This window comes from Mercenaria mercenaria, chromosome 15, assembly GCF_021730395.1.
Source record: "Mercenaria mercenaria strain notata chromosome 15, MADL_Memer_1, whole genome shotgun sequence".
NCBI classification, from domain to species: Eukaryota; Metazoa; Mollusca; class Bivalvia; order Venerida; family Veneridae; genus Mercenaria; species Mercenaria mercenaria.
This window is the reverse complement of record NC_069375.1, coordinates 46,954,628-47,098,806: the sequence shown is the minus strand read 5'-3', so window position 1 is coordinate 47,098,806 and position 144,179 is coordinate 46,954,628. Positions and strand designations below refer to the sequence as shown.

General features: G+C 34.5%; 5 protein-coding genes across 5 annotated transcripts; 2 read left to right on the top strand and 3 right to left on the bottom strand.

Moving 5' to 3' along the window:
- The first annotated feature begins 5,364 nt into the window (after nucleotides 1-5,364).
- Nucleotides 5,365-7,830, top strand: LOC123552487 (uncharacterized). The gene has a single exon (XM_045342198.2). The coding sequence runs from the start codon at nucleotides 5,471-5,473 to the stop codon at nucleotides 6,857-6,859; it is 1,389 nt and encodes a 462-aa protein (XP_045198133.2). The 5' UTR covers nucleotides 5,365-5,470; the 3' UTR covers nucleotides 6,860-7,830.
- Nucleotides 7,831-18,366: 10,536 nt separating this feature from the next.
- LOC123552496 (uncharacterized) lies at nucleotides 18,367-24,400 on the top strand. The gene has a single exon (XM_045342210.2). The coding sequence runs from the start codon at nucleotides 18,460-18,462 to the stop codon at nucleotides 20,254-20,256; it is 1,797 nt and encodes a 598-aa protein (XP_045198145.2). The 5' UTR covers nucleotides 18,367-18,459; the 3' UTR covers nucleotides 20,257-24,400.
- A 28,200-nt stretch (nucleotides 24,401-52,600) lies between these two features.
- LOC123561462 (sushi, von Willebrand factor type A, EGF and pentraxin domain-containing protein 1-like) lies at nucleotides 52,601-81,981 on the bottom strand. The gene is made up of 23 exons (XM_045353844.2): nucleotides 81,797-81,981; nucleotides 77,590-77,655; nucleotides 77,084-77,249; nucleotides 74,976-75,112; nucleotides 72,851-73,039; nucleotides 71,837-72,013; nucleotides 71,268-71,519; nucleotides 70,728-70,937; nucleotides 70,118-70,303; nucleotides 69,066-69,326; nucleotides 68,123-68,398; nucleotides 67,647-67,808; nucleotides 65,996-66,157; nucleotides 64,259-64,498; nucleotides 63,926-64,096; nucleotides 63,472-63,669; nucleotides 62,866-63,150; nucleotides 62,404-62,625; nucleotides 59,857-60,009; nucleotides 58,254-58,310; nucleotides 54,775-54,838; nucleotides 53,264-53,292; nucleotides 52,601-52,751 (listed from the first exon to the last, which is right to left on the bottom strand). Exons 1-23 carry the CDS (start codon nucleotides 81,876-81,878, stop codon nucleotides 52,744-52,746), a joined length of 3,753 nt encoding a protein of 1,250 aa, XP_045209779.1. The 5' UTR covers nucleotides 81,879-81,981; the 3' UTR covers nucleotides 52,601-52,743.
- A 5,495-nt stretch (nucleotides 81,982-87,476) lies between these two features.
- LOC123561467 (agrin-like) lies at nucleotides 87,477-90,748 on the bottom strand. Its single transcript, XM_045353857.2, has 4 exons — nucleotides 90,600-90,748; nucleotides 89,387-89,504; nucleotides 88,737-88,949; nucleotides 87,477-87,870 (listed from the first exon to the last, which is right to left on the bottom strand). The coding sequence occupies exons 1-4, from the start codon at nucleotides 90,637-90,639 to the stop codon at nucleotides 87,807-87,809; spliced, it is 435 nt and encodes a 144-aa protein (XP_045209792.1). The 5' UTR covers nucleotides 90,640-90,748; the 3' UTR covers nucleotides 87,477-87,806.
- Nucleotides 90,749-98,337: 7,589 nt separating this feature from the next.
- LOC123561472 (uncharacterized) lies at nucleotides 98,338-100,484 on the bottom strand. Its single transcript, XM_045353871.2, has 2 exons — nucleotides 100,437-100,484; nucleotides 98,338-99,465 (listed from the first exon to the last, which is right to left on the bottom strand). Exon 2 carries the CDS (start codon nucleotides 99,380-99,382, stop codon nucleotides 98,456-98,458), a length of 927 nt encoding a protein of 308 aa, XP_045209806.1. The 5' UTR covers nucleotides 99,383-99,465; nucleotides 100,437-100,484; the 3' UTR covers nucleotides 98,338-98,455.
- Between the last annotated feature and the right edge of the window lie 43,695 nt (nucleotides 100,485-144,179).

Sequence of the window (144,179 nt, the reverse complement as noted above, 5' to 3'; positions counted from 1 at the left end):
TATTAATTAATTAGTGTTCAACTTTGATTTTATGCAAACTCCAAAAATCTAGCAAACCTTTCAAATGTTATGCAATTGATTGAAGCTGCAAATGGAAGAGCCTTTAAAATATTTATATATATATATATATATATATATATATATATATATATATATATATATATATATATATATATATATATATATATTGTAAGAAAAAAATCCTAGTAATTCAAAATCTGGAGGTTTGAAAGGAATTAAACGGTAAGTGCTATTGATATCTGTTTTATTAGTCGTACTCCGGAAATGTGTTTTCCCAAATCCGTGTACAAGTATCGCCAAATCTATCAAAGTTAACCATTTCTTTGAATTGACAATTAAGCAAACTGATAATATTTACTAAAGACTGATATGTCAACGTCATTATGTATAAGAGTTATAAATAAGTTTTGAATTTGTGTTCGTGTGTGGATTTAATTATATTTTGACATATTTCAATGCTACATAACGTAATCTATTTATAAAATGGTTTAATTGTTCCCACAGCACATGAATGACGTAAACCGAGTTCCGGAGCGTCCTAATTGTTGAACCAGTTTATAATCGTTAATAAAATCGTTCACTATATGATAAATGATGGATCATTCAATATTCAACTGGAATCTTTATGTGTACTAAAATATTAGTGAAACCATTAAATTTAGCAGTTGGACCGGCTACTCTGCCAGCTTCAATTTCATTTTTAATTTGCGTATTGATTAATTCTGGATTGAGTTTAGTGAAACGTATTTTAGTCACGTGGTGCACGTGGTCCTGACTATTGAATGGGAAACCCAAAAATAAACCCATCAGATAAAAACTTTGCTTTTTTTTGTAAAACTGTAAATAGCGTTTCCATGAAACTGAAAAACATTTTTGTTCAAGAGCTAAGATGTTCCAATTGATTTATTTCCTAAACTGACCCTTGGCTCGGCCACGTGATCTCAGAAATGACTGTTGCCCCCTACCACGAAAGGAAGCTCGAAAGGACTTGATAGGCGTATTGAGATTGGTACACCTTGCACATACGTAGGAAAATCTGCAAATAAACCACGTACTATTACATAAATGAACACGTGTATATGAACTGATTAGTTTGATTCCTGGTGACTGGTTTTACCTGCATGTAATGCCACCATAAATCATTGTTATCTAAGACCATGGGGCTGGAGTGATAGTTTGACGTAAACAAAATTGTTCGTCATAAGTTCTCCTGTCGCATTGCGCGATCTCTGATGTTATACATATGAGCCGTGCCATGAGAAAACCAACATAGTGGCTTTGCGACCAGCATGGATCCAGACCAGCCTGCGCATCCGCGCAGTCTGGTCAGGATCCATGCTGTTCGCTTTTAAAGCCTATTGGGATTGGAGAAACCATTAGCGAACAGCATGGATCCTGACCAGACTTCGCGGATGCGCAGGCTGGTCTGGATCCATGCTGGTCGCAAAGCCACTATGTTGGTTTTCTCATGGCACGGCTCATATAATGTAATATCTCATAAATTTTGTCAGAATTGCTATACTGAAACATAAATGATAGATGCATTAGTCCTTTTCTCGATATAGTTAATCTGTTCTTTACATTCAATATGCTCGTCACTATTCAGATTCACTACCAAGCCCTTGCAAAAGTCGGACAATTCGACTGCGCCTTTCGGTAGCAATGCTAGACTTATCTACTCGCTTTTGCAAATTTTTATTAGTGAAAAGCTGGCACGTGGGCCGCTAAGTCAACGTTTGTAAAGAAAGGTCACCTAGTTAACGACCTGCTCCAGTCCTACTTTTTAACCTTAAACTGTCACTGAAAAAGCATGAAAATCACGACTATGAACAGTGACGCCTGTCAAAATAGAGTCTATTTTATATAAAATTCTATGCAGATATCTTTGTACTATCTTCTTAAGCCTTATGTCATGAAACCTTCGTCCTAATCTTTGCCCGTTACCATTATTTTGTTTTGTAAATGTTTGTTGTCTGCAAATAAAACTCTTTGTGACAGTACAGTGTCATTTTTACATTTTATGATATGATACCAAGTAATTATTTCAACTACTTTTCTTACAAATACAATTTCATTTGTGTTCTTTTGAAATAAAACTCACCCAATAATTTACTATGGATTTTATTATTATTCGCAGTGTTTTACAAATACGGACACACCTCCTCACGCATTTAATTAAGTATTGAAAGTGACATGTCTTCTGTTCTATTTCATCATATGAACATAAACCTGATTCGGTTGGGAAAGAAATGAATAATATTTTTACTGATGGATAAATTGAGACCGATACACATTAAAAGTAAGCTATTGCAAGTAAGTTATGAATAAAATTGTCGTTTATTGTCCCTTGCTTCTTGTTAGTAGCATTTTTGGTTTACTTTTTATGCTTTTCCAACCTCACACCTAAGTATCTTTTTGGACAAATTTCCTTTTGAAGTTTAAATCACCTTTACCTCTTTTACCGTGTAGTATCTAACATCCTTCAGAATCAAATGTTTGTGTCCTGATTAAAAACAAGATTTAAAGGAAATGTAAACGAGAAATAACAATTTTAATGACATGGTTGGTTTTCATGTAAAAGAAGGTAAATTACCATGTTTATTATGATGATGATGATGACGGAAAAGAGTATAATAATTAATCATATTTGCTATAGATTTATCGCAAAGTTTTTGAACATTTCTTTTTGTGATAAGTATTGAAAATTGTCGTAAAACAGATTTGTCGGCAACACTTTATTTATACTGATCAACAAGAACAGCTAAATAAAAAGTTATAACTTTCAGCTTACTTCATTTCGACATGTATTGCTTAGTTTTAAACTAAAACTGCTCCTACACAAATGGCAAGTGGCGACCTGTATGTTCAGCCAGTTTGTACGCTGTGGGCATTTTGTTGAAGGCAACGTTCCTGTAAAATATGCAAACAGCAAATAAATATAAATTCGTATAAATTGCATTATTGAAGAATAAATTAAAATAACATTCGTGTTAAGCATCATCTTCTTTTATCAGAAAATGTTTACATATATCGCACCATTTTATCATTTTCCTGAGTATCTTTCATATCTGAAGATGTAGCTTCAAAATATTGATAAACGATATGTGAAATTGCATAAAGTAAACATACATTTGCAAAGGGTTCTTTGGACAATTTCTTCTTGAAATCTTTAAATCTTTGTCAAATTATTAACTGTATGTGTAAAGCAAAGTAAACTTTTATTTTGAAAAAGTTCTCGACTCGCTCAAAACCTCGAGGTAATCTAAATAATCAGCAAAGCTATGAGATTGGGAAATATACTGTCGAAAAAAGATATTGTGCTGCTTAGCAAGCGCTATGTCTGATAAAATTTGGTTACGTATAAATGTCGCTAACCTCGCATTTTCCGTATAATTTGGCTCCGTGGCCGCCATTCTATCATTGATGCGCATCATTTCTGGTCACGTGCTCCCCCACACTTGTACATTGTTAAATAGATTATTATGACTGTTTAAATGTTTTCAGTAAACATGTTATTAAAGATAAAAGTTTTAGAACAGCACTTTGAATAAAAAGATAAAATTTCCGATTTTCTTAAGACTTACAGAAATATGTACCGTATTTGATTATATATGATAATTCTCACTGCCGTTGACCCAGTGGTTACCTGTGCTTATTATTTCAAGAAGTTTAGTCAGTCGCTGCATTTATTGCTTAACTAGACGCACATAACATATTTAAAGTTATTAATAATAAGATAAATATATATATTATGTAAATATAAAATTAATGTGTTTTTGTGTATTAACAGTACTGTGTAAGTTGCAAACACACTTCATTCATGTATATATGTATGCTTCCACTAAAAAGGCCGGAAGCTTTGTAACGATCAACTGTAACTGCACCACAATTAGTATGAATGTAACTAAATCAGCATTTATTTATACGTTTAGAACAGTTAAATAAATTTGATAAGGGAGGATTTTTCTACATTTGAAGTATATGTCTAAAGATTGAATGGTATAGTGAAAGATTGACCTTTGAATCTGTAAATTGTGCGCAATGAAAAATTCTTTGTTTAATGATCTGGCCAAAAATGTAAAATTGTGATATTTACGTGCATAAAGAATATAGATTTTAAGATTCCTTGTTTTCAAATCTCTCATTGCTTACACTTTAACTTAACATTTTCATTCGACCCATACGGACTTGCTAAATTTCAATTACAAGTAGTAAGTAACCTATACGACACGGCTATATATATAACCTACGTTTAATAATATGAGGCATTTTGAATGAAATCTGTATAAGACAATCGGAAACACGAAAATAGACATAGCAAAATTAAATGAAATTATATATTAAATCTATAAGAAGATCCTTTGGAAGCAAAGAAAATAACCACGTAAAATAATAGCAGAATCGGACTAACAGAGTCTAATCATGAGAGTCTATGTCAAACAAAAACTTGAAAAACTTGAAATGATGCAATTAGGCTACACATTTGTGTTATCATCATATGTAATAAAATGATATCACACGAATCTAAATATGTTCAAAAGGCAAATATTTGTCCACGTGTTGAAAACATTTTTGTGTCAGAAATATACAGTTTTTGTAAAATCTTATTCCGATATTTATCTATTTAAAATCTTATTAGAAGTAGAATTAGAAGAACAGATGTCGAAAAATAGATCAGCTGAAATACAGTTAATCATTAAAAAATCGAAAACTCGCAGTCAATCCCCAAACTGGGCACACGGTATGTACAGAGCATTACAGTAAGTTTTATTTTTATTAGTTTTCTTTTATCTGTTTAGGGAGTTAAAATATCCTAATTATAAAAAAGTAAAATCTTATATACAAATTAAATTTAACAAAAGAGATATAACCTGTCATAATTTAACGAAAAGAAGTCATAAAGCGTTATTTACATCATCTTTAAAACTTGCTTGGGGCAAAAAGAACAAAGATCAATCTTAAGACCGAGACAGAAGATAAATAATGTCGACTGAACTGACAAAATTGTAACACATTTATACAATCGTTGCAGCGACCGAAAAAATAATTGTTTCTTGTGAGTATACTTCTATTCGCTATTGCAAATCGCTTGCGAGATGTCATTTTGCAACGTTGAACACTCAGTTCTATCAAGCTGCAAACATCCTCATTAATATTTCATTTGTGACTGAGAAATTATTTATAATTCTTAATCACTCATATAACCAAAGAAAGCTGATATTAAATAAGGGGCATGCAACATATATAATGCGTGAAATGGCCTAAACTGTTTTATACAGGATGTTGTTGTGCTTTTCTGTACCAGGTGATTGGCCACCAAAATGTAATAAACATTTTTTCATTGCTACTGTATCCGGGAATTCAAGTACATATATGAAGACGGCAGATTTTAAATACTATATATAGTAAAATACACTGTACTGTTTACTGAAAAACAAAAGAAATCACTATGGCGTTTTGGTATATTACAGCAATTGTTATACTATTATTTGCAAACTTGGGCAATATAGGAAATGCCAGAGTTATCAAAAGTGCAAAACTGACCACTGAGGGAACAACTAACAAACCAGCAACCGGGGGCACAACAACTTCTCTGCTGCCGTCAAATGATACTTCAACACTTAAAACTAAAATATCATCGAATCCAAGATATATCACAACGGAATCACCGAATGCGACTGGTCTTGCTGTTTCAGAAAATAAAATTCTGGATCTGGCGTTCATCATGGATACAACTGGAAGTATGGGATCATATATTCAAAGTGCAAGACAGAATATTCGTACCCTTGTTGATGAAATTGCGGTAAATTCAAGCACAGATCTTCGGGTAGCACTGATTGAATACAGAGACCATCCTCCACAGGATTCAACTTTCGTTACTAGGACGCACGATTTCACAAGTTCCGTTAAGACTATGAAAAAATGGCTCAAGAAAGCACAGGCACGTGGCGGTGGAGATGGACCAGAAGCAGTAGCTGAAGGGTTATACGATGTTGCAACTAAATTGTCGTGGAGACCAGAGGCAACTAAGATAAGTGTTTTGATTTCAGATGCGCCACCGCACGGACTTGTCCCTTGGAAGGACAGGTCATTTCCAAACGGATCTCCAAATGGGCATGACCCTGTACTTATAGCGCGTGATTTAACAAAACGTGAAATAACATTATATACTGTTGGATGTGAGCCAGCTATAAATGAATACAAAGATTTCTTTATGATGTTGGCGTTTTTGACTGGAGGACAGTATATTCCGCTGTCAGACCCAAAAAGTCTGATAGATGCTATCATAGGAGGGGCTCAGGAAGAGATGTCATTACAGAAGTTCTCGAAAGATGTGGAAGAAGAAATAAAAAAAATAACAGCGATTGGTGGAACTGTTAATGAAACAAGTATTGCTGAGTCAGTGTATTCCAAACTACAAAAGGCAGGTGCAACGTCTAAACAGCTTTTAAGAAACAATAAACTTCTGGAAGGTGCTTCTGACTTTGCACAGTCCCTCGCATCCTCAGTATCTCTAGCGGATGTTAGAGCGGTATATGAGAATCGTACACATGTTCCAGTGCGGACTTCCTTGGACAGAAGAATGCATTCTAGAACAAGTTCGCCCACAGCTGGCTTTAATAGTAGTTTTAGTGTAGAAGATCCTAGCCCTTATGGTGTAGGTTTTGATTCGTCTGCAAGCATGTCAGGTACTGGTCTACGTGGTGTAGGAGGATTTGGTTCGTCTGCAAGTATGTCAGGTGCTGGAGAGTTATATTCCACTGCTGAATCCGCCGTTAGGTTAGATCAAATTAAGCGATTAGTTAGACAGAAAGCTTCTAAACTGTCCGGTGTTTAATATGCTATCTTATAAAACTGTTTACAATAAGTTGAAAATCAAAGGGATACTGTGTCCAAAAATACTAAAATGACACTGATGACTGCAAGACATATAAACTGAGGTTGAAGTATACATACACATATTTAGCAAATGCCAGTGTGATGTGCAGTTTGGACATATATATAAAACATGACTGAAACCAACTTTTTTGACCTGGTGGACTTGTTGCGGAATATGCGCTCGTTGTTGTACTGGCTGTTTTGCCGTTATTGGTCCTTTATCAACTATAATTTTCAATGCGAACCTGTGCCCTCGCAGCTTTCGCGTATAGGAAAATTAAATATATGAATTAAGATAGTTCCCCTAATGCACATTATCTTTATAAAATCATTGTACGCTCTTGCTCCATTTAGCTTTCAGAAAGAGAATATAGGGCTACTCTGGTCCTTGGTTTGCTATGAAATTAAATGTTGTGGGTTTGAGTCCTATATACAAACTTTAGGATGAAAGTCTCGTGTATGTGTGTTTTACACCTGACCCGCTAAGAAACTAGCGGAACTTGGAAAACATCTTCCTTATCTTGTATAATCCTTTCACTGGCAGTAACTAACTATATTCTGGACAGGTCGTCTATAGGAATTACCGCTTGCGACTATAAATAAGCATACAAAATTGAGTTGTCGAATTTGTTACGGAATATGCACCTCGTCTATACTGCTAGTCGTTTTACCGTAATTGCTCTGATGTATTATGGCTATGATGTACTCGTAGAAAATCTCTCTTTCGATATGATTACTATATTGTTGTGTACAACTGAAATACATGTTTTGAAACATTTTCATAATTATACGATATTTCGTTATATAATCTTCAATTATTATAAATTATAAAGTAATATTAGCGATGCAAGTTTGTCAAACACACTGACATTATTGCTCAACATCTGCCACTTTTGTTAATATGTCTTGAATAAAATTTCGTATTTTGTCTGCCATCTTTTGTTTTGTAATACTGTTTTCTGCTTACAACGGAGACATTACAACAACAACAAAAAAAAAACAACATTGGGACGGGGATTTTTTGAAGAAAACTTTAAAATTCTAACACGACCAAAGAAAACCACAGAGCACAGTCAGCACCTAATAGCAGACTAAAAGATTGACTCGTTTCTTGGCAAGTACTTAAATGTGCGAAACCTCCTTAAAAAGCAGCGGACCTCCAGATTTGGTCATGTTCACCGTATTTAGAAAGAAGACATTGTTTGCAGAACCATATCTAAACTGACTGAAATATTGTTGAGAAACGGCGTGAAACCATAAAGAAACAAACAAACATATCTAAACTAGAAAATGTTATTCTGACCAGCTTAAATTTTGGCACTCAATTACTAAATTGCAGCAGAATTCGATGTTTTCTGCTGTTGATTTTGTAACTGCTGTATAAGTTCAACGCGAAATAGTTACTGTAACACAAGTAACTTTATTAAACTTTTCTAAAGTCTCATATTCATAAAATTATTAAACTGTGAGATTCTGCTTCAGCATTATTCACCTTAATAATGATATGCTGTCTTATTTTCCGTATACATGACAACACAATTTACCGCTTATAGGATAGACTGACATACAAAGTAGGAAAAGGAGATAGTCAAAACATCACAAAGTCATCATGTCTCTTTATAAATTATAATGCAACTGTAGTGTATAGAAGTTTGAATGTTTTTCGTGTAAAGGCAGGTACTTTTGTTTGACAAGGAAACTCTGATCAAACCTAGATTTATTAGTAGGCGAGTAGGCGTTTGCAATTTGGTCAACTGGATTAAAAAAAATAGTACAATGCCAACAGATAATCTATGTTAGCAATTTAATGATAGTAGTACTACAAGTTTACTCTTTTATAAAATTAATCCGAGAAAAAGGTTCTTATGTTTGCATCACAGCATATTTTTCTTTAGTTATCTTTTAGCTTGTTTTAACATTTCAAATACATTTCAAATGCAGTTAAATAGTAACTGCATTGTCTAGATTTGCCTCCAATACATGTAAGCAAAAATGATAATACCCGCTTAATAAAACTTAATTCACTTCATTCCTTAGACAACCAAACAAAACACATTAAGAGTAAAGGGACAATTAAAATATGTTCGTTACCATAGTTTTTGTCCATTTCATACATTACCTATAAAATCTTTAAGGAAGTTTGTTGGTCTTTGGAAACATATTGTATGCATTTTAGTCTCCTAAATAATGAAAAAGTTTATTATTTCTGAAGTTCCTGACATAAAAGCTATGAATTAGTATATGATGTCTAAATATAAGGTTTAAAGTTAATTATATTAAAAAAAAACTAATCGAGATATATTTTTGTGGATGGAAATAAAGAGTATTAGACATGTGTATTTACATATTGAATTCATTTGAGTTTAATAAAGTCAGTGTTGAAAGTCACAAATGAAATATTCTTTTCATCCCTGTCGAGACATCAAAAACACTACTTTCTTTAACTATTGTAAACAAGTCAATATGACCAACGTCTCCTATATTATTAACTACGTCGACGTCAAAGCTTTATTACATCAGTGTACTATCATTGTTATGTAATGACTTCATTACACTCCCGCGACGTCATACGTGTGATAAAATATATATATTCATCGTTTCGTAAACATCACTGCATGATAACATTACACAGGAACAAAACGTTGTATATATTCTTTAAAAAAATACAAACTGCTAACAGTCAATTTAGCAACCAAAAACTTTAGTAGGTATTGGAACAATAGCAGTATATATCGATGTTCAATTCTCTTTTAACTTTTATGCAAACTAGTATTTGAGTTTTAGAACAGTTTCAAACAAAGTAATTTTCAAAATGTCTATTGTAATCTACTTTCCAGATTATGTTCTATAAACTTCTAGGATTGGATCATAACGGCAATATATTTTAGTATAATCAATCGATTTCTTATCCACCTTAATAATCTGTAGTCAACTTCATTACAATTAGCATAACCTTTCATGCACTTTCATTGCTTGATATATGTAGATAGTATGAAAATTATACATTATGTATATCTTTCAAATAACCCTTGACATTGATGTAACTTTGGACCAACTACTAGAATTCAACAGTTACAATTTGATAACTGAAATCCTATTCACAAAACATTACATAAATCCTATTCACAAAACATTACATAAATCAATATCTAAGTTCTCTATATCCGAAGTTATAAATCTACTAGGGAGAATACCTTACTAGGATCAAGAGGAAAAGTCGTATACAGATTTTTCCTACTTTTACCTCTGGCGGCTACTCACACAAGTCAAGCGGAAAGGTCATATTGTCTTTATGTATGATATGGCTGACACACATATATTGATAAAGATGGTAGGAAGAATTACTGAATTCGTTGTTCTAAATTACCTCCCTTTATGACTCTGTGTGAATACATGAAAAACAGTATTTTTTAAACCATGTAATGATGCATATTCTCTATTGGATAGCTGCTGTATCTGTTTTTGACATAAAGTTAAAATCGTGGTGAAACTTTAAACACATCTGGCAAAATTAAGACTGTAGAAGGATATTGATGGTCGATTAAGTCTTTTGTGAGTAGCAGCGGTATAAAAGTTTTTCTACTGTTAGCTCTGACTTCCTTAAATTGGTCAAGTAGAACAGTTTGAAAAATAAATTAAAGACCTAACTAAGATGATACAAACCAAATTGATGATCTTACTGTGATACATAGGACAACTGTTTTCACCCGTTTTAGCGAAAATAAAGTGTTTATACTCTATCAACTCCAGAATTCCTCCTTCCTGTATGATCTAAGTGACTAAGATTTCTTGCATTTTCCCTAACTTTTTCTTAAGTAATTCAGCCTGAACTTCGTCATTAACGAAAACTCTCTTTGGCTCAAATTAAGTCTTAGAACTGTAAAACATCTGTACTTTTATAATGTTTGCAGCCTTCGTTTTTGTTGTTAATTAAATTGTACGTACTTTTGAGGATGATGTTTGGTCTGAAGTTGTTTTACCATTCAATAGAGCCCATACTTTCCTTTAAATATTTAGGCAGCTTCTGCGCTTAGATTTTGATAATTCATTACTTTCCACAGACGCCTTATGTGTTGCTCTAAATTCTTTCTACCTAATTTATTCGAATGTTTCCATTTGTCTTATCAGCTGAAATTTCGCCAAAAACATTTCCCCTTTTGCTATAAAATACTTGATTTCACATTTATTGATACAGTATTACTTACAATTAAGTCGATGTTCAACAGTTCAGAAAAAATACCATATCTATAGCAACTGTTTCCACTAACCCGTGCAAATTTATGACATACAGTTCTTCCACTACTAATATACATGATGTACAACAGGGTGATATACCAAAGGTGAATAATTCTTTCGAGCACATTGCGTAACTGATAATGCTATTATCGCTCCCCGAAACATAGGCATAACTATACGGTAGGGAATGTTCTTCACTGTCATTAATTCTTTCATAACGTGAACATCAAAGCAAAGCATTATCCGTTACAACACAATTTGGGAACCTGGCCTTTAACAATAATGTAATGAAAGCAAGAAGCATCAACTGGCATGGTCAAATGAACTAATAAGAAAGGATATTTCCAAAATAACTTTATTTACAAGGTTTTTTTAATTTACTAATAGTCAAGTTCAAATCAATCATGAGGATTTCTTAAGAGATATCATGACCGACTATGATACTTTTCACTTGATATAGAGATGCTCTATTCACTACATTTCTAATATAGTTGAAATGGAAATGTAATTGAAAGAGCCTGAGTTTGTCTTAGAGATATCATGACCGACTATGATACTTTTCGTTGGATATAGAGATACTCTATTCATTACATTTCTAATAATGCTGAAGAATCCAGGAGCTATTGATTGGCACTGACTGCTATTTTATTGTGCAGGTACTGCTATGAAACATGTTTCCATTCTAGAAACAAGTCATGGTCTAGTTCGCACTGATTATCTCGTTCAGATCAAAATCCGGATATATAGCTATTACTGATAGCTTCACATGCCGATAAAATCTTTCTTTCATTTCGTTTTACGTAAACAACATTCTGTTTCTAGTCCAGGCTACCGCCCTGTAATCAGACCTACATAGACATGTGTTTGATAATATTGTTACTCACACAAAATCTGCAATTTTACAGAAAACGGTTGGTTTATTAAATGGATAAAGCCTTTACTTGATGTACGGAACTGAAAATTATTTAATGAATTAATAGCAACCCATGACAAAATGACAAAGTTGTTATTTTTCTAATGATAAAAGTTATATTAAAACGTTTGCATATAAATCATTCTTGAAATATGTCTTGGTCCCTTTATTCATGAACACATATCTCAAAAATAAGCACACGGACCTATACGGTCCAGATATTTCAAATCAGTTCAGCAAATAATCAAAAATAAACCCTAATTTTTATATTTATATTCTGAAGTTTAGAATAATTATGGTTTAATCAAATCGTACTTTGTAGATTTTTATTCAAACCTGTTGAACAACATCTTAAAGCAGTCATAATATAACAGATAAATCTTAACAAAAAATATACAAAAGTATTTAAACGACTTGAATTTATTTATTCACATGTATTTAGTTATTTAGTAAATCTATGTATTCGATTATGCATAGTATTTCCCATTGATGTTGACAAGCCAAACCAAAAGGTTGGTTTAGCTCATGCATTTATCTGGTTTTTATCAGCCATGCTGTATTAAAACAGATCTTCATAATCTGTGTAATAAATAAAACTTGCCATGTTAACTGAAAAAGCAACAAGCAAGGATGCGAGTTTTCATACGATTTGACCTTTTAAACTGATTGATATTACACCCATGATAGGCGGGGAACAGGTAGACATGTTTTAAGAGGTAGCATCTTCTTGGCCACTAGCCTCCATTACAGGTTAGTTCAGATTTACGGGCATAGGTACTAGTTCGAACTTAGGTGACATTTAATAACATTGTTTATGTCAATCTAGAATAGTTAAAACATACGGTTTTGCAGTTTTTAGTGACATTACATTACTTACAATGTGTTTACCTTGTACCGAAATTGTGGGCCTAATATACATTTGATCAGTATTTTACTAGCAAAGGCTTTGAAAATTATTCATGTTTTTTGTTTTGTAACAGCGGACATTTCGCCTAATCAGTATTCTCGGATTCTGTACCAGTACCAATCTATTCTAAGCAAGTATATACCAATTTCTCCACATGAGCCAGAGGTGAATGACAAATGGTTTCAGACACAAAACTCTCATTTTCAGTAGTTCGAATGAAAGATACTTTCTTCTTTTTAATTTAAAAATCATGTCTAGATTTATTAAGCCCTAAAACATAAGGATGTAATTACTTTAAGTTGAACATATCTGTATTAATAAATGGTTGCTTAATATGTGTAAATCTGCTTCATTTACGAAACAATGTTCAATAAAAGTTCATTTGAAAAAGTAATTAATTGTTGCACTGTCTTGGAAGTGTTTTGATATTAGAACACTAATACATAAGTTTTTTCAAGAAGAATTTTCCATTTACCCTAACATAAATATATGCAACACCAATGCAACAAACAAATCTTTAAACAAACTTCGAAACAGGTTACGAACTCAGTTTTTAAACACAGAATCCCTGAATTTACTATGTATGCATCTCAGTTGCAAATAGTGGTCAGCTGATAGCAGTGTTTACAAACCACCCGTGGGCTTAAATTTAATTGTCCATGTTGACCACAAACGACCTTTCAATTTATTTATACGGTGGTTTACCTAATTCAAGAATGGATCACCACTAACAGTATCAAGTTACAAATGATTCAGGATGTTGCTGAAGCCAAATTCTTGAGGCAATTATATTTATTTATTTTATATTATTGTCAAAATTATACATTGTAAGTTCCGGGTCTAAAAAGTGTGCTATCATTTCAACGCTTTGTGTAGTTAAAAAAAAATAAAAGATAGTATCTTTAAATAAAAAAACGAGTTATACGAGCAACTAAATATTTATTTCCTTGTCCTTCAGATGAAAAACAAAATATATCCTTGCGTTACATTATACCAGATGTTGCTTTATTTCGCATCAGGTTATACAGTACTCAGTCTAGTATGTTTTTGTGCCTGTTTACATCCGTGAGCTATAAATAGATCTCTTGATCTGATAAATTCTTCCCTTACATCCAATAGCTGGGGTTTAAAAAGAATCAAAACATGTTTTGTTTCTATTCACAAACAAATGTAAGGCAATACTAGACCTGGCATAAAAAACAAACACCGGTACAAACAGACTATAATCAGTCGTTAGAGTCTGTTGAACATGTTGAAATAAATATCAAATACTTTAGATTCTATTTAATAGCAGTTTTTGAAAGTAAGATACAGTTTCTCTGATCTCTTACACTAATAATTGAATAGATATGAACTGAACCCTGCCAGGTTTATTTAGACATTATTGCAAATCTGTTCTTGATGTAACATAACCCTTAGGCCTAAAATTTTTGTTTCCGGTAACATGCTCAAAAATATTGGAGTAGGTAGGTCGGAAAATGTTTTTGTTTTTTTATTTTTTTTTTATTGATGGAGACTTTTCGGAATTTTTTGTGTGTCAAAAAATGCATATAAATAAGGGGGTTATGCCTTTAGAACATCAGTAAGTTGATTTCTAACATCACTGGCCATATCACTGCGAAAAAAGGGTCAATATACGGGAGTGTACGGTCCCGTATATTTCGAAAATACGGGCGTATACGGGATGTATATTACAAATATACGGACCTAATATACGATCCCGTATTCGGAACATCTAGTATACGGGAAGTCCGTATATTTGTCATGCATATACGGGATCCCGTATACGCCGAATATACATAAATGTATATTTCCCGTATATATGCAATATACGAACTTTCCTAAAAAATCCCTAGAAATGGTGTTTATTCGTGTCCTGCTTTAACATAAGTTTCATTTTTAATGTATTCGAAGGGTCTTGAGACTTTTTTCCCGTATACTTTCCGAATTTTAGAATATACGGAACACGTATACGAGCCTGTATATTCCGAATATACGTAGTATACGGATCCCGTATTTTTGTCATATACGGACTGTGATTGCATCTAATATACGGGGCATATACGGACTTGTATTTTCTAATATACGGGCTTCGGATTTTTTCCGTATACGCATGATATACGTAGTATACGGATCCCGTATTTTTGTCATATACGGACTGTGATTGCATCTAATATACGGGGCATATACGGACTTGTATTTTCTAATATACGGGATTCGGATTTTTTCTGTATACGCATGATATACTAAGTATACGGATCCCGTACTTTTGTCATATACGGGACATATACGAAACTGTACTTTTTGATATACGTGCTACGGACTGGTCCCGTATATGCATGGTATACGCAATATACGGATCCCGTACTTGTGTCATATACGGGGAAAATACGAAACTGTATTTTTTATTATACGGGCTACGGACTAGTCCCGTATATGCATGGTATACGCAATATAAGGATCCCGTACTTGTGTCATATACGGAATGTATTTGCATCTGATATACGGGGATATACGAACCTGTAGTTTTTGATATACGGGCCAGGTTTTTCCCCGTTTATGCAAGATATGCAGAGTATACAGATTCCATATTTGTGTCACATTTAGACTGAATTTGGTTTTCGTATTCGGGGAATTCACGGACCAGTATTGCTTAAAGATACATTTACCAGACTTTTCCCGTATATGCATGTATAGTATACAAATCCCGTATTTTTCTTTTATGTAAACTGATTTTGTATATGGGCACACACTGAAAGATGACAAAATGAATGTCCGTGATACCTACAGCAGAATACGGTATGTTAGAAAAAAGCAAGACAAAGACAGGGTATGAGAAAAAAATCATATTGTTATTAATTGGAGACATGTCAGATTAAACTAACATTTTATTCAACTTAAATACTTTTTAAATCAGTTTTTCAAACGGTTATGAATCATTTTCATTTCTTGTCCAAATGAAATAAGCAGAATTAAAATGTGAGTAATCAATAACATCAAGCATTTCTTTATATTATTATATGTTCATTTCTGATTAAAAAACTAGCAATTCGCACATTTAATTCTGCGCGGTTGACTCAACAAATCAGTTGAGTATCACTTCTTTTACTATTGTCTGTACATGTTTTCGTTATTCCCATGAATGCTGATTACCGCTATAGGCTTTTCGATTTGCCGTCTTCTAAAAAGAGCAGTACACCCTTCCTAATGTCCGAATATGTACTTTAAAAAGATGCATGTTGGTTCTGTACTGGAACACGATATGTAAGCAGGTTACAAATGATGAACCACATGGAAATATTCAGTTTCCTGATCTCAATAAGTATAAGCTTTTATCTGTTGTTACGAATGTCACTGAGAACGAATGGCTCATCCGGGCTGTATGTTTAAAGCATAAAAAGTGCAGTTTTGCAACTTTTTGTTAAAAAGTTGAAAAAAATATTCTCCAAGGCCATAAAAACATTTATGATCGGGCCAAAAATTTAGGATAGGTTAGGATACCGGAAACAAACAATTTTTTTTTTACACCTTAGATGACTCAAATCCCATGGATCATAGAGTCACAGTCAAAACGGTAATTTACTGACAAATTGTTATTTTTATTAACCTTTACCCTGCTAAATTTTTATTATGGACTGGTGCATCATTCAATTTCGGCAATACCATTTATTATATAAAGGGTTATTCACTGAAAATGTACTGACTGAATAGCGAACAATGCAGACCATGATCAGACAGCACGGCTGTGCAGGCTGATCTTGGTCTGCACTGATCGCAAAGCCGGAATCACTTGCCGCCAGCAGGCTAAGGGTTAATTAAGATACAATATTAAAAGTTTATTGTTATGAAAATAATTATGCTTTATATGCATTTACAGTGATTCCTGTAACGTAGTTAATACTTGTCCTGTATTGAGAAAAAAGATGATGATAACAAAATAGTAATTATTATAACTGGGAGAAATCCTATAAGACCTTAGTGAAGTCACACATGTCAATTGATCAAAACAATGACGTTCGGTTAAGCTCTTCTGTAACTTAAATGAAATACTTAAAATATACTTTTGCATAGCCTGTGTTCAGACCCTGTGTTTTGTTCTCAGAAGATAACTCCTAAGACTATTCAAATTTTGTATAATTATGTCCCTTTTCTTCTCAAAACACTACTGGAATTTTAAAGATCGGCTAGAATATATAAGAGAAATTAGTTTTTTAAAACCGTTATCTAGTCTTTAGCCAGACTAACTTTTGCACTGCCTATATACATTCGATTTATGCATCCATGGTTAAGTTGCTGACTTGAATCACTTGCTCTCACTACTTTGAGTTCGAAACCTCACATGCGGTGTAGAATTCTCCATGTATGTTAACCGTCAAAGTGGCTAATGAAAGGTCGTTGGTTATATTCTGGTTTTACCCTTGAGTATCAAATGCATGTGCATGTTTAAACTGACCACAGAAGAGCTGATGCTGAAATATTTATTTTAGTTTATATATTGCACGGAACGTCTAACTGCATAGATCGTATTACTAATATTGATTTAAAATTTAATTGATAATACATGTATAAACATTACACTGTGTCTCTGTAAATCAAAGTAATAAATCGTACATGGTATATTATGCAACTATAAATCGTCAGAAGTTTTAATTAATTTGTTACTATTGGCATAAAGTCAAACTAAGCGCTTTTAAAAACAGTTGTAAGACATTATTATGAAACATAAACTCCTGTCATGTTGTTCATAATAACCAACATAACTAACAAACATTATGAAGGATGTGAATGAAAAAAAATCAAACATCTGGTACAGGTTATTTGAAATAGCTCAATTACTATTACTTCCGGTCAGTTAAGGGTGGCTATTGGTGGTATTAATCAGTTTTAAAGATATTATATAACCCCAGAATCCCATTTTATTTATCTACAATGATGAGCCAGGTGAGAAAAAATCAGTATCAGTATGAAGAAAGAAATAAACATTGTTGCAGATTACTTGATCTCAAAACTTTATGAGTGTAAAGTACAAAAAGCCGTTTCTGCTGACAGGTCATTAGTGTTATTTGAAACTTACATTACTCTTACTGGTCTACCCATTTCACACATTTAGTGCAGTTAATAAAGTCTTATACGCCGAGCTTAAAGGGAATAGCTGGGTTCATCAATCTTATGTCTATCAAATTTTGAACATCCAGTCATAACTATTGATATAGGCGAGCTGATATATGATATATTTCTTACTGGCTGAGAAACGCAATCGTATAAGTAAACCAATCCAAAAATAACTAAGGGGATATTCAACTAATATTATACGTTGATTGGCCTTATCTGATGATACAGTGTGTTGTTCCTAACGCTAGCAAATGATTGGCTCTAGAATAAATGTAAACATAATTTAACTCATACTGTATCCGGGATTCCGAGGCCAATTGTGCCTGACGTAAGACATACAATACTATAAATACTAAAACTATATTTTGGTGTACATTGTTAATAATTCACCATGGCTGTTTTGGATATTACAATCATATTATTACTCCTAAACTTTTGCAGTGTAGGAAATGCCAGAGTTATCGAAACTACTACACTGACAACTGAAGGAACAACAATGCCTGTGTTGCCATTAAATGAAAGTACAACACCGACTGCAACTGAGGAAACATCAAATCCTGGATGGCCGAAGGATAGAACTACCACACTTACAATTGAAGAAACAGAAAGAATTCTGCTGTGTCCAAGTAAAACTACCTCGCTGACAACCGAAGGAACAACAAGATCTTTGTTGCCATTAAATAGTACTACCATACTGAGAACACCAATACCAGAGCTGATGCCATCAAATGAAACTACCACTCTGGCAACTGAGGGAACTGAAACACCTGTGCTGCCTTCAAATGAAACTACATTATTGACAACTGATATTCAATCAAATCTAACGACTGTCACAACGGAATTACCGACTACAACAATTCCTGCTCTTTTAGAAATTAACGTTCTGGATTTGGCATTCATCATGGATACGACAGGAAGTATGGGCTCATATATTGATAGTGCACGACAGAATATTCGTACTCTTGTTGATAAAATTGCTGGTAGAGACAACACAGACCTTCGCGTGGCACTGGTTGAATACAGAGACCATCCTCCACAGGAGCGGACTTTTGTAACTAGGACGCACGATTTCACACGTTCCATTAAGACTATGAAAAGATGGCTCAGGAAAGCGCACGCACATGGTGGTGGAGATGGACCAGAAGCAGTAGCTGAAGGGCTATATGATGTTGCAACTAAATTGTCTTGGAGACCAGAAGCAGCTAAGATTAGTGTTTTGATTTCAGATGCACCACCGCACGGACTTGTGCCTTCGGAGGACAGGTCATTTCAGGAAGGATCTCCAAACGGCCATGACCCTATTGAGATAGTGCGTGATTTAACGAAACGTGAAATAACATTATATTCAGTTGGATGTGAGCCCTCTATAAATAAATATAAAGATTTCTTTATGATGCTGGCGTATTCAACTGGAGGTCAATATATTCCGCTATCAGATCCTGAACATCTGATAGATGCTATTATAGGAGGGGCTCAGGAAGAGATGTCGTTACAGAAATTCTCAGAATATGTGGAAGAAGAAATTAAAAGAGTCACAGCGATTTGTGGAACGGTTGATGAAGGAAGTATAGCTATGTATGTGTATAACAAATTGCACAAAGAAGGTGCAACGTCTAAACAACTTTTAAGAAACAATAAACCTCTGGAAGGTGCTTCTGACTTTGCACTATCGCTCGCATCGTCAGTATCTATGGCAGATGTTAGAAAGGTATACGAAAAAGTTGCAAGTGATCGAAGGTCCACATTCGTTGACGGCGGAATGCACTACAGTGAAAGTATGCCTGCATATATGCCGGCCAGTAGATCAAGACTTGAAAGCGCTGCTCGATATGACATAGGAGGACATGAACGTGCTCCAATTGCGACAGATATGTATGCTAGTGAAAGCATGCCAGAAGCTTACTATGAAAGTGAATATGGTGTAAAAGATGTTGATCTATATGGTGAAGGAGGACCTGATTCGCCTTCAGACATGACAGATACATATGCTAGTGAAAGAATGCCGGAAGCTTACTATGACAGTGAATCTAGTGTAATAGGTACTGATCTATATGGCGAAGGAGGACTTGTTTCGTCTTCAAGTATGACCGATGTTGGAGAGTCATATTCCACTGTTGAATCCGCCGTTAGTTTAGACCAAATAATGCGATTAGTGAGAAAGAAAACGGCTAAACTTTCCGGTGTTTAATAGCTGCATATACTGCTGCGCATTGTATATAACTCATTAAAATCGAATTTTGTGTCTCCTCCAAAATAATGTCTCAGCGGGGAATAAAATTCTTGTCAATATTGTTGTAACACTGCGCCATTATTTAAATGATATATACAATTGTGTAGACAAAATGGTGAAATTCAAAGGGATATCATATTATCATACCTTTGGCAAGTACAGTTTTGAAACGCTTTTAAATATTGGTCGCAAGATAGTTAGTTATATATCATGGGTATATATATTATTTTTAGTGGCGGAAGTGTGATACGCGCACTCGATTTATTACACCTTATTACAAAATATTTTCTTGTTTTTTTATTGGTTTTATTTTCGCAAATTTTGTTTGCATTTTATCTTGCAATTTGTAGGTTTTTTCAAACTTTTTGTGCCGCCTACAATGTGTTAGGTATTACATTTATACGTATAGACATCAGAGGCGAATTAAAAATTAATTTAGGCATAATGTCTTCATTAATAATCAAACATAACATATGCATAGTATAGGATCCAAACATATATGATCCTATGATCTTCTTCTGTTTGAAAAAAAAAAGAAATGAATAATGGAATGTCAATAACTCTGCTTGAAACAAGTGTTTTGTGATTACTTGTTCAGACACACATTCTGCTACAAATGAGTGGTAAACTTATAGTTTATATATTTAGCTGATAATTCGGGATATGTGTAACTTGATTTATATCAATTTAATATGTATCTACACTTTGCATTTTTACCTTAGACTTACACAGTCTTTTGAAATCAAGTAATCTGTCATTATGTTATTTTCTTTCTTCATACTGACACTGACTGATAATTTTTCAGAAAACCATTTTCTCTCTAGGCTCATCTCAAGATACGTAAGAGTCAAAGATGAGAAATACTGTAGATATAGACCCTGACATTTTCATTGATAGAAATACATTAAATAAAGTCTAGAAATTGATTTCAAAGTCCTTGAAAATAACAAAAATGATTTTACAAATGTGCGATGTATGATAGTTTTGCTATTATCAATAATAGAAATTTCAATACTTAATTCAAAGTTGTGATCCGCAAATGTCAACTCTTGCCTTGGGCTAGTACTTTAAAGCAGAGATATTTATTAGTTTACTTCCCTTGCAATTACTCAATAGAGTAGAAAACGAAAACGGTTTAAAAACAATATTATACATTTTTGCTCAACAAAATCGTTTAGGATTTATTAATATGTGTTTGATTTACCCCTGAACCACTGGTTCCTATGATTTTGTCAACTTACTTATGGTAAAAATTAACTTTTAACAAGCCGATAATAAAATGAAATATCAGTAAGTATTTTATAGTGCAGATAATACAGTTTTGCTTGTATCAAAATGTCACAATAGAAGCACATTTGTAATACAGAACACCTGGTAGGATTAGTAAAGGTGCAATTATATTGATCTCTTTTTCCTATGCCTAAATACTGTAATTTTTTCCAGAAAGTGCTATTAAAGAGGATTTATAGGAGAGATATTTGTTTTGAAGGACTCTTAAGACTATTTACTTCAACAGTTCCTGAAAATGCACATGTGCAGGTAAATAAGTTAAGTGGGACTTGCTTGAGTTCTAAAAACACTTAACTTGCAAATTGCAAACGTTATTAAAAATCAATTTTAAGCTTTGTACAAGACATACAGAAAGGATGATACGTAATAAAAGCGTTTATCTAAAAAAGCTGACTATTTGAAATGCTCAGATTTAATATTAATGAAATATTTTTAATACTTACGAGCTAGATGATCATCATTGCCCTAATGTGCCTGTTTATCAAATACATGACACTATTAACTAAATCAATGAACAATAATGTGAAAGCTGTTAAGTCCAAAGCTGACTAGTTTTTAGCTTTGAAAATCTTGGATCGGGAAAATATGTTAGATCAAACGGAGTACGACATGAACTGTGCCATGAGAAAACCAACATAGTGGCTTTGCGACCATCATGGATCCAGACCAGCCTGCGCATCCGCGCAGTCTGGTCAGGATCCATTGTGTTCGCTAACAGTTTCTCTAATAACTATAGGCTTTGAAAGCGAACAGCATGGATCCTGACCAGACTGCGCGGATGCACAGGCTGGTCTGGATTAATGCTGGTCGCAAAGCCACTATGTTGGGTTTTTCATGGCGCGGCTCATATCAGTTTACTTGGTTGCTGTCTATACTTCCAAAGGATCTTCTTAATGATTTTATAATTTACCTGTCTCTTACTGTTTATAGAAACGTGCTACAGTTATAATAATTGACTTGTTGAGGAACATATGTTTTCATTTGCAAGAAAAATACAAATTATGTTGTAAGCCACAAAACGTGTCTAATTCAAAAAGGTATCAGCTGGTTAACATAGCAGCCATTCAATTGGCTTTTTTCCTGCTTTTATATTTTTTGTTAATAGATACACTTATCTTTAGATGCCGATATTTCTTGAAATATTCCCTACAGTTTCAATTAAGTTTACAAATTCATACTGTCGACTTTGAGTTAATTGTTTTCGACATATCAACATACGCTAACATAAACTGTCTACCGAGCGGTTTTGAATATTCTTTATGTAACATTCATGCTACACTTCAAATGTTGTGATTAACACAATGATGCATAAATACATTAATTGAAATAATCTAAGTTTTCGCTACTTTTGAAAAGTGGTTAATCGAACGACGAAATTGCCTTGAATTTTTATCATAAAAAATGAATGCAGAATTTTGTAGGTTTGCAGCTTTTCGAAATTTTATATGGTTATATTAACTCAAGCAATTTCATTGGTTTAGCAGAGACATTCATACATCGATAACCATTTTGAAAATGGTGTCATTGCCGGATATTCGCAAACTGGCGACAACTTTCTTACATATAATTGTGTGTATTTATTTTCTTTGTTAGATCCGATTATCATGGCATTGATTCAAAATTTGTTAAAAAAACTTTTTTTCGATGTTGCGAGCAAAATTATTAAAAATTGAAAATAACGGTGCGATATTATTAACTTACTATGAACTTTGTCTGTATACTTTTACTCTTTTACTAATTATGATAAGCAGAAACCTCTCTTTGAACTTTTATATTAGTATGTAAAATTGAAGAGATATTCATCAAACAAATCAAAGTATATATTTTAACAACACTGGGTTATCATTTTCGATGTCTCATATCAAAAGCTATAGGTTTTGTTGTTGTTGTGGTTATTAGATTGGAGGTGTTTCTTTTTTTTTCTTTTTTTCGAAATTTCAAAGTAAAGTTATTATGTATATATGTTTCCGGTTAGGCATTGGAACAAACGTTCACAGATACTGTCATATCAACCTTAAACATATTAAATTTCTTTGCAAAGCCATAACGAAACTTCAGAACATAATTTTGCACAAACAATTCAAACGTTTTCTTGCAGTTAGCACCTAAATATTACTACAGGAAGCATATTCTAAGTATTTTTGTTGGTATAAGGGGAAGAGATGAAATGCTTACCTTCTGGGAGGTCAAAAACAAAAACGGGTAATGGTTTGTTTTATGTCTTCGTGTCTGCTGATTATAACTTCAAATCGACACAAGTATAAGTCATATGGGAACATTCTGGCTTTTGATGGTAGTAAAAGATATCCGTAAATATTATGACAGGCATTTTGGAATGAAAATATGCTATATCCCATGCCTTCAATTGCTATATTGAACCAAAAATGCTATTTTGCAAATAGTTTAAGAATAACTGAAAGTACATTTCTTAAATTAAGGGGACAGTAAGATAAATAGATCTATCTATCAATATAGACATATCAAAATTTCAGTTACGCACAAATATAATTTTATTCATTTTTACTACAAAAGCCCGTTTTTGAAAAGTCATATAAAACACATGAAAGATGCCTTTTAAGAAAATGAATGTATATAATCTATAGAAATAAAGAAGTGTAGATTTGATTAATACTAGGAAATGTTTAAATTTCAAACGCATATTAAATGCTTTTTTTACGATAGGGCACGACAACGCCATTATTATGTTTTTGTTTTCATTTTCTTCACATATAATGTTTTTGGCTAGTTTGTAAGTTTTATATGTTGTAGTGTATTTTTGTTGGTTTTAAGTCATTAAACGAGCGAATCTATATGATAGTATAATTTGGTTTTTACTGATATTGTGGAAACTTATCAACAACATATTGTTCTAAGAGCAGACTAAATTTCAAAATGTACGTTCAGTAAGTTTCAAATTACTGGCAAAAGTACTAATGGCGGGTTAGCCGTTTTATTCAGAATAGTATACAGTCAAAAGCCTTTACTTTGCGTTTGTTTGCTTTTGTATTTTTGATACGCTGGTTAATACAAATGTTCGCAAGCATCATTGATATTACATATGGTGGTACATATGTTCATGCTAATCAATAGTTTTTTTGAAATTAAAGAAACGGGAGGACTCAGAAAATACGAATCTCGGAATATTAACAAACAGAAAAGAAAATACATGCAAGTCAGTGTACAGTTATTTACTATATGACTGGTTGGAGGCCAATTGTTTCTAGACCTAACGTTCAGCCCACAATTTCTATTTCCCTACAAATAAATAAACATTTCTCATTAAGTTCTATTTATGTAACAAAATCTTACACATTAATTGTCTGATACATTAAAATATATTTATTAGTCTATAAACATATCCGTTTAGTGTTACCAGATTTTATTAGCTATACATTTCCAAACTGCTTTCAAGCGGCCATAGCATGAATATGATATCGTATATGTGTAGTCCTGTTTTTGAGCAAAACATATTTTAGTAATAATATAAGGTCGGATTTGCTACTCACGTCCCATTTCTGACTAGTAAGGAAAACATCTACTAAAGAAAAATATCTTATCTGCAGTTTACGACCTTACAAGACTATACTATACGATTTACAGGTGATTTTCAACGCTACGACTTTGTCCTCCCTGGCGAATTTGATATAACTGGTACAGCTATAACCAGTAACATGTCCGCTTACAACTATAATTATCATAGAAAGATGGCATTACATATAAAAATATACGTTATTTCTTTACCACAGCAACGCACTAGTGACCCAAACGACATTTTGACGTCTTAAATGTAAAACTATAATTAACTGCAAATAAAATTACGTAATGTTTGCAAGTGAAAATCAAATAAACATCGTGAATATATTTTACCATAAAATCAATGTGATTTTAAAGTCTTCCGATCGTTTGAATTTGTTGTAAACGCTTATTCTAAACATGTATTTAAGAAAAGTCTAAACATGTTTTATTCGGATTCAGTGTTGTTATATTTTCTGGTGAGTCCATTCCACGTATGTGTAATAGAGTTCCGCTTCAGCCGGTGCTAGGGGGCGTGAGGTGAGAGGTGTTGCACATTTCATTACCTCTCATGAACAGATTCAGTCAAACCGAGTCTGCTATTCTTCTACTTCGTTGCATTCTTTGCTTCCAAAGGATCTTTTTACAGATTTATTGAAAAGGGTATTTCATAGTAAAACAAACGCATGTGAAAATTTTTAAATGTACATGCATGATATTAATTTCCCTGAAAGCGTTAAACCGGTAGCTTGTTTAAGGACATTTTGTATGTACATTTACGGTTATCACTGTGGTTATACACATATTTCCACATATGATACCTCGTGCCTTAAAATGAAATAATTTATAATAATTTACCAACTCAGTAAAGTCATATGTGTATGCATATTGCTCAAAATTAAGTAAAAAGCTAAGCGTAAAAATGCATGCCTGTGAAATTCTCGTTTCTCGCATCAATACTTACGATTCTTTCTCATATATGTAGTAAATGGTATCCTTACACTGCCATTAGTTCCATTTACTCCCAGAATTATGGTTGATTGTTACGCAGTTTTCAGATCCACCTCCATTTGTTGGCTCCCCAGGAAGCCAACTGCTGAATCCATTAGTACTGAGCTTTACTTTACTATCCATCCACATCCAGACACCTTCTTATTGAACGTCACTGAGACCGATCCAAAAATCATCTGAAACAAGATATAAATCCTATATGACTATCCCTACAACAACTCTGTCTGTACAACTGGTGTTCACTTATGTTTCTTCAATAAATTCACATAAAAGTATACAAAACGTGTTATAATGTTATACATTCACCCCGAGTTAGAGCTGTTTAGTGCCATGTAAAATTTATGTAAGGAATATAGTAAATAAAAACGTGAGTTGTACAATGTCATACAATATGATGCAATCATTTATCATATAGGTCTACTTGACTTTTCTATTGAAGTAACATATGAAACTACCTTTTTGATCTAAGTTTGCTATCTTGCATTTGTTTCAGCCGTTTGTACTTAAACACAGTCGGTCATTTAGATGTCATAGATTCCACTCAGTTTAACTAAAACAAAATTCCGCTTAAACAGCTGCTTAGCGGCGTGAGGGATATTGCAGATTTCAAATCAACTTTCATGAAAGTCTCCGTGTACTATTCATTTTTGCCTAGTTGCATCTATTGCATTCATCGGATCTTCTTACGGAATCACTCGTGTCTAGTACTTTAAATATCTCCGTAGAAGCAAGCAATTAATCATTTGGACTTTAATTATGACAATTATATATCTCAGATATTTGCGGAAGATATTTAAAAACTTGAAAACGAGAACCAGCAAATTTAACCAAAGCGCTGTTAAACAGTTAATTGTGACACTATGTCACACTATGCCTTGCTGGGTGCCAAGCGTCATCCCAATATTCGAATTGCTCATAGGTCCCGATCTGGAGAGAAATGACGATTTTAAGGGTCCAGATCCAAAATATTCGAGCATGGATTAAATTTTACCAGAGAAAATATAATACTGTAAGTGGGGAGGCCCTAGAACAAATCTTAATGCCGTTATATCATAATGAATGTAAGTGCTTAGTTATGTTAAACCGCCCTAACCTTAACTGCAAGCCAAGCTTCCAGATTTCCAGAGCCCGCAATATTTGACTGCGATGAACACTAGGATGGTCCCAGCCCAGTATTTACTTCCATTCCGAAATATTAAACCAATTCTCCGGATGCTAGTATTTTTTCTTATCCGTGCTTGTATATTTCTATGTACGCATACGGTACTCCTGGGCCTTGTGATTTGTAGAATTTCAGGAAAAAGGTATCATATTGTAGCTAGGCAAACACACTTTGTACAGATACAATGACTTTTGAAATTACAAATTGCACGGGGGAGCAGCAGTGCGTTAAATATGGTGCCAAAACGAACATTACCTACATTATTATATACATACGTATGTGCGTGTGCGTAATTCGGGACACGTATGAACGCTCGGATGGTCCCAGGAAACCAACAACTTTCTTACATTACGATATAGATTAACAATATTAAGCTCACCCACTGACCATCTCTCTTGAATGGGGAAGCTGTAGATTAATAAATATATCGCTGAACACTATTCACGAGACATTTTCCCCTTTTATAACGTGTGTTAGGGCTCCGCTACGGATCCGACTGGGCACTTTTGCCTAGTGCGATCCGGTCTGGCATAATCAACGAGAGTCGAATTCGCCGTTGCAGGTAAAGGTGCCACTTTCGTGGCCCTATTATTTTAAATATATACCTATTTCTGGCGTTATATCAGCTAAACGTTACTATACTTTTAGAAAAAAATTAGGCTCTAACCTTGTTCGAAACGGGGAACATTTTGACAAGCGGAACGTTGAGACGTCATCATTACGACATTTATGACGTCACAACTAAAGCAAATAGTCCCACCTTTGAATAATTTTCCGTATTCGATGGGAGTTGAATAGAAGGAATTGTATACATTTATTACTGTTTGTAATTCAGATAGAAAAATCGTAAGAAGACACGATTAAAATATGTAATCATAGTATAACATACATTAGTCATAGGGTATAATGATTAGGCATATACTATGGGACAATGTTCAAATTTTCGGCAGACATATTATTGCTCATACGAAGGCCTTTAATTTTTCGTCGTAGATCTTAGGATTTCCATAAAGCGTGACCCAAAATATCACACAATGTTATATTTAAGATAACGTTTCTCCTATTATAAGACCAAACGTAATCAAAGGTCAAATTTAAACGTGTAAATAGTCTATAATAAACTATACTATAGGTCCAAATGCTCTTTTGAGGTTGAACAGTTGTCGTCAGGTACGCGTTCTCAACAGCTGTTTCAATTTCCGCTAATTTTCACCCATTGTATGACACATGTACTGAAAACATGTTTAGGTACCTAAACACACGAGTACAGTTCTGTTTGCACATTATGTCTACATATGAAACATAACGAGAAATTAGCTCTTTTAATGACTAGAATAATGTTTGTATTAAATTTTGATACGTCAATGAAGCCTATAAAAAAACTTCTAGAAGTATATGTCGAACCGAAGCAAAATAAACAACTCAGTTTGACTGTATTAATGCATCAAAGTAAAATTGAAAGTTTACAGCGGCTCCAGTCCAGTTTTCGATGTCATATGGCTGAAGTGGTAGCACGTGGAATCATGCCGTATCACACCATTTGGCCAACACCTCGAAATTTTGATCATCCGTTTATATCATAATTTATTCAAACAAGTGAATGAAGTATTGCCATGCAACACAAAGTCCCCTACTGGAAGGCACTTAATTTTCTCTACTGCAGTATAACATTATGAATGATATCTGTCAATGATGTATAAACAATATTGTACTATATATACAATATGTTATAACAACACCGATTATAAAAAGTTATCATATAAGTTATTCATAGTTACAACAAAGGGAAATTCATCCTTAAAAAAAATTTATATAACTTAAGTCCACAAGAAACTTTTTACCAAGTAGAGATAGCTCGAAATACACCTTAAAATTGGATGTAACATGTATGTTGTACCACAGAAAAGTGGTCTCGATTTTTCTCTACCGCCAGTAATAAAAAAGTTACAATAAAATCTATTTATAGTAAAATCAAAGGGACGTTATTCTAAAAACAAGGGTGCCTCATGGTGGTGAACATTTGGTCCAAGTTACATCAGAATCCCTCCATGCATGAAGAAGAAATGCTCCGTACAAACTCATTCTTGAATTTTAACCTTTGACCTCTAAATATGACCTTGACCTTACACCTAGGGACCTGGTTCATGCGCATGTCAATCCGTCTTATGTTGGTGAACATTTCTGCCAAGTTACATAAAAACCCTCCATGCATGAAGAAAAAATGCTCCAGACAAAGTCATTCTTGTGTCTGACCTTTGGTCTCTAAGTGTGACCTGGACATTAGACCTAGGGCCTGGGTTTTGCGCATGGCATGTTGTCTTATCCAGGGAAATATTTGTGCCAACTGATATCTAAATCCTGTTTTGCATGACAAAGTTATAGACCGAACTGGAAAAAAATCCTATTGACCTTTGATTTCAAAGTGTGACCTTGACCTTTAAGCAAGAGTACTGGGTGTTGCGCATGACACGTTGTCTCATCATGGGGAACATTTATACCAAGTAATATTGTAATTCCTTGATGAATGACAGAGTTCTGGATCGGACAGGAAAAAAAACCTTATTGACCTTTGACCTTCAATTGTGACCTTGACCTTTGAGCTAGGAGTCCAGGTTTTGCGCATGACACGTCGTCTTATCGTGGGAAACATTTCTGCCAAGTAATACTAAAATCCCTTCATGGATGGGAGAGTTATGGACCGTACAGGAAAAAAGCGCTGTTGAACTTTGACCTCCAATTGTGACCTTGACCTTTGAGCTAGGAGTCCAAGTATTGCGGACGACACGGCCTCTTATCGTGGGGAACATTGTGCCATGAAATATTAAAATCCCTGTTATGGACCGGAAACGAAATTGCGGACGGACGGACGGAAGGAATGACGGAAAAGCGCATTCCTATAGTCCCCGAAACTGGTTTTCAACCAGAAAGGGACTAATTAATTAAAAAATATGTCACCTAAAGTTTTGTAAGTAAAAATGCTACAGATATTGAAAATATTCTTCTAATACGGTAACCAATATGCTCGATTCGGTGACTCAATATATTGGATGAAAATCAAGCACAGCTGATCGCAAATAGGATATATACGTATCGGTTTATGTCATATATATTCTTCCTTTCTTCTTGTATTTTCGACAAAATTCCGACATGATTCGACATAAAATAAATTCGACAAAGTGTTACACTCTTCGAATTGTCTATGTCTGTCAAATGTCGGATTCGACAAAGTGTCATATTCGAGTCAAATAGTCATTTTCGAAATAAAGTCAAATCTGTAACTATCACAGCTTTTGACTTGAAACTTAGAATACTTAATATTTACTATCAATGTCTACACTAGGAGAAACAATCCCTAAAACTCTGATTTGAATTTTGACAGAATAATGCCCGTTTTAAATAAGACTTTTTTTTTGGTTAAAGTTTTTTGATCAAGGCAAATATCTCTGTTACTATCAAAGCTATTGACTTGAAACTTAAAATGGTTATTTACTATCGAAGTCTACACCAGGAAAAACAATCATCATAACTCTGATTTGAATTTTGACAGAATTATGTCCCTTTTTAACTTAGAATTTTTGGTTAAAATGTTTGATAAAGTCTTATATCAGAGGATGGTAGCAAAATTTAAAGAACTTTACTGTTGAAGCCCTAGGGAAAAGGACAACAAAGGGAAGAAATTCCCCGAAAAACTCTTAGTCCACTAAAATCATTACCAGGTACAAACATGTCAAAATACACCATAACTTTGCCGGTACCCTCCATGTTGTACCAAAGAAAAGTGGTCTCGGTTTTTACCTACGGCCAATAATAAAAATGTTACAAAAGAAACCTATTTATAGTAACATAAAAGGGAAGTTATTCAATAAAAAATTTTGTAAGTGAACAAAAAAGGAATCTGCCAAATAAAAACAAGAGCACCGCAATACATCGCAACATAAACACAAAATAAAGTTCTGTGACCTTTAACCTCTATGTGTGACCTTTACCTTGAAGCGAGCCGTGTGCTGTGCACGTCGTCTCAATATGGTGAACATTTGTGTCAATTTTTTTTTAATCCTTCAAGCAGTTCAAGAGTTACACATCGCACTCGAAACAAAGTTATAAGACCTTTGACCCCTAAGTGTGACAATGACCCTTAGCCAGCCATCCAAAACATGCTCTCTAATGGACATTTGTGCAATGTTTTTGTAAAATCCTTCAAACAGATCAAGAGTTACAGAGCGGACACGAAGTTATATGACCTCGACCCGTAAGTGTAACCTTTACCTTAAAGTGAGCCACCTGATACAGGCGCTCTGCACGTTGTCTTGATGTGGAGAACATTTGTATCAAGTTTGTTTAAAATCCTTCAAGGGGTTCACGAGTTACAGAGCGGAGTTGACACGAAATTGCTAACGGAAAGACGGACACACAGACAGAAAGACCGTCAGATAAACACCTGGGGTATCCCAAAATACGTTCTTTCGGGCGTATAAAAACAACAAAGGAATGGAGACGCAAGATATTTAGTTTTCTACAGTTTTCACAATGTTTTACCTGCTGACCTACATTTTGATCCCAGTTGACCAAGTATTTTTTTTCATTTCGGACGACGACGACGATGGAATGCGGATACATTGCGATCAGATTAGCTCATCTTTTCAACTTTGTCGACGATGCGCAACTTATAATATTGAAGAACATTTCAGGAAAGTGTTATGACGCTAGATCAAATACTTTTTGCGATATGCATAACAAAACATTTCTCAGGCGAACAGACGGACGGACAGACCTTACCGTCATTATTGGAATGTTTTCCTACTACACATAAATTAAAATTATCATGTGTGAGACGGTCCCCTTGAAAAATCGATCGTCTTAGGTGTTCACATTCCACATAGACTTTATTCGCAAATGTCTTGTATGAGCTACCTTATTGTCAGAACAATATCGAAATACTACAAAAGAATATGTAATCACACGGAAATTACCGATTGAGGTCCTCTTTCTTAAATGAAAATACTGTTATCTTGTTAAATCATACTTTTCTGGAGGTATTTGCTTTCAAAGAGACAATGGAGATTGCCAAAATAACTTAGTATACAGAATTACAGAGGTTACATATAACAAGACATTCATTACGGACCAAACTGTTTGGGGTGCTGAATATAGTTCCTGAAGACCATGGAGTTAGTATATATTAAACGGGTCATGGTATTAATGACCATGACCACAAACGCTATCATGCTGAGGGAGGAGCAAAGAACACCAAAGTGTTGACTCGTGTGTTTTAATAAATTTAACTCTAATGACATTTAAGGTATTGGACCCCTAATAGTAATGTTTAAAAACTGGCATTTGCTTGGTATTAAAGTTGATTCGCACTGTGTTGCAAATTTTAAACAACTTTTACCGTGCCGTTTTTTGTAAATTTTGTATAATGTGTGGTATTTCCTCAAGCTCAAGTAGAAGAAAAGTTCAATGTGATGGCCACTATCTAAACCGTTTGCGAAGAATTCATTACAGCATTAATTTTGATAAAAGAAACATCAGACTGTTGTTAAACAATTTCTAACTCCAACAATTGAAAAATTAAGATCGAATCCTGTGGGTCTGTTTTGAATTTTGCTCTCTTCATTCAAAAATAACCATGGGAAAGAAGTAAAACCTACCTGCATTTCTTCCACAATATGGAATCTAAAGAATGAAGGCAAAATAGAGAACTTAAATTACGTATGTAACTCAGTATTTTTAAAGATGTCTAACTCTACCCCTCCTGGTTCAGAGGTAAATTCACTTTGAACAGCAAGATATCGCTTATAAAATGAAAAATTTACACTTTTATACAATACATCCATAATAAGTCTTGAAAGAAGTAAAAGCTTACTTGAAAAAAGGAAAATATGGAAAAAAAATTTTTTGGTCACAGTTGGGCTTGAACCTACGCCCCCCTGAAAATTGCAGTCAAAGTAGGTTTATGGTAGGAATTGAATACTCTTCAAAAAGGAGGTACTCTATTACGGGTCCAATACCTTAATGTAATGAAGACGGTATCTCAGTTTTAGACAAAACTTTATTAAGTATTTTTAAAGAATATTTAATTTGTTTAGAAATATAATGCAATAATAATGCAAATCTATTTGCAATTTTATTAACATGCCTTCTATCTACTCTAGAAATCTTTTGACACCTGAAATGCACTGTAAGTGTTTTGTAATACATACTATAATTATAGACATACTTGGACATATGAATGTCATTCAGATTTGTGAAACCGTCATTGGACATAAGGGAAAGTGATTAAGAATTTTAATTTGATAATTTCTTATTTAGAATGAAGCATTTAACTTGAAGAATATTGACGGCCTACACAAATGCTAATTTCACAACGATGTTTTAATATTTATTCACATTTCAGACAGGTGCTTTAAGTGGAAAATTAATGCCGTAAAATGGCACTCTTTTATTTTAGCTAGATTTCTCCATATATTGCCTTAACTAAATTATCTCTGTTTTGAAGTATCATTTAAGTTAGAAGACAAGATTATACGGTGTCATTATAATAGCTGAATTAACATAATTACAAATCTTTCAATTGTAGCTTTCCTATTTCCCAACACCAACCTCACTAATCATATTCAAACTTCACTCTGAAAAACCAAATCCATTTTTACCAAGCCAATTCAATGTATTACTATTTTCCACGAAATCTATGTCTGGTCCCAATCAGTTAAGAAAACTTGACTGCCGTGGCTGCTTTGGTCACAGTAATTAGCATAGTATATAAAACGTTGCTGGTAAATAGCTGTCTCTTACATATTCACAGTCGCATAAATATGAAGTGTTATAATTAGCTAAGCACTGAAAAATATGAAGTTCTTAAATGATTAATGGAAATATCTTTGGTGTAAATGTATAAAGTTTAAGATAACAACAAAGTAAAAAATTATACAAACCAAATTTATTATGACAAAAATATCAGCAAACAATATCTCTGATTACACAAGGTTGATTTAAACATAAACGTTAAATAACCAAAGGGCAAAAATGTTATTTATTCTTATTCGATTTTCAAAACAAGATAGCCATGATAGACCTGAATCGCTCATCGACCTTGAAAATTTGACCTTATGTATACGCCATGACAAACTGTATTATAAAATGTAAAAATTACATTTAGTACGTAACCAGATATACAAGAACAATCTCTTGACTGAAATTAACAATATCTTTTTAATACTTTTGGAGTTATGCTGCGGACAAGTGTTATGACCAAAGCAAGAAAGGGTGATAATTCAAAAAGTAAGCATTAGGTCCTTGTTCACTGCAGTTCTTCGTAATAGACTCTGCCATTATGTGAAGATATAACACATTTAAAGGTATATGCATCGGACAAAAGGCTTACACAAAAGATAACGTTGAACTCAATATCCTTGTACATGCAATTTGGCCTAATATAATTCGTGTGTATAAAATCAAACCCTTCAACTGCAAGTCTGATGTTATAGACTTTATTGTCAATAAGAAAAGTCGTTGAAAACATATTTTATTTAGTTTTCTTTCTTATTGATATGCCTAGAAGTCCACCAAATTTACGTGAACGTCCCATTAGCATGCTTTATGCTGGTATGGCGCCAAATGATGTTGCCCGGATTGTTGGCAGTTCTAGTTGTGCTATTCAAAACCTTAGGCAATGTTTTCAAGAAACAGGGCGTGCGGAAAATTTACCAAATAGTGGACGTTCGCGCGTCACGAGGCCTTGGCAAAGCCGCTATATTATGGATACCAACCTATGCAATCTTTCAAAACTGCCACTGCCACTGCTGAAATATCTAATTGTACGCAATCGTCTGAGCAAGGGCGGTCCACATGGACGTCGTCTCTACGTTGGCTGTATTTTGACGGGACCGCGTAAACCGTGTTAAATGGGCACGTTCACACTATCGCTGATTAAGGCAACAATGGAAAAGCGTTCTCTTCTCCGACGAGTCGAGACTTTCCATTCATCGAAGTCATTGGTCCGAGTAAACTGTAGACGAAATGAACGTCATGCCGACTGCTGTGTACTTGAACGAGATCGTTTGGGGTGGAAGTTTCGTCCTGGTCTAGGCAGGCATTGCGCATGGTAAACGCACACCTCTCGTCGTTATCGATGGAAATTTGAATACCCAAAGCTACCGAGATGAGATTCTTGCGAGGCATGTGATCATAATGCCACAAGCCATATAGCTAGAAATTCTGTAAATTTCCTCATAACGAATAACATTGCATTTTTTAATGATTGGCCCATCAAAAGCCTAGATATGAATCCCATCAACACCTGTGAGATAATTTGGACCAACGTATTAGACGTCGTCCTATTCAATTGTCGAGCCTCAATGAACTAACACAAGCCTTTATTCAAGAGTTGAACTACATTCCACAGGCCGTAATTAACAAACCTGTCGGTTCTTTGCAACAACGTTCAATACCCGGTATTAATGATTTTCTATTACGAACATTACCTCATTTTATCAACTATTTCTGATCATCCGTTTTCCGTTTACGTAGAGCGATAAAATTCCACACATATTCACATTGGAAACCTGTGAAGGTATACAGACACTAAATAGGAAAATGGTGCGAAAATATATGGTAGTCGCATAATGGCGGATTCAAGAAGTCGTCAGGTTTTTGTATTTTTTTGGCTCTATAGTGCGATTTGTTTTTATGAAATCACATGACAGATGTACGCTTGATATATAGGTAATGATAATACTATGTTAGAAAATTCAAGAACAGATTTTAGTGTGTTATAATCTATAACATTTGTAAAAATTGAAATCTTGCCAGATGAGGATAGAAAATGACATATTTATTGCAATTTTATTGTAAATGAGGATAAAAGTCATAAAAACCCAAAAATAACGTATGTTCACTGTTTTGAGCATTTCGTTTTCAAAACTGCATATTTATAGCCTAATGACTGCTAATTTCTGGCAATAAGAGGTGAAAGTGAATACATTTAACAGTGTAACTCGTATGCATATCAGAGTAGAAAATGACAAAACAGGACACAACAAGGTTACATTTGGGGAAACTGCTTGAAAGTTATGCCGCGACAGCTATTTTTGACAAAATATGACACGTTGTCTTATGTTACGGGAAATGCCATAAAACATAGAAACTTGATATCAAGCTAAAACCTTGTACTTTTTTACGCATTTGGGTTTCTTGTACATTTCAAATGAAACTGGCACAGTGTCAGAGAAAATAAATTTTCTTATAGGCATACAGACACTCGCATAATGGCGGATACAAATAGTCCTCAGTTTGTTTGCTCTGTAGAGCTATTTTCCTTATCTTCTTTGCAATTGTTTTGCTAAAATGACATGACAGACCTATGCTTGACATGTAGGTAGCATATTCATAATGAAATAACAACGTGACAGAATTTGTCACGAAAATTTAAATCATAGACCACCACTATAAATTGGTGTCTCACTTGTTAGCTGATTTTGCAGTTTGTGTGTTTGACTGAAAATATTTTTCTTGCATTAAATATGACCCCCACGTTTTTTTTTTCATTTTTATTTAGCAATGACAATATTTTTTAAGAAACTGTAAGTTACAGACATCTAAAATGGGTCCTAATGCGTGCAGCGGCCATTGAAAATATGTCAATTTTATATAGAATAAAGAAGAACAGCTATTTAGTGTGTTGTAACCTAAAAATAGTTTAACCCTTGTTTCCATATTTACTTAAATTAAATCTGATCAAAAACACACACTTATTACTTTTTTGTTCAGACAAAATCCCAAGCACCCAGCGTTTGCAAATATTGCCAACATCATTCAGGATTGAAAAAGTCTATTAACAAGTGGTATTTACCTTTAATCACCGGTCTTGCGAATACCCATAAAGCAACCTTTGAGGAAGATACTGGTTATTACTCAACAAAATCGACAATTACAATTGAATCGGAAAGTTAGAATATAATCGGGAAAGTAGAAGCCAAAAAAGTAACAATCATGCAATTTGCTTACTACTAATCACAGGTTTGGAATAAGAGGCAGTAATGGAAGACTTTATTGAAGACTTTATTTATCCCCCCGCCAAAGGCGAAGGGGATATTAGAAATGTTCTCCGTCCGTGCGTGCGTCCGTCCGTCCGTGCGTCCGCAACGATCTTTGTCCGGAGCATTACTCCAAAAGTACTGGAGGGATTTTCTTCAAACTTCATACACTGATAGAACACATTAGGAGGAAGTGCAGTGTGCAAGAACAATAACTCTACCTTGCCTATTTTGAGTTATTCCCCTTTATCATATTTTCTTAAAGAATTTTGTCCGGAGCATAACTCCAAAAGTACTGGAGGGATTTTCTTCAAACTTCATACACTGATAGAACACATTGGGAGAAAGTGCGGTGTGCAAGAACAATAACTCTACCCTGCTTTTTTGAGTTATTCCCCTTTATCATATTTTCTTGAAAAAAATTGTCCGCAGCATATCTTTTTCATGCATCGAGGGATTTTGATATATCTTGGCACAAATGTTCACCACCACGAGGTGGAGTGTCATGCGCAAGAACCAGGTCTCTAGTTCTAAAGTCAAGGTCACACTTAGAGGTCAAAGGATACAAGAATGAAAACCTTGTCCGGAGCACTTCTTCTTCATGCATAGAGGGATTTTGATATAACTTGGCACAAATGTTCACCACCACAAGACAAAGAATCATGCGCAAGATCCAGGTCCCTAGGTCTAAGGTCAAGGTCACACTTAGAGGTCAAAGGATACAAGAATGTAAACCTTGTCCGGAGCACTTCTTCTTCATGCATAGAGGGATTTTGATATAACTTGGCACAAATGTTCACCACCACAAGACAGAGAATCATGCGCAAGATCCAGGTCCCTAGGTCTAAGGTCAAGGTCACACTTAGAGGCCAAAGGTCAGATACAAGAATGACTTTGTCCGAAGCATTTCTTCTTCATGCATGGAGGGATTTTGATGTAACTTGGCACAAGTATACACCATCATGAGACGAAGTGTCATGCGCAGTTCCCTTCTTTAGAATTACTTCCCTTTGTTGTTACTTTAAATAGATTTTATTGTAACTTTTTTATTACTAGTCGTAGGGAAAATCGAGACCACTTTTCAGTAGTACAACATGCATGCTACTACCAATTTTGAGGTGTATTTTGACCAATCTCTACCTAGTAAAGATTCTTGTGTGGACTTACAATTTTTTTTTTTTTTTTTTTTTTTTTTTTTTTTTTTAAAAAAAGATTAACTTCCATTAGTTGTTACTTAAAATAACTTATGCTGTAACATTTTTATAATTGACCACAGGGAAAAAACAAGACCACTTTTCTGTGGTACAACCTGGATGTTACTTTCCAATTTTAGGTGTATTTTAAGACATCTCTACCTTGTAATTATAAGGAGTTTTTTGTGGACTTAGAAAAACAAAAGACTTACAATGATTACTAAACAACCACAAAATTAAAATTCCATTTGCAAATACAGCTGCTAGAGTAAAGAAATTTGCTGTGACGGGCATTTATTGTGACATTCTGGCACTCGTGTTCCCTGTTTGCTTTCCATCCCTTCTTTTTACAGTAGCCATATAGAAAAACATCATACAGCTATACTGTTCATGAAAATTAATAAAATTTAGCAGTAAACCACCTCACCACTGAATAATTCTTTCTTCCACATCTTTAAAACCCCTGATGTGGACCACAACTAAACGGTTTTTCAAAACATCTCCCAAAATGAATACTTTCAGACACTAACTTGCCAGGAACTTTAGCCTTCAATTATAATATGCCCGGCGGGGGGATTGGCCATGTCTAACATGGCTCTTGTTAATATTCATCTTGATATTTTTATAACAATTTTATTTTGATAATATGTCAATGGTATTTTTGTAATACAACGTGTCATACATACTTTAAAGAAGTCTAATATTACTATTTTGTTTTAAAAGGATAATGCCACAGACCATAAACCTAGAGATACTGTAAATTTCGGTCCGCCAAAAGCCTAAATCTGAATCCCATCAATGTTTACTAAGTGCTGTATTGGCATAATAATTTGCAGTGACAATGTGCATCTGTAACAGACTCAGGTAAACTCTGGCACATGAACATTTTGTCAGCATTTCTTATTTCTGCAAGAAGATGTTAGTTAGGCTCACTGTTTAATAATCATACATTCTTCTTTCAGATGCCAAAAATAATTTAAAAGTTAAAATATAAAATTTTTATTTGTTTAATTCACAGGATAAACAGAAAACATGTCACATAAAAAACAGACGGAACATATACTTAGTCACGTTATTTCTTAACATCAGCTTAGCATTTTATTTCCTGTATCTGGATACTTATTTCGTGGTCATCCAAGGCTGTATAGGGAGTCTTAAGAACACCCTAAAAGGTGGAGGGGTGACCTGCTTTAACATGATTTTCTCCACATTGGTGAAGAATAAACATGATGTGTAGTAGACCAAAATGAAGGTGAAAGATTGAACTGGAACTATTTAAATAAATATAAATATTTTATATATCGTGATTCTTTCAAGATATCAAACTATGTTAAAGTCTATTATCGTCTTCAAACAGATATAACCCTCTCACCAGTACTTCTAACAAACCAACGTTTTGTGGAGGTCCATAAACTACCATGATAGTATATCACAAATTTCCCCTAAATTGTCGCAAAAAAGGGATACAGACAGATCAATTATTTTTGGTTTTCTGTATCGTTCCCTAATGAATTTAATACCCCAGTCACACATACGGCGCGGATAGCTACGTCTAGCTACGGACAGAAACGTGGTAATCCGTATCGATCCGTACCTGAGCCGTACCTCAGAGTAGTCATTCGTATTATTCCGTACTAAAAAGTGGTCAAAACTTATTCCAAACTTGCAAGTTTCTCCAACTTTTGAACATGCACAAAAGTTTGAGCGAGCCGTAGCCATTTGAGCGTAACTTTAGTCCAACTTGGCTGAAACTTATTCACCCGTAGTTAAACCAGTCTTGTTTTTATTTCATAAATATTTCTTGTTTAGTGTGTTAAACAATGATATTCTTTGATATTTGAAGTTTTACACCTGAGTATAAAATATATATATGTGCAAGGGAAAATCTAATACATATTTTTCCTATTCGTCAATAAAAATCGCTGTTTTCACAATTATGTATTGAATGCTTAAGTACCTGATTGCAGAAGAAGAATATAGAAAAAAAACTTTAAAGCGCTAAACATTTTTGTTGGGATATTTTTTTTCTATTTTTGCGCGACGCTTAGATTATCCAAGCCTGCTAAAATTTTCGAGTCATATATAACATCAAAGACCAAGATACTATGATATTAACTAATATCGTATTTCATAAACGAAAGAAACTTACTTATTTGATGAATATATATGTTCTGTAATTTAAGTAATATTTGTATTGTTCTAAATAGAAAAACATATGGCACAGGGTCACTGTTATGTAATATTACAAATACATTTCATACATTCTCATTCATTAAAACAAGGAAGTAAAAAAAAACTACTTCTTGCCGCTGAAAATCAATTAGCATTTATCCCAGTAATAGTGAAACAATATATGTAGCAAGATTCTGTTCTTCCTGATTTAAATGTGCCAAGAAATTTAAAATCTTCTCTGTTTCTGTCAGTATCACTAAATTTATCAAACTTCCTTTAAAATATTTGAAAAAAAAAATTAATTGCCATGGCAAACTTACCATGGTAAAATTTTGCCATGGCAAAAACTGGCCATGGCAACTTTGCCATGGCAGAATCTTGCCATGGCAAAATTGCCATGGCCAGTTTTTGCCATTTCAAAATAAAAAAAAACTGAGTTATCGATATGAAACAACATATTTCTACCAATACATTCGTTTGGAAATAGTTAAAATCACTTTTAAGAAAAATGAAAAAAAATTGCCAAAATCATGAATTTTTTATTTTGCCATGGCAAAAGACCGATTTGCCATGGCAAAACCGCTTTTGCCATGGCAAATGTAATTTTCTCGTACTGATTAACAAAAAACTAGTTATGATATCATATCAAAACATACTCACTTTAAAATAGGTGGGTTAATGTTACAATTTAAGGCAATTTTCATTTTTGTAAAGCGCGTATAAATATGGGCTGAATTTGCCAAATACCGGCGTGGCAAAAAGAAACCGGCGGCTAATAAATGCAAACAACAGAAAAAGATATTTGCACACATAATGAATCCAGTTCTTACTTCTAGCAGTCACAGAGTTGGTTAAGAATGCTATCCGTTTGTTAAGACGGCTAGAACAGGTAGTAGATATTGTCATCAAACCCGGTCCCTGGTGTAAACTGTTCAACAAGTACCTAAAATGAAGTTCCCCACATGCGTCTTATTGCTCGGGCTTGATGATATAATGTTCAATATGACCGACACCACTGGCTTAATTATTTCAAGGAAAAGCCAGGATTCCTTTCAAACCACTTTCTGGATTATTTCGGCGTTATTATAATGGTAAGTGCTGAAGTAATAATTTGATAATTATTATGACACCACTTTGATTATAAATAAGTTATAAATAATGATGTAAAATTAAATGAAGACACAAGAGCAAGTCCAGTTTTATAAATCAAATAAATGTAAAGTCCACACATAACCACACATTCACAACTACAAAGATCTAAATTCTGTCTACAAATAAACTTCTACAATTATATAAACACCAATTCTGAAATTTACTTCTACTGAAAATTTATGTAAACATTATCAGAACAAAGTATCAGTTCCAAATAAAATGCAAATAAATTTCAGTATATTCTTAAGCAAATACTAGTAGATTAAACTCCAAATTCTAATTTATTCTCCAATAAAATAAAGTGCAAAGTTCTTAAAATCGGCTCTAAATATCTAATGATTTCCAGTCTAAGAAGACGTGTTAAGCCTCAAAATGTAAACTAGAAGAGGAAAGAAATAACTGATATGTCTATATTTATAGAGATGCCCCAAAATGCTGCAATCTGATAGATCAATGACATGTTCCCAAAGATGCAAAACTTTTCTGATCAAACTTTCAATCTGTCAGTATACATGTATTTCAAATAACACAAAAATGGTTTTGCAGTTGTTAAAAAACAAGTGTCAAAGAATTAACACAAAAATGACACAGTTTCTCACAAAAAGTCCTATATGGCCGTCAAAATGAGATGTTTTCATCTTAGTGCCATTTTTAAAAGAATATAAGAGAACAAGTCTTCTGAAAAATCTACAAAATTCGATATAACTAAAATATAACATCCTAATGTTTCTGTTCAGGAAAAAATGTCTTTAAATATTTCTAATAAATCACTTTTATTGGTCGGCTCTAGCCACACAAGAAATTTACTAGCAAAAGTGTAAACAAGAGGACATTTTTCAAGATTAGTTTACAGCTACATAGTTCCATATCCTCAAACTTAACAAACATGTTAAGAAAAAATTCATGATGAAATGATGCACGGAGGGACACCTGGGGTCTTCCTCCACCACCAAAGCTGAAAAGTCGCTATATGACCTATATGTGTGTCGGTACGATGTTAAACCCAACAAAATAAATAAATGAATTATCAATACCAGCCTGATGAACTTGAAACTTACACTTGCGCGATATGATGCTGTCTGAGCTACTGTCCTATAAACAATGCAAAACAGTGAATTCATATAACTATTTACAAAAAGTAAAATATTTATTTGCCAAAACCCAAGTTTACCATGACGATATAAAAGCCCAGTCATGGGGTGTATTTGACCTTCACAATTTACACATTTTAGATTAGTTTATTAACAAAGGGCTAAACGAGTGTTTTGCAGACACGTTTCGAGACGTTAGTGTATCTCTAATTTTTATTATTGCGGGATTGTTAGTGTTTGATTATCTCATCGAAAGTGTAAATGCATGTAATATTGTATTTAATATTTTCTGTAACAAGACTAACTGATTCACTACTGTAAATTTTAATCGGTGATATCTTGATTTAGCGCGAAATCTCAGTAGTTACTGCAAGGTTTTCTTTAAGATCCAAATAACATCTAATGATTATTCAAAAATGCACATACTTGGCAATACTACCCTTATTTGATTGTGTGTTTTTTACCTCAGAAAACACGTAACAACTGCTGAAACAATTAAAAAAAAACACAGATACCATTTAAAAGGACAGTAAAAATATCTAGCTAATATTGTGTAAAAGAATAGAGTAATTTTTTAATTGTTTAAAGTTTTTATATTCAAACGTTTTAATTTCACAGTCTCTTGAGTTTCAAATTGCACTCTATGTCTATTGCCACTTCCATCACGAATGAAATGTTATACTTAATATTTCTTTTTTATGCAAATCAACATATACAAAGAAGATGCGATAAAATGATAGCACAAGTTTTGAAGTAATTGCTTGCATCTGCAACAACACGATAACCACGTCTTGCCTTCGCACCCTCTCCATTGTGCAACATATCATCATCATCGTGTTGTTGTAGTATGGCTGTATCACCATCTTATGATTGATGTCGAAACATTACATGGACGTGCGCCATAATGAAAAAGATTATTTTCATTTAAAATGATCGTTTCGAAAAATATATTATGATCAATGTAAAACATCTGTTAAACGTCTTATTTATTAAGAAGTTGTTTATCCAATTTTTAGTAACAGCGAGTCAGCAGTCCTAAATACATGGGTAAGCTAGAACTCCGTTTAAGCTACATTACACAATATTTATCAACAACATTACAACATTTACCATTTGTTACTGACATTAAATCAATCCTATGTTTGGCACTGCCCGCCGGCCCATCAGTCATCCAGTTAAACGCATTTCGTAAGGTAATAACCAGCGTTTTTCAGATGTTTTAAATCAGTAATATTTTAAGGCTTCGTCCTTTTGGAGCACTTACCTTTCGGGATATCACGCGTACCGTCTGTAGATATATATCGGGAGGTAAGTGCCAGAACCTGCTATGTGCATTGTTTGAAATTTTACAGGAGGGCGTTTTTTCCTCTTTTCCTTTTAATAGTAGGGTTTTTTGAAATATAAAAACTGTGGTTTTATTTACTTTATTATTATTTAGTACATGATACATGCATTTTGTATATATCTTAAGTAAATTAGGTCAAATTAAAAAAAAATGTTTTGGCACAACTAAAAGTCAATTTATTTGCAAATATCTGAATAACTAAAACATTGAAAGATATCTGGTTTTGGCATGTACAATTCTATTAAAACTTTCGAAAAAATACTGAGCCTGAACGTGCTATAAATTGATAGGTTGTGAAGATGTTGCGTGTCACATTTTTTGTAAGTGTCGAAAACATTCTATAAAGCAATAGAGTCTTCTGGCATATGCAAATTTGACATAAATGTAAGTTTTTTTTTGGCATTCAAATATATTCTATAAAAATAGATTCTTATGGCGGGATGCATTCTTTGTTTTAGCTTAAGACTTTTCAAGTCACAAATGGCATATATGTAAGTACCTCCATTTAGCTCTTGTTAGACTCTTGTCCTGTACTAAGAATCGTCTACAACTTTTTAGTGAATGTGTTAATGTATTTCATAATAAATTAATGTAATGTTATGAAATGTAAACACTGCATTAATAGAGATATAAAGTCTGATAAACATGTTTATGACTGTAATCTATGTAACTATCATTATTGTCACACACTTTCACATTGTCAGTCACATTTAAAATGTAGTGGTAAATTTATCTGAATCTCGGTGTTAAGTTACCGTCGGAATCATTGCTTGAACTTTGAACTGCATTTGGTTCTGATAAACAATCTCTAGTACTGTTTGCTTGAATTATTCAGGAATATCACCACTCTTGCATAGGTGCAATATATGGTTTTCTTTGCTGCAGACTGCAGAAATAGTTAGTTAGCTTTGAATGATAATTCATTGGCAGAGATACAATAGTATTTGCTTGTTAGCATCTGGAGGGAAACATTTTCAATTTTTCAAATTCATCATTAAAATAAAATTTGAAATAACCCACATCTGATTGCTCCTTAGTATATCTAAATATTTTTGAACAGAGTAACTTGGTTCCTGTTTCTGATTTTTTCTGTACCTTTATATTGTTACTCTGAAATTGTTGAAAGTCTATGAGGTCAGTGTATCTTATACCGTTTTCTCATCTGCCCATCTCAATAACTATATCTTATTTTGACAGAACAAATATCCGTGTACTGAACTACATGGTCTATTTCTGGTGAAAGTGACTGGTTATGTAGCTACCTGTAATGATCTTCTTTTTTTCATCAACTCAGACCAGGTAAAGCATGCTAAATGTTTGTAAAATGTAGGCAGAGTTTACGCTAAAGTACACCAGGATTACCAAACATGGAACACTGACTGGAGATCAATACATGCTACATAACTGTAACATTTAGATTCACATTTCTGTTTATCGTTAGTTTTCTGTTCTCTTGATCACTTCTTTCTTTTCTAAAGTTTGTCAAAAGTATTCTATTGTTCATCAGTCATAATTCCTTCTTGCTGCGCCATGTAATACTGATATTAAATATGTTGCACAGGTCCTTCATAGGTACAACATAATTCTGTATACTTTCAATAAAACTGGATTTGTTTTAATTTTTTCACTCCTCCAGATAGAGGTAATACATTTTTGACATTGTAAGATGCAAACCAAGGAATTGTCTCTTTTTCTCTTCTCGTACATAACGTGCACCTAGGGTTGGGAAAGATTCAATATACTTTTTCACTGCATCTACTCTACTTTGAGAAATTTCGTTATGAGGGTCGTGTTTTCTTCTTTAATCACATCCTTTGAAATGTTCGTCTTTTTTGTTCTTCAACGTATGGTCAATATATGCCTTACTTATTGACGACCTTTTCTTTAAAAAAAAATGTCTTACAGACTGAATACTTTTTATTTTCAAATTAGAAACAAATTTTTCTTGACACCTGTTTTCGTTTTGGATTTGGCTCTGATATGTTTTAGTGTCTGTCTCTTCTACCTCTGTACATCTTTCTGCCTATCATAACTTGTCAATGACCAAACTGATTTAAAGAGTTGTTGCCTTTGTTCTGCTGTTACATTTGTGTCACACTTTTTGTCTGCAGTTGCTACAGCCTACTGGCTCAACCAGCTAGCGGTGTTGGGCTTTCGATCTGCTGATTTATACTCTGCACCTGACAGCCTGTAACTTTTTTTACATATTTATTCTATGTTTCTGGTATTGCTTTTCTTTTTCTAGTATGGAACTCCTCAGGCATTATAATTGCTTTTTTCTTGATGTAGCTCTTTTCAATGATGTTGATTATCATTGTTGGTAGCTGTATATTTGTTGTTTCTGTTAGTTAGAATGTTGATCTTATAACGGCGATGTATAGATTTTACACTTATTTTACCTGCAATGGCAAGTGGATCATTTTTGGTTGGTTTCATTGTGATGATTGTGATGACTGGCTCTTCAACATTTGTGTAGAATATAAAATTGCGCTTTGAGTAATTAGCTAGTACTAATGGGATAAGGTCTGCCACTGACAAGTAATCAAGCAACAACTATTTCTTCATCATCATGACAGTTTAACACAACGGCAATTTACTCTTCCACACTTTCTTTAAGAGTGTCGTAAATGTGAGGGATTTTTGCCAGTTTGTTTCCCACCAGCTTAGAAAAAGCCGTTACCGTTTGATTTTTTTCTCTTACAAGATCATTTGCTGACAGTAGTAAATCTACTTTACCTTTAATAGCTTCCACTCTTTTTTTTTTAAAAAATTAGACAGGATAAATCTTCAACATTCCAGCGCAAAATACAATATCTGCCACAAACTCTAAATTTGATAGTCGGTTTTTGTCACCTAATTCTTGTAATAACAGTGAAAGTTGACACTGCCTAATAAACCTATCGTGGAATGTCTGCTTCTAGATATGGAAATGACATACAATCTTACTACCGGGCCTTCAACCAGAATCTTCTATCATGACATAGCGATATATGGCTGTAGCACTACTGTATAACATCAGTAAGATTTAGGTCCTATCTTTGTATGACCTTTTCTGGCTCAGTTGGGTTAATGCATTATATGTAGAAAACTGCTCTGCTAAAACGTGAGCTATTTGTGTATAGATTGTTTTGGTTCATTTCAAATAAGATGAACTTACATTGTTAACATGTTATGTAATGAAAGCTGTTTTTGGTATAACTCATTAATATAGATTCTAACATGACTGGTTTGATCCTGATTGAATAACTTTTGAAAGAATTATGCTTTAACGACGCAGACTGGTGCAAAATGTACATCTTGAAAAACTATACCAGAAAATGCAAAAAAAGTGAAAAACGTTAAATATGGTACATAGCAACTTCTGGCACTAACCCCTCGATATTAGCCAATGTAAAGCTTTCGGAACTCAAAAATTGTCTCGTTACATGTGTAAATGACCATCAAAAACACCGTCGATTTCTTCTTGACTAAGTTTACTCGAGAAACGTACCTGATATTATGTGCCTTCTAAGTGTGCCATTAATCTGAACACATTTTCTAATTATGGTAATATTTATCGATCTGAGCATATAAAAGGAATAGACCAAATAAACTGACTATTGTCTTCGTATAGTGGGTAGATGTGCCTAGTTACTTTAAAATCCAACCATGCATGAGAACGTTCTACGGTCAGCATTATATAAAAAGCACTACAACGGACAAACAGATTGAAAAACAAATATTTGTACGCACACGGATGGTCGGACTAACACTACATACGCTACCTACATATATGCATTATCTCTGTTTATATCAAAACGGAAAGGAAGTATCTAGGGGTACAGATCCGTACCTCTAGAATCTGATTCTAGAGGTACGGACGGATCCGTACCTGTACACAAACATGTTACGTTTTTTCTAGGGGCTCCTTTTTCTAGAGATCAAGAGTCATTTACATTTCAAATTTTGTTGAAACTGAAATAAGAAATAAGACTTCATCACTCATCAGTATTCACCTTAAACTGGGATCTTAATGGTTTTCAGATAACAACGTTCACCCGATCTTTCGAAACGTAAATAACCGAGGAACACCAAATAAATCACGAGGACTCGAACTGGCTAAAACGATTTAAAGATTAAATAAAGTAATGTTAAATATGTTGGAAAAAATCTATTCTTAATGATAATTAACCCTTAGGGTAATTATGTTTCCCCCACAGGTAGCCGTTACGAGCTACAAGGGACGTCGATTAATGGATTATTAAACAATCACTTTCATGTCCATTATAATTTTATCTTGGTTAAGAACAAAATAAATATGTGCATATGATTATGTCAATTGTTTGGCTGAATTTTAAGTATAATTCAATTAAGGGTTAGATGCTCTCAATAACCTGTTATCAACAGTTTACAATTAGTATGGAACAGTGTATTCGCTGGACCTATGTTCTTTAGGTTTTAAAAGAGAAGGTCAACAATCGGATGAAAGTTGGATCCAAGTTTTAAATCAACGTTTTAAGTGAACACTGGTTAAGTCTGTTTTGTTATTTCATTTTCAACAGAATTTAATATGTAAATAACCTAAAATCTCTAGGAAAATGAGGTCTGTACCTCTAGAAAACCCCGGCTTGTCTAGATTTTTATAAAAATAAGAAATGGAGAAATAATGAGACACAATTTCTTTTATCAAGTAGTCACTGAGAACATTCACCCTTCCTGGAGATCGAACTAACAATCTCGCGATCGATCCGTAGACAAAGGCTGCACCTATTGAGCTAAGTAGGTAACCGGCTTGTCTAGAGGTACGGATCCGCACATATTTATATCATTTGATGAGTTGAAATCTTAATAACGTCTTTAATTTTTCATGCACTACAACAATGGCTCTTTCCAAGCTTTTTCAAGATATGGTTTCATTCTTGTATAATTAAATTTGTGTTTAATCAAATATTCCTGCTAATTCCTTCGTATCTAGCGGGGAAAAACACACTTGTCGAGCATGAGCTGATGATAGATTTTCCAATGGTTCGGAAAAATGTGTAGGCATATTCGTTGTTTTTCTACTCTCTTCTTGACTTTTATCTGCCGTATCAACTCCTGAAGATTAAGTTTGATATTTCTTTTTTATACAAATTAACATATACCAAGAAGATGGATATAACGATGGCACAATTACTGTAGTAATTGTTTGCATCTACAACAAGATGATGGTGTCATGCCTTTGCCTACATTCTCAACTGTGTAACAAATCATCATCGTGCTGTCTATGTCACCATCATATAATGGATGTTGAATTGTTACATTGCGCCTTGATTAAAGACAGTATTTTCCTTTAAAAGTATCGTTGCGACCAATATAAAACATCTTGTTGAACGCTTTATTATTTAAAAATTAGGTGTATATCCTATTTTTGGTAACAGCGAGTCAGCAGCCCTAAATACAGTGCCAAATTAGACCTCCGTATAAGCTACATTACACCGTGTTGATTTATAACAGTTGAATTGACCATTTGTAAATGACATGAAATCCTATGGCTGACGCCGCCCAAAAGCCCATCAGCCACCTGGCTAAACGCATTTCCTTGATGTGATAAAAAGTGTTTTCAAATGTTTTACATCCGTTGTGTTAGACACAACATTACGGTTCGTCAGTTGGGAGTACTTACTTGTTGGGATATCAAGCGTAAGGTGTGTAGATAAGTGTGAGCCTATATAACACTTTCGAAACTAAGGAATTGTCACCTTATAAAAAAACATCAGTAACTTTGTCGATTTCTTGTTTTGACAAAGCTTACTCGACAAACGGACTTGATAATATTTGTCTCTAAATCTGACCTAGACTTTGAGATATGTTCTCTGTATGGTTTCATTTATCGATCTGAGCACATAAAAGTAATAGACTGAATATTAAACTGACTATTGTCTTCGTATGGTAGGTAGATATGCCTGTATATTTTTAAATCCAACCATATAAAAATGTTTTAGACCGGGCATAGTTTTGAAAACACACCAACGGACAGTTTAATGGAAACACAGATGCGTGCCTACCTTGGGTATCTGAATGTCCACTCGACTTATTTATTTCCCCTTTTCCTGAAATGACAAATTTAATACAGTTGAATATCGTTACCTCGATATCGGTTAGCTCGATACTCCGGTTAGCACGATGTGTTTAAGTCGGTCCCGATTTCTCCCTATCTATCTTAATGTAATTATTTATCATTACCTCGATATAATTAGCTCAATATTTTGTTTAGCTCGATGAGATTTTTCAGTCCCGTCAACTTACCTGTACTGTCTTACACCTGGTTTCTTCGATATCACAGCATGTCAAAAAATATCCATGTATTTGTAAGGTGTGAAAATCAACCGATTGTTGTCCGGTGATGGATTAATTCTGTTTGTTTTGTTTGTTATTTCATCTTTAATCCAAATTTAAATGTCAGGAAGTTTGCATTTTATTTCCAATAATTAGTCTTATAAAACAGCGTGCGAGCAGGAAAGCTGTTTGCCAATATAATAATTAATTTGGATGAAATATTTTCTGTTTGACGGAGTAAAAAGCTGCCATTTAGGACTGAGTAACAATATGCGTATTTAACTGGCAAATTTTTGTTATCGGAGCACAGTCAAAATAACTACTCAACTAGGAATATTACCGCTGCATTCAGACTTGTTTCGGGAAGGAATAAAAATGCTCATGTTTAAATGTACATTTTGAAAAATTAAAAAGTTGCATGTATGTATTTAATTAAGATGATTTATTTGTCAATAAAATTAAAATCGTATTTACGTTTTATATTATTTCTTTCCCCTTTCAAACCCTCTGAAAAAAGCATTGGATATAATGACAATAAAGACGTCCGACACATTGTCAAGTACAAAGTAGTCCCAGATAGTCGATATCGTTACGTTGAACTTCGGATACGTCGATGCAAATTTTACAGTCCCTTGAATATCGAGGTAACGGTATTCGACTGTATTTCATTTTTATACAAATCATGCGCAGAAGATGCGATGCAGCGAACGCACAATGATTGTAGTAATTGTTTGCATATACAACAACATGATGACAACTCCGTTCCTTCGCATCATCTCCATTGTGGAACATATCATTATCATCGCGCTGACGTAGTATGGCTCTATTTCCATCATACGATTGATGTCAAAACATTGCATTACTTTCCTGTTGAACACACGCCATAATGAAGGAGAATATGTTCCTTTAAAAATATTTCTTTCAAAATATATTATGACCAATATAAACGCCTTATTAATTGATGATGAGAAGCTGTTTTCCTATTTTTGTAACAGCGAGTCCGCAGCCCTAAATACAATGCCAAATTAGACCTCCATATAAGCTACATTTCACCGTGTTAATTGACAACACCTAATTTGAGCATATGTGACTGACATGAAAACTTATGTTTGACATTGCCTATTAGTCGCCCGGCTAAACGTATTCCCACAATGTAATAACAGCGTTCTAATTGTTTTAAATCAGTTATATTAGACATCGTATAACGTTTCGTCTTTTTGGAGTACCTATCTGTTGGGATATCAAGCATATAGTGTGTTAATATATGTGAGGCAATATATTTAATATTATATATATAACGCTTTTGAAACTCAGGAATTGTCTCTTTATAAAAGGCCATGAGAAACATTGTCGAACTCTTAATGACGTCTTTCTTTTTTTCTGCGCCACCAAAGTGGTCATTTTCAAGCTTTAAACAATGACAGGAAATAGCCAAATCTAACTTTCTACGTGATCTATTTTAAACGAGACAGGCAAGAAAAATGATTCACATGTCTGACTCTATATGTGAAACAACTGTTTTCCCAGCATATAAGAGCTTTGGATTGGAAAGTTAGAAATACTTCTGTCATATTTGGTTAAGTTTTTAGAAACGGAGTCAAAATATAAGATAGTAGGTATTCCTTATGACATTCGCGAAAAAATTGTCTAAACCTATGACAAATGTCAAAAATGTATTTCATCAACATTTATGAAGGTGGCAAAATACCTTGATTTTTTTTTTCAAATGTACGGGTATTAATGTCCTCGATTTCGGTAGAAGTTATTTAAATGACAAATATAGTACTGATCTAAAATATCTTCGTTGCTACTTTGGATTTCAATAATTTAGGACGGACAGACGGGTTGACAGACGGGCAGGACAAAGTGTTTCCAATAAAGCTCATAATTCTCGATTTGCAGGTTATAGTTATAAGCCCAAAGCTCATAGTAAACAGACGTATGCTTCGTATATACATCCTTGAGCAAAATGTTTGCCGATATACATTTATATATTAAAGGAATGAATAGATAATAACATTGACAAGTGAGGTAATCTGGATATTTCATTATATTTGTTAAACTATTTGCAGTATATCAAGTTTCGTTTAGTGTCTGGCTTCACATCACAATTATGAAAAACAATCTGCCAAACTGATAAGTAAATTGTATTTAAGAATAACTATGAAGAATGCTTCATTTCCTCTCATTGATCTGAAAGAAATCAATTCAGTACATTGAGTTATTTTGCACGATACAAACTACAAAGTATTTTGTCATTTAACAGTGAAATATGTACTGAATACTACCTCTGGAATACGACCTTGTTACAAAGACCTATAAAGACTTCAGTATTTAATTTTCAATGCGAATATTCTGAAATATGTAAATATGTGAGTAAAAGACCATCCAAAAAGTGGTCTTTAGTGTTTTGTACCCGTAATAACATTCAGCAATTCCTATGTCATTATGTATTTTCTGTATGTGAATTCGGCATTCTGTGACTGGTTGTTCGTGTGAATTACATGTGTAGCCAGAAAATGCCGAAATACCATTAAGAATAGCCGAATGTCATTACAGGTCCATAACCTAGTAGTTATTGGTACTTCCTTTAATTGTACGACATTAACTAAATTTGAAAGCGTTGAAATATCGATTGTATAAGGGGATAAATTTCAACTGCATTACATAGTAAAATAGTGTATGGTATATAATTTTGGCCTTACCGCTCGTATGTTTTTCCCAGCACTTCAACCTAAAATAAAAACAACATAATAATATGAAACTTTAAGGTGAATCTCTCTAACAGAACATAAGCTTTGTTTAAAATGAGTATAATTGTTTTCTGCCACACTCACACAAATTCACGCACGCAACTTCCTTGAAATCAGTCAGTATAACATAGAGGCATGAAACAAAGTTTACTGTATGGAGACTGACATTTTGCAAATTGATTTAATATAAGGAAATATCTTTTACCAATCTTTGTTCTGTTGAAGTATTCATTAATAAAATTGAAAGCATTAAGAATGATAAATAATTCACAAGGAAATAATTACTTAAATCAGGTAGACTCAAATTGTACAAATCATTACAAAATGACTTCATTGCTTCTACGACAGGCAAAGTACAAATTGAAAACAACATATTGTAATGGTATGTTTACAAAACGGATTTTAAGAATTTGAGAAAGAATACTCAGAGATGACTTCTCATTTCAGAAATGTGACCCATGATTAATATTATGAAACAAAAGCTCAACAGTCGAACTTCAGATGCAAGTCTTGCTATATACATGCACAAAAAAAGCAGAATAGGTCATATCAGAAGATACCAGTTCCTAATGAAATTCAGTTACATTTATACTTGGATTGTGTGTCTTTATACCATTAAGGAAATAACACTCTGATAGAATTTGATAAAACTGTAATTTATGACACGTTTTTTGCAAAAAAATTAATACTGATTTTTTGTAAGTTGGATTCTGTTTTAGCTTTTGCAAAATCTAAAAGGATACGTCAGCGCTCTAACTGTAATGGACTAGCCTTAGAATTCTGTAAATGTTATGACATGAAATCGCATGCGCTGTCTCTTCAGGCCTAACTACTGTAAAGGAATGGCGGACAGGTTTTTGAAATCTAATTTTTCTCTTGGCATGGCCACAGAGGTATAAATTTAAACTGGTGTCGGTATGAATTTCATTTTGATTGTAGTTTTGACCTTTTGGTAGAGAAAATGGGTGAGGACAGGATGTTGTATTGGTGAAGTGAAACTCAGTTGAAGTATGAGTAGTATTTCCAAGTCACAGCGGTATTATTTTTATGTGATTTAGATAAACAAATGCGACAAGAGAAATCTGTCTTAGGAGTTAAATGACGCCTACTTTGTTTCTCATTTAATATCAGTTTTATCATAACTCTTTGACATAAGGTAAGGATCTGTTCTCTGAAATGAAACTATCTATTTTGGGTAGCTCTCTAAAATATCAGTTTATATAAGGATGAATAGGGATAACTATTTACTGGTGTTTGACTTTCATTTCACTATGTTGGCGAAGACGATCGCACATACGATGCTCCTTCGCCGTAAAATACACGTTTCATACATGCTAGTTGTTGCGATCGAATTGATATATAAATTTCCGTTATTTATGAAAAGACAAACAATTGAAATTGAAAGCTATTAATGCAATTATTTTGTATCAAAAGACATCGAAAATTGAAACATGTATACGTACGCTGTTATAATAGATACAATTATTCCCAGTATTCCTGTCACTATACCAATAATTGTTCCATACACTGAAACGAGCAAATGATATTTTATGATAAAATTTGCATTCTAAACTCAAAATTCATCCGTGGTCAACTTGAATGTTTTATCAATACATGAATATAGTGTTATTTTACCGAATAGTAAAGGTCATGTCAAATATTAACTCTATTAATGGTTATCTGTCACAGTGGATGATCTTAAGCAACTATATTGGATGATTAAGAGCACCTATATCACCATATGACCATCTTCCTCCGTGTACTTAATTCTGTATATTATTCTATCGAGTTCTATGTCCTCTGTCATTGTGTAAAATTTAAGTAAAGCCATTTCCATATTTTAGGAGTTATATCGTATGAGTAAGATAAGAGGAATATTAACAAAACTAATCATGTTATGCGGCGTATATTGGAATAACGCGAGTAAAATGTCTGCGGACTGAGAAGTATAACATTAGTTTGAAGTCATCAATCATATGTTTATGATAGCCTCTCCTTCTTCAAAGTAATTCCTTTTATGCTATGTCAATATTGGGGAAATTCAAGTATATAAATAACAACAGCTGTTAGTTGATTTAGTGAAATAATCTATTTATACGCGCTAATAATTAGGTACCGCACAATTTCGTTGTCGACATGTTCATGACTTAGTTACGAAGTTAAAGGTAATTACATGACGGCGTAGTAAAATAATACCATTTATTTGATATGTCAAAATAAAAAAGTAATGTTAAAAATGAATAAAAGTATTTTGGATGAAGGCTATGATATCAATTGTACTGGCAAATGAAGTATTATTCACAATTTTCACGTGACACAATACAACATCCCTATCGCCATCTTGTTCCTTGCGCTTTAAAATAGTAGTAGCAATAGTAGTAGTAATAGCTGTTGTAGGGAAGTTTCACATGGCTTCTTCAAAATTGGCGCTCTATAACGGATGCAATGCACTTCGACAGAATTAGTAGCCCCTCTGGCAACTTTTTTCATTTTCGAATGTTGGTGTGCCGGTATGAAAATTTATAGAACCACATTCTAAACTAATCTCGTCTGCACTTTTTGCTTGATCACTCCTCACTGCCTTATTAACATTCAGCTTGTTAGTATTTACCTGATGAATGTCTACTTAAGCACCATACGAGAAAGATACTGGGACTTACAAACAAAAACCGATAATTACTCATTAAATCAGGAATTATAAAGTCACGAGATTGCAAAACAAGTATAAACTTACTAATATTCATACAGTTAGCTTAATACTAGTCATGAGTTTTAAATCACTGACAATAACAGAAGAGAGGGTATAATAGAATTAATTTTATTACTATTCCACTTGATATTTATTATAACAATCTGAATTTGTTCATTTGTAATGGCATCTTGTCATACCTACTGTCTATTTTGGAATTTAAAGTAGTTTGCTATTTCTAATTAGTCACTATGTATTAAATACTTCATTGACAAACAATGCACAGTGATATTGTGCATGTTTGATCCACAGAATCTATAACAGTGTTTAGTAAATAATGGCTGTCAATGCCAAAGATATAGGTAAATAAAATGTCTCGAGGAGAGGTAAAATGAACTTCTTGTCTAAATATATTTCTATATGATTCTATAAATCTTTTACCAGCCAGAAATTAATTAGGCAAAAAATAAATTTGTAAAACGTTTGGTGTAGAAAACTGTTAAAACCTACCAAAAGAATCTGATCAAAACCGTCACCAATCTTATATTTCGATACAAGGTTTTGTCAATAATCTTTATCATAACACTAGTATTTGTAAATCACCTTTACCATGATATTGATATTTGTCCCTTAAGTTTTACATGATACAAGTATTTGTCATTAAAGACGCTCGCTGCAGTTTCGTAATATTTTCCCAAATAATAGGTTTTGATGAAAAATTCTGTATTAAAAGATCATGTTATGATGTTATTTTGAAAAATGAAATAAAAATACTAGGTCACCAGCTTTGTTTCAATTTTATTTGGCCCTAGATATGATGCTATTTTTAACATTTTTCAAAATTTTCTTAATTTCTATACTCCTAAAATAAATTTCAGTGAAGTACAATAACCAGCATAAATTTGATATCTAAGCATTTTTATAACAAAAAAAAAACAATATATCTATTTGAAGCATGCTCAGAGAAATCAAAAGAAAAAGATTTTGTAAAGAAAGGAATACTTGTTCAGCAGACCCAGTGGCTATTTTTGCATACTTTTGTCAATTTTAAGTTGGTGCTTCTGCTATTTTATCGAGTTTCACATAAAAAAATAATTCAAACTCTGCACATACCTTTGATTATGTCTACCTAATCTTAAACAAGAAGAAAATTGATAGGTCACCGTATTAGATTCCGCTTAAATCAAATAATAACGAGGTGGGGTGTGGCGGGCTTTGATACAACGCAGGTTGATACGAAATACGTAATCAATTTTTATTTCAAACAAGGGTATATATTCAGCCAAACTCTTGACAGTATTCTGCATTTGTCCATAGCTTAAGGCAGAGATATTTAACAAGAGGATCAAATGGTCCAAGGTCGCTCACTCTAGGAACATTTGGAATAAACTAGATGAAAGTTTGATTGTAGAAACTTTTTTTCTAGATTTCTATAGGAAGAAATCATTTCATCATTTCGGCTGCCGTATCCTTTACTTTAACAAATTGATCTTAAAAGCAATAGGTGTTATCCACTCCATTTAACCAATGAACCCACTAAGTTTAAAGAGTACATGTTAAAGGCTTCTCGACAAATGCAGTGTTTGAGCAGATGACTCAAATATATATATCAAATTATCAAACGGCAGATTTCTTAATACGCGGATTTTAACGTGTTCCTGGAGTATTTTGATGTCATAGAACGATGTAAGTTTCCGCCTTTCTCCGAACAAAACCTATAGTTTACGAATACGGATGTACGGTACGGTACGGGATAAGAAACGGCTGTGACTCAATACAGAGTTGTAGCGCCGGTATAAATTCAGACTAGGGTTTATGCCGGATTGAAGCAATTAGAACTAAAAGTACTTTAAATGTATATATTTTGTAACCATGGTTATACAAAATAACTAGCTGATATTAACCTCTAGTCAGTATATCATACATATTATACACTAAATGCGTGCGAACATGCAATAATTTGCGCATTTTTGCCGTAGGCGACATTAGATAATAACTTCCGGGCATGTGCAGAAGACCGCTCCAACTCTGCAATGAGCTACATCGATTAGAAACAACCAAATTGGCACGGTGTTGGGGTAAATATCGACTCGTCCGGAAAAACGATCGCAAGTCTAATTAATATCATGAAGTTGCCAACCTTGATCTATATGAGTTATTAGAATTGTAGAAATAATATATTACCTTCATAATAAGATACATAAAATCATATCATATTAATTAAATCAATATGATTTTATAAACATTAATAACCTGTCAAGGTGCTGTCCTCAGAGTCTGCGATAACTTGTATTACAGCGACCTCTTCCTCTATAAAGTATAGGATAAAATATAACAAAATGGTGTTCAAATTGTAAGAAGACATGTATCTTTGTAAAAACTATAGATGTTGTATTGGCAAATAAGATGAATCTTTATGCAATAAGACATTCTTATACTACAAAATGTACATATTAGTGTCTTTTCATATTGAATTTAGTATTACTAACCTCTCAAAAGACTATGAATTTAGGAATATTCTAGTATTGTTAGGTTGGTAGATACTGCTATTCAAATATTATGTTTCCCATCAAAAAATACCGATTTCCTACATGGATAGAAAAAGGTCATTTCCCATGGGACAATACCTTTTCCATAGGAACAGTGTTTCCCAAGGAGAATATTTTGGACGAATTTCAAATGTGTTTTCCCACATTTTTATCTATCAGGAAACATTATAGTTGGCTTTAAAAGAACTTTTATCGTACAATCATGCTGGTTTATTTGTTTATACGAAAGATTATTTAGTATTCCCATGGATATGCGTTCCTATAGGAAAAGTGTCCTTTAGGAAATTTTGTTTCTCATACTGATATAGAGATGCAAACATTTACATACCTCGGAAAGCTCTATCGAAATAAAACTCGTACATTTCGTCTTTCTCGTTCTTTTTTCCTGTTTTTCTCGACATGTTGATATCACGTGACAATCGTCAAACACAGTTCATGAAACCTGTGTTCTGACTGGACGACTGATACAAAATATGATCATGTTACCTTTTCTTGTGTCATGGCAGGAAAAGAAGAAATGTTTGTTAGTAATGATAAAATGATAAAATTACACGAATTCTTCACCGATAGAGCTTTCCGAGGTGTGTAAATGTTTGCAGCTAGTGTGTTTGTTATCATTCTTTAGAACCATAACTCGTTTCACCACTTTCTACCGCTATCTATTGCAGTTTACGTCTGGACTTGACCGTGTAGATATTTTACGCAAGTGTGTACCTGATGTAAACACGGATGTGTCGGCATATATAAAATTATAAATTATGACTTAGTGGAGCATATTAAGGTTGGAAAAGTATACATTTTCTGTTAGAGTGAACCTTTGCTCGTGTAGTCGTAGTGGGGTTCAGTCGGATATTACCCAAAATGTGACGCGATAGCATGGGGTACAAGAACGCAGTAGAAAAGACTGAGATTGACCATGTTACCTCCCTTGTCTATATTTATGTTTTTATGGGTGATTTTGTTTACATATATGTTATTGCATTTCATCTAAAACACTATTTAAAACCAAAAAATTCTCTCCATCATAAAATCTTTCCCCTCTTATCATAGCACGTGACGGATCCCTGTGATCTCTTTGCTGACACCACGGCGCTTCTTTACGATATTTTTCAATTATGTTAAGTATATTAGGGAAACAGCTGAAACCCCACTTTAATCATGAGTAAAGTATCGTGATAGCAAATTTTAAATCCGAAAATCACATTTACCATGTATTGTTAAGAAAACAAATCATGGCATTAATATAAGGGGGTCAAAATGCAAGTAACATTCTATTAATTGTTAAAATGATTCAATATGTAACCTACCACAATAGACTTTACTATATGCACCGACAGTTCTTGTAGTAAGACCTGGTGGACAGAGAATGCATGTGGACTGTCCGGCCTCGGGCTGAAAAGTTCCTTTGATGCAAAAATGACAGCTTTCATTAACCATATACGTTCCGGCGGGACATCTGACTAGAAGATGATGAAGCATAGTCATAATGATTTGTATCAGCTTGCCTATCAAAATCAGTCAGTCTGATAAAATGGTAGTTAACAGTATTATGATTAGCAGGCGTGTTGCTCATGAAAGAGTTTATGACTCAAAATAAAATGGCGGCTGTGCCTTATCTTTCTTGTAATGCGGCATGGTGACAATCATTACTATTGAAATGTTTGCTCACTGCCCTATTAACATTCAGCTTGTTAGTATTTAAATGTTTTTTTTTAATGTTTTCATAGCTTTATAAAAGTACATACATGTAGACACAGACATAAAGTAAACCATCCACTTATAATAGCATTTCACTAACTTACTACATGTAATGTCAGTCGTTATGAAAACGTAATTGTTTATAAAGCGTTTGTTATAAAGAAGGTATAAAAAATTATATACAAAATTATACGATATGGTAAATTGTATATTATGATTCTTACTTATCGAGAAACTGTGTGATGAATTAAACTTTATTTCTATTTATTACACAGAGATAGGAAAAAGCACGGTCGCTATGTCTATTCAAGTTATGATTCTGAATGTTCTATGAAGTGTCTAAGTGAATCCTAGACTCAATAATCTTTAATTTTTATTCGTAGGTTTAATGTCATACCAACACAATTTATCTTTGAACTGTGCAGAGGACTTAGCATTAAAAGTATTAAAGACACGGACCGATGCCCAGATAGAATCACTAATCTTACGATACGCATCTTGACGGCTTTTAAAAGTTGAAAAATTGAGTGACTTAAGGAGCAATGTTTCGAAGTTAGCGACGTTATGCGTTTGGCAACTGATCCCTTGCTTTACTAGTGACAAGTAGTTTGAAAATGTACTAAATTTACTGTCAAACAGTCAGTTAGCTAAGAGTAAGAGTCAATTGTAAAAACTCTTTTAGCAAAACACTTATTTTTGCAAAGATATTGTTAATAACCTATTTGACACTTTAAGAAAAATATTACACACATCTAGAAAAATCATTTGCTAATAAAATGTCAAAAATACAACAAAATCAGAATAATTATGCAATATAATACCTCAACTCTTATTTCAAAAGCCGGATGAAAACTGGTATATAAATTAAATTTATCGAAGTAACTCGCTTTGAGTTATTTTAAACATCTGTTTAAAGCCACAGGTGGAAGTACCATTGATCTAACCCTAACCCTGATTCAACCATGAAAAAAGTCTGACATTCTCAGAAGTTCCTTAATATCCCCGCTCTACAAAACTCCTTATACAACCCTGAAAAAATCTCAACTACATTAGAAGGTATAAAACCTGCTATATTTCCATTTGCTAAACAATATGGAACATAGGATCTCGTCTTTTCGGCGAGTCAGAGGCATTCAGACCGCATATCGCTACGCCTATCTTTCACTTAGCAAAAGGTAGATAAAAAGATCTGCAATACAACAGTTTACCACATTTAAATGCAATAATTGACTATTATAAGTTATTTTGAGTTGTTGGAGCCATCTTTGAGTCTACTACGTTCGTCTAATCAGCTAGCGTTTACAACGCAAGCCACGGTGGCTTCCAACAACTTGAAAAAAACGTGAAAGAGGAACATTTTGCTGGAATAGTCATTCCTTGGATTTGAATCAGGTAAACTGTGGAATTGCATACCTTTTTATGTAATTTAAAGCTTTTTTCAGGGTTGTATCAGGGGTCTTGTAGGGCGTTGATATTTAGAAATGCCTAAGAATGGCAGTTTTGTTTCAGTGTTGTATCAGGTGTTTATGGGGTTTGGGATGGCCAATCAATGAAACTGCTACCACATTTTGTTCAATGCTGCATTTTTCAAAATGACATGCGAAATAGATATGTTGAACGCCTGCAACTTGACTTTCACCAAAATATTTCGAAACTGAGTAACTCATCCCAAAACACAGCAAACTTTTATGTTTTAAAAGGATACTTTTCACAAAATATGCTGAAGAAGTATTTCAGCTTTAATGTGTAATGGTGGTATGTTTCTTATTTTTTGTGTTCATGTACAGATTTCTTGCTTAAAGATTCAATACGTTTAGGTGCTTTTGTGATTATTTTTAAGATAAAATTATCCTATTGGAATATCTGTACGACATTTGCAATATAGATATCTAAAAGTATGTTAAATTCATTAAATACAAATTGGTGAAAACCTAGGAGTTACGTTAGAAGATCTGTTCAGTATATAACAGAAACAAATATTCTGACATGGTTCTAATGGGGATTGTTAAAAACATTTGTTAGAGCCATTTATATGAAACCTTTTATATGATCACATACTAAACAGTTTCATTCTTTTGTGTATTTGTATCGGAATATCAAAAATTCATCTTTTAGAAGATCTGTTTAGAGTAAAATAAGAATAACAAGCTACTTACTACAAATGCCCCCCGTTGCAACATCGCCTGTTTCACAAACGACCTTCCCTTTTATCCCAAGCGACCCTTTATCAGCGTGAAAAGAATCAGTGCTTCGCTTTAGAGTTTTACGGACAGGTTCGTTTATATAAACATCAAAGATGTCAATGGTTTTGTTCTTCAGATAAGCAGCTGTGCTTTCCATATCTCTAACTGCATTCTCTAAATGAACAAATGCTGGACCTACAATTAAAACATACTTTCATGTAAAATTTCAGGCAAACTTTGCTTAATACATGTACATCCCCACTGTTTTGTTGTACCTTTTGTGTTGAAATACTTAAAGAGATAATATAATTAAATAAAATCGTTTTGTACAGCGGATAAACGACATAAAAGTAGTCAAGAAAGTAACCGTAGTTCCCAATTAATTAAAACAGTTGTGAATTAAAAACTACAATTCAAATAACAGAGATGAGATACCTGTTTTATTTTTTTCCTCCTCCTGTTTATGAACATTTCCATCATGTGAAACAGATCTTTCCATATACAGCTTGAGCATTGTTCTGTCTGATATTTCATCCGTAGCTTCCGGCTGAGAAACTTCTAGTAATGATATTTCCACTATGCAGGTTGTAGATTTAAAACAGTCTGTGTGCAATAATTCGCCAAGAACATAGTTTTTTACCGTGTCATAATATTGCACAGGTATCTTGTCGACATATTCAATACTTGATTCAAGCTGAAGGCTTCTGGGATAAGTTCGTTCTGTGAAAAGGTCAATTAACAATATTACCAACTTGTTACATTATCAACTATAAAAACGGGACAACAATGCAGTATAGTCCAATCATGCATAAATACGTTTTTAAATTATTTGCAGAATTAAAGACAAATTGCGCTTGTTCAAATTTAAATTTCTAAAATAATCTATCTGGAAATGTCAAATATTAATGGTAATTAATGCAATAGTTTCGAGTTAAATTATGACTGTTATTTATTGACAACATTGTAAAAACCTTCTGAAGCTTCATCTGAAATAACCTTTTGTTTATATAAGGTAAGTAACTTTTACTTTACTATACCTACCAGCACACGGAGCAGTTACATTTGCCGGTAGCCAATACAGACCAGTCTGCAATCCACATGTCAATTCCTGGAACTCCTCAAACCCGGGGATCGATACGAACCCTTCTTGACAACGGACGGAGCAAGTTTTTAATCCCAATTTTGGATTATCTGTGCATTCAAAGTATGAGTTCCCTCTATCGTTCAGCTTTGGACATACTGTTAGAAAGAAACTGACGCTGCAAATTTTTTTGTCTGTATTGTTGTAACGAATACAATGCTATGTTTTATACTTTCATGTTTAAAGCAGTAGCGAGATCTAGTTTTATAAAGTATCTTTTTAATATAGTAACACTGCATTGATATTTCGGTACATCGTATTAACCAAGAATTTTTATTCTGAAGCAATGACGAATTTATCTGATTTAGATATGCATGCAAAAAATTCATGCATTTCCTTTAAACATCGTCTTACCTAGGCACTCATCCATGACACATACTTTTGTTTCATAAGTTGGACCGAGGCAATCATCTCCGTATTCAGAAGGTGACGGATTGTTGCAAAAACGTGACCGTTGCCTAATGCCTTGGTCGCATGTAGCAGAGCATTCAGACCAACCTGACCATTCAGTCCATCCTCCACTAACTGCAATATTTAAATGTTAATGTTTAATAATGCCTAGGTAAATGATGTTCTCTTCAAATATTGGAATACTTTTTATGTAATTTTATAACAGCGGTGTTTAACTGCATAATTCAAACTGCATAATAGGGAGACACTTTATATCATATATCAAATAATACCAACCAGGTTTAACCTGACAAATCACTCCTTTATAATTTTCCCGGCATTCGCAGGCATAACTGTCATTTCTGTTGATACATTTGGCTCCATTCATACAGATGTTATCGGCACAAATATCTGGCGGTTGTTCACATGATTCACCAGACCAACCATAGGAACATACACACGAAACATTTCCTCCTTTGTTGAGACATCTGTGACCGTTACATGACGACGTTGTGCATTTCTTGTCTGTTTGCATAACTGTAATGATTACAGTTACAATACAATACAACTTTGTATAATTTTACTTCATGATAGATCCAATTTTTTATAAAATAATAACTTGCTACTATGGCAGATATGAAATCGAAAGAGCACTTTATATAATTATGTTTATATTATGCGTTAATCAGATACAAAATGTACAAATAAACAAAGAAAGCACTGTATAACTCCAATAAATAGATAAATCTACGTTCATTTATTATACATTTTTAGACTACAGCCCGTGTCATCTGTTTATTTACCTTCCCTAACGTATATACTAGTGCTCTATCAAACCATTCAGCGCAAGAAAAGGGGGCTTTTTAGAGAAATCTCAGTGTTTAACAATAGATATTTTGCATTTTATAACATATCCTTTGCCTGCTCACAGTGTATTTTGTAGACTACACAGATTTATTTTTCTAAAAATAAAGTAGTTTATAAAGCTATAATTGTTTGTCTGACATACTTATTTAGGTACTACGGGCAACGAAATAAAAGTGTTATCGTTTCTAAAAGTAAGAAGCATTTAATATTTGGACAGCTTTACAATCACCTTCAGTTGAAAAAAAACACTTTGCAATAGTATGAAATGTGCATGTGTTGAAGATATTGCACCACTGAGTCTGTGGTCATGCACCTTTTACTAAACATGAACGTTAACTCTTTTAGACAAAAGTAGTTTGATACTCTGTATACGGCAAACCTTAAACTCTAGAAACCTGTCTTAAATATGCATCTCCTAACATAATAATCTCAGTAAAAGTCTTCACTAAAACTTCTTCAGATAGTCAATGTGGTGAAAGATTTACAAAACATGCATTCTGCAAATACTTACAACATTTTCACATTGAAAGTAAACTAGAGATTGCTTTTACATGTAGTATGTGCACATAGCTTTCAACATATAGGGGTACATAAATATAACTAAAGCTTTTAATTTTCAATTAAGATGACAAGAGTTGTAATATATTTGTATAATTTTGAAATAAATAAATATATCAGCAAGTGAAATATTACAACTAATTTTGACCTCGCCCCGCTAATTTTAGAAAAGGTAGTGGCGGATCTAGGATTTCCGTTAAGGGGGAACGCAGTATATACGGGGATCCGGGTGTATGTCCCCTTTTCCTGTTTCGGTAAGTATACGTCAAATGGTGTAATCTGACGTATATTTGACATAGTATGGACATGAACATTATACCATTACTTAAATTTGTGAAACCGATTTGACCAAGTTGAAAGGTATTAAATTTGCCTGTCCTTCAGAACTTGTAAATAGTACTGACATATTTATGCGAGCGAAGCGAGACCAATCGATTTATCTAAAATGACTGATACATGTATGTCAATTTTGAAATTTAGCCTATCAAAAATGTATGCTCGCCGGATGTAAGGGATGACAGGGGCACAGGCTGCGATACCCTCTTGGATCCGATATTGACACATGTTTTCAAAAATGGATCTTTACACCAAATAAAAAAGGAACAATACCTGTGCATTCGTTGATACTTGAAGTATTTGCTAGAATTGTTGTTGTTCCTGTTGGACATTTTTTACATTCAGTTTGTTCATATTCATCTTGGTAATATCCTTGTGGACATAATGCGCAACTCTCCAAGCCATCAGTGGAAGCAGAACCGGGACGACAGTACTCTTTTAATGAAATAAGGACAAAGCACAGTTAGGAATAACACATCAAAAAACTGTTTTATACTCGTCTGGTATTCAATCATATATAAGTTTATGAATGTATTCGAGTTGATAACAAAAAATAAAACTTTAAAGATTGTAAGCAAAACATTATGCAAGACAATTTCGCTGAAGGTGGAACTATCTCTTCATACAATACACTTGTTTCAAGCGGTTTTAAAAAATTATGTCTGCTAAACATCTTCAAAGTTGTTCTTTTTGTAATATTTATAAAAAATAAACCCGTTTTGGATAGGTGCTTTCAGTATTAAATATTTTAAAGCCATGACAGAGCCCTGAAGCAAATGTTCCATGTAAATGATGCCCTAAATGAGGACAAAGTTTGAAAAGTTCAAATAACGAATCGTACGACCAGATGAGACAGTGCGTTAAGAAGAACTAATGTATGCAAAAGTTTTGGTCTATACACATAACTATTCTTCATAATATTCGTGAAGTTGAGGAAGATAAAAGAAGTTTCAATTTAATTTTGTATAGGTGGTATTCAAAACGTTCGAAAAGTAGATTTATTGTTCCTGTACACTGCACTTTCTTTCTATACCCTCTGGTATTGCGTTTCATTTTAACATTGATCTTATGAACGAATTGACACATACCCTTGCTCCGTTACGGATCCCTGTAGGATTTGCGTTTATTCCGCGTTCAAATATTTGTTTTCGTAGATAAAAAGTGGACATGTCGTGTTAAAGCCCAGGTATTTTCAAATCGTAAGAAAATGCTGACAACAGACTCCACATAAACAAACAATTTCCACGCGCATACATTTAGTGGAGGTGCCCGTTTGACCCCTGACTACAGACAAATGCAAATGCGACTTTCGTTTTCAAGTTTAGCCTGTTTACTTTCATTTTCTTTACTTCCGGAAAATGCTGAATGTCGTGCGATTGTCATGTAATGTGTTGTCAAAAGCATACCTTAGCTTGCAGAGATTGCATAAAAGTGTGACGGAAGTCCTAAGGATACACTATGTAGAACATAAAAGGGTCGTAACTTAACTTTAGTTGAATAGCCAAACCAAACCATCCTCCCAACTGTTCATACTCACCTGACTGCTGACTTCCATACCGCGTGCGGTACAAAGTGTCCCTTTTTATTATAGTTATGAGCAATTGATAAACAAACGGACAAATACGCCTATCGTTACTTCATGTGTACATCCGTTCACTTTGGCTGAGAATTGGACAACAGAATCGTTTATCGAAAAATACGTGCAAATTACCCAGGTTAACTAGGGTATTGTCAAAAGATCTTGTTCTTTCATGCTGGTGGTTTTAAACGGGTTTCGCACATCAAATCAATCAAGACTTATTTCACTAGCTTACTAATTGCCATTTTACTTTTACTGTTAGTGTATTATCAAGAACTTATCCACTTCAAAGAAAGATGGACATATTTGTCTTTAACTTTTAGGTGCACCAGCAACCATTCTCACCTTTACAATAATTTACAGAGACTGTTCCTTTATTCTTTGTTGAAGTTCCCTCGGGGCATGTAATACAATGTGCTATTCCGTCTTTGTCTTTGTATGTCCCACTTGGACACTTCTGACATTTATTCATTGTGTAGTTTAAAACGTTTCCAATAGAACATGTTTCTACAAATAAGTTCAAATCGCTAAGACAGAAATAAATTCCTCCGCACAATTCTAAGACGTTTGCTTCTTATATTTTCTTAAACTAACTATGATTCAGAAATAATCCTCTAAGGATCCAGCTATAAATTAAAATTAGCTAAATCTGTAATTGTAGCATACTTTATAATATATTTGGAAAGTAGTAAGGGACGGACCTGTCTTAAAATTTGTAATACCTTTAATCTTACATAGAGCAGAAATCTTTAAATTTACAGATTGTATACTTCTTTTGTAACAGGATAATTAAAGGTCTTGTTATTTGCTAGTTATCTTACTACATTGCAATCCAGTTAGGATGTAATTCTTTTCGCACGTTGGGGTAGTATAGCTGACGATATCCCAGGAATCCACCTGGAAATCGCCTGTTACTTTTAACATCCCTAGAACACTGGAGACCATCCGTTTACGATTGTTTTCCCATATTTGTCTGACCATGTCTTCATTGTCGTCAAATGAATCATGTGATATATTTGTGACAGCTTCAGCTTTGATGGTAAAACTGATTTTAAATCGATGTGAAACACTTCTTTTGAAACGACTATGAAATGCATCTGTAACAAAACAATTAAAGAAACCTTTCGTGTACATGCTATACATATATAGTATATTTTGTAATAAATAACCGGCTTGCATGACGCGCGACATACCAAACTCAACAGTCATAAGTTAGGTGTATGTTCATGTATTAATCTCAATAAACAATACATACAATTACAGTATACTCTTGGTCTTATATTTATATGATTAAAATTGCACATTGCCATTTGAGGTAATCCATTGTCAAAAATTGGTGTTACAGTCTAATTTAACACAATCTAATGTAAAATTCTTAATAACTTGAAAGTTGTATTAAAATCGTAACATGTTCGAGATTATTTGATATACTTTTACTACAACCAAGAGAATTGGAAATCGACTGACCCAGATTGAATAATTGACTGAAAAAGCACATCTTACTTTTATATTTAATCTTAAACCGTCTCTCTTCATCTGGCACCAAACCAGAAAGAAGATAACAAAAACATAAAATATGCAGAATGTCTCTGCGAAAGATACATTGAGAAAAATGTGACTAGTGAACGACGGAAGTTAGATCATCTAGTGTTCAATAAGTATAGTACTTGTTACCGAAGTGCTTATTGTTACAATGGTAATTTTTCTGGTCTTCAGCCAGTGGTATCTTTTAAAAAAAAATAGCGATTGTTAATATAAAGATACCTAGCAGAAGCTCCATTAAATTTAAATGACGATTTTCGGGTTGTTCTCTCCTGGTCCGTGTATGTGTTGTTGGAACACATTCGATGCTCACATTGCTCATTTTGCAAGTTTTATTCTCCGTGCATTCGGCAGTGATAAGTTCTTCAAATTCAGTATTGAATGTAGTTTTGTATTCCTGGTAATATTCCGATGCGTTTTCTGAACATCCTTGTCCGTAGTAGTATATCTCAGCTTCAAGGATATAGTTAGGTCGCTTTTCAACTGAAATCATATAAACATTAAGTTTTTTTTTTGAAGGAATATACCTTTATTCATAGGATTAACATACTTTCATAAGATTTATATGTATTATAATCGATAAATGTATGATTTATCTACCATAATAACAGGATAATAACAAAATTTAAAAAAAATTGATTGGGTGGAGTCTGTTCAAAAGAGAGAATGAAAATTTAACACCCTTTGTGTCATTAGCGCCACAACAAGCGGAATTCAGTCAGACAGAAGCATTGAACGGACTCCATTATCTTATTTGTTTGTTTTGGGTTTAACGCCGTTTTGCCACAGTATTTCAGTTATGTAACGGCGTGCAGTTTACCTAACCTTTGGTCCTGGATTCTGTACCAGTGCAAACCGAGGTAGAGGACGAACGATTCTAGACAGAATGTCTTTTATCAAATAATTACGAAGAACATACGCCCCGCCAACGTATCGAACTCGCGACACTGCGATCTGTAGATCGGCGCTCTCCCTACTAAGCTAAGCGAGCGGGCTACATTATTTAATTTACTGAGTCCAGCAACCAGTTGCACCATAGAATTGATCCCGCGCTTTAATAGCTCTTCATATTTCGTTGCAGTCCGAAGGGTTATTAAGTTTAGGACAACTGAATTTGAAGTTGCATGCTAAAATTCTAAAATATCATAATGACTTTACAAATAAAGAGGGAACAAATTAGAGTTGTGACATCTTTAATTGCAACTAAATACTGAATAAGTGTATATGTAACAAATATCCACGAGTGTCTTATTTTAAGAATAAAATATAATCACCAGTACATTCCGGTATTTGATCATACACCCATTCTCCATTTTCACATGATACATTTCCAGAAAACTCGTACTGCAAATCAAATCCGTTATCACAACGAACTATTACCTCTGGTGATGTATCGTTTTTGTAAAACAATTTACCGTTTACTGGTCCATTAAGGTTCCTAGGACATGCTGGCAATGTTTCTGAAATTTATTTGAAAGTTTACATGCTCGAAACAGCAAATCTGTTATCGTAGATAATTGATTGACTGTGACTTTTATTGTAACATCAACATTTATACCCTAATATAACATTTATAATTTATTTAGACCATTTCCGTCACAACATTCAATTTATTGTCCTGCGCGCTTTCTGAAAAAATACATGTAGCTTCTTTTACATCCCGACTTGCGTTATCAGATTTCAGCTTCACAAAATTGACAAAAAATCTAATTTACCGAGATAATTTTAATTTTTTTATTATATGTTTTTATGTCCAGATTCTGTTAATTCTATCAAACCAAACCTTTGGTTGCCGAGATTTCTAATATGTGTTCTGTCTTTTGTATTTAAGTATTTATCCATTAATGCAAAACAGTAAAAAAGGTGTACATTGTTAAAACAAACCATTGCAAAATAGCTCTCCGCTTTGTCCCCAGTTCCACAAACCTTGCTTTAGTCCATTGTCAACACAAGTTACAGAGGAGTTACCTTCTACCTGAAGATTGTTTCGACATGAGATCAAGCAGGTTGTTCCCAATATCACTGTCGGTAATGAGCAATTGTGTACCATGAAGCTGTCATTGAATATTAGGGCCGGGTCATCACATGTCACAACTGCAAAATGGGAGTATTGATAAAATACGTAGTGTATAAAATAATCTCCAACAGTCAAAAATACCTATAAATATGTAACGGTTTAACATGGCTTTTGTGTCAAAAATATAAAGTTTAACAGTATATTAGGATGATTTTCTACTATTTCTGCATTTCTGATAAGAATAACCAGCCTGTTTTTATTCTTCTGTACAGAACGGGTACGGGTATTAAATGAAACTAGAAAGTCGTTGTCATGTGGGTTTATTCGAAGTTGGGGATTTTTATATTTAAAACAAAATTGAGTAATCAATTTATAAGTTCCCCAAGGCATTCTTTGAATGTAGATACCTTTTATGTGCAAATCCACATTACACTCTGCAGAATCGTTTGATTTCTTACTGGACATTTTATAGGTCACTGTGTATAGTCCAGAATCTAGAATGTCACCTGGAGTCGGGCCTTCAATTTGATACATATCTACCATGTTGTTTACAATAGCAGCTGATGTTGGGGGCTGCCAAATTACTGCCACCGATGTTTGTTGTGGACCTGTGTAGAAGACTTGAGGCGAAATACAGTGGACAGCCAGAGGTTCTGAATCTAGATGAGCCAAAATATGACAATCAAACTGTTACCAAAGCCTTTGGTCATCTGCTTTTCAACAGACTTTTTTTAGATACTTACTGTACTATAAAATGAACATACATATTTTCTAAGGCAAAAAAATGAAAGTGCGCGTTCATAAAAATAATCTTAAGTCAGCATTGTTCTGTGTTGTTCTTAAAATGATTCACTGTGAAAATGTTAAACAAATAAGAATATTGTCTCCTAGAAAATAAATTTTCATATTGTCAAATTATTCAGATATTAATTTTCGATTCTTGATTGCATCATCTTTATAATCACTACTGACTTACATGTACAAGTTGTAGGCTTTGACCAGAATCCATCAGCGAGGCAAGTCATATAAATGGGCCCTTCGGCTGTAAACCCGCTCTTGCAGGTTACAAAACAGACTGACTGATAAGCAAAAGATGGATCGTTACAATGTATGTTCCCATTTTCCGGTATAAACGGCGCAATGCAGTGAACGACTGAAATAAAACATTGTCATTTTAAACGCAGTACATTAACTTAACTAAAGCAAATAGCAATTTATTATAGAAGAGGTAGCATTTTCGTCACGACTCAAACAACAACTGTTCATTTTGAAACGTATTAGTTTTTCGTAGGGAGAGCATCTAGTTCTGTTAGCTTTGTATTTTTACCATACAGCTCAATGGTTTAGTAATCTAAATCAACTAGACTTAACGAAACTTCTAACGCTCCATCGACAATTTTGTAATTTAATTACCATTACATTTTTTTAAATTTCCACCATATTTAGTACAATCTGTTCAAAAAATCATGTAGAAATTTCAGCAAAGGCGAGTGATATTATTTTATTTATTCTACAGCCTCAATTCAATTTTAAAAATGTCACAAAAATACAAAAGAGTATCAACAATTTACAATCGATAGAGATTCATTATAGCAAGGAAATGATGACAAAACAAAATTATTCTTTATCCTTCATTTTTGGTGAGAATAAATTTCAACGTTGATGTTTGGTCTTATATAAAGTGAAAAGTCAATATCTACGCGTTTGTATCCATATATATGATTTCTGCTTTTTTAAACAAAAAGACTACGTTTATGTGTATGTACACAACTTGATTTTGTTAGATTTTTTTTTATTTTTATATGTCATAATGAACACATCCATCTCTAGGAAATATTACACATTACCAAAAAGAGAGGGGGCGGGTACGAGTGTTAGAAGTTTCTATCAGTATAATTATGAGAAATATAGTGATAATCACTCAGAATACTGCATAAACATTACTTTCATTTATTTGTCGCTTCTCGTCTTATTTGAAATAAACTGATACCTTCACATCTTGGTACAGGTGACCAGACTGGAAAGCTTTGATTTCCTGATTGACAAACGACATTTGCATCCCCAATCATTACGTATCCCTCAATACATCTATATGTACATGAACTTCCTGGCATTGTCCCATTTGTACATTGATAGTGACCATTTTCGATTGCCGCTGGCGCAGAGCAGTTAACCTCATCTAGTGACAAAGGTAACATATGACTTAAAGACAGAGCAAAGACATATCACACAAGGGAATGAGCAAAGTGGTTTGTCAAGATATTAATATATGATCATGTGTGGGCCTATGTTTGTGTTATATTGAGCAATAAAATAAGGTGACTATTTCTACGGTCGGGAACTAGCTGGCAAGCTGGCAAGCTATGTTGAATGCCCTCTGTTAATCTTAAGCGAGCCATTGACTTTCAAACCACATAATATATGTATATCAACTAACGATATTCAGCTTAATTTCCTATAAATTGTACAATCGCTAGACTGGTCTTTTTGTCCCCGTCAGATGATGCATTTGAATCAACAACATTCGAGGCCTATAGTGTTGATGATACAGCTTAACTGACTCTTTAATGCTGTCACAATAATTTGTATATTTGATAACGTAACACATAAGCACAGATAGTGCTTGACTCCCTTTTCATGTTGTCATTGCTATAATTATTGTTGAATTACTGTAGATAATAGAATTTGGGTCGTTCGTATCTGTTTGGGTTCATTTTGGGGATAGGTGGATCCCAGCATCACACATTATGTCATACATAAAAGTTAAAAGGAACCAGATATTTGACAGAGCAAGTACTAAGTTTAGACTAATCAGATACAAGTTCTATAAATAGCACGTCTGCTAGGGTATAAATAGGTTGATGGATGACGGAGAATTCATTCTGTATCTAGCTATAGAAGAGACATCGAGGATTCAACTAATAATCTATCCAAGTACCTTCATGAGGAAGTTATTGCAACTACACTGTCAAGGCGGATAAATTATTAAAAAGAAAACGTTTGAAGTTCAAAGACTAAAGAAGAGTTGCTGAATTTCAACGAGGTTTCGAGCTATAGGACCAGCGCATAGGAGTTTTACCTTAAGGGTAGTTGACTGCTATAAGCGATAGCAAATATAGGCTGAGCATCAGAAAGCTGAGACAGAGACCCAGAGTTTGATAATCTTCTGAGACAGTAGGGAAGGTCCAGCTTACAGACGGTTCAGCATTATTGGCGAAGTACAGCCAAGGCATCGAGGATATACCTATATGGTAGTTGAATGCTACATGTGATAGCATATAGGCGCTGAGAATCCAGGAGTGAGGGCAATCATATAGAGTTGCAACCTCAATTAAGAGGACAGAGTCCAAGCATCTATGTGATAGGAATCGTAGACATTGACTGACAGGAACTTCGACAAAAAGACTAGTCAAGCATAGTCTCCAGCCTATAGGAGCTAATTATTATTAATTGAAGATTGATAGTTTTAAACATTAAGTGATTAGCATGATCCCTGAAATTATATAGCACAAAATTGAAATCATTTACAAATCATTGGTACACGAATCATTTAGGCAAGGTAGCCAGAGGAAAATTCTATATATGAGACATTTGGTCTCACCAGCTCTACGTTTTAACAAAGGATATTCTACACCGTTCTTCAGCTAGTCTAAGACATAGTCACCTTAGTGATTGGACCCGATTCATTGTTCGAAATACTAAAGGCGTGGGCCCTTCCCTGGGTCATATAACTCGTATCCTGACAAATGCTCACTGACAACTAATATATACAACCATATATAGCTACATCTGTGTTGTATGTCGTCTCAGACAAGCTTGTCTGACAGGCCATAAAGAAATAACCATATGCTTTATTTATTCGTTTTGCCCTCGTGTGATTGCTTTTTATGCAAATATGTGTGTGTGTGTGTGTGTGTGTTTGCCCGCGCGCTTGCGTGCGTGTTTGTAGTGTGCTCGTCTGCGTGCTCTGGGTTTCGTTTGTGATTCAGACTCTGCAGATATTTTACCACAAAAGCAAGAGTTATTCCTACTTTGAATAATGCAAGCAACGGTGTCGTATATTACCCTGCAAATGACTACACAATTTTAAGATATTTGAAATAAAACTTATATACCGTATACTTTAAATACGAAATGACAACTGTCTCTCATTCTTTCTTTGTCTGTTGCAAGATATACAATGTCGTATCTACGTCCATCAGCCGAACCGTTGAAATAAGAACCATTCGTATCACCAATTACTTGCTCAATTCTGCAAGGGATGATAGGAAAATAAAACATTAAGGTAGTTCTGCACGTTTGAAAAACCGGAAGTGATGGCGCAACGTCTTTTATCCGGAAAACGTAGAATAAAGCCTGGATACGGCGTACGGAAATGAAAATCAGTTTATGAATAAATGGCAACCTGTGAATTGATTTATTAAAATGGCACTGTTACTATCTTTCTAAAGTTAAAATATCATATGAAAACATGTGGCAAGTTAAATAATTCAAAATAATGTCTTAAATATAGCTTGAAATGGGCAGTTCACTTTAATCATGGCCAAATATCTCAAAAGTAAGCACATGGATATGTACATTTTATTTCACCATATTATAGGCCATATGTTTATTTACCTTTGTGAGAAGTTTCATTAAAATCTACATTTTAGAAAAAAATCTATTCGCGAAAATGTTACCAAAGTTGCGATTTTCCCATAGACTCCTATTATGAAAACTGCGTAAGATCCAAATTTTTCATATCATTCTAGCAAAAAATCAAGCACACGACCATATCTTTTTTATTTGCTGGATTTTCTTAATATATTCCGAAGTTTTGAAAAATCAGAGTTTAATCAAATTCTACATTGTAGAAAAAATTTCGATCCAAAAGTGCAGAACTACCTTAAATAGAAAACAGGTTACCATACACGCCTAACTAAAATCTGAAAGCACACATATATAATATTATATTCATCATTCAGTGGCTGTAAGACGAAAATACATCACATACTAAAAATAAATGAATGCCATGAATTGCAAATATTGCAGAGAATGAGTCTTTTACGGATATGGGTAGGATGTTGAATCTTACAGAATAATTATTTAAAATCATTTAAGTCGTACACGTTAAAATTGAACTTCAGTTAATTCTCAGTTTAAAATCCGTACACTTTTTGGGAGACAAGTGAAGCATGACGTACAAGTTGTTATTATCTGAAACGTGTTAAAATTCAATTTAGTTCATTTAATTATGCTTATTCGTAACTCAGAATTGAACATGCATGTTTCTGACAAGTGTTAAAATGTACAAAACATACAGTATATACCATGGAACGCCGCAGCTGTCTTATGTCGGGAAATTTCATGTTGTGTGTGATAACTTGTCAAGACAGTGCCCTATTATGTAAAAACGCTATGTTACCATGTGAAAGTGAATGTAGTGTTCTGCATGAATCCTTATTATATGTTACAAGTTCATTATATTACAAGTTCATTTATAACACTTACACTATCTTGATATTATTTGCAATGATCAGATGATAAAAGGCTTTGACTGATTTGAAATACTTTAAGATAACACTTGGATACCTTATACCGAGGTAATTGTTTTCACCGCAAGTTTCAGTGTTACCATTGACAAAAGAAGGTGAAAAGGCGAAGGAACACAGCGTATCATATTATTTTGCAAACTATCTAAAACACTTGAAAAGCTGACTGAGTATTGGAAAAATAATTATTTTAAACATGCTTAAAATTACTTGCTTTGACAACGATAGCTCTTATTTTATCCGCAAATCAATAATTCAATGCCGTTGCAATTTTAGTCTGTTATAGTGCATTTCATGCCTGATAATGTGTGCCCACGTCGGGCTATGGGATAAAAAAACTGCAGCGAAATAGATATTAAAAAAAATGAATAACCAGCTAAACATTAAAAAATCTTATAGTACTACAGACGACATTTTTTATTTATTAGCCGCCTTTTATAGATAGATAATCAGGTGTCTATTATACCTGATGTGACTCGACACATCTTATTTAAGAGGAACATGCCTGAACATGGTGGCAACATTTTTTTTATGTCGAAAGTTCATCTTTCTTTGTGTAATAAAATAACTTTAGTCAAAAAATCATCTATCTTTGTGATAAAGTGTTATCTATTTTCTATCATTGTCAGGTTTGAATATATGCCATGATACAAACTGGAAATAAATAAATTCCATAAACTTCTAACGTGTACCTTGGTATTTCTCCGTTTTTGTCTGTAGCTAATGGTTCTGCCCAGAACACCTGAGCACTAGTTTCTCCCTGAGACGTAATGATGGAAGACAAAAGATCCGTTGGTGCACATGGATCTGGAAACACTGGAGGGAAATAGTCATTGGTATCGTTGCTTGGTGTATAACCTTTGAAAATAACAAAACTTACTAGCTATTACATGGAATATTAACTTGTTGGAGTGTGCACGTTGCCTACACATTTGGTTCGTAAAAAAATGTGTTGGAGAAAAGTATTGAGAATATCTGCCTAGGAAAGCATTCGTTTTCCTGTCTTTGACACTTTTTCTATTATCAAATTAAGTCAAGTAATAAGAACAGAAATGTGACCTAAATCGAGCGGTTTCCCCGTATGTACAATTCCGAAATGTCAGTTGGTTTGGCCAAAATGCATGATTAATATAATAAATTATGTTTAACTCTTCAGTATGATTATTATAGAATAAGGGATTTATTGGGGAAAACTTACAGAAATATTCACAAATGAATGAATCATTGTCACTAAAAAGCGGCGTAATTTCCTTCCAAGCATCGTCTGAAAGATATAAAACACATCATTAATTTTGTATTGTATTTCCCCAAGTACAGTCAACACATGCAATTTTTAACGTTTACTTTTGGCTTGTGCTTTTTTCTTAGCTAATATCGGAATACTCAGTAAAATTTCTTTTTGCCACGCCCGTATTTGGCAAATGCAGCCAAACTTTATACGAGCTTCTAAAAAAAATAAAAACTGTTTTAGAATGTTGTGTTTGTTAACCTGCTTTAAAGAGTTAGTATGAATTTATTTAATTTCAGTACTCGTGTTTTGTAAATCTGTATGGAAAGAGTTCTGGCTACTCTGGCTGAAGTCTGGCTGAACTCTGGCTACTCTGGCTAAGTTCACGCACCTAATTTTGTCTCATTTTTAAAACGTTTACCATGACAAAGAACAAAGAATAAAATACATATTCGCTTTATCTACAACTAGCTACATTGAGAACATATTAAATAACATATTAACTGACAACGCTAATCTTAATATATAAGATTATACATAAAAAAATTGGACTACGAGGGTCTTATGGAACATTTTCATCCAAAATTGTTGCAATGGATGAAATCTTACAAGCCGGAAACAAGACGACAATCAGCAGAGTAGAGTACTCCGAACTCTCCCAGGCCAGCAAATTTTCTTCGGGTTCAAGGGAAAATCAAGAAACTGATTATATTCGCGTATGATATTCGTGGAGTTCTGACAAGTCACAAGGCTACGGTATGTCAAACTGCCAACAGTGCATACTACATGGAGTATATTAAGAAATGCTTAAGACCGGCAATGCTTAAAAGCGTCCAGAACTAACAGTCTGACCAATCATATAACAGGTCAACACAATCCTACACACCTCTCAGAGCATGACGTCGCTGATTGCGGATTATGAGTGTAAAACGCTTTATTATCCACCAACGACTTATTCCCGAGCCCGAGGCTAAAAGAGAATATGAGGGGAATTCCATTTGATGACTCAAATAAGACTGAAACTACCATGGCCAATCAGGTACGGGTGTATGAGCGTAGTTGCCTAGCAACGGGAATAAAAGATCTGCCGAAAAGATGGAAGTCGTCATTGACCACAAGGAAAGTTACTTTAAAGGATTATGACAAGGTTTGAAAAAATAATTTTGTAATTAAGGATGTATATGATTGTTTGCATTACATATTGAATGACCCTCGCATGTTTCCATGGTTCTTATAGAATACCTAGGGGTAAGGTATAACATGTACAGAGGCATTTTCTTTCTGGTCTGGCGCCAGTGAACGGGTTCGCGTACGTGTTAACGCGAATTTTAACTGCTGCTAGTTAGCTTAAAAGCGCATATTTCTAAAGACGAATCAGTTCGCGTTAAACACTTAGTTATGTTGAAAAATGTGATATTTTAGGAATTCTTACTATAAAATCAGAAAAATATCTTGAGTTTAGTTATTGTTACGATATCTAAAAAGACCATTTGGTCTTCCTCTACACCAAAGGGCTCAAAGCACTGATGGTGGCTGCAATTCCTGCTAATCACTATGTTAAAACTGGAAAAGGGTGATATATTAGGATTTCTTAAAATAAATCAGAAAAACAATCAGCTTCTGAAATTTCATTCAAAATTAATTCATTTTCACTGCCCGTCATTGCTTAAAAATACACACTGATTTAGTCCTTAATATATAATGTTGGTCTTTATTTAATTATTTATGATGAAATCTGCATCAAAACTTAAATCCGATTGTTATTTTCTATACATAAGGACATCATTTTCCAAATCATTCAGCTTTTTTATTTCATTCAAATATTTTTTAACACTGCCTGTCGTCGGTATTATAGTCACTAATTAATTCCTCAATAGGCAGCTTTGATTTTCATGAGCTGATTGTGAAAGGAAACACCAGAAACATGCACCACAAATATACATCGCAGTCGGAATAGTGGAAATGAAACAATGCAAAAAAATTCACTCTATCTGTCCGCTATAGTAGACATCATGAAAGTGCTGAACAGACTGCCTTACAACTTCTGTCAGACCGGGAAAAAATGTCGAAAAATGGGTAACTGACGAAAAACAAAAATGTTTTAATGTCATGACGTTCTTTGTATACCCCCTGCGCTGGACGATTGACAATCACGTATGTAGTTTAATATGTAGACACTACAGATTTATCTTGAAATGCCACTTCAAGAGAAATGGCATTATAAGCTTATTATTACTTTTTTTGCATGAATTGAAGTGACAAGTCAACATAATAATTTCGTTACAAAATGTGTACTTTTCTTTCGATCCAGTCCCATATGGAATTTACTGGCAGAGTATACTCGATATCAGGTAACGTACATACTACAATATGTGTAACTAATATTTAAAAAAACAAACTGATGAAGCCTTTCGGCGAAACGTCAGTATATTAAAATTTTAATAATTGTTCGTGTTTGGTGGTATTTTTCTACTATATTTAACTATTATTATCATACATACATGTGTATATCGATGCTGCTAAAATTAATAAATAGAAGAGTTGCTTTTCTTTGCGTTAAACAGTTATATTTTAATGTTGACGATATTACCGTCGACGTTATTAACGTTACTCGACGTTCGTCTAGTAGACTGGAGTACGATTTTGTGTTTTTACGCAAGTATATTCATTTCAACCTACATGTATACAAATGTATACAATGCAAGAAACTTTAAAAATAAACTATGAACATATGATGAAAATAAATGAAAACAAAAAGGCGAAACAAATATGATACCCACTGTTTAAGCTTGACATGGCATTTTAGTCCACATGTTTAAGCTGAAAGAAATTCAGTTTTTCATACTTAAAGTTTCAAAATACAGTTCAGAAACTGTTAACACTTGTACTTCAATGGCATGTGACAGATGCTGAAATGTAAAGAGGTCCAACATCTAACGCTACTGTCAAAAAATAGAAGTATATATGACACTTTTTGTCATTTTGAGAACAACTGCATGTATTACAAAATGTCTAAGGTAATAATTGGATATGTGACATTGTCTTTATATTAGATAAGTGGATATGTGGTTGGCAGAAACATGCCACAATAAGATAAGATTCGTGTTGCTAGTTATCGAAAAAGCGACAAAGTCCAAATATTCTGTTGTCCAGTGACTTAGTTATGTGGAATAAAACGAATCTATGGCTATGATTTGTGTTAAGATATTTATCTTACTGAATAAAAATGGCAAATATTAACATAATTATCGGATTTTTTCCCGATATCTATCTGGTTAACACGAATCTATTCCTGAACTTTAACATGTTATCTTACGGCAGAAATATGGCAATCATTGTACACCATAGGTTTATTCGTGAAAATATGTCAAAAAAATAATAGAAGCATCGTAGCATTTGACAACACAAATTTGATAGCACGGTTCATTGATAAACATAATCTAATATAGTAGAGAAAGATGTCGCAGACAAAAACTATTATTACTTTAAACACTATTAAGTGCATTCCACAAATTTTGTGATCCGAGGACGATCCAAGAGGGGCATCTAAGCGTGCAAAAAGTACAGATTTATTAAACATTTTTATCATTTTTCAAGCATAATACATACTTCAAAACTTACAATCGTATATATCTCCTACTTGATGATAGATATTGCCGTAACCGTTATGGTAATATGTCGGAACTAAGACAGAAAAAAATCGAGACCACAATGGAGTCTAAACTACGAGGTTGAAAATGCAAAACCATGATGGAAGAAAGCCGAAACTACGATGGCGAAGTCAACGTCGCGATGTTGAAAGGTGGAAACTACGATGATGAAAATGGGGGAAAAAAACTACGATGATGCAAAATGTTAAGTCTGTCATTCCAAATGCTTGTTTATGGCCTTTATGCGTCTTCAATGTTGACTTTTCATCTATATTAGTATATATCAATAACTGTGACAACAATTGAATTTTACACACAAAAAAAAGAACTGAAATATACTTAAGCAAACACTTAAGTTTGTTGTATCATGCTTAAATAGAAATTATTTATTATTCTAATATTTGGGTGACTGAAATAAGTGCTGCAAACATAGTATAATTTAGCTAATAGATAAATACATATGAATAGCTGATACAACTTCATTTAACCAAACTATGGACTTCTTGACAAACGATTTAACTTTTTACCTGCCGCACCGGTCGTACACATCTCGTAGACCAATATTCCAATCATAATCCATGTTAAAGGTGTTGCGCAAAACATCAGCATTTTAAGTTTGAAAACGAGAAATATTATTTCTCTTTAAAATATAATAGTTTATACGACTGTTTTCACGTAAAGTTGGTTGTCACAATATAGCCCTTACAGACAAGGTTTAACTCTTATGTAAACTATTATACTATATTTTGCAGATTTAATAGGAATTGTGATATTTTTCTTGTAATCATATTATTAATAAAACCTTGTATTAAATAACCTTTTTGAATTATTGTAAATAGAAAAACCTTGACCTAGTGCGGTTTTTTCAAAATTAATCAAAATACTTTGTGAAATTCAGTGCATAATCTCTTGTCATCTTTCGGTAGAGATCATATTTAAGTTTTTCCAAACTTTTCAAATAAAATACTTTCTCAAATGAAATAACATGCAAGAATTTATGTGTTCTGCATTTACCATTCAAACAAATATAAAGCGCTTCAAAATATATTAATACTTAATCCATTGCACATTCAAAAGTATCGAATCACTTGCTCATGACTACGTGGGTTGGAAACCCCGCTTGGGTTCATATATATTGTGGATTTTAGTTTATACAGACACAATTTAGGTATATGGCACAAGTTTGTGCCTTTAATAATACACGGAGAGGCTTTCCATCATACTCTGATATTTACAGCTGGAAAGTTGCCATATGCCTTAATTGTGTCTGTGTTACTAAAACCCAAACAATAAACAACAATGTACGTGTAACGGTCCTAGACATTGTTAACATTAAATAACTTCTACAACTTATGACCTGTTTACAAAGAGCTAGGCTACGTTTGACGGACATGTCTGTATTTAAAGAGATTCTCTATTTGTTCCGGAGGCTTTCTCAATCATTCCCTCAAGTCAGTTCCTATTTCATATTGGTATGTGCCTTTACTTGCGGAGGCTTAATTTTGCGCGCTGAGTGGCTGTCTTTGTATGTAAAGTGCATCTGTCATTAAAAGGGTGCTTTATAAATCGGGTATTATATAGTATGTTAAACCAGACTGCTACGATTCTGATTGATGATATAACTTCCAACTTAAAAAAAATTATGGTTTTGGCATTCTTCTTTTGAATTTTAGGGTTTTTTTTATAAAACAATCTTCTAATGATATCTATCAACAATATTAAAACTACCGAGTCAAAAAGCTTTCTTAAGCGTCATATCGTAATACTTTTTAATAGATAAGCGATACCCTCAAATGCTTTGTCATGTTGAAAGTTAGTTTTAATGGAAATCACATTCAGCTTCTAGGAACTGCATTGTGCAGGCTGCAGATATTTATCATGTCACTGCATTGAACCTTATAAATAATAATTCAGATTTTTATCTGCTTTTCAAAATATTGGTCCGCGGAATGATTGAATAAAACTACCTTTGTCAGCTAATGACATAATGACTGAACTACTGTCAGATGTCACTGAAATAACTGACATACATAATTTGCGATATTTTCCTTTCTTTATGTACAATTGCTCTTCTTTTTATATACAATTTAACAAAGTAACAATGATAAAGAATATAAAATGGACATTCTAAAGCGATTATCGTTTTGGCTCTGTTTTGAAAATATATTTAATATGTATATATTTGTTATCCGAGCGTGCAATTTGAAAACGAGAAAAAATATCTGAAAAAATGCAGTATGAACCAGTTAGGATAGTTTTAGACCTTAGGCTAACTAGATCGGTATCAAAACCTCCAACGCGAAATTTGGTGACTTTCTTTATCTGACAGAATACAAAAAAAAAACATGACTGTTTATTAAATAGTTATCTGAATGAAATCTTCCCGTTTATTATAAAAACTTAAGCCACATAGCTTAATAAAGGGTTTATCGCTTTAACTAGAAGAGCAGATATCTATTCAATCTCTGTAATCCTAAACTTCTTCTCTTAAACAAACAAAAAAGAGACTCGTTAACTCTAACTCCAACACAGTGTTACTTCCCCTTTTCGGTACAGTAGCCGCCACGTATGAATTGGGCCGAATTTCAGCCGATGTTTCAATTTTGTTGTTCAAAGTTTTATCTCAGTAGATAAATATTATATGATTTGCTTGTTAAAAGAGCAAAACATCAAAAAATAATGCAGTAATATGAAAATTACTTCTTTTTCTGGTGTTGTGACGTGCACCTGCTAGAACTGTTAACAATAAAAATGATTTGACGGTATTTTGAGTAAAGCAAGAGAATCTGACAAATGGTATAAAGCAAAAAAATAGGTACATTAAATATTTCCATCATGTTCTTGAAGGTTGTGACATAAATGTCAACTTGTCTGTAGATTATGGCAAGTATTTTTTTTTAATTTACCAGGTGTCGCCAGGCGTGCCGCCATTTTAGGAGCACGTGGTTGTACCATGGTCACGTGATTTGTTTGGAGGCAGCAATGATTGTCTGACAATGTTCTTGCCGGAGGTTATCTTTAACTAAGCTTCCTTTAATAAATCTAAAAAACAAATATTGGGGACCGTTTTTCTTCGATCAGTCATGTCCTCATGAAAATTAACTGCAGCAATCTAAATGGTGATTAACTTGAACGAGTAGTCATCTGGGAGAAAATCATACAAATGTATTTGTGTCTGTGGGTCTGGAGCTGAAAATCGGAACATTATGATCTGTTTAGGTGCAGTTTTTCTATACATATATATTACCCTTCTGTCGTGGTGCTACTTCCTAAATCCAAATCTTTGGAAGTTTGATGGAAATTTCCTTCTTAAAACATTTTCATAAAAAGAAAATCTAAAATCCAATTCATTCGTATTACGATCTGCATTGTATCAATGGCTTACCTTATTATTCATATATATTTACTTAAGAGAAATACCTAATGTGTGTCCGTCTCATATTTATATTCTAGATCTTTCCTTTATTTTAATCGTTTAAGTCGAGAAACTATACCTTCCGCATAGATCAACAACGGTCAATAAATAACATAATTAGAACAATACACGGCACCGATAACCGGAAAATTCCTTCCTGTTTAATTTGACCGCAACTGTCAAAACATTGATTTTTTATGTCCCCACTTTGGCGGGGGGGGGGCATATAGATTTGCCCTTGTCCGTCCGTCCGTCCTTCTTAGAATGTTGTGTCGCGCCTAGCTCCAAAAGTATTTGACATAGAGTCAAAAAACTTTACAGGAATGTTGGTCAGCATGTGTAGTTGTGCACCTGGGGTTTCGCGTCTGGATTAATTCAGTCATGTAGGAGTTATGGCCCCTGATTTAGTAAAAAAAATGGTCATTTTAATGTTGTGTCGCGCGTAGCTCAAAAAGTATTTGAGCTATAGTCACCAAAGTTTACAGGAATGTTGGTCAGCATGTGCAGTTGTACACCTGGATTTTGCGTCCGGATTCGTTCAGTCGTGTAGGAGTTATGGCCCCTGACTTAGTTAAAACTTGGTCATTTGATGGTGTGTCGCGCGTAGCTCCAAAGTATTTGACCTAGAGTCACCAAAGTTTACAGGAATGTTAGTCAGCATATGCAGTTGTGCACCTGGGGTTTCGCGTCCGGATTCATTCAGTCGTGTAGGAGGTATGGCCCCTGCCTTAGTTAAAAATTGGTCATTTTAATGTAGTGTCGTGCGTAGCTCCAAAAGTATTTAACCTAGAGTCACCAAAGTTTACAGGAATGGTGGTCAGCATGTGCAGTTGTGCACCTGGGATTTTGCGTCCGGATTCATTCAGTATTGTAGGAGTTATGGCCCCTGTCCTTTGTCATGTAGTGGGGGCATCTGTGTCCCATGGACACATTTCTAGTTTTAAATAAAATCTTATTTTTTTAAAAACAAAATCAACAAAAATGTAAGATATAACACATGTTTAGATTTTAAAAGTAGGAAAAGGGGATTGTGTCCGCTAATGTCAAATTTAGTAGTAAAATGTGTTAGTGGTGGTCGTGGGGTTGTACATTAATGTAATTTCATAAAATTGTACATCCTGTCTTATTTTCCTTCCCACAGAGTATTAAATTACAGAAAATTCCTACTGCTTTCTGCAGAATACTGTGGTCAGCTAGGGCCAGTTTGTAATTCAAAATGTAGCCTCTAAGGTATAGACTACCTAGCTGGCAGACCTAATAGTGAGATAGCATTTTATATTTGGGGAAGAACTTTTAGCATTGTGTATGAAAGTATACAAAGGTGTTGTTTTCGTTTTTTCTAGGCTTTATTCTAGATTGTTTTCTTGATTCATTGAAGAGGTTTGGAAAAAGTCGCAATCATGTGAGAGGAAGAGAACTTATCGTTTTGACACAACTCTGTACATATTCGTTATTACTTGATTTTAGCGTAGATTAAACACATAATCGGAGTCTTACTGTCTTCAATAATTTTTACACTGTTGGCAACGTCGCGATGAGGACTTTAACACGTTTTTAAAGAGACTAATGTGATTTTTTGTGGACTTGCCTAAATTTCTGGCAAAGCGAAACTCTGGACTTAAAATCTCATTCATCCATTTGAAGCTATGGAGACTACATGTCGTTGGGATGAGAATGAACAGCTCTTCCGTCTTAAAAACAGTCTGTCGGTGAGGCAGCTGAATATGCGTTCAGACAGATATGTTACCAGAACTTAAAATCTATACTGATAGTTTTGTTATTTTATCCATTATAGCCTTAACCTAATGACCTATGTCTTATGCCAAGGTGATCCATTTTTGCAATTGTCATGAAAAACCATTAGTAGAAAATGTGACTTTTTTCTTCAGAGTAAATATTCTGAAGTGTTATCGTAGCTTTAATTTATTTTACCTTGTTATCTAATTTTTTATCCCAGACAACTCAGTTTTAAAGTTGACCTAAATGGTAAACAGACAAACAGTTTGACTACAGGTTTTATAATGATCAAGTAGAAAATATGACGTGTAGAATTTTGACACAATTTTTAAGGAGTTCACCTATTGTTATAGTCTAAGATCCTAAACTGATAATAGTTTCAATTTTTACCCAGATTTATCTCCAGGTTTCGTATGAATTAGACAAAAATATTTCCTATGATTAGACCATGCAATCTATTATTAAGACCCCAGATGGCCAAGTTTCAAAGCTGACGTAGATTTATAGAAACAAACTTTCAGACTGTGTTTCATATAGATAAGATAGGCTGTGTTCTTGAGTGACTTTGTTTTAAACCAAAGATGACAGTGTATCATACTTGACCTTGATTTAATCAAGGCAAATAGTAAGGCCAGGCTTTATTGACTTATGTTGAGGTCAATATGTGTTTTTACGGACCTGAACAAATGATATTGACCGAGGACGATATTGACCAAACCATAAGTCTATAATTGTTATATTATATACCCTTCTTAAATGCACTCAATTAACTGGCCCATATTTCGTACATATAAGTAAAAGTGATATAACAAGAGTCATTATCACTTTTGCGGGTCAATATCGCTTTTTGCGGAACCGCGCGTGCACCCATTTCGACAATCAAATGAGCGCCAATTGAGCGCATTTAAGAATGGTATATAATATTGCTATTTGTATATCGATATCCTATCAGTCATTTAACCTTGGGGTAGGAAAGCAACAGTAAGATAGCAGATTTGAAATATTTGATCCAACATCCAACTATGATAGCTATCTTATCCTACCATCGCCATCCTACTTTTCTGCTAACATTTAAATAATTTGGTGATAGGCGATAGTAAGGTAAAAAATTAAACGAAATTCCGTTTATATCTGGCCTATAAACAGGTTTTGCTGTAGCTTTATATGGATATACTGCTTTATAGAGAGAGGTTTGGTTGGGATGACCCTCTATGTTGTATATAGGCCAGTATCTTATCTTAATTACGCATCTTTACAAACATTTTATCAGCAAATTAAGTTTGTATTGACATATTTTAGACACAAATTATTAATAAAAGTATCCTGTTATTAATACAACATATCAAAATATAATTCAGAAACAGGAAACAATGTTGTCCTCTCCGTTATATCTGGCAGTCTAAAACATTGAGTTCACGGTGTGTACACTTAGCTTTCTCGTACTCACAGCTGAAAAAGAAAATAAAAAATAGATAGATAAAAAGAAGCTGTTACAATATTGGTGGCAAACATGGAATCTTTTTATCTAGCTGAATGAATTGCTTTATTTAATGTTGCTACAATTTACTAAATTACTAATTTTGCCTGTCGTGGAATCTGTCAACCGGGCAACAAGTGATATATTCTGCCGTACCCTTCAAACATTATGACAAAACAACAAAACAATAGTTAACGCCCACATTTCCAGCTAAATAGTTGCTACAGATCTGGTCGACTTTTTTATTGCAAATACATTAGAGAACTGACTCAGAATATAACCTTACCTTAGTCCATTCTATATCTTTCCCAGAAACTTTTTCCCTCACCAGATATAAAAGTCCAAGTAAAAACCCGACGATTCTCTAGCTATTTAGTAAGCATTTAATTTAATAAAATTCTGACCGAAATTAAATAAAATTCTAATTGGAAAAGAGAAAGGCTTGATTTACCACGAGGCTTTTCATTGATTTGACGTAGTTTTGTCCTGATTCTGACAAAAAACTTTGATTAAAATCATTCGATTCGACTCTTACATCAAAGGAATGAATACAACTCTTTATTTTGATTTAAGTACGTACTGTACCAGTGAAAACAGTTTAATAAAGTCTTATTATACTTTATCTTTAAGCAGCTCGTGTATTTATAACTAATTACGAAACATTAGATAAGTATATTTAGCTTTAATTTAGGACTAGAACGACCTATCTCTACGAATAAATTAAGCGTGTCACTGCGATCTTTGCTTAATCAAGTCGGTAGAATACGGAGTATCAACTATTGATCAAAAGGTCAGGAACAATAAAATTTGAAACGAACACCAACAAGAAAATTCTTACTAGTTTTCGTAGATGCGCCCGTTTGATGCACAGACTTTCGAACCTCCTGGGGTACATGATATATGACTGAGACTGGTGCACATGAAATCAAACACGACTTCGGCTCCCGCCGCGTCTACTGGGGAAGAGGTTGTTCCATCAGCCCCGTTACAGGGACCGTAATGTTTCAGGTTAATAGAGTTATCTGCGCAGTGAGCTTTACTGAATTCGCATCTAGAAAAATCACCATGAAACCATTAGCAAGGTTATGTTTTGTGACTTGGTGATCTGCAGTCCTTTTATTATGCAATTTTTCAACATAATTGGGACTGAAAAATATATTAAGTACATATTATACGAGAAAACCATCCACCAATTGCGCAAAAAGGAAATATCTTTCATTTACAATGAGTCTCTTTGGGTTTATATATTTACAATATCTGGTTCTCAGCTTTTCCAATGCATTTGCAATTGGCGCACAGACAGCAAGGTAAAAAGAAGCTCCTAGTGGATTCGAATTCGGTCTTTTTCGTTGTTTTCAAAGAAATATTCTATCGACGTAATACCGAACTGTCGTAACAGGACGGAAAATGCAATAATAATATAAAATGTATCATTTAATCCACGTCAGTTCTAAAAGCATATGTACTTAAACTGAATCGAACACTTACTTGTTTTTGTATGTGACCAAGTTAGTCCCGCACGTTATGTCATCAGAGAACCGGCTACAGTCGGTACTGGCTATGTTTATGTAGTCGCAGGAGTAAAACACGTCGGCACAGGCAAAACCTGTACTAGACAAAATTATTTCGTAAGTATCTGAACTCGGCTGAGGGTACATTTGAATGTAACTGAGTTCTGTTGCAGGCTCATTTATTGAAGCATCAAAAATGAAAAATAATATATATTTGAAAACATTTTTATTTTGTCACGTCCACGAAACAAGATTGAGCCAATACTGGTTGACCTATGCGCATTGCAAAAAATGTACAAGTAGACGGGCTTCATTGTAAACGCCAGTTGTCCCGGCCATATTATCGGTGCACAGCTAGGGAAAATAAAAAAAAAGAATTAAACATAATCCTGATATCTGCTGGACCGGGATACATCCACCCCTGACTGATTTACAAAACAAACAAGAGATCTTGGGCTTTACATGTTTTTATATTACAAGTGAAACACTTTTTTTTTTGGCAAACCAAAAAATTTTTTAAGTTTGTCTTGACGCCTCTAAAGCTGGTGCCTCTATCTTCAGCTAGATAAGAAGGTGGCAAACAGGTATACCGAGTTTGTGCGTAGCTAACCCGGCCACAATGAGAGCAGTTGGTGTACTGTGGCATATTGCCGAGTGTAATCAAGCTCGCGTATTCACGTATGTACAAGCATTTATGCTCAGTCTGTTATTTATGACTTAATGATAATAGAAATAATGATTTCCAGGAATGAAATCAAATGTCCTAGAGTCTTCGACGTTACGAGCACCTAAATACTAACCAGATGTGTCTAAATGTGTGTCTTAACTTTATCTAAACGGGACCGGTCATCTATGCAAATACAGCTAAAATTTAGAAAAAAGTAAACGGTTATGATACATTTTTTAATTCACCACTGTTTACATGTACGTCAAGCCAGTGTATTATGCATCTATTAAAACATTTGCACCTCTCTCCCCTGACATTTCTCAAAATTCCATGTCATATGCATTTTCCATGTTCTGTTTTCTCTTTTCTATTTTCTTTTTTTAAACATGACCACGTTGTTGATGACACATCACATGTTTATACATAAATCAGAAATTGTGTATTTAATCACCCGCTCTATTTCGAAGAGTATTCAGTCATATGATAAAGGTATGTGTAAAATTTAGTAAAATCTCGTAATTACCTGAAAAACTGATCAGACACATAGCGATTGACAAAACCATTTTCAACCTTTATTTGTCTTAGATCCACTATGTTGAATTTAAGAATGTGTTCAATTGTTTTTGTAATTTACTAAACTTTCAAGATAAGAGTACATGATACCATTTTTGGCAATCGTAAGTTGACCTTAACTTGATGTCATTTTTAATTTTATATAATAAACTCTTAACAAAGTCACAAAGATTACGGCTTTGCCATCATTATTCATATGAGAACATTTTTACAGAAATTTAACAAAAGAAATTTTCTGTCAGATCATAATGTCAGAAATTATCTTTGTTTTTCGTGTTTATAGCAAAAACAATTATACAAACCTTACCTTCAAGTCGTTAGTGTATTACAGGTATATTTCAATATTTTTAATACAGTCAAACCTGTATTCTAGTATGCCTGTCTTTGTTAAAACACGCTTACGCTAGAATGACGTCACGTTAACGTGCGGTGACGTCAAATTTTTTTGCGACTAAGAAAGAGCGCTTCTCTATTTTATCTACTGTTTTAGATGAAGGGCATAATTTCATATCTTTTGTATCACCCGGTCAATAAACTAACCCACAACTTGCCCACTCAAAGCAATTGTTCTAACAATAAGGTATTGAAGTTGTCATTGATTCTGAAAGATTTTCTTACCGCTTTATATATATCTAAAGTTGTTTGTATACAACATTTCTGTTCTTGTTTCTTTAAACAATATATCTGTATAAAATGACACCATACACAAAAGAATTTTACAGTATGAAGTATGGTGGTGGATCACAAAATAACCATACTGATTGACTTTGCAGCATTAGAGATTTACAATGAAAAACACGGTGGTAGATAACACAATAACATTAACATGATGATCCTCTTTAAAAACAAGAGATTTACGTGGAAAAACATGGTCACCATGGTGGATCACACAATGACCATAACATTTACAAGGAAAAACATTGTGGAGATCCACTTCCATATATATATACCACAGAAATAAATTCACACATTTGGTACTGCAGATTTAATAAGCTTTATATTGGACAGACCTTTACGGAAAAAAGAGTGCGTTACAAGTACTTTGGACAAACAAGAGGTCAGTGGACAGCGCGCTCGACTATTCTCAGTGTTTGATAGTATAATATAAGCTATGAGTAAAACTATAACATATACGCATATTTTAAGTCAAAAAGGGGCCATAATTCAGTCAAAATGATTGATAGAGTTGCTTCTTTCTTTTTACAAGCTGGGGTCATGATAGTTAATATATATGTAAAATATCAAAGAAATATCTCAATGGACTTTTAAAATATTTGGGGTGGTACGCAAACTTTAACATTTATTCTAAGACAAAAAGAGGTCAAACTTCAGTCAAAGTGCTTGATAGACTTGTCTCCTCCTTTTACAGACTTGAGTTATGATTGTTAATAAGAATGCAAAATATGAAAGCAATATCTCAATGGACTTTGAAAATATGTTGGGTGTTACGCAAACTTTAACATTTGTGTGACGCTCACGCTAACGCTAACGCCAACGCCGGGGTGAGTAGGATAGCTTTCCTATTTTTCGAATAGTCGATCTAAAAGTAATCATATATTAGGTATAACAAACATGTGAATGCAATGTTAATATATAAAGTAAACAACTATTGTTCCAAATTATGGCAATTATCTAATACTAAAGTCATATTACCTCTAACACTTAGGAAATTAATTAATCATATCTGAAAACAGTAGATATAAAATGTTAATCTACCCTTATAAAATTGCTAAAATATGACGTGACATTTATCCTGCAAAACAAATTACCAAACAAGAGCTGATGGTAAAACACATATGCCCCTATAATGGTATGGGTATGTAATTTTCTGTCTCCAGAACAGCATGACCTGGACCCTTGACCTAATGACCCAAAGAGAATTGAGTCATCTAACGACCACAAGGTATTATCACTTGAACTTGACAACTAAGGGTCCAGTTATCTGCAGAAAATGATCATTCAGCCTAAAAGCAACTTAGACCTTGACTTTTGACCAACTGACCCAAATGCAAAAAAAAAACTACAACAACACAATTTCAATCAGTCATTTCACAACAGCCCCAGCACGAACAAACATAAGAACAAGAAAGCAATATTTATCTACCCTCAAGATTTGTCTATTTGAGTTTTAAGGGTCACCAACACAATACAGGACTAAAAACTTAAGTTTCATATTTCATTAACTGGAGGTATGGAGTCAAACTTTTATGCTTACTGGAATTTTCAAGGAATGACAGCAAAACTAAGTGTTAAGACCTTATTATTATTCTTTTATGGTCATGCAATTGTAAGACAATGGTTTCATACACAGATTGTCACAGAACAAAACAGGGCCTACAACCAAAACAATTACCAGGACATATTGTATATCTACCAGCAAGAAACCAGCTACAAGGACATGGTATATATCCAGCACCAAGAAAGCAGTTACCAGGACATGACATATATCTACAACCAAGAAAACAAATTAACAAGTCAGAGGCCATAACTCCTACACGACTGAATGAATCCGGACGCAAATCCCCAGGTGTACAACTGCACATGCTGACCAACATTCCTGTAAACTTTGGTGACTCTAGGTCAAATACTTTTGGAGCTACGTGCCACACAACATTAAAATGACCAATTTTTAACTAAGTCATGGGCCATAACTCCTACACAACTGAATGAATCCGGACGCGAAACCCCAGGTGTACAACTGGACATGCTAACCAACATTCCTGTAAAGTTTTGTGACTCTAGGTCAAATACGTTTGGAGCTAGGCGCGACACAACACTAAAATGACAATTTTTTACAAAGTCAGGGGCCATAACTCCTACATGACTAAATGAATCCGGACGCGAAACCCCAAGTGCACAACTACACGTGCTGATCAACATTCCTGTAAAGTTTTGTGACTCTACGTCAAATACTTTTAGAGCTTGGCGCGACACAACATTCTCGGAAGGACGGACGGACGGACAAGGGCAAAACATATTGCCAACACAAATGCATGACGAACTCCCTGGGGTAATTACCTCCGCTGGTAGTAGATTAACCTTTAGCCTGCTGCTGGCAAGTTATTTTGCCCTTCATTATGATCTGCACTGGTCAGTCAGTAATCTTTCAATGAACACCCCTTTAGAATAATTAATGGTACTGCCCAAACTGAAATGATAAACACTTTAGCAGGGCAAAGGTTAATCACTGTTTTCAAAAATGCCAAATAACCATAACAAGAAAATCACCTTACTTGCAAAAAAATGTATTCTTATTCTTAATTTATCTTTTCATTTTATTTCAAGTGTAAAATACTTAGGGAAATAAACAGAACGATTTCTATTAAAGTTTAATATCAAATGAACAAAAAACTGATTATCAGAATTCTAATTTTTTTAAATTTTTACTGTCAGGGGAGACTACTGTATATGAGACTACAAAAAGAGTTGGTCAACTTTCCTAAAACTTTGTTTAGTCAAGCTAAAAATGTGATCATTTAATAGCTGATTCTGCTAGTTCTGTTTTTTTTTATTTTGCTCTCGGAAAATTTTCCATGTCTGTGCATGACATTTGCTGGCATTCGTCTCATGAAATAATTGCTGGCAGCAACAACAAATATTGTGTTCTCACAATCTGAAATTAAATTACACAATTCCTTTGTGGCTAAAATATTTCTAAAATGTGACCTTTAATATTATTCTTTACCAGGATTGCCATCAAATAGGACAAATGAAATTCCCTGACTTTTCATAGACCAAACACTGTTTTTAGCTGACAAACACACCATACTCGACCTCTTCTTCCCAAAAGAAACCAATCTGTTCATGTACTCTTTATTAACTGTAAACATTTCAGATCCTAACAAACAGTCTTAAAAGAGCACAAATATCATAACAAAATTATTAGCCAAGGGAACTGTACTCATGTTTGCAACATTTTTAAATACACAATGTCACAGAAACTATAAGATGTATAACAATAGGCCTTTTGCAAGCGAAGTGAGCAAAATCATTTTATAGGGATTCTCCATTGCAATTTCAAATTTTATCCATGAAATTATCTTTCCATGATTTTTCCCAGACTTTCCGACATTTCATTTTTCACTTAAAAATAGTAAAGCAACCACCTCTTAAAACAAAACAAAATGTCTGGATCTTAAATAAATTCTTTCCATTGAAAGTAACACCTCTTAACTAGAACCCTCTAACCTGACAGATTTGTCCAAAAGTCAATTGTTTGCAAAGAGAATTTGAAAAAAAAAACCTTCTTGAACATTAACAAAATTGAGCCGTGCCATGAGAAAACCAACATAGTGGGTTTGCGACCAGCATGGATCCAGACCAGCCTGCGCATCCGCGCAGTCTGGTCAGGATCCATGCTGTTCGCTTTTTAAGCCTACTACAATTAGAGAAACCGTTAGCGAACAGCATGGATCCTGACCAGACTGCGCGGATGCGCAGGCTGGTCTGGATCTATGCTGGTCGCAAAGCCACTATGTTGGTTTTCCCATGGCACGACTCAAATATGTAAAGCCAGTTGGAAACTCAGCATAAAAATGCAAGGTTGTTAGGTCTCAGCTATATAAACTGACAATACATTGTTTAGTTCTGTTTGTCTTGGTGAGTTTAAAGTCACACTGACAATTATGGTCATAATGGTGACTTCCCTGTTTTACCTGTGGAGAAAGACCCAAAGTGCACCATCTGGCAAACTCTTGCAAACTGATCTTAATACTGTATATCAAACAATTTTTTTGCAATGAATTTATTTGCACCAATATTAGCGAATAATGACACTAAAGAATTCAACTTTTTGTGACTATTAACCTACATCATGTCCTAAAACATAAAAACTCAAGTTTCACGAATTATTGTCGTGAATATGGCAGCTAACCCTGAAATCCCTAATTAAAGCTTATGCAAAAATTATCTAATCTACTGTGTTCTGGTTTTTCATTACTGATAGGTAAACACCATGTTACACTGGATACTGCAAAAATATCTTCATAAACCCTGCTACCCGAAACCAGCATGAGTACTGGTATACAGGAGCCAGATCACAGAGTTTCCATTAAGAAGGACCTAGGTGCTAGTATATATGGAGTTAGCTAAACTTACTAAAGCCATAGCATCAAGGGCTTTTCTCTGAATGAGATTTCCCATCCTCGTCATGTCGATCTTCTCCGACCCATTGCCGATCTTCTGTAACACGTCCTTCAACCTGTAAATGTACAATATAACGTCTACATGAAACCTCTAGCCACCTGGGTAGCCTAGTGGTAGAGTACTCACTAGTGCGGAAGGTCGTGGGTTTGCTCATTAATAACTTATTTTTTAGTTGATTCTGATTAAATACCATTCTTATTTTTTTGTATTGTAACCTTGTGTGATGCACTTTTCTTTGTATGTATATATATATATATATAGATAGAGGGGAGAGAGAGAGAGAGAGAGAAAGTATGAGAAAATATATGTTCAAAGAGTGTCAAAAGTTTAATTATAAACCCGAGCGCTTTCGGCTTTTTAAAAAAAGCCTTTTTCAAGGGTAGCATAAATCAAAACAATACAATAACGGTGTAAATACCGCCTGTATAATTCGATATATAAATGCTAAATTAACATATCGATCAACAGAATTCCATAAGATCAGGTTGATTGATAACAGATGTCAGGCATCTGTTACGGTCATTGGAAGAGTTATCTAAAAATAGCACACTAATGATTTGTTATCCGATACTCTGCTAGGAGAGCAACATGTGGTATTATTTGAAAGCAAAAAATAGCGATTTTATAAAAATAGAGCGTTTTTGATTGGTTCCCTGTATTTTTCCTGAGGATTTTGTTTGTTGGTTTTGTGTTTAACGCCGTTTTTCGACAGAGAAAACAGTGGAAAAAGAAAATCTATGTTATGGTCGAGGTTAATTAAAAACTATGTCCGGTTGCCTGAAGTGATAAAAGATATTTATATATCTGCTTAAATGAAATACTTGTATACAGGGGCCGTCGGAAGGTTTTTTAATTCAAAGATATGATTTGTTCACTAATTTTACAAAACACCAGTGCTTACTGAAAACATTATTTATTGAAAAGATTCTGATGCAATTATTGTTGAGGATTGTGTCTACGGACAGACAGACAGACAGACAACCTGAAACCAGTATACCTCCACTTACAACTTTGTTGTTGGGGGTACAATAACTTAACTTAGTTAATACTTACTTACTATGCAAGATGACCTAAATTCAAACCTGACCTGCAGCTTCAAAACCTTCACCTTTTGCCCTTGTATTCAAGTGTTATAAATCACAATAGACTGATATATTTTATATGATCATATAATAGAACTTACTTAGATTATCAACTGAGAGAAGTCAAAATCATTGAAACTGTGATTATCCAATACACTTAAATTATGAAAACTTGCCCTTAGTCCAACTCTTTCAAATCAGTCTAACACCTTTTTTAGATCAGTTTTCTAAATATATCCTGACTTCGTTTTTAATTAACAAATTAACAGTTTTGAATAAATTCTACATAGTAAAATTGTCTTCATATCAACATGCAAAACTACCTCAGAAGGAACATTCAAATTGAAAGCAAGGACATTAAAAGTTGTCTTCCCTTTTTAAATACAATTAGCTGCATCTTAATCTTCATTTCTCAACTTTTTTGCCTAAAAGGAAACAAGAAGGTCATGATGGTCCTTTTACGCTCACCTGAATACAAGGACAAACAGTGTTTCATAAAGATTCAGACTAAGTAATTAACTTGACTTCTATTTTATCAAAAATAAATACTGTAGGTCTAGTACCGGTAATTCATTTTGAGAGACATTTTCATAAAATGTAACACTGCTGGAAGAAAAAATACGATTTATTTACAAATATATACAAATGCAAAATCTAGTACATAGTGTGTTCACAGTCCATTCAGTTACAACACACATTAATTAGTTTGTTTAATTTTTCATAAACCTAAATTGTTTTGCGATATACACTTGATGACAGTAACCATTCATTCGTGGACGATACATTGACACAATAACAAAAGCAATCAACCACAATCGATATGGTGTGAATGTCCTTTCTATATACTATACAAAATCAACAACAGACACTGTTGTGCGATTTGCGAGACACATTTATTTTGCGATGACATATTTAAACATACAAGCCGTAGATACATGTGAATTAATCAAACACAAAATGTATACGTTTAAACAAACGATCTTCGAATATGTTTTACATGATATTCATAAAAGATTTCCAAAACGTGGTCGACTCGCCCAGGAAAAACCAGTGTCTGGAAACCTGTGCCCTTTTATCACATGTCTTTTACCACTGAATGTTGGGCTTCATCCTTGAAAGATCTTTTATGAACAATATGTCAGATAACTATTAACTCTAGATAAGTTACGTTTCCTCAACATTGAGGTTACAAATTATTGTGTAAATAAAGTAAGTATTACAATAATGTTCCTCTGATCTTTAACATTGAATTTAAATTTAACGATGTCACCGCACAGAGTGAATCGCTAGAACTAATTTCTTACCGCCAAAAATCTTATTTATATCTGATCTCGAATCACTCAAGCATTCAAAACAGGTTTTAAAAGATAACAACGCTAGGACAAAGGTACTCCGCTATACGATGTAACGCGGAGTACAAAAAGTCCTTTCTATATACTATACAAAATCAACAACAGACACTGTTATGCGATTTGCTAGACACATTTATAGAAAATTACAAAGTATAGAGAAGCTGAAAAATTTAAATTCAATGTTCTTTATATGCAACTCTTGCAAGTCTTAAATAATCTTAAGTTCTTTACAATTTTAACATTTTTGTGACAGATAACCTTTTTTCAAGAGAGTCTTTTACATAACCATCCTTTGCTACATCGGTCTTCCAACGACCGTGTCTCTTTAAACACCTGTCTGATACACCGGTGTTAGCTACGGACGTAGCGCCACTTGCCCTTAAAGAATGCGAACCAAGTTTAAGGCCCGGCGCAACACTTTTCAATTTATCAACAATACATTCTTTTGCCCTTGTGTAACTTAACTTTTTATTCTTTCCTATAAGAGACGCGACATGTTTTGATCTAAATGCAGGTTTAAACAAATATTCATCAGAGTTAATCGACAAATGTGCTGCAGACATATATCTTTGTAACATAGAATACGGACATGCAGAAGAACAACTTTTAGCAATAACTATTTCTGAACCATCTCTATAAACGTCTGTTTTGCTTTGCCTTATTTTCAAAACTAGATGGTCGGAATTGAATTGTACATCATTGCAATGCAAATTACTGACTTCGTTCATACGCAGAAAACCTGCATAGGCTAACATAATCATTGACAAATCCCTCAAATCAATAATATCAACACTATCTTGATATGTTAAGCAACGTGCTTGTAACATTTCTGAGCTTACAACGTCTTTCTTCTGTACTGGCTTGGAACTTATACGTTTCGCAGTTTCTAACAATTGTTTGACGATACTGTTTTCCGTCGGGTCCTGAAGATCGTTGATATTATGTACCCATTTTATTCCATAGTAAGCTGCAGACACGACATTGTCTGACTTGCCTTGATCAAGTAAACTGGTAAAGTACATTGCTACGCTGATAGGTAACGCCGGTTTAGATACTAGGCTGTTTATATCACAATATGATTTAAACTGATCAAAAGAACTCTGATACTTTTTTACTGTATTGTCTGCCCTTGATTGTAAAAGATAACTCGCCATATTGTCCGTTACTGATCGTTGTAATTCTCCATGTATCCCTGCCTCGTCTAGTTTATGTTTGATTGTGTCCTTCAGACCAACACCTGTCAAAGAATTAATACTATTAAAATAGTGTCGTATACAACGTAAGTTTCTAATTTCATGAAACAGTTGTTAACAAATATAATTTTACACTGAACATTTTAGTGCTAGCATATCAAACGGTAATGGATTTTTAGCAAAATAACCATTGTTCCCCGATCCTGATAAAACGACATTTGTCCGTTTCAAATTTTTTTGTTTCCTTCACAAAATCTCTAAAATTTCCATCATTATTGGTCAAACATGGCCAAAACGGCGCACTCTTCCAAAATGGAACAATTAATGTACATTTGGCTTTTTCTACTACTAAATTGTTAATGCAAGCTGTAACCAGCCTTGGTGGTGGAACCAACCAGTTTATATCTTGCCCCCATGGCTGAACTAAGGCATCAATGGCTTCTGTGCCTGGAACCCACCAACGTGAATTAAACCTTGCACATTTTTTATTTAAATGTGACGCAAATCTATCTACATTATGTGGACCCCATTTATTTTCTAAATAATTAAATACATTCTGACTAATGTACCAGTCATCACAGTCAAAACATCTACTCAGATAATCTGCTTTTTCATTATTTTCCCGGGGAATCCATTCCGGACACAACATGATGTTTTCTTTTTCGCAGAACTTATGTATATCTAAAGCAATACTATGAATGTGTTTTTCGACTACCGTTTAATAACACAGTTTTAACATTTTTGTTATCGGAATAAACCTTAACATAGGAATTTCGCAAAACATTTGCTTGCGAATGGAGTACTCTATTAACGGCCTCGGTTTCTCGCCATGTTGAACTTTGACTTTGTTCTAGAGTATCCCACTGCCCTATGACTTCCGTGTGGTAACTTTTTGTTTTGATTTCAAAAAACAATTTTCATTTGCATTTAAACATAACACATGTTTACCTGTATTGTCCACTTCCGGGGACGTGTCTTTCACGTAACTGACTATGTTTTGAAAAGTTTTACTTACTGTTCTGTCTGCTTCCGGAGACATGCTACAAGTAATAATGTCCTCTTCCTGGACATACGATTTAACATACTATCTGCTTTAGGAAACATTACACTTGCAATACTGTCCGCTTCCGGGGACAAACTACTGAACTCAATTCGCGCATCATGTGACCTATCACAAATCGAAGTGTCCACTTCCGGGGACCTACTACTGGTCTCATCACCTGCCTCAGATGACAAAGTATTAATTAAGCTGTTGGTTCCTCTGAATGAATCAGACACTGAATTGTCCGCTTCCGGGGACGCTTTGTGAACTAGTAAGTCCACTTCCGGGGACTCTTTGTTAACTAAGAAGTCCACTTCCGGGGACGACATACATTCTATTGTTTTTTCCTTCTTTGAGAAATTTTCGTACTCTGTTCTGCTCACTTCCGGGAGCTTCTGGGACTCTAATTTTACTATTCCTTGACTAACTGAACTACTTACTCTTACGTTATTCTCTACATACCCGCCGTAGCCAAATGCGCTGGCATCGACAAATATTCTATACAGACACACATGATTTTCGTTTAATTGTCTCCCTTTTCTGTTCAGTGTACTTACATTGCTTCTCCAGAACTGTAATTCATACATGGCTAAATCTGTTACTTTAACAGGAGCATTCCAACTGGCTCTTGCATTGATACAATTGAATAATTCTCTTGTCATTAAACGAATTTTTTTACCTATTACGCTTTGTAATGATATTATCTGTCCGACGACTCTGGTCAACACTTTTACTGGAACTATATTTGCTCTATCTCGACATACCTGATATATCACGGAATCTAATGTAATTTCTAATCTTTGTATTCTTTCATATGATATAAAAATCATATTCTGTGCCATATCTAGAACATGCCCAAGCCAAACTAATATCAGTGTCGGTACCCAATTACACTTTTTGTCAGCTGGTAAAAAGCCAAAAGCAACAAACGTTTGCATGGTAAACTCGCTTGAGCGCAAAGCTTTTTCATAATCTGAATGACCACCGATCCCATCATCGAGAAACATAACGATTTTATGTCCAGTTGCTCTTAAAAATGTAACAACTACCTTCAAAAGTTTCGTAAATATGTCCTGCTGTTTTTATGCCGAATGGTAAAGAATTGTAAACGTAATACTTTGTATGTCCTGATCTAGAATATGAAAACCCCAAATATGTTCTGTGCTCTGGAAAAATGTCTATATGGTGATATGCTCCTTTCAGATCGAAAGTAAATAGAAAAGAGTTTTTGTCAAATAATGTTTCTGCAACTTTTATGTCTTCAAACTTCACATTGAACTGGTGTAAAAAAGGATTAATGTGTCTGCAATCTAAGACTAACCTTGGTTTTCCATTTCTATTGTAGGCTACGGTTAAAGGGTTGACTACATAAGGAATACTATCAATTTCACTTACTATGCCTTTAAGCAGGAGATTTTCAATTTCTTGCTCAACAAAACATGAATTTTCTCGAGCAGTCTTGTTGTTTTTTAAAACAACATTGTCTGGAACACTCATAAAAGGCAACTTGTAGCCTTTTTCTACTACATTTTATATAAATGTACTGTCTGAAGCCTCTCTCCATTTGGACAAATTTTGCTTTAGTCTACCTACCGGAGACGATTGCTCTGTACTACTTTTTTCAGTAATGACGTCACTCTTTTTCACCACATTATTACTTTGTGAAAATAAGATATCTGGATCTTTAATCCGAAATAAATTTTCGTTTTGAAAATTATTGCTAATAAAACTACTTGTCTTATTATTGGAATTGTTCGCAGAACATTCCGACGATCCTTTCCAGTGGCCTGGCTTCCCGCAGGCGAAGCACAATCCTGGTCTACGAGGCGTTTGTTGTGTAGCATTAGAAACTTGTACATTGCCGGCCGATGCTGTAGTTGGCTTCCGGTATGGCCATGATCTACTGCCACGAGATCTCTTAGCTTTCTCCGCCTTTAACTTTTTGTTCGCCCTCGTCTCAGCCATGTAAATCCTTTTTTCATCGTCGGAATCGCTGGCTAATGGGTTGGATTCATACTCGTTTACTACCCTCCACCCCAGTTCTGACGAGTCCGCTAAGCGTATGAGCTTTTGTCTATGAGATATCATTTCTTTTGCTGAAAATGAATGCAAATATTAGCGACTATCTCTCTCCATATGTATATGTCTATAACGGTAATAAAATGTGACTAACGTTGACAAATATTAACTGTGCATACTGAACTATTAAATACACAATCAAGCCTTGCTTTATGTAAACATAGCGTTTATCTTAATCTTATCGTCTGCTTATCGATCGTCTGCTTACCGGTACATTTTAAACAATATTTACCCGTGCGTCTGAAGCGATAACATTAAAAAGATATATATAAAAGAATACCTTCAGCGATCTTTTGTCTGGACTCCTGCAATTTGTTTGATTGTATCAAATGATCTGCCTCATCTAGAGCGATGTTAACCTTGGAGTTGTATTTAAACTGCTCTCATTTGACTTCCGTTTAAAAGTTTGTGTGCCTTTCAATATGCTTGAAATCTTATTCATTTGCTCAAAATTAGAATTTCCACTTATCTTTTCTAGCATTTTCTCCATATCTGTAAGCATTGAAGTTTTGTGTTCCTCTAAAGACGCCTTCATCCTGTCGTCTATCATAGCCTGGATTCTAGAATTTTCCATTCCCCACCGATCATCATAACTGCTGCGGTCCGAGGTGTCCATTGTTCTGGCTTGTAACGATGTCACCGCACAGAGTGAATCGCTAGAACTAATTTCTTACCGCCAAAAATCTTATTTATATCTGATCTCGAATCACTCGAGCATTCAAAACAGGTTTTGAAAGATAATAACGTTAGGACAAAGGTACTCCGCTATACGATGTAACGCGGAGTACAAAAAATCTTGACAGCAGACGAAAAACTTGTGAGATAAAGATAACAGGTCATTATATTAAGCGAAATATCAAAGTTTATCTCTGCAGATTTAGCAGAAATAAAAACCCGCAGAACTAACCCCCTATACGGTAATTTGCTCACCCAGGTAACCAAATTTCAAAAGTGCCGTAAATTTATAAAACTTTTCTGACCAACCTTCATAAAGATCAGGTAGAAAAAGTGACCTTTACAGTGTTTATATTTTTCGGCGTGCCGTATTAAGCACGATTTTATGACCTCGTATGACCTTATGCCGCCTGAATAATGTACCAATCGGATTGCTTGGTAAGGTATTATCGGTATTTTCAGCCATAATGAGAGATTTTGTAAGAGTGGCACTGATTGGAGGAAAGGCTGAAAATGCTTCACTCTGAGTCATGTGTGACACTGAGTGAAATGACAACGCGTTCGTCATCAATAACCTCTGTAAGTACAGCACCATCAGGTTGTATGCGTACCACTTGAACAGGTGTGCGTAACCAAATATTCATCTGCTCATCCGGACAAATTTCTGTTTTGTTAAGTTTTCTTGTTAAGTTATTTCTGTTTTGTTAAGTTTCCTTTCCTTAATATTTGTTTTTACAAAAAGGTTATTTGTTTTATACAGTCATTATCTCTTACCCTGCATTACAGCAACAATTTCTAACCAGTGCAAATCATTACTAACCTGCAACAACATGTCCGATACTGTTAAATTTAGACTCTAAATTCTAAATTAATTTTTCCGATGAAAACAGTACTGTACATATTCTGAATGATAGACAAATTGGATAATAAGCTGAAGTAGGGTAAGGGTTCATGTTGCTTCCAACAATTCCAGAAATAAAGTATAGAACGTATTTCAATATTGTTTGCTTACTGTTACCATCTTTTAAGCACCAAAGACTAAAAGTGAGCTTTTGTGATTGTTTGGTGTCCGTCGTGTGTCCCTCCACAATTTCTAAACACATTCTTCTTCAGGACTACTGTCCTCATTTATACAAAACTTCATAGAGGCCCCTTTCAACATTGCCAAAAGATTTAAAATACAGGTTTCTGCCCATATATAACTTGTGCTTCAGTTACATCACGCCGACCATCTTTTTTAAAAATATTTCTTGTTTCTCTAATACTTGATCTGGTGACCTACTGACCTAGTTTCTGACAAAGATGACTCAGGTAAATCAACATAACATACCTTGGAAAGATGGCATCCAACTTCTCCTTGAATACATTATTGTCAAACTTGATATAAATGCTGCTTTCAGAGCTTTCGAACATATTGCCATGAACCTAGAATACTGGAAATTTAAATGTTCATCACTATGATATTAAAACAAAGAAACAATAATCTTCTTTTCATTCTGATCCCCTTCAACTATGCACTATAAATAAAATTTGTTTGAACATGTACTATCACTTGTGAATTAAATACCATATTCCTATAGATAGAAGCCCTATTTCAACAATGTTATTTTGACAGAGCTATGGTTGCTAATCTTCCTGTTAAGTTTGGTTCAAATCAAACATCCAGATTAAAAGCAGTAGTATGGATGAACAGTGAGACAAGCTCTGCCGACTGAACTAGCTTAGATAGTGGAGGAAGACCCAAGGAGCCCCTCTGGCTAGTATTTCAGACATGAGTAGGCACCTTGTTTGAAAAAGTCTTCCGCAAGCCAGTTGGATGGCTTCTTCGCATGACGGCATGAATAGGGATTGAACTCTAGAGGTTAGAGACAAGTGATTCGAGCATCAACAGGAGAGACAAAGAAACCACTCAAGAACTGATAAGAAAGTTTCTTACGAAATCAGACGAAATTCAGTTTTCATGTCTGACCTTACTCTGAGGTTATAAAACTGAAATTAGAAAACAGTCTTCAAATGCACGCATCAGATTTGTTGTTTGAAATCGCAAACTTGACACTTCACCTGCTGGTGGTGATTCTGCCTTTGCTACCAGTGCAGACCAAAATCAGCCTAGACATCCATGCAGGCTGATCATGGTCTGCACTGTTCGCTATTCAATCAGTAAATTTTCATTGAACTCCCCTTTGAATAGTTAATGGTATTGCCCAAATTGAAAGATGGACCACTCAATTTTAGAAATTTAGTGAGCTACGGATTAAAACTGACCAATAGAAAGTCTGAATTTTAAAACTGATCTGCCAATACAATTTTATACCTCCATGGAACGCTTACATCAGAACAATAAGGTTCCTCCATTTCCACAAAGTCCCTCTGCAAAGGTGATATCGCCGAGTCTGTTAGATAATCCAACAATAAACTTACACTGTTGAATGTATACTGATCCTGAAATTATAAAACATATTATTTCTGTTACTGAAATTACATAACTTTTATTATTGATATATTAACTGAAAATACGAAACTTTTATTATTGATATAACTGAAATTACAAAACTTTATCAGTTACTCTTACATAAATTCTGTTACTATTACACAAAAACTAAAACATGAACTCTGTCCAATCTACATGCTGTGAAAATTCAATGATTCCAGCTTAATCTAAAAATATAAGAGATATTTTCAGAGGATAAAGGCTTACTCATAACTTTCACAAAAACTGTAAAATCATAAATTTTCATAGGGGAATTATATCCATCAATTTCATGGTTGCCCCTCAAAACTAAATCCCAACCAAAAAAAAAAACATCCATTTTATCTTCAAAAGTTCATGAATTCAAATCCCTATGAAATAACCATTTTGGCACAAAAAAAACTAAATTTCATGCCCCACAAAATTAAATGATTTCGTAGTATTAATTTCGCAACTATAGGAAAAACAAATCCCTCACAAAATTTTCCCATTTTCCCAAGGTGGGCCGATGGTCTAGTGGTAACACGCTTGACTGTCAATCCAGAGGTCCAGGGTTCGAATCCCGGTCCAGGCACTCGAAATTTCTGAGATGCTCTTGAGTGTCTCCCACCTAACTAGAGGCCTGTACTGTTTTTTTTTTCCAGGAAAGACGGCTTCGCGTGTATCGGTGCTATACACCGGGCACGTTAAAGAACCAGACTGTCTATTCGCAAAGAGCTAGGCTAAGTTAGCCGGACACGTCTGTATCTAGAGATGGTACCTAAAAAATTCAAATTCATCTTTATAGGCTTTTCCAGAGTGAAATGATAGCTAAGTACACCAATTTTCTAAATATATTTATGGTTTTCCTCTTCTCCGTGTAAAAAATAGAAATATTTGATACCTAAAAAATGACTTTTTCAAAATATCTGAAGCAAAATGGACAACTCTTGTACTGACCGTTCTTCAAAGATTTTAGGACTTCCCCAATTATAGTCTATATCAAAAGCCCCCACAGCTAAATAAATTCAATAGAGAATAAGGTAAGTTTACTCTACTTTCAACATTTTGAAAGAGCCTATACTGAACTTCCTTTTGTCTTTTAAAAAAGTCAAATTCCAAGACTAGCCAAGAGTCTAATACGCTTGAAAAAAATTCTGAGTGAAAGAGAATGACATGCTCTTTATTATAAGCTTACCAAAACCATACCAAAAATATACCTTAAAGAAGTTATTAAAGATTTTATATTGTAAATAAACACCTACACCATTTTACCATCAATACTTTCCACTCATGAATGCACTCAATTCAGGTGATAATTGTTGATATATTTGTAAATGAGAGGCCCCAACAAAAAACTTGTTTCAAGTTGTGTAAATAGAATAAGTTTTAAATTAATGTTGATATCTAAAATTATCCGATTACTTTTTTTCAACAATAAATAAAAAACCTTTTAGTTTGTTTAGGGTAGTTGACCTGTAACGAAAATCATCAAATAGAGTAATCTCCATATGCTTTTTCAGCATTTATTCGTTTTTCAAGGAAAGCAAATGATCGTGCTAGTTCCCTCCAGAGAATGTTTAAATTGAGAATTGCTTAAAATGCATTACATAGAGTCATTACCTGTCAGCTACCTTAACATGTAGTAACTACAACCACTACCTTAAAACATTGTAATTATATTTGACGACAATGAATTTTTGTGTTATCAATTTAACTTTTTTTGTTATTTCTCATTGTTGGATATATACATTTTACATTTTGATATATAAATGTTGTGTAAACCAATGTATCACCATTGAGAACAATAAATAAACATCTTTGGCTAAAAGATCAAAACTTAATAACGTTTCTTAATGTCGTTAATTTTCTTCAAAGGAATGTTTGCATTATTCTATATAATCTTCATGTATTACTAAACTTTCTATCAGGGCCTCACTACAACTTACAAAATAACTGTCAGTGTAAGCCATGAGAAAAGCGTGCATATTGTATATTTAATACAAAGGTATTTAAACAAATGTAGGTCATATTTTGTCTGCCTGATAAGTTGTTTGAAAAGGGACCTATCTGATTCTTCTTTCACTTTTGATCAATGTTTAATGTTGGCTACAGTTTATTGATCAATTCAGAGTTGTCCCCCTTTGATTTATTTGGGTAGGTACCATCTCTACTGTATCTAAAACGTTCTCTCTGTCTGTTCGGGGAGGGGAGGGGGAGCTTTATCTCACTCTGTCCCTCTGGTAAGATCGCTCTGTGTCTGTACTAGTAAAGGATGAATTTCGCGCCCTGTGTGGCTGCCTCTGCTATATGTAAAGCGCCTTTGAACGTGTTTATCATGAAAAGGGCGCTACATAAATCTGATATAATAATGATAATAACAATAACTTTACAGTATATATAATATATATATCTGCAAGCTTTTCCAACTGAAAATTATCTGTCTCATCCTAGCTGCAGATAATCCATTGGATATGTTATTTATTGACATGTTACTAATTTCTGAATGGCCATTTGACATTTCATATCAATATGAAAATAATAATTATTGGTAATTGCTACCCAAATAAATATGGCATTTAATTTCTATGGTGCTTTACAATGTTAAAATGGCACGGCAGCAATTTCGGTGAATCAAAAGGAGACAAAATGTCCAGAAAATTACGGACAAGCTAAATTTTATGTAGATTAATGAATATACATGCAACGTAGTTCATCTCATATAATTCCTATTGGTCTTTTAGCATAATAGAATGTTGAATAAACTTCAACAGGTAAGTCTCGTTTAATCTCTCAATTACACTTGATGATTGTGGAAATTATATCATCCAAATTTTCATCTAAAATTTCATTGTCGACACTTGAGTTATTTTATCTGGATGGCAATTATTTCAATCTTGCGACAGAAAATAGATTATTTCATTCAATGGTGCATAATTAATCACTATAATTCAACGACAATTAGTGAGACGTGACGTATCCGCTATCCTCGGCGTTAACCGCAGAATTGTTATGAGCTAAAAGTGCAGACACGCTTTGATGCATAAAGTTGATCTATAAGCCTGTAGACAGCTAATGTTGTTGGTCAAGTTTAGTAGACTGTGTATTAACCTTTAGCCTGCTTGCGGCAAATGATTCTGCTTTTGCAACCAGTGCAGACCATGATCAGCCTGCACGGAGTCATTGTCTGTACTGCTCACTATTCAGTTAGTCAAATTTCAGTGAACATCCCTTTGATAAAAAAAGTGGTTCTGCCTAAATTGAATGTTGGACCAATCCATTTTAGAAACTTAGCAGGATGAAGGTTAACCTGCCTATGCCCGCCCGCTTAGCTCAGTAGGTAAGAGCGTTGGTCTACGGATCGCGGGTCGTGAGTTCGATCCTCGGGCGGGGCGTATGTTCTCCGTGACTATTTGATAAACGACATTGTGTCTGAAATTTATTAGTCCTCCACCTCTGATTCATGTGGGGAAGTTGGCAGTTACTTGCGGAGAACAGGTTTGTACTGGTACAGAATCCAGGAACACTCGTTAGGTTAACTGCCCGCCGTTACATGACTGAAATACTGTTGAAAAACGGCGTTAAACCCAAAACAAACAAACAAATTAACCTGCCTATTCCAAACATGGGTCAAATTCTATGACTGGAAAGGAAAAAGAGCCCTGACGAGGGGCATAAAAATAAGAAATATAGCTGTGTTTATCATTATAATTGTAACATTCACACAGATTTGCATCAGTTTTGGAAATTATTTTCTTCAAGGTTTAGCTGATGTTGCTATAATTTTTAAGAGACAAGCATGGTTCTATCTGCACAAATTCACTGCATTCTGATACATTCAATTTTCTGTAAGTTTGGACCAGATCCCGAGGAGATATTCGAAAAACCCATTCAGTAATATTTTGCACTTTGCAAAAATTTCACAGGACCATAACTCATAAATCAGGCGATGCACAGGTATCCCCTGACCATACGAGCATGTTCTCTTCATACTAATACTTTTCTGTGCCATCGATTCTCCACTAAACATGCAAATCTAACTGCAAAAATAGACAATAGATAAGACTGGATTGACGGACAAGGCACTAACTGTATGCCCTCCTTCTCCAAAACATTGTTCAGGAAGCATACAAAACCATTAGAAATCATCAGGATCAACAATTGATCTAACTGAACAACAAAAATGTCACAAAGTGACACAGCATGGGCGCAACTACCATTACGGACAATAAACACGTGCGTATAATTTTTTGTCAAAGTACCACCCTAAAATGCAGTCAGACTGCGCCAAATAAAGTCAATATTTCAAAATTTTCCAGAGGAGGTACCCAGTACCCCTATCGGAGGAAGAGGCACATACACTTCAACACCCAACACCCATCCCTTTCCCATGCGTATAATTTATATTGCCATTCAGTGCTCCAGCTAGGATTGATATGCCCTTGTACAGGTCGCCTTCTCGCTAAATGCTGATAATTAATTACTGTGTGTTCCATCAGGGGTAACATAACTCACTGATATACAGCATAATGCATTATGACTCGTAAATCGGACTGCGGAACTAACTCTGATCACCGGAAGTTTACATTTCTACTTGTTTTTTCAGTTCTGTTTTCTTTTTGGATTCACCATAAAAGCATCTCCTCACAAGATTTAGGCTCGAGTCAGGGGTGCGTATTATATATGGATGCACAATATGCAAGAGTATTTTCTATGGCAATCCACAAATCTGTGCTCTCCAATTATTGAACTAAGTGGGTTGCTAGTTAAAGATCTCTTTCTGTTGTATTAGCCCTTGTATTGGCATCATGCCAGTACAACATTCAGTGCCATTTTGAAAACACAAATTTATTAACGTCTTTGACAGTACGCTCCATTACAATAATTATAATTTATATTTTATAAAATGCAATGTTTTTCTTCTTGACTTTTAGGTTAAAAACACCCACACATTTTAGATATTATGACAAATTTCCTGCTTGTATGTTTGAGCAAGGCCAGGTACCGGTACTATTTAACAAAAGTACGAGCTCCTGGACAGAGCCGAGGACCTACAGCAAGCTGTCTGAATACTAACATGAACTGAAATTTATGTAACATTAACTGCTAAATATTAGTAATAATTCAAATACTCTTGTGAATATTTTGACATTCAAGTTATGACAACAGGGCTTGTCATTTTATAGACCTTTATATAACTGGTAAAACAGGGACAAAAGTATGTCCCACCTAATTTTGGACCTCCGATAATTTATTTAAACTATATGAATATTGGCCCATTCTCAATGCCAATTAGGTTCCGTTTTTTCCCATATTGCTTATTCCAAGCTTAAATGATTTTTTTATTATTCAAAGAAACGTTTTGTTCAGTAATGAAATCTGGAAATTTGTATTACATGAGTCTGTGTAAACATGAAATAAATGTTAGCCAACATATTCTTTGATGGGCTTTGACAGTCCTTAATATTCTAACCAACATTCATCTACACTTTACTGGTAAGAAGTCAAAATTTAGAATTAATGAAAATAAAGCACCTTCCGTAACAAGGCTTTTAGTTTTTGTCGGTGACAGAAAAACTCCTTTTTACACGTTTTCTTTTAAACTAGTAGTATCGATATGTAATAAAGGAAACAAATAATTTTTTGTCTCAGATTAAGGTCTGGGCTCAAACTTAAAACAACTGAAACCATCCCCACCTTCGACTTAAATTTTATCAACGTAGTCAGACTGGAACAGTCAACAGCCAATTTGCTTTACCCTCTTTAAATTCAAGACTCAGCTTCAAAAATTGCTGAATCAATTGTCATTGAGGTAACTTTGCGTAAGAGAGCCCACATATATTGTGCCACCTAAAAGTATGTACTTGATCGCTTGTGATATTTAATGACATCATTTATTTTATGACATAATTGAAATTCAGTGTTTGAAAAGTAATTGTGTGTGTGCTGGATTTAACGTTGCACCGACATAATTATTGGTCGTATGGCGACTTTCCCGCTTTTGATGGTGGAGGAAGACCCCAGGTGCCCCTCCATGCACTATTTCATCACGGGCGAGCACCTGGGTAGAACCACCGACCTTTTGTCAGCCAGCTTGGTGGCTTCTTCACATGAAGAATTCAATGCCCCGAGTGAGGCTCGAACCCACATCAATGATGGGCAAGTGATTTGAGGTCAGTGACCTTAACTACTCGACCACACGGAGACCCATTAATTGCGTAATAGGGAGCTTGTTAAGTATGTAAAGAAGGCTATATTCTAATATGGCTGAAGCATTTGACGATTTTGTAACTTCAGGGTTTTCTTGGATTTGTGCATTTGAAAAATACTGTGATTTAAGATATTGTTTCATATGCATAGTTCAGTTATCTACCTGAAATTCTTAAAAACACTGCTGCTGATTGATTAGATCTATTTTTGGATGATGGATTATCTGTGTAAAACTTCTAATTTTGAAAGTCGTGCATTGAACTGGAATCGATTGGAAGGATTTAAGAATAAAACAAATTATGATTAAAGATTAATATCAGTGAATACTTAATGGGAGGATTCTTTCGTGCAAAGTACCGGTAAGTTCTCTTTTCTAATTTCCATTTTTGCATTTAAGCTCACCTGAGCACAAAGTGCTCATGGTGAGGTATTGTGAGTTTTTGTGTCCGTCGTGCGTCCATCACTCAGTCGTCCGTCGTCAACATTTGTGTTTAAACATCTCCTCCAAAACCTATGAGTGGATTTTGATGAAACTTTGTCATGATGTTCCTTGCCTGTCCTCTACCAAAGTTGTTCAAACAGTTCAGCTTGGTTGCACATAGGGGCTGCCAGAGCTTAATATAGAAAAAAATTCAAACACGTCTCCTAAATCGATGGTCCGATTTAGAAATAGTTTCACACAAATCGTCCTTATGTCACCCTCTACCAAGATTGCTATGAAACTCAGGTTGCCCGAATTTAGAATAATTTTACATAAATGGTCCTTGTGTAATCCTGTACCAAGATTGTTCAAATTATTTTGATTGATCAAAAACATGGCCGCCAGAGGGCGTGGTCACTTTTCTTTATATTTATACAGTGGAAACTTTAAAAGTCTTCTTGTGTGAAACAGCTTGCCAGATTTTAGAACAAGAGCTTGCCGAACACTAAATGCACCCCCCTTGATGCATTCAGTTATTGCACAAGGAACAGAAATTATATGCTCACTGTAAACAAAAGTTCTACTGTTCTGGTGCAATCTGACCTGGACCTTTAACCTATTAACCTAACAAGAGATAACAGAGTGATCTTGGCACCTACCACCGAGCCATTTTTGAATGTTCCAAATTTCAGGACTAGCTCAAGATCAAAATCAAGGTCAAATTTCATTTCGGTACAAAACACTGTGCATGTGGTCCAAATTTGAAAGCTGTGGCTTGAGAAATGTGATAGTAGATCACTAGATCAATTTCATGGTCAAAGTTCATTTTGGTATACAGAACTATGCATGTGCTTCAAATTTAGAAGCTGTAGCTTGAGAAATGTCAAAGTAGGTACTACGTAAAAATCAATGTCAAATTTCAATTCAGAACACAACAATATGCATGCAGTCCAAATTTGAAGTCTGTAGTTTCAGAAAAGTCAAAGTAGGTCATTAGGGTAATCTCAGGATCAAAGTTCATTTCAGTACACAAAGCTATGCAAGTGGTCCAAATTTGAAGGCTGTAGCTTGAGAATGTGAAAGAAGGTCACTAGGTCAAAATCAAGGTCAAATTTTATTTCGAAACACAAGACTATGCATGTGGTCCAAATTTGAAGCCGATACCTTCAAAAATGTGAAAGTAGGTCACTAGGTCAATAACAAGGTCAAAGTTTGTATCGGTACACAATCCTATGCATGTGGTCCAAATTGGAAGGCTGTAGCTAATGAATTGTGAAAGTAGGTCACTAGGTCAGGATGATGTAGATTATAGACATGAAGTTTTTCCCTATATAAGTCTATGAACAATGAGACCCTCGGGGTGGGGTCATATTTGACCCTAAAGGGATAATTTGAATAAACTTGGTTGAGAACCACTAGATGAAGCTACATTGCAAATATCAAAGCCCTAGTCTTTGTGGTTTGGACAAGAGGATTTTCAAAGTTTTTCCGTATATAAGTCTATGTAAACCATGTGACGCCCAGGGCGGGACCATATTTGACCCTTGGGGAATAATTTGGACAATCTTAGTAGAGGACCACTAGATGATGTTATATATAAAATATCAAAGCCCTAGGACCTGTGGTTTTAGACAAGAGGTTTTACAAAGTTTTTTTCCTATATAAGTCTATATAAACCATATGACCCCCGGGGTGGGGCCATATTTCACCCCAGGGAAATAATCTGAACAATCTTGGTGGAGGACCGATAGATTTTGCTACATACCAAATATCAAAGCCCTAGGCTCTGTGGTTTTGGACAAGAAGATCAGAAACCATTTAACTGTCCCTGGCAAATGTGACCTTGACCTTTGACCTAATGACCTCAAAATCAATAGCGGTCATCTACTGGTCATGAGCAACCTCACTTTCAATTTTCTTGACACTAGGCCTAAGCGTTCTTGAGTTATTGCCCGGAAACCATCTTACTGTTTCTGGTCACTTTGACCTTGACCTTTGACATTCTAACTTCAAAATTGATAGAGGTCATCTGCTGGTGATGACCAACCTCTCTCTCAGCACTCATGATCCTAAGCCCAAGAATTCTTAAGTTATCACCCAGAAACCGTTTTACTGTTCAGGGTCACTGTGACCTTGACCTTTGATATACTGACCTCAAAATCAATAGGAGTCATCTACTGGTAATGATCTACCTTCCTGTAAACTTTCATGATCCTAGACCCAAGCGTTCTTGAGTTATCATCCGGAAACCGTTTTACTGTTCAGAGTCACTGTGACCTTGACCTTTGACCTACTGACCTCAAAATCAATAGGGGTCATCTGCTGGTGATGTCCAACCACCCTATCAGCTTCCATGATCCTAGGCCGAAGCGTTCTTGAGTTATCATCCGGAAACCGTTTTACTATCAGGGTCACTGTGACCTAGACCTTTGACATACAAATCTCAAAATCAATAGGGGTCATCTGCTGGTGATGACCAACATCACTATCAACTTTCATGATTCTATGCCTAAGCGTTCTTGAGTTATCATCCGGAAACGGATTGGTCTACATACAGACCGACTGACCGACCGACAGACATCTGCAAAACAAAATATACCCCACCTTCTTCGAAGGGGAGCATAATAATTTTACACAAAAGGTCCTTGTGTGAACCTCTCCCAAGATTGTTCAAATTATTTTGATTTGTCAAAAAACATGGCCGCCAGAGGGCATGGTCACTTTTACATATATGCATACAGTGGATACTTTAAAATCTTCTTGTGTGAAACTGCTAGCCAGATTTTAAAATAATTTTACACAAATGGTCCTTGTGCGAACCTCTACCAAGATTTTCAAATTATTTTGATTCGTTAAAAAGCATGACCGCCGGTGAGCGTGGGCACTTTTCCCTATATGTATACATAGGAAACTTTAAAAATCTTCTTGTTTGAAACTACAAGCCCGATTTTTTACGACATAATTTTACACAAATGGTTCTTGTGTGACCCTCTACCAAGATTATTCAAATTATTCCGATTCACTAAAAACATGGCTGCCAGGGGGCTTGGTCACTTTTCTTCTCTGAATCAGTAATAGCTAGAGGCGTGATATTTGGCGTGTGATATCAGATTTGTAATGTCTACCATAATTGTTCAAATTATTGCCCTAGGTTAAGAAGTGTGTGACATGTATATACTATAGCTAACATAGAAGAAACCTAACTTATACTTATACAAAACACACTTGAAGCCTTGTGCACAGGTGAGCACTTTAGGGTCAATGACCCTCTTGTTTCAAATTTCTTTTGTAGACTAAACTATTTTTACGGGAGGAAAATAGCTAAGTGTAAAATAATAAGTGTGAAACGTCCCTGAGGAATACCAAGTAAAATTTCCTGATAATCTCAAAAAAAAGAGAATATTTAGCAATGGAAACAAGAAATAAATAACAGCAAATTTCCATAGAGAAAATGACATTCAGTCGCATGCGAAAGCCAGACGACTGTAGCAAAAATCCTTGAAAATACCGAGGGTGACTTTTATTTTAATTTACAAAATCATGTTTCATGTTCTTTGATCCCGTTCCATATCTTCATATCAGTCCAAAGTTGAGGTCCAAAATTAGGTGAGACAGACTAATTACTTAATTCATAATGACACAAAATGTTTGTTGAGATTTGCTCTACTTTCAGAAATTAGAAAATCTACACTTAATATCAGAATGTTATTTGATTGTGATATTTATGAAAATGTCATTATGCAATAATAGTTCATTACTGGGGATGTATATATAACATATACTCCACCCAAGCTATTCTCATATTTGAAAGTGCGTAGGAAAGCTCTGTGGTGAGACTTGATAATATATATTACCAAGGATTTAGCATATTAAACAAAGTGTGATATTAATTCATACATCAAGAATTCAACAATTGCGCAGTGACAACATCTATTGTCAGAAAACTGTCTCTGAAAATAAACAAGTTGGTACAACTCGTTGTTTTTTTTATCTTATCAGGCAACTGAATGTCTTTTTAACAGTAAAACATCCAAAGGATTTTGGCTTTTAACTAAAAATAAACTAGCCTGGAGGGTCAATGCTGTTCTTTAGAAAAAAAAATTGCATCTCTATGACAGTAACATGGAAAAAGAGTTAGAAACAGATTAAAGAATAGTAGAATAAGTTTGAATAGAAGATAACGGTTGAGTCGCAAAGTGTGTTCATGAAGACATCTAAAGAGGATACACATTAATCTTGCACTAGACTGATAACACCATGACCATCAATGACTCAGAAATTGAATTCCAAAAACCTAATTTTTGACTTTAATAAATATATTGTGCTGCAGAAAAACATGCTGCTCAATAACAATTGAATTGTGTTGCAGAAAAATTTTGTTCATTGACTCAGAGACTGTGTTGCAGAACATTAACTTTGTGCTTACTGACTCAAAAAAATAAATTGTGTTGCAGTAAAAACCGTGTTCATTGACTCAGAGATTGTGTTGCAGAATATTCATGCTTACCGACTCCAAAATTGATTTGTGTTGCACAAAAGTCCTGTTCATTGACTCAGAAATTGTGTTGTCGAACATTTGTGCTTACCAACTCAAAAATTTAATTGTGTTGCAGAAAATGTTTGTTCATTGACTAAGAGATTGTGTTGCAGAACCTTTTGCTTGACTTAGAAATTCCAAGGCAGAAAAATCTTTTGAAAGTGGTCACAGAAATTATGGTTGCAGGTGAATCTTCATTACCAAGTTTGTGCTTACAGAAAAAAGTAATGTTGAATTGTTAGCTGACTTTCAAAGAAAGAAATCTTATTTAATAACTGAATAATACTGTTGGATAAACAAATTTGTTGTGCTCTTGCAGAAAAGGTTTTGTTATTGAAATAAAATTTACTAATTAATTGCTACTAAGTAATCACAGTAAACTTCAAGGTAGTGTTGCAGAAAAAGTATTACTTTAATTACTACCATTTCTCTGTCAGGAATGTAATTATACAAACATAAACATTCTGCTATTCTGCTGATACCCTAATTATTAGATTCTATTTAGTCATATAAACTCACTAAGATACCTTGATATGAAAAAAGTGTTTATTTCTGGTTCAATTTTGTCATATAAACTCAGTTAGATACTGCATAGCAGAGAAAGAAAAGTACTGATTTAGTGCTCTTTTCTAGTTCATTCAATCATTTACACTCACTTAGATACCTGCTGCAGACAGAAAAAGTGCTGATTTCTGGTTCAATTAAGTCATATGAACCTATTAAGATACTGTGTTGCAGAGAAAAGAGTACTATTATTTGCATTAATGTAACAATACAAATACACCAAGAAACTGTGTTGCAGAGAAACAGGTGCCGATTTTTATGCTTTAACTTAGTCATATGAACTCACTGAGAGGCTGTGTTGCAGAGAAACAGGTACTGATTTCTGCTTTGATTTAGTCATATGAACTCACTGAGGGACTGTGTTGCAGAGAAAGAAGTGCTGATTATTTGTTAATTTTAGTCATATGAACTCACTGAGGGACTGTGTTGCAGAGAAACAGGTGCTGATTTCTGCTTCGATTTAGTCATATGAACTCACTGAGAGGCTGTGTTGCAGAGAAACAGGTGCTGATTTCTGCTTCAATTTAGTCATATGAACTCACTGAGAAACTGTGTTGCAGAGAAACAGGTGTTGATTTCTGCTTCGATTTAGTCATATGAACTCACTGAGAGACTGTGTTGCAGAGAAAGAAGTGCTGATTATTTGTAAATTTTAGTCATATGAACTAACTGAGATACTGTGTTGCAGAGAAAGAAGTGCTGATTATTTGTGTATTTTAGTCATATGGACTCACTGAGAGACTGTGTTGCAGAGAAAGAAGTGCTGATTATTTGTTAATTTTAGTCATATGAACTCACTGAGAGACTGTGTTGCAGCTGATTATTTGTTAATTTTAATCAAATGAACTCACTGAGAGACTGTGTTGCAGAGAAACAGGTGCTGATTATTTGTTAATATTAGTAATATGAACTCACTGAGAGACTGTGTTGCAGAGAAAGAAGTGCTGATTGTTTGTAAATTTTAGTCGTATGAACTCACTGAGAGGCTGTGTTGCAGAGAAACAGGTGCTGATTTCTGCTTCGATTTAGTTATATGAACTCATTGAGAGACCGTGTTGCAGAGAAAGAAGTGCTGATTATTTGTTAATTTTAGTCATATGAACTCACTGAGGGACTGTGTTGCAGAGAAACAGGTGCTGATTTCTGCTTCGATTTAGTCATATGAACTCACTGAGAGACTGTGTTGCAGAGAAAGAAGTGCTGATTGTTTGTAAATTTAAGTCGTATGAACTCACTGAGAGGATGTGTTGCAGAGAAACAGGTGCTGATTTCTGCTTCGATTTAGTTATATGAACTCATTGAGAGACTGTGTTGCAGAGAAAGAAGTGCTGATTATTTGTTAATTTTAGTCATATGAACTCACTGAGGGACTGTGTTGCAGAGAAAGAAGTGCTGATTATTTGTTAATTTTAGTCATATGAACTCACTGAGGGACTGTGTTGCAGAGAAACAGGTGCTGATTTCTGCTTCGATTTAGTCATATGAACTCACTGAGAGGCTGTGTTGCAGAGAAACAGGTGCTGATTTCTGCTTCAATTTAGTCATATGAACTCACTGAGAGGCTGTGTTGCAGAGAAAGAAGTGCTGATTATTTGTTAATTTTAGTCATATGAACTCACTGAGAAGCCGTGTTGCAGAGAAAGAAGTGCTGATTATTTGTTAATTTTAGTCATATGAACTCACTGAGAGACTGTGTTGCAGAGAAAGAAGTGCTGATTATTTGTTAATTTTAGTCATATGAACTCATTGGGAGACTGTGTTGCAGAGAAAGAAGTGCTGATTATTTGTTAATTTTAGTCATATGAACTCACTGAGAGACTGTGCTGCAGAGAAAGAAGTGCTGATTATTTGTTAATTGTAGTCATATGAACTAACTGAGGGACTGTGTTGCAGAGAAAGAAGTGCTGATTATTTGTTAATTTTAGTCATATGAACTCACTGAGAGACTGTGTTGCAGAGAAAGAAGTGCTGATTTTTTGTTAATTTTAGTCATATGAACTCATTGGGAGACTGTGTTGCAGAGAAAGAAGTGCTGATTATTTGTTAATTGTAGTCATATGAACTAACTGAGGGACTGTGTTGCAGAGAAAGAAGTGCTGATTATTTGTTAATTTTAGTCATATGAACTCACTGAGAGACTGTGTTGCAGAGAAAGAAGTGCTGATTATTTGTTAATTTTAGTCATATGAACTCATTGAGAGACTGTGTTGCAGAGAAAGAAGTGCTGATTATTTGTTAATTTTAGTCATATGAACTCACTGAGGGACTGTGTTGCAGAGAAAGAAGTGCTGATTATTTGTTAATTTTAGTCATATGAACTCACTGAGGGACTGTGTTGCAGAGAAACAGGTGCTGATTTCTGCTTCGATTTAGTCATATGAACTCACTGAGAGGCTGTGTTGCAGAGAAACAGGTGCTGATTTCTGCTTCAATTTAGTCATATGAACTCACTGAGAGGCTGTGTTGCAGAGAAAGAAGTGCTGATTATTTGTTAATTTTAGTCATATGAACTCACTGAGAAGCCGTGTTGCAGAGAAAGAAGTGCTGATTATTTGTTAATTGTAGTCATATGAACTCACTGAGAGACTGTGTTGCAGAGAAAGAAGTGCTGATTATTTGTTAATTTTAGTCATATGAACTCATTGGGAGACTGTGTTGCAGAGAAAGAAGTGCTGATTATTTGTTAATTTTAGTCATATGAACTCACTGAGAGACTGTGCTGCAGAGAAAGAAGTGCTGATTATTTGTTAATTGTAGTCATATGAACTAACTGAGGGACTGTGTTGCAGAGAAAGAAGTGCTGATTATTTGTTAATTTTAGTCATATGAACTCACTGAGAGACTGTGTTGCAGAGAAAGAAGTGCTGATTATTTGTTAATTTTAGTCATATGAACTCATTGGGAGACTGTGTTGCAGAGAAAGAAGTGCTGATTATTTGTTAATTGTAGTCATATGAACTCACTGAGAGACTGTGCTGCAGAGAAAGAAGTGCTGATTATTTGTTAATTGTAGTCATATGAACTAACTGAGGGACTGTGTTGCAGAGAAAGAAGTGCTGATTATTTGTTAATTTTAGTCATATGAACTCACTGAGAGACTATGTTGCAGAGAAAGAAGTGCTGATTATTTGTTAATTTTAGTCATATGAACTCATTGAGAGACTCTGTTGCAGAGAAAGAAGTGCTGATTATTTGTTAATTTTAGTCATATGAACTAACTGAGAGACTGTGCTGCAGAGAAAGAAGTGCTGATTATTTGTTAATTTTAGTCATATGAACTCACTGAGAGACTGTGTTGCAGAGATCTGGATTAAAAATTGAATCTGAGCAAAATCATTCAGTTTCACATCAATTTGAATTGAAACAGTAACAGTTTTTACTTATTATAAATTATTGCTGATAAAATCATGAACTTTTCTCAAACAACTAAAAGAAATTATATTCTTGATTATTGGTATTATTCTCTTAAGTAAAATTTTGAATTTTATAAAACTCTTAAAACAGTACAATTTAATATTACAGCGCCAAAGTACATCATCGGACTAATAGATAATATTTTATCACTTATCATATGGGTTGGAGGCAAAAACAGCAGTAAACTTGCATGCTCCACATACTTCAAGTTTTTATCAGCAAGTGATATTTTCTGTCTATCCTACATCCTTTTTTATCAATGTGACATATACTTTAAGATGAAGATAGTACCTTCCTCAACAAATTACTTCTTATATATATTTTTACCACAGCAGTCAACTTGGATCATTGTATGTATTTGTGGTGAACGAATGCTCAGTTTATGTTTCCCGCTCAAATTTCATACAAAAGGTTCCAGCAGGAGAGCAAAAAATGTATTTGTTTCAATTTTTCTTATACTTATAGCAATAGACCTACCACTCAATTTCCTGTCTGACAATGCTACAGAATATTCAAAGCAAATTTTCAAAATAATGCATGAAATCTCAGAAATATATTTGCTTTGTGTTACACCATTTCTACTAATAATGACATGCAACACCTTTTCTGTAGTAAAATTATGCACGAGGAAAACATATGGTGTACACAGTGGCAGAAGGCAAAATATTCTAACAAAATTCACAGGCATAAGTATAGGTTCAGGGATCCTTCACTGTATGTCTGTAATTCCAACACTGTTAAATGGTCTTTATATTTTTGGTAGGATTGATCTTGGTTTATCTGTGAGAGAACGTGCTATTCTGCATACTGTAGCTATAGCTACTTTATACTTAAACAACAGTCTAAATTTCCTTCTGTATTCATTCACATCAAAAGATTTCAGAACTGACTGTAAAGAACTGCTATGCTGTAAATGTTAAGTCATACTCTGCCCTTAAAATTACACATCAAATTAGGGCACTGTAGGTTTTTACAAAAGCTGGACTAAAGAATTATTTTTCTGGCATAATAGTTCCATCCATATAATATGTTACAGGATTTTTCATGAATTCTGGTTTCATCTTGCAAAAATCTAGATATAAACTATTGGCGTAATTCTAAAAGTCACCAAGGTAGGAAGATGATTAATATTAATTTTATGTTCAAAAATGTATCTTCACTAAGTAAATTTGGTGAAATCATGGATTTAAAAAAAACTAAAACAAAAAAAGCTGTCTCAGGAGACAGGACGCCTGACTATTTTGATGCTGGATAGTGAAATAGGTACAGCAAAGACTGTCTACAGTGACAAACCTTCTGAGAATTTCATAAAGGTCATTGAAAACACAGGAGTCTCTATACACAATCTGACTAGGAGAGGTATTGGTTTAACGCAAATAAGACATGTTCTAGTTAGCATTTTATTAAGGACCTTTTTAATCACTCTGATAAAACATGGAATATTTTAAATGACATTTCAGTCATTTCAGTCTGCTTCACTTAATTTTTACCAATAGGCGGTGATGCAGTTATTGAGATCAAGAGCAACACTCCATGATTTGTATTGGAGAAGGTTTCTCTCTTTGAGAGGAGGGGTAAAGAAGTCGTTATAAAAGAAGTCGTTATAAAGGTTCGAAGTCTTGGTTTGGGGCTAAAAATCATGAAGAATGTACCCCCGCATGCACTGACACAGTACATTCCAATTTGACGCACACACGATTGCATAATTATGTGGACTGTATGTATAAAGACTCTATTTATATAGTATAGTAACAAAAAACAAAGTCCCGTAACGCAGAATATTTTTCTGAAAGTACCTAACATGCACCATGCACAAGTAAGGTTGGTACTGATCACTTAGGTGAAGTTTCATTAAATTGTGTGCAATGGTTCGGGAGACTTTTCAAAAGCTAAAGTTTGGCATACTAGTAGTATATCTATAAAAATCACTTTTCAGGAAATATAAGTTAAAAATATTCATAGGAATTCTGTACATAAACATTTTAACTCGTGTAAATGAATAGTGCTAATAAATAAACTGGGTGCTTATAGTAACTGTTGTATCTTATGCTTTTGTACGTAAACGTTTTGTATTTGTGCAAATCGTCAGATTTTTGTATAAAATTTGTCTAGTTAATACAGATGATTTACAGTATAATATCATAATGCTGAATGTATATACCTTTGTCTTATAGGCTTTTTATATTTTTAAATTACCAAATAAAGGCATCTAATAAGCCAAGGAAGTTGGATGAGGGCAGAAAGGCATATCTCAATATCCTCCACCACCCCGCCCACACACACACACAAACCAAGTAAAGAGACAATGGTATTACGTAGGTGGCTTGCAATTTTCCAACATCCTTTAAAAAGAAATGAAATTTTGCTTTTATTTTGAAATTTACAAAAATGTTATCCGAAAATTAAAATGTACTGTTCAAAACAAATTCAAGAAACAGATTCAAGAAAATAATCAATGACTATGTATGCTAAATGTAATTGTTGTAAAAAATATTTGTTGAAAAAGTTACGATTTAGATTCAACCTCTTAACTCTGTGCTAATCCTTTACTCACAACGCACACAACTGGTTTTGCCTTTGTCTGAAACATTTGAGCATCACTGTGCGAAAACCAATGTTACGATTCTGCAAACAGAAGGGATCCAAATCAGCCTGTACATCAATACTGTTCCTGTATCCCCATATATATTATTTGTTCATTTAAACATGTGCAGGCTGACCTGGATCCACACTGGTCACAAAGCTCTAACACTGGTTTTTACACAGCAGCGCTCACTTGTTTTTAGAAGGAAGCTGAGAGGGGATGCTTGATACAAATTATCAACAAACTGTTGAATTATGGTATACATACATTGAACTCTGGTTACAGTGAACTTCTTGGACCAGCAATATCTGGAGTTTGCCATAAACATAATGTAAAACAAAATCCTTATAACTGTTTGTAAAATAACAAAAGTAAACAGAATCTGCATTGAATTTGCCTTTGTGTTAAAGTGTATTAAGAAAATGTAGTTTATTTGATTAACCTAAAATTTGAACTGATTGTGTAGTCAACCTCCTCGGTGAAGAATTCTTTACAGCATTATCAAATAATAACTCATCTTCCTATTACTATGTTTATTAATGTTTATTTGCAATAAAAGGATAAATTTTGTGAATAGTTATTTATTTGTATGTTTATGAAAAGCATAGATAAAAAAATGTATACTTGAAGCCATTATTTATAAATCAAATAACTGAACAATCTTAAAAACAAGAATGTAAGCATTTTTGCCATGATTAACCCTGTGACCTAGCTTTTGATGCCAGTTTCAAACCTGACTAATGAAATAGAGATATTAGTTTTTGAACTTGGTCTAGAGCTAGAAATTTCCGAAAAAAACAACAGCTTTTTAAACATTTACTATTTTAGCAGTACTGACTTTGACCTAACAGTGATCTTGACCCTAGTGACCAAAAAACAATCCCCTAACCTTTCTTTTCTATTAAGCTACAACAGACAAACAAAGTTGAATTGCAATATCTTATTCCTAACTAGAGCTATTGAGTGGAAATTGTTTTTTCTATTTTAGTAAGAGTGGCCAAAAATACAGTCCAAAGCTAGTTCTTCATAAAAGCTTGCTGTACACCAAGTTTGGTGACAGTTTGTCAATTTATACAGGAAACCGCCCCATTGATGGCTCCAGCAAAAAATAAATGAAAATAGAAGATGCTTTTGTAGAAAAGCACATTTCTCCCTCAAAGCATAGTAGTAATAGGCAAGAAGTCAATAGGAGACAGGAGCGAAAGTCAAAGAAACATTGATGGTTGGCTGCAATAGGGATCATCTACTCGTCCTATGAAGTTTCAACATTCTGGGTCAAGTGGTTCTCACATTATTGATCGGAAATTGTTTTCCAGGTTCAGGCCCCTGTGACCTTGACCTTTAATAGAGTGACCCCTAAATCAATAGAGGTCATCTATTTTGTTTGTTTGTTTTGGGTTTAACGCCGTTTTTCAACAGTATTTCAGTCATCTAACGGCGGGCAGTTAACCTAACCAGTTTTCCTGGGTTCTGTACCAGTACAAACCTGTTCTCCGCAAGTAACTGCCAACTTCCCCACATGAATCAGAGGTGGAGGACGAATGATTGCAGACACAATGTCTTTTATCAAATCATCAAGGAGAACATACGCACGGCCCGGGGAACGAACTCACAACACCGCGATCCATAGACCAACGCTCCCTACCGAGCTACGCAGGTGGGCTAGGGGTTATCTACTCTGCATGTCCTATCACCCTATGAAGTTTCAACATTCTTGGTCAAGTGGTTCTCAAGTTATTGATCGGCAACGGTTTTCCATGTTCAGGCCCCTGTGACCTTGACCTTTGTTCAAGTGATCCCCAAACAAAATATGCGTCATCTACTCTGTATGTCCTATCACCCTATGAAGTTTGAAGGTTCTTGGTCAAATGGTTCTCAAGTAACTGATCAGAAATGGTTATCCATATTCTGGGCCCTGTTACCTTGACCTTTGGTCAAGTAACCCAAAAATCATTACGGGTCATCTACTCTGCATGCCCAATCATCCAATGAAGTCTCAACAATCTGGGTCAAGTGTTCGGGTCATCTACTCTGCATGTCCTATCACCCTATGAAGTTTCTATATTCTGCGTCAAGTGGTTCTCCAGTTACTGATCGAATTGAAGTGTGATGGACAGATGGCCTCTGTGACCTTGACTTTTGATGGACTGACCCTAAAACCTATACATAAAAACCGGGACATCTACACTGTAAGTCCCATCACCCTATGAAGTTTGATGGTTCTGGGTTAAATGGTTCACCAGTTATTGATTGGAAATGGTTTTCCATGTTCTGACGCATGTGACCTTGACCTTCAAAGAGTGACCCCAAAACCAAAAGGGTTCATATACTCTGCATATCCAATCATCCTATAAAGTTTCAACATTCTGGTTCAAGTGGATCTCAAGTTATTGATCGGAAATGGTTTTCCATGTTCAGAACCCTGATACCTTGACCTTTGACGAAGTGACCCCCATAAAACAATAGGGGTCGTCTACTCCATAAGCCCTACCACCCTTGAAGTTTGAAGGCTCTAGGTTTTTTGACTGAGATCTACCTGAAAACAAAACTGTCACTATGTGATACAGTTGGCCTTCTCACTAACACACTGGATAACCGGCTATCTTGACGCCCGCTGGAAATGTAACCCAGCTGGAAATGTAACCCAGCTGTAAATCGGTAGGTAAAAGTTTTCATTTAATTCTAATAAAACGAAGCCAATTCTTGCAAATCAACTTGACAGTTTTGTCAAGGAATGAACATGGCTTACATTTACAATTTCTTGGCCAAATACGATGGTTATGTTTTTAGATATTCGCTAACAATTTCTTCAGTTTGAAAAATCGAGCAAAAATCCAAAGTTTGGCGCTAATTGTTTTGTTTACGAACAACCTGTGAAAACGTTTATCATCTGGTTTAACGGATGTGTCCTTACGGAACACCTGTGTGAAGTTTCCAGGTTCTACGTTATTCTTGAAAAAATATATTAGCCGTTAAATAGACATGGTCGAAAAAAAGACGAAAATGGCCGCTGTATTTGGCAGTCGTTGAAGTCAGCTGTTTTTTGGATTCCCCCACAAGAATTAGGCTCGAATCAGGGGTGCATACTGTATATGAAATTCGATGCACATTATGCAAGAGCATTTTCTATAGCTATTCACAGATCTGTGCTCTCCATACTGTACTAAGTGGTAGGATAAGAAAAGATCTCTTTCTGATGTATTGGTCCTTGTATTGGCCTCAGGTTGCAGCCTATTGCATCATGCAAGTACAACAGGCCTTGGATTTATAACAGTGTCATTTTGAAAACACAATTTTATTAACATCTTTGACAGTACAATCCATTACATTAATCATATTTTATATTTTATAGAATGAAATGTTTTTCTTGTTGGCTTTCAGGTTAAAAACACCCACACATTTTAGATAGTATGACAAATTTCTTGCTTTTATGTTTGAGCAAGACCAGGTACTATTTTGTATAAATGCGAGCTCCTGGACAGAGCCCAGGGCCTAAAGCAAGCTGTCTGAACGTTAACATGAACTAAAATTTATGTAACATTAACTGCTAATTATTTGTAATAGTCAAATAATCCTATGAATATTTTGACATTCAAGTTATGACAGTATGGTTTGCCGTTTTATCAATATAATCAGTAAAACAGGGGCTTATTATTTCATTTCATAATGAAACAACTTTTTTGAGATAGCCTCTACTTTCAGAAATTAGCAGATCTACACATTATATCGGAATGTGATCTGATGGTGATATTTATGAAAATGTCATTATGCAATAACATTTCATTACTGGGGATGTATATATAATATATACCAGCCCAAGCTTATTTCATACCTGAAAATATGCAAAACTGCTCTGTGGTGTGAATCAATATATATTACCAAGGATTTAGTATATTAAACAAAGTGTGATATTAATTCATACATAAAGAATTTAACACTGCGCAGTTGTCAGAAAACTGTCTTTGAAAATAAAGAAGTTGGTAAACTTGGGATTTTTCTTATAAGGCAACAAAATGTCTTTTTAACAGTAAACTTTCTAAAGGAATTTGGCTTTTAATTGAAAATAAACTAGCCTGGAGAGTTAGGCTGTTTTTTAGAAAAAATTACATCTCTTTGAAAGTAACATAGAAAAAGAGTAAGAACAGAGACAGATTAAAGAATAGTACAATAAGTTTGAATACATGAATAATGGTATAAGTGCAAAGTGTGTTCATGAAGAACATCAGACAACTAAAGAGGATACATTAATCTTACACTAGACTGATAACTCCATGATCATTAATGACTCAGAAATCGTATTCCAAAATCCTAAATTTTGACTTACAATATTGCGCTGCAGAAAAGAAAATCCTGCTCAATAACTCAAAAATCGTGTTGCAGAAAAATTCTGTTCATTGACTCAGAAATTGTGTTGCAGAAAAAAAAATGTGTTACAGAAAAATCCTGTTTATTGACTTACAAACAGCGTTGCAGAAAAATCCTGTTTATTGACTTAGAAATTGTGTTGCAGAAACAAATTGTGTTGCAGAAAAATTCTGTTCATTGACTCAGAAATTGTTTTGCAGGAAAATCCTGCTCATTTGCTCAGATGTTGTGTTTTAGAAAAATCCTGTTCAGTGGCTCAGAAATTGTGTTGCATAAAACTCCTGCTCCCTGACTCAGAAATTGTGCTGCAAAAACAATCCTGCTGACTGACTCAAAATTTGTGTTGCAGAAAAATCATATGCATTCACACTGAAACTGTGCTGCAGAAAAATTATGCACATTGACTCAAAAAGTGTGTTGCAGAAAATCATGTGCATCTCTCAAAAGTTGTGAAGCAGTAAAATCTCTTGCTTGACTTAAAAATTCCACTGCAGTAAAATCTGGAAAGTGGTCACAGAAATTATATTGCAGGTGAATCTTCACTATTTAGTTTGTGCTTATAGAAAAAGGGTATTTCAAAGTAATGTTGAATTGTTAGCTGACTTTCAAAGAAAGGAATCTTATTTGCTAACTGAAAAATACTGTAACAAATTAGTTGTGCTCTTGCAGAAAAATAATGTACTAATTAATTGCTAGTAATCACAGTAACACAACAAGATACCTGTCATATCATGTGGTACAAATTTAGTCACTTTTAATTCACAAAGATGTGTTGCAAAAATTAATAATACTTTTTCCAGAAAGTAGCTACAAAGAATACTGTAATCTGATGTTAACACTGAAATACTGCACTGAAGAAGAAAGCATCATTCAACTCATTTACTGCAACACTTCATGTGAAAAAATGGTTTCAACTTATCACCTGCTACAAACTTATTAAATAAACTCACTGAATCCTATCAATCGTAACAGCTCACTGAGAAATTGTGTTGCAGGTACAACATTTTTCTACCCACTGAATCCAATAAAACATAAATGCTCACTGAGAAATTGTGTTGCAGGGAGAACATTTTTCCACTCACTGAATCCAATAAAACATAAATTGTGTTCCAGGGACAACATTTTTCCACTCACTGAATCCAAAAAAAAACATAACAGCTCACCGAGAAATTGTGTTGCAGGGACAACAGTTTTCCACTCTTTGAATGCTATAAATCATAAATGCTCACTGAGAAATTGTGTTGTTGGGACAACATTTTTCCATTCACTGAATCCAATAAAATGTAACAGCTCACTGAGAAATTGTGTTGCAGAGACAACATTTTTTCCACTCACTGAATCCTATCAATCATAAGAGCTCAATGAGAAATTGTGTTGCAGAGAAAACATTTTTTGCACTCACTGAATTATTAATCAGAAAAATTCAGAGAAATTACTTTGCTTAAAAGTTTGAATCTGAGCAGAATCAGTCATCTTTACATCAATTCAAATCGAAACAGAAACAGTTTTTACTTAAATTATTGTGGATAAAACTATGAACTTTTCTCAAGCAAATGAAAGCAATCAGTTTTCTTATGATGGGTTAGAATTTTATTAAAGTCTTAAAAATTCTACTTAGTGTCAGAGTGCATAATCGGACTAACAGGAAATATTTCATCACTTATCATATGGGTTAGAGGCAAAAATAGTAGTAAACTTGCATGCTCCATCTATTTCAAGTTTTTATCAGCAAGTGATATTTTCTGTTTATCCTTCCTCCTTTTCAATATTATCCGTAAACTGATTGAAACTCCTTCTTTTCTTGCAGTGTATTTCCCGATATATCTTTTCTTATTTACATTTTTACCACAGCTTTCAACTTGGATCATTGCATGTATTTGTGGTGAAAGAATGCTCAGTTTATGTTTCCCGCTCAAGTTTCATACAAAAGGTTCCAGCAGGAGAGCAAAAATTGCATTTTTTTCAATTTTTCTTATACTTACAGGGATTAATCTAACACAGATTTTGGTTTCTGTTTGACATTCCTACAGAATACCCAATTATGCAAATTTTCAATATAATGAATGAAATCTCATATATATATTTGCTTAGTGTTATACCATTTCTAATAATAACGACATGCAACACCATTTCTGTAGTAAAATTATGCAAGAGGAAAACATTTAGTGTACACAGCGGCAGCAAAAAAAATATTCTGACAAAATTCACACGCATAAGTATAGGTGCAGGGATCCTTCAATGTATCTCTGTAATTCCAATACTGACACAAGATCTTCATAATTTTAATAGGATTGATCTCACTTTATCTTGGAGAGAACATTATATTTTGGGTAATGTAGCTGCAACTACTTTATACTTAAACAACAGTCTAAATTTCCTTCTGTATTCATTCACATCAAAAGATTTCAGAACTGACTGTAAAGAACTGCTATGCTGTAGATGTTAAGTCATACTCTGCCCTTAAAATTACACATCAGATTAGGGCACTGTAGGTTTTTACAACAGCTTGACTAAAGAATTATTTTTCTGGCATAATAGTACTTTCCATATTTATAATGTGTTACAGGATTTTTCATGAATTCAGGCTTCAGCTTGCAAAAATCTAGATATAAACTATTGACGTAATTCTAAAAGACACCAAGGTAGTAAGGTGTCTTTTTTTAATTTTTAAAGTATCATTAATATTAATTTTATGTTCAAAAATGTATCTTCATTAAGTGAATTTGGTGAAATCATAGATTTGAAAAAAAAAACAAAAAAAAAACAAGAGCACCGCCTGTGGATGCAGACGCTCATTTGATTTTTTTGTCTCTGTAAAATAGAAATATTGTCCTACCCATGATTTTCTAAGTCCAACAGGAGCCATAATTCTTGCACAAAGCAATGTAGAGTTACAGTACTTGTTGTGCAGAGTCAGCTTTAATGGCGAATAACTGCTCTGAGTTTTAAAGCAATAGTTTTAAATGTTAAGGAGAAAAGTTGACCTATTTTAACGCAAAACTTAACCAATAAATCTGATATTTTCTAAGTCCAAATGGGGCCATAATTCTTGCAAAAAGCAGGACGGAGTTATGTTTCTTGCTGTACAGGGTCAGCTTATGATGGTGGACAAGTGTTGCAAGATTTAAAGCAATAGCTTGATAGTTTAGGAGAAAAGCTGACCTGGACACAAAACTTAACCAAGAAATCTGATTTTTTAAGTCCAAAAGCGGCCATAATTTTGCAAAAAGCAGGATGGAAAGTTATGTTTCTTCCTGTACAAAGTCAGCTTATGATGGTGAACAGGTGTTGCAAGTTTCAAAGCAATAGCTTTGATAATTTTGGAGAAAAGCTGACCTAAACATAAAACTTATCCAGACAACGCCAACGCCGATACCGACGCCAATCATGTGATGACAAAAACTCATCTTTTTTTTTTCAAAAAATCAGATGAGCTGAAAACAGCTGTCTCAGGAGACAGTACGCCTGATTATTTTGATGCTGGATAGTGAAATTGGTACAGCAAAGACTGTCTACAGTGACAAACCTTCAGAGAATTTCAAAAAGGTCATTGAAAACAGGGAGTCTCTATACACAATCGGACTAGGAGAGGTCTTGGTTTAACGCAAATAACACATGTTCTAGGTAGCATTTTATTAAGGATCTAATCTTAAATCACTCTGATAAAACATGGAAATTAATATTTTAAATGACCTTTCATTCTTCTTCACTTAATATTTACCAATAGGCAGTGTTGCAGTTATTAAGATCAAGAACCACACTCCATGATTTGTATTGGAGAAGGTTTCTCTCTTTGAGAGGAGGGGTCAACATTTCGTTATAAAGGTTCGAAGTCTTGGTTTGAGGCTAAGAAATCATGATGAATGTACCCCCACCCCCCACAATCCCCCTCATGCACTGACACAGTACATTGCAATTTGACACGCACACAAGATTGCATAATTATATGGACTGTATGTATCAAGACTCTATGTTTATAGTATAGTAACAAAAAACAAAGTCCTGTAACTCTGCAGAATATTTTTTCTAAAAGAACCTAACATGCACCATGCACAAGTAAGGTTGGTACTGTTCACTTGTGCAAAGTTTTATTAAATTGTGTGCAATGTTTCGGTAGACTTTTCAAAAGCTAAATTTTGACACACTATTAGTATATCTATAAAAATCACTTTTCAGCAAATGTAAGTTAAAAATGATCATAGGTATTCTGTTGATGCAATTTAACTGATTTTTGTACATAAACATTTAACTCGTAAATGAAAAGCGCTAATAAATAAATGTGTGCTTATAGTTCTATCTTATGCATTTTTATGTAAACGTTTTGTTTTTGTGCAAATCATCCGATTTTTGTGTAAAATTTGTCTAGTTAATACTGATGATATACATGTACAGTACATTATCATAATGCTGAATGTATATACCTTTGTCTTGTAGACTTTTTGTATTATTAAATTACCAATTAAAGCCATAAAGTAAGTTGGGTGAGAGCAGAATGGCACATTTCAGTTTTTCAATATCACTTCCTCCCAATCAAAAACGAAAATAAAGCAGCAAAGAGACAATGGTAAGAAAGGCATCACAATATGAGCCGTGCCATGGGAAAACCAACATAGTGGGTGTGCGACCAGCATGGATCCAGACCAGCCTGCGCATCCGCGCAGTCTGGTCAGGATCCATGCTGTTCGCTAACAGTTTGTCCAATTCCAATAGGCTCTAAAAGCGAACAGCATGGAGCCTGACCAGACTGCGCGGATGCGCAGGCTGGTCTGGATCCATGCTGGTCGCACACCCACTATGTTGGTTTTCCCATGGCACGGCTCATATGTGTTAGGCAGGTGGCTGGCAATTTTCCAACATCCTTCTAAAAAGACATTAAATTCTGCTTCTATTTTGAAATTTACAAAAACATGTTATCCGAGAATTAAAGTGTACGGAGCAAAACAAATTAACCATTACCCTGCTAAATTTCTTAAATGAAATTGTCCATCTTTCAATTTGGACAATACCGGTAAATGTTAAAAGGAATGCTTCCCAAAAAGATACTGAACGGTGAACAGTGCAGACCATGATCAGACTGCATGAACGTGCAGGCTGATCTTCGTCTGCACTGGTCGCAAAGGCAGAATCACTTGCCACTAGCAGGCGAAGGGTTAAGAAAAAAATTCAAGAGAACAATTAATGTAAATGTATGCTTAGTGTAAGAGTTGTAAAAAATATTTGTTGAAATGGTTATGATTTAGATTCAGCCGCTTCACTCTGAGCTAATCCTTCACTCATGGTGCACAAAACTTGTTGTTCCTTTGTCTGAAACATCTGAGTATGGCTGTGAGAAAACCAATGTAAGGGTTGTGTGAACAGAAGGGATCCAGATCAGCCTGCACATCAGTACTATTCCTTTATACCCACATCTATATTATTAGTTATTTGTTTGCAAAAATAAGTGAACAGTATGGATCAAGATCTGACTGAATACACACAAAGGCTGGTCATGATCCATACTAGTCAAAAAATCTAACGTTGTTTTTCGCACAGTGGCACGTTGTTGTTGTTGGAAGGAAGCCGAGACAAATGCTTTATACAATTTGTCAACAAACTGTTATATATTATGGTTTACATACAGTAAACCCTGCTTGTAGTGAACTCCTTGAGACAAGCAAGATGTGTTTGTTATATTAACACCTGGAGTTTTGTTTGTAAACGTTATGTTAAAAATACCTTGTATTAAGTATTAATTTGTTTTAACAGATTTATATATTGATAGTAAATAGAATATGCATTAAGTTTCCTTAATTTTTTATGTATTCATGTGAAAGTGTAATAATCAAATGTGCCGTGCCATAAGAAAACCAACATAGTGTATTTGCGACCAGCATGGATCCGAGACCAGCCTGCGCATTCTAGCAGTCCGTTCAGGATCCATGTTGTTCGCACACGGTTTCTCTAATTGCAATAGGCTTTGAGCCAACAAAGCCAACAGCATAGATCCTGATCAGACTATGTTGGTTTTCTCATGGCGCGGTTCAAATGTTGTTTACATGATTAACCTGAAATTTGATTGTTTATGTTCTGTCTATCTCCTTGGTGAACAGTTGTTTATAATGTAAATAATGATCCACTTTCTTCTTTTTATTGCAGTACTATAAAGATTTCATTGTGCCTATTATTATGTTTATTAATGCTTATTTGCAATAAAAGGAAAACTTTTGTGAATAGTTGTTTATTTGTAAGATTACAGAAATCATAAATACTTATCCTTTGTTTAAAGGAACTGTAAACAACAGATTCGTGTTGACCCTAATCACTCTCTTGAGTTTAACAAACTGAAACAAGTATAGCAAGAACACCGCCTACAGGTGCCATCTCTTGTCTGCAAGTGCTGGTCAATATGAAAGAAAAATACAAAAAGGGTCATAATTCTGAAAAAATGCAGGTTAGAGTTATAGTTCTTGGCCTACATTTTACCTAATAATGATTAACAAAGTTTAAAAGCGTAGCTCTTGCAGTTTTTAAGAAAAGGTAGACCTAAACGAATAATTTATGTAAGAAACTCAAATTTTCTAAGTACAAAAATGGCCATAATTGTGACAAAATGCATATCAGAGCTATGGTCCTTGGCCTACTAAGTCATCTAATGATGACAAACATGTGTGCAAAGTTTCAGAGCTTTAGATCTTATCGTTTTTTGAGAGAAGATGGACCTAATGCCAATGCAGACGATCAAGTGACGACAATACCTTGTAGTTTTTTTTTTTTCAAAAATCAGACGAGCTAAACACACTCTGCCCCTTTGCAGCAATGCTTTTTAACAAATAAATAATGTGAACACTGTTGGTTAGAACTAGAGTGTTAGCATTTATCCCTAAGATTAACATAGTGGGCTAATTTTTAAGAACTGACAGAGATGGAATAAAGATACCAGTTTTTTTAAAACTGGATGATGAAATTTCAAACTCAGCCAAGATTAAGCAAAAAATATGATACTGGACAGCTAACCCTGTTTTCTTAGGAATCCACTTAGTTACCTAGTATTCCTAGGATTCCACATAATGACCAAGTTTTCTATGATTCAACATTGAGACTTAGTTTTCTATGATTCCAGATAATGATAAATGTTTTTCTAGGATTCCACACAGTCACCTAGTATCTATGATTCCACATTGAGACTTAGTTTTCTATGATTCCAGATAATGATAAATGTTTTTCTAGGATTCCACACAGTGACCTAGTTTTCTATGATTCCACATTGAGACTTATTTTTCTATGATTCCAGATAATGATAAATGTTTTTCTAGGATTCCACACAGTGACCTAGTTTTCAATGTTATATGACCCAGTTTTAAACATGATCAAAATTTTAAAAAGATAAACATCCTCCTTCTATACTGATCAGGAAAAAACTATAATCTCTCTATAAAACATTAACAAGGTTTTTCAACAAGAGCTGTCTGTTGACAGCGCGCTTGACTATTCGAAGCAATGATAGACGTATAGGGTCAAATTAATACCTGAGATTTTTAGACAAAAGAAAAGGAATAGATAAGACATACAACGTACCTGCATTTGTGGATTTGGATTAGTTTTGCACTATATGGCAATGTGTGACCATGTTGGTAAGCAACTGTTCAAAGTTTCAAAGCCATATATCAAACAGTAAATAGACAAAAAATCGAATGGTATGCGAAACCTAACTAATTTCTATGTCCAAACAGGGGCCATAACTGAGCTAAAGTCCTTGTCCTAGGTAAGCAAACTATAAAGGTAAACAAGTGGTCAATGTTTCACAGCCATATGACAAACATGTTAGGCGACATACAGACTGGTATGAAATTACTGATTTCCAAGTCCAAAAAGGGCCATAATTCTGCCACAATAGTTGACAGAGTTATGTACTCTTGCCTACAGATAGAGACTGTTATAATAAACAAGTGATTAAAGTTTCAAAGCCATATGTCAAACACTTTACACAAAATGTGAACTGGGACGAAAAACTTAACCAAGATTTCTAAGTTAAAAGGGGCCATAATTCAGCCAAAATCCTTGATGGAGTTATGTACTCTTATCTAATACTGGAGATGGTGATGGTTAACAAGTGTTGAAAGTTTCAAAGCTATATCTCAAAAGACTTTGTCAAAAAGTGAACTGGTACGAAAAACTTAACCAAGGTGTAATGCCGACGCCAACACCGATGCCTTGGTGAGTAGGATAGCTCTACTTATTCTTCGAATAGTTGAGCTAAAAATATGACCTCGTGACCTAGTTTTTTTTATCTGATACGATCCAGTTTTAAAGCGGCATGCCTCCAGATTGTTCGACAACAAAATTTAATATTTCTTCAGATATCTTAAAATAAATGCTATATTTTTAAGAAGGCTTTTGAAATTTAATTACTGACAAACTATTATGTTACGAAAACACATGCGATTTTTTACGGCGAAAAAAAAAAGCCGTTTATCACGCTTTCACTCCAGGTAAACTATCTCGATTATAAATATCTATATTTTGAAGTCATTACTCACTACTCTAGCTATAGCGCTACTAGTTACAATGACGGAAACATGTCTTTACTGCCGCGGCAGTCCGGGGTGTAATTCCCGATGCAGTCATCTTTTTTTCTTGATTTGAAAGTTTTAAAATAGTTTAGACACAAAAATTCATATTCCAATGTTCATAATATGACCAAATTTCAATTTGAAAGAAAGATTATTTTTTAGCCAAATATAGAGGTCAGTGCCTTTAAGCAAAGACTTATAAAGACAATCATTCTGACTGAGTTTCTTGTAGATCAGGTCAAAAATTGCTGCCTCTAGAGTGTTACAAGTGCTATTTTTAAAATCTGACCAAGTGACCTGGCTTTTTCACTAAAAAGGAGCTTCTTTTGACCATAATCTAAATTTCAAGACCAGGTTACATGTACATCAGGCTTATAATGTGGCTTAGTTATTGAATATTGACCCAACATGGACCAGTTTCAAACACCTAACATATATTCCATGGAGACAACCCTTCTGACCAAGCTTCATGTAGATAAGGTAGAAAACTTGAACACTTGAATGTTAACAAGGTTTTTCTATAATTTGAACTATTTACCTGAAGACCAGTTTGAATTTGACCTAAATTACATAAAGACACACATTCTGACAGTGTTTTATGAAGAGTATGTAGGAAATGTTGCCTCTGGAGAGATAAAAATGACTCTGTTATAATTCACCCTAGTAACCTAGTTTTACATCCAAGATGACTGAATTTCAAAATTTACCTCTACTTTATACTGAGATTAAATATTCTAAGTCAATTGTTCCATGGAGATCAGATAGAATATGCAACCGCTGGAGTGTTTACAAGGTTTTTCTATTATCTGACCTGGTGACCTAGTGAGCAAGTATCTATCTTGTCCATGACTATATTGAGGGAGGCAACTGGACCAAATTTTATTGTGTTATCTGTCAAATATTTGAGACTCACACACAACAATGGGTGCTGGACGAAAAGCAAAAAGTCATGCAGTAAGTACCTTTGCTGAAGGTCCTATCCATGCCACAGTAACAACACCATATGTTTCATCGTCAGCATCATATTTCACCAGCTTTTCTACACTTCCTGGCAGTGACGGTACCGGGGACTGCCACGGTCGGGAAAAAACTTGATAAGCTTCCCTAAAACATAAACTGATTGACATCGGTTTGGTCAAAAGCCATTTTTGCAACAGTATATCAGATTGTTACATTCACCCTTATCCTATTAAATATTTGTAATGAGCTTGTTCATCTTTCAAATTGGACAGTACCATTAATTGTTAAATGGGGTGCTTACCAAAAAGGCAAACAGCGATCTTGATTAGACATCCGCAAATATGCAGGCTGATCAAGATCTAAACTGGTTAAAAAGGCTGAATACATTCTGTCCAACATGATAAGGGTAAAGATGTGCCTTTAACCTAACCATTGTTCCACCGAGGATTATTTCAGGCATGACAGTGCAGTCACCCGGGTAGATCCACCAATCTTCCATGTGCAAGCTGGATGGTTTCCTAACATCAAAGAATTCTACACTGAGGTTTTGAACCCACAGCAGTGAGGGGCAAATGATTTGATGATGTCCGCGAGCTTCATCACCCCTCTCAAATATGGTGATTTGAAAACGTTTTGTCAAGTAGTTTAGAAACATGCAAAATTTTCATTTTATTTTTTGAAAACCCTGATAACAAAAGACAAACAGCTATTCTGTGAAATTGTGAGGACATATTACAATGATGCTAGACCAAGCTAGTGGTTGTTTTAAAGAGGATTCTATGTTCACCTCTAATGACCCCTAAATGGGGTCAAGTGCCCCCATTTAAACAAAATTGAGAATGGACCTAACAATGATGCAACAGACCAAATTTGATGATCAATCAAGCGGTTGTTTAAATGTATTTTTTTTGTTTACATCTATTTAAACCAGATTGAAATAAGACCTTACAATGAAGCAATAGACCAAGTTTGATGAAGATCCATCATGTGGTTCATGAGAAGTTGTTTCAAGGCCTTTTCTTTATTTAGCTGTATCGACCCCTTAAAGGGACCAAGTGCCCATATTTACAGAAAGAGGGAGTACCTTACAATGATTCTACAGACCAAGTTTGATAAAGATCCATCAAGTGGTTCATGAGGTCATTTATAGGAGCTCTAGCAGCTCTTAAAAGGCCCCAAAAGCCCTATTTGAATAAATTGAGTGTCAGGACCTTACAAGGATGCTACAGGCTAGGTCTGATGAAGCTCCATCCACGTATATCTTGGGAGGAAATATAGCTTATTTTGGGCTAGGGAAAACCGCCAATATTCGGCTAGAAAAATAGGGGAAAAACAGTTACTGCATTACCTTGGACAGAATCTTTTCCTCAAATGGTTTAAGAACCTTGAACACTTCTTCAGCCTTGATCTGACCAGTGATAATTAAACACAAATTATCAGGTCGGTAGAATTCCTTGTGGTATGAACACACCTAAATAGTAAAAAGAAAAACTTATACCTGATACACGTCTAGTTAAACAAAAAAAAGTATGACCTACACAAAATATGAGGCTACATCATATGGGCAGATCCCAAAATCTATTAAATTAAATTAAGAAATTAGACACACAATAAACAAGAGCTGTCACTGGAGACAGCGCGCTCAACTATTTCGATGTTGGATAGTGAAACAGGGGACATCTGAGAAACTGGAGCTGTCACTGGAGAGTTTAATGACTCCAATGGTGGATGAAGATATTGCACAATAGCCGAGTCTGTGTCAAAAATATCAAGTAATAATGGAAATTATTTTAGAATTAAAATAATTTGATTTATTTTTTCTCAAGTTGTTGCCTGTTAAATTACCGTCTGCTAGTATGTTAAATTGTCGTCTGCTATTGCTAGATAACGAGTCATCGATATTGTTACACTTGGCTGATTTGAACTGGTTCCTATTGATACTGGTACCCAGTCGATATAATATAAATACCAATAATCTTGTGCAGTTCTCTCACATTTGGCTAGCTACACCGTCGGTAACGTCAGAACTATTTACCCGCCCGCCAAACCCTGTATTTAAAGGAAACTTTCGAAATATTGTAGAGTTTTGCATCTTCAATTTCGGGCTAATATCGTACTTTTAACAATTTACTAGAATACCGGTACTCTGTCAGTATATTATACACACATCACTGATTTATTCAAGATGATCCTAAATCATCTGTGGAATGTCTTTATGATATTGGTTCAACGTTAGACAGGAAATCTACCTCAAAGTCTATCTCTTTAACAATAGCTGACGTTGATGTTCTCGTTCAAATTGTCCATCCGGTCTTGACGACTGAGTTGTTTTTAGATACTGTTGTCTTTCTACTTACAATTGCAGGGATGAGCTGTTCAAAAGTGAATTGATGATGGTTATATACTAGAGAGCAATAACACTACTGGAGATAACACACTGAGCCATCAACATTCATGATGGGTGATAGTTATTGTCGGAGATGTTATCTTGTTACGGGACCAGGGATTTTCGAATGTTAGATGTTCATACAGTGCAATGAAGAAAAAAACTGAGATCGTTAAACTTTGTCACAGTGTATTTAAATCTTATTATAAATGGACACGGTTTAGCATGGACGTCACAATGTTTTGTTATAAGACTCTCCAATATAGTTTAAAGATTCACGGGATAATTGGTTGATATTGATATATGTATTTCTAGTAAATGTATAAACTAAATGTGCATTAAGACAATAGTGAAGTAATCACATTATTTGAACAGTTCGGCTTTCTTAAGTTAAATGCGTCGTATTGAGATGAAAACCAAGGACAGGAAAATAATTATACAGAAGTACTGACTGTCGGAAATATTATTTCATGTGAACTATAAACTTTGTGATCGCAGTTGTATATCACTAAGAAAATTTTGCTATTATTGTTAGTAACAATTATTATGTAGAACACTGGCTTTTTAACTTTGACAATTGATATGTCTTTGATATTAGTTTTGTTCACTTGTCACAATACTATAAGTCAAATGTGTTTATTGACAATACTGGTTTGATGGATATTGTCGCTCATAATGCATTGGCGGTAAAATTCTGTCGGCCGTGAGGTGAGCTGATGCGGTGTCTGTGTGTTTGCTTTCAAGTTGCGTACTTTGGGGTGTCATACGTTTACCAGTTTGTGTTAACTGGATAGTAAAAGGTTTTGCCCTAGTACTTGGCAATTCCTATCTAGCCTTGCTTATGTTGTTTTGCTTTGCCTTGTTCTCAGTGGTGTCACTTTGCCTTGCCTTGCCTTGCCTTGCCTTGCCTTTCATTGACTCGTGTTGCGGTTTTGCTCATTACACAGTGAAACCCGAAATAGGTGAAATGGTAACTCGACGTTCAATTGAAATTGTTGTGTGTTTGCATTTGAGTGATACCTGTTACAAAGCACAGTCTTGCATCGCTTTGCCTTGCGGTCCGTTGTATTATATTGCCTCGCTCTACATTGGCTCGGGTTGTGTATTTGACCCACATCCCGGTGACACCCGGGCTAGGATGGATTCACAATTCGAAGTTCGATGATTGCGCAGTTGCGTTGTTACAGTTAGTGATGTTTGCAAGCCTTGGGTTGGTGCGTCTGTTCTCCTGTCGGTCGACAGATTTTGCTGTGCTTTTAACGACTCTGCACGGTGAGACCCTTGTTGAGTCATGAGCAGCCGATCAAATCCCAATATTGTCAATATACATACCTTTATCTAATTTAATTAAATAATTATCATATGTATGTTTAACTATCGTTATAAGTATCAATGCATATCTTTGATAATAAAAGAGTATTGTATGAGATATTTGGTTTTTATTTGGAGTAACAAAATGTGTGTGTGTGCGCGTGCGCGCGCGCGCGCGTGTGTGTGTGTGTGTGTGTGTGTGTGTGTGTGTGTGTTCGGGTTTAACGTCTTTTTCAACAATTTTTCAGTCAAGCGAGTTAAATGAGCCATGAGAAAACCAACATAGAAAATCCATGCAGTCTGGTTAGGATCCATGCTGTCCGCTAACAGTTTCTCTAATTGCAACAGGCTTTGAGAGCTAACAGTACGGATCAAGACCAGACTGCCTGGATCCATGCTGGTTGTAAATGCACTATGTTGGTTTTCTCATGTTGTGGCTCAATTACGATTTTCAATGCAAGTTTTTTTCAAATTTGATTTTCCTTGCCTGGTTGTTCGAACATGATAGCATTATTTTAGCACAAGTAATTAAGTATAATTTGAATAAACATACTTCCCCTTAGAAATAACGTGAATATAAGCAAAACTGTATCAGAAGTGTTAAAGATTTGCATTGAAAAGAAATCAGTTTGCCAAATTTAACTAGAAATTGTTATTACCTCCCTTTGTCTATCTCAGTTGCGCAACCAAGATAAATTGAAAATTGACGAATTACAAATCTTTACGTTGTTTTAAAACTTGCTTTTTGTTTCAGGTCGTTGAAATATTCTAATATAAACAAGAATGGCTATCATATAAAAAACATAGACCACTTTTTAAACACTTTTATAGTATGACTTCAGGGCATAAATATTTAAATTTACAATGTAAGTGATTTTCTAATATGCTTGCTTCACTTCATCTGGAGAATATTCCTAATAAGTTCAATGTATTCAAAAACATTTCAGTTCATTATTATCCCTAAACAATTGAGAGGTATGATAAATGCAGTTTGCCATCTTATTATAGTCTTAAGAGTTAGGTCCAGGTTTTGGAAAAAAAATGAACATCACCAAATCATAGAAAGAAAGACTTGCAGAAAGAGTCAGTAACAATTGATCAGTTAAAAGAAATTAGAATTTTGTTTAATTCCAATTATTTAGCACTCACATGTTGAAACACACAATCAGTCACTCGCTTCAATCACTAAGTCTTAATATATAAGGCCTGGCAATACCTTTTCTGTAACATTCCCTTGATAACTCTTTAAATATAAGACAATAACATTTGTTTTGTTTTTTAAATCATTCTAAATCCTCCAAGAGTGATAAAAGAACCTTATATCTATATAAAAAAATTCAATGTCATTGATTACATGTAATAAGATTGATGTGAGTAATCAAATACATTTGAATACTTGTATTTGAGTAATCAATTATAGGTGATTGCAATTACTGTATTTGATTACCCCGGTCCTGAACACAACTGCCATTGCTTAAAGTTCCATAAGGCTTTCAATTTTATGCCAAATTAACGAAGGTAGGTAATCTTAACTATGACAGAATCACAAAGGGAGGTAATTGAAACTATGCCAAAATAGCAAAGGTAGGTAATCTTAACCAAGCCAGAATCACAAAGGGAGGAAATCGAAACTATGCCAGAATCACAAAGGGAGGTAATCGAAACTATGCCAGAATATCAAAGGTAGGTAATCTTAACTATGCCAGAATCACAAAGGGAGGTAATCGAAACTATGCCAAAATCACAAAGGGAGGTAATCGAAACTATGCCAGAATAACAAAAGGGGGTAATCGAAACTATGCCAGAATCAAAACTATGGATTCAAAAGATTTTCCTTCCAGTTATCGATATTAAAACCTCTGTCAAATACCAGGGAAAACAATTACCAAAACAAGGAGCTGCGTATAATAAACGCGTGATGCCCCCGGTGGCATCCTTATCGATAGAGTTTGCACCTAAGTCCAAAACGAGGACAATGTCAAGGTCAAACTGAGGTCAGGTGATGTTTGAAGATGAGGAATGGTCACAGTTTACATCTGTATTAGTATCAATTCATTCTTGTAAGGGGTATTGATACTAGACGAAATGGTCCCATTTGGTTAACCAAGAGATGGCCAAAATAAAGCAACCTAAGTCAAAATGAGGTAAAGGTCAAGGTCAAACTGAGGTCAGATGATGTCTGAAGATGAGGAATGGTCACAGGTTACATCTGCATTAGTATCAAGTCATTCTAGTAAGGGGTATTGATGCTAGACGAAACGGTCCCATTTGGTTAACCTCGTACGGACGGACACACGGATAAACGGACAGGACGATCACTGCATCAGCAGATGCCGGGGGCATAAGAAGAATTTAACAAAAAATGTTCACAACAAAAGATACGACAGCCGCATTTTAAATTAAGGCATTATGGGCTTTTATTGAGGACAGTAACGTAAACATGAATTCATTGTCCAATTTCATAATCCTTTCACTTCTATCCAGTTACCTTAAAGACAATTCTGTCTGATAATAGAGCTACATGTATCACTGAAGGTGATGAATATACCCCGCAGGGGTGCCGAAATCTGATTTTGACTTGCTTGTCTGTTTTTGTCAATTGCTATCTTGTACTTTGTACTTGTCTGTATGAAAGTTACATATTAAATTCTGGTCATATTCCACTTGTCTGTAAAAGCTTCGGGACAACCTGGGCAATACGGACAACTGAATTTGCCACGCCTTTACCCCTCACAGGCACTGACATTGCGAAATTGAAGCACACAATGTAAAGTAACAAAAAAACAAGAGCTGTCAGTGGATAGCCTGCTCGACTATTCTCATTGCTTGATTTCACCTGAGCCTTGACAGACAGTGAGTGATCACAATAGCTCAACCAGAGCACTTTGTGCTTAGGTGAGCTAAACAAGAGCTGTCTGTTGACAGCGCCCTAAACTATTTGAAGAACTGATGGAAGACAAGAGAAGAACAAGGGCTGTCAGTGGACGGCGCACTCGACTATTCTCAGTGCTTGATAGTATAATATAAGCTATGAGTAAAACTTTGACGTTACAATAAGCATATTCTAAGTCGAAAAGGGGCCATAATTCAGTCAAAATGCTTGATAGAGTTGCCTCCTCCTTTTTACAGACTGGGTCATGATGGTAAACAAGTATGCAAAATATCAAAGCAATATCTCAGTGGACTTTGAAAATATTTTGGGTGGTACGCAA

Coding starts and splice junctions, on each gene's coding strand:
- LOC123552487 (XM_045342198.2), top strand. CDS start 5,471: ATGGCGTTTTGGTATATTACAGCAATTGTTATACTATTATTTGCAAAC.
- LOC123552496 (XM_045342210.2), top strand. CDS start 18,460: ATGGCTGTTTTGGATATTACAATCATATTATTACTCCTAAACTTTTGC.
- LOC123561462 (XM_045353844.2), bottom strand. CDS start 81,878: ATGCTGATGTTTTGCGCAACACCTTTAACATGGATTATGATTGGAATA. Junction 58,311..59,856: donor ATATAGTAAAGTCTATTGTG/GTAGGTTACATA, acceptor TATACTTTATAG/AGGAAGAGGTCGCTGTAATA. Junction 54,839..58,253: donor TGAGGACAGCACCTTGACAG/GTTATTAATGTT, acceptor TGCTCGTTTCAG/TGTATGGAACAATTATTGGT.
- LOC123561467 (XM_045353857.2), bottom strand. CDS start 90,639: ATGGTTTTGTCAATCGCTATGTGTCTGATCAGTTTTTCAG. Junction 89,505..90,599: donor GTGTCTGATCAGTTTTTCAG/GTAATTACGAGA, acceptor TGTCTAGTACAG/GTTTTGCCTGTGCCGACGTG. Junction 87,871..88,736: donor GGGCGCATCTACGAAAACTA/GTAAGAATTTTC, acceptor TTTCTTTTTCAG/CTGTGAGTACGAGAAAGCTA.
- LOC123561472 (XM_045353871.2), bottom strand. CDS start 99,382: ATGGCGAGTTATCTTTTACAATCAAGGGCAGACAATACAGTAAAAAAG.